The sequence below is a fragment of the Equus przewalskii genome, chromosome X (genome assembly GCF_037783145.1).
Source record: "Equus przewalskii isolate Varuska chromosome X, EquPr2, whole genome shotgun sequence".
NCBI classification, from domain to species: Eukaryota; Metazoa; Chordata; class Mammalia; order Perissodactyla; family Equidae; genus Equus; species Equus przewalskii.
Genome location: NC_091863.1, coordinates 68,582,587 through 68,726,765, shown reverse-complemented (window position 1 = coordinate 68,726,765; position 144,179 = coordinate 68,582,587). Strand labels below are relative to the sequence as shown.

The 144,179-nt window shown below is 39.1% G+C and overlaps 1 protein-coding gene and 1 pseudogene across 1 annotated transcript; one reads left to right on the top strand and one right to left on the bottom strand.

Moving 5' to 3' along the window:
* Nucleotides 1-13,974: 13,974 nt before the first annotated feature.
* On the top strand, nucleotides 13,975-14,863 carry LOC139080956 (ubiquitin-conjugating enzyme E2 D2 pseudogene; annotated as a pseudogene).
* A 59,096-nt stretch (nucleotides 14,864-73,959) lies between these two features.
* LOC103541562 (polyadenylate-binding protein 1-like) lies at nucleotides 73,960-135,409 on the bottom strand. The gene is given in 10 exon segments (XM_070603363.1): nucleotides 73,960-74,797; nucleotides 74,799-75,530; nucleotides 75,532-75,768; nucleotides 75,972-76,179; nucleotides 100,717-100,810; nucleotides 104,101-104,223; nucleotides 106,861-106,944; nucleotides 107,740-107,864; nucleotides 134,646-134,758; nucleotides 135,384-135,409. Coding segments are annotated over 10 exon segments (2,580 nt in total).
* Between the last annotated feature and the right edge of the window lie 8,770 nt (nucleotides 135,410-144,179).

Genomic DNA, 144,179 nt, shown 5'->3' with positions numbered 1-144,179 from the left:
TTTCATAGTGGCTATACCAGTTTGCATTCTCACCAGCAGTGTATAAGGATTCCCTTTTCTCCACATCCTCTCCAATAATTGTTGTTTCCTGTCTTCTTAATTACAGCCATTCTGGCCCGTGTGAGGTGATATCTATTGCATTTTTGATTTACATTTACCTAATAATTAGTGGTGTTGAACTTTTCATGTACCTGTTGGCCATCTGTACATCTTCTTTGGAAAAATGTCTGCTCATACTCTCTGCTCATTTTTAGATCGGGTTGTTTGGTTCTTTTGTTCTTGAGTTGTATGAATTCTTTATATATTTCAAAAATTAACCCCTTGTCCAATATATGATTTGCTAATATTTTCTCGCAGTTGATGGGTTGTCTTTTTGTTTCATTCATGGTTTTCTTTGCCTTGCAGAAGCTCTTGAGTCTGATGTAGTCCCTTTTGTTTATTTTTTATTGTGTTTCCCTTGCCTGAGTAGACATAGTATTTGAAAAGATACTGCTAAGATCAATGTCAAAGAGTGTACTGCCTAAATTTTCTTCTAGAAGTTTTATAGTTTCAGGTCTTACCTTCAAGTCTTTGATCCATTTTGAGTTAATTTTTGTGTGCAGTGTAAGTTAATAGTTTACTTTCACTCTTTTGCACGTGGCTGTTGAGTTTTCCCAACAGCATTTACTGAGGAGACTTTCTTTTCTCCTTGTATGTTCTTGACTCCTTTGTCAAAGTTTAGCTATCCACAGATATGTGGTTTTATATCTGGGCTTTCAATTCTCTTCCATTGATCTGTGTGTCTGTTGGTGTGCCAGTACCATGCAATTTTGATTACTATAGCTTTGTAGTATATTTTGAAGTCATGGATTGTGATACTTCCACCTTTGTTCATTTTTCCTAGGATTACTTTGGCTGTTCAGGGTCTTTTATTGTTCCATATAAATTTTAGGATCCTTTGTCTGTTTCTCTGAAGAATGTCATTGTGATTCTGATTGGGATTGCATTGAATCTGTAGATTGCTGTAGGTAACATGGACATTTTACTTATGCTTATTCTTCCAATCAGTGAGCATAAGATATCTTTTCATTTCTTTATGTCTCCTTCAATTTCTTTCAATAATGTCTTATAGTTATTGATGTATAGGTCTTTCACCTCCTTGGTTGAATTTATTCCTAAATATTTTGTTCTTATTGTTGTGATTGTATTCTTGACTTCTTTATCTGCTAGTTCATTATTAGTGTATAAAAATGCAACTGATTTTTGTATGTTGATTTTGTACCCTGTAACTTTGCTGTAATTGTTAATTATTTCAAGTAGGTTTCTGGTGGATTCTTTAGGGTTTTCTATATATAGAATCATGCCATCCTCAAACAGTGAGAGTTTTACTTCTTCCTTTCCAATTTGGATAACTTTTATTTCTCCTTCTTGACTAATTTTTCTGGCCAAAACCTCCAGTATTATGTTGAAGAAGAGTGGCAAGAATGGGCACCCTTTCTTGTTCTCCAAGGGATAGCTTTCAGTATTTCATCATTGAGTATGATGTTAGCTGTGGGTTTGTCACATATGGCCTTTAACATGTTGAAGCACTTTCCTTCTATACTCATTTTATTCAGAGTTTTTATTATAAATGGATGTTGGATTTTGTCATGGGCTTTCTCTTCATTTACTGAGATGATCATGTGATTCTTATTATTCATTTTGTTAGTGTGATGTATCACATTGATTAATTTGTGGATGTTGAATCATCCCTGCATCTCTGGAATAAATCCCACTTTATGGTGGTGTATGATCCTTTTAATATATTGTCCTACTTGATTTGCCAATACTTTGTTGAGGATTTTTATTTCTATGTTCATCAATTACATTGGCCTGTAATTTACCCTTTTTGTGTGGCCCAAGTCTGGTTTTGTTATCACAGTAATGTTGGCCTCATAGAATGAGTTAGAGAGAGTCCCATTCTTTTCAATATTTCAGAGTAATTTGAGAAGGACAGGTATTAAATCTTCTTTGAATGTTTGCTAGAATTCTCCAGAGAAGCAGTGAGAAAAGATGCTTCTTAAATTCATTGAGGCTTGTCTTGTTTCTTGTTTGCCTTGTTTGCCTCTCTTTGAGAATGTTCCCTGTGCATTTGAGAAGAATATGTATTCTTCTGTTTTTGAATGGAATGTTATATATACATCTATTGAGTCCATCTGGTCTAGTGTTTCATTTATGGTCACTGTTTCCTTGTTAACTTTCTGTCTAGGTGATCTATCTGTTGATGTAAGTGAGGTGTTGACATCTGCTATTATTATTGTGTCGCTGTCAATTTCTCCCTGTTGGTCTGTTAATAGTTGTTTTATATACTTTGGTGCTTTTGTGTTAGGTGTATATATATTAATAAGTATTATGTCTTCTTGGTGGAATGTCCCACTTCTCATTACATAGCGTCCATCTTTGTCCCTCCTTATCTTTTTTGTCTTGAAGTCCGCTTTGTCTGATATAAGTATGGCTGTATCCACTTTCCTTTGCTTGCCATTTGCTTGGAGTATCATCTTCCCTCTCTCTCTCTAAGCCTATGTTTGTCTTTAGAGCTTAGATGTGTTTCTTGGAGGCAACGTGGTGGTTTTCTTTGAAGGTTTTCTCAGTTTTCTCTTTATTTATGATTTGTGATGCTGCTCTGATTTTTTTGTTTTGTGGTTATCATGAGGTTTGTTATAATGATATCATAGATGAGATAGTCCATTTTCTTATTATCATCTCTTATTTCTATTAGCCCAAGCAAGTTCTTCTCCTTCTATTTTTTTGTTGTCACAAATTGTTATTTTTTGTGTTGTGAGTTTGCAACTAAATTTAAGTATTTATAGTTATTTTTGGTGCTTTCTTTCCCTTTATCTTTTATGTTATAATTAAGTGTTTTCTAACCTATTCTGATAGAGAGCTGCAATTTCTGATTTTGTCTACTTATGTCCTTGTTCAAAGCTTTGTAAACTTTTGCCTTTTTATTTCAGGTAGGATGGCTCCTGTCATCATTTCTTGTAAGACAGGTCTAGTGGAGATGAACTGTCTCAGCTTTTGTTTATCTGGGAAAGCTTTCATGTCTCTGTAATATTTGAAGAATAATTTTGCTGAATGGAGTATTCTTGGCTGATTGGGTTTGTCTCTCAGTATTTTGAATATATTATTCCACTCTCTCCTGGCCTGCAGGGTTTCTGCTAAGAAATCTGCTGAAAGCCTTATGGGAGCTCCTTTGTAGGTTATTTTCTTCTCTCTGGTGGCCCTTAATATTATTTCTTTGTCATTGAGTTTTGACCATTTTAATATTATATGCCTTGGAGAAGATCTTTTTTATTTTATTGAGGTCATCATAATTTATAACATTGTGAAATTTCAGATGTACATTATCATTTATTAGTTTCTGCATTGTGCTCACAGGCAATAGTCTAATTTTTATCTGTCACAATATATAAGTGCCCCTATATATATATACCACATCTTCTTTATCCATTCATCAGTTGTTAGGCACTTGCATTGCTTCCATGTCTTGGCTATTGTGAATAATTCTGCAAAGAATATAAGGGTGCATCAGTCTCTTTGAATTGTTGATTTTAAGTTTTTTGGATAAATAACCAGTAGTGGGATAGCTGGGTCTTATGGTATTTGGAGAAGGTCTTTTTGCACTAATGTTATTAGGAGTTCTATTGGCTTCATTTACTCATATGTCCAGTTCCTTCCCTAGGTTTTAGAAGTTCTCAACTATTATTTTATTTATTTATTTATTTATTTGGTGAGGAAGATTGGCCCTGAGCTAACATCTGTTGCCAATCTTCCTCTTCTTTCTTTCTGTCCAAAGTCCCAGTGCATAGTTGTATATCCTGGTTGTAAGTCCTTCCAGTTCTTCTGTGTGGGACACTGCCACAGCATGGCTTGATGAGCAGTGTGTCAGTCTGCACCCAGCATCTCCACCACCAAACTTCAGGCTTCCAAAGCAGTGCACATGAACTTAACCACTACACCACCAGGATGGTCCCTATTATTTCTTTGAATAAGCTCTCTGCTCCTTTCTCCTTCTATTCTCCCTCTGCGATACCTATAATCCTTATTTACTTTTCCTAATTGAGTTGGATATTTTTCAAATAATTTCTTCATTTTTTAAAAATTTTAGTTCTCACTCCTCCACCTGAAACATTTCTAGGTTTCTATCTTCAAAGTCACTAATTCTCTCCTCTTAAGTCTACCCTATATTTAATGCTCTCTACATTATTTTTAATCTCATTAATTGTGCTCTTCATATCCAGAATTTCTGTTTGGTTTTCTTTTAGAGCTTCAATCTCTTTGGTGAAGTATTCCTTGTGTTCATTAATTTTATTCCTGAGCTCATTGAACTGTTTTTCTGAGTTTTCTTGTAACTCATTGAGTTTCTTTATTTCATTGATTTCTAATTCTCTGTCAGTCGGATTGTAAACTTCTGTGACTTCTGATTTGGTTTCTGGAGAGCTGCCATTTTCTTTCTGTTCTGTCATGTTACTGCAGTTCTTCATGGTGTTTGATGAGTTGGTCCTCTGCTGGTGCATTTGTGGTAGTAATCACCTTTTCTTATTTTATTACAGCTTTGGTTTCTTTGGCTCTGGTCACCAGGATCTCATGTTACTCCACTGGCTCTCCATGGGCTCAGATGATGCTGTCCTATGCACCACCTGCACTGCTGTTTCCAGGTTGTCTTCAGGTGCTGGTTGCACCACTGCCAGGGGTGCTGGGTTCATAGGTGTCACAGTCACTGGTGGAGTCTCAGGGACCCTGGGACTTGTATACAGCCCCTGCTACTTGTGGAGCTGGTGTTGGGGTTGCTGCCCTGGAGGCTGAGTCTTTGGCTGTGTTGTGGTTCCTGTTGCTTCTGGTGGCAGTTTCTACGTGCAACTGCTGGGGGTGGGGCAGAGGCTGTTTTTTCTGTTCCAACCTTGTCTGTTTGTAGTTGTGCTGATTGGGCTGCCCTACATCCATGTGAGTGAGGCATTAACCACTTGTCTGGGCACCTTCCCATGGGCTCAGCCACTGCCTCTTGGTGGGCCATGTTTGCACAGTTGGAGCCACCACCCAGTAGGCTGCCTTCATACGGGCCTGGCTACCACACTCAGTGAGAAGGTTGTGCTTCTATGGGTGGAGCCACTGCTTGGGTGGGGTGCTTTGGCATGAGCTGACCATCAACCATTCAGTGGGGAACATTCACATGAGTGAGGCTGCTGTGGCATGGTGGGTATTCCCATGATCTAGGCTACCACCACTCTACAAGCATTAACGCAAAGGCTGGGCTGCCACCACCTCCACTCACAGTAGCTCTGGGTGCTATTTGAAGACCTGTGACCTGGATCACTCCCACCAGGGGTGGGAGTGGTTGCTCCCCTAGTTTTATTGCTTCTTAGGGGTCCAGTCCACCCATCTTCAGGTGTATAGATGCCTAGACCTCTCAGGCATCCTGTTGTGCTGTGTAGGGAATCCTCTGTTGCTGAATGGATGTCTATTTAGTTGTCACTTAAAGGAGAGAGACAAAGAGAACAACTCACTCCACCATGATGCTGATGTCACTCTCCTTCCAAATTCTTGAGCATCCAGCCAAACCAGGGGTCATAGCCCATTTATCAGCATATAATTGAGCAACTAGTCATTTCTCCTTCAAGGAAAGTGAAGCATCTGGCACATTGTTCAAAGTTCCACTAGGAGGATTTCTCTTCACCACTGTCCTTCAAGGATGTCCCAGAGAGGAGCCATAGTGCTGCAGCTGTCCACTTTTGGTTTATGCCTGTATGTCATGCAGAATCATCTGTAAACTGGGCTTTAGTCTTTTCTTCCTCTGTCAACTGATGGTAGGGAACTCTCAGTGAAGGCATAGGTGCAGACTGAGACAGAGAAGGCAGTGTAGCAGGAATGGGGACCATGAACATTTGGAACACTTTCTCATGTAACTTAATTGTGCCTTTAGGGCCTGATCACATCTGTACCACTTTCATTTGATGATGGTGTGCTGCTTTGCATGTGCAACTTTATGTCTTGATGGATCAGACACCAGCCAGTTCATGATGGGAAGCTCAGGTAACATGGTAACTTAGTGGCCCGTGGTGAAGGGTTTAGTCTCTACTGAGACCCATTAACAGGCCAAGAACTGTTTCTCAAAAGGAGAGTAGTTATTTGAAAAAGATGATTTATCTTGTTTGCAAAAGATAGTACGGCTTTACTTCAAAATCTTAAGAGCCTGTACTGTGATTCACCTTTAGGATCCTGCCAAAGTCTCCAAACAGCATCTTTATCTGCCACAGACACTTCAAGAACCATTTGATCTGCTGGATCATATGCATCAAGTGGCAGAGAAGCTTTCACAGCAGGCTGGATCTGTTGCAGAACCATCTCTTATTTTGCCCCACACTCAAAACTAGTAGCTCTTTGGGTGACTTGATAAATGGGCTGGGCTAATACACTCAAATGAGGAATATGTTGCTTCCAAACTCCAAAAAGTCCCACTAGACATTGTGCCTCTTTTTAGGTTGTAGGCGGGGTCAGATACAACAATTTATCCTTCATGTTAGAAGGGATATCTCAGCATGCCTCTCACCACTAGATCCTTAGAAATTTTCTTGAGATAGAAGGCCCCTGAATTTTAGTTGGATTTATTTCCCACCCTCTGAAATGCAAATGACTTAGCAATAAATCTAGAGTAGTTACTATTTCTGACTTGCTAAGTTCAATGAGCAAAATGTCATCAATGTGATGGATCAGCATGGTATCTTGAGGAAGGGAATAACAATCAAGATCCCTGAAAAATAAATTATAAAATAGAGCTAGAAAGTTGATACGCTCTTGCATTTTGGAACAGGGGAAATATCCACAGGATGAGTTCCTTGACCCACTGGGCCCAGTGTGAGGCATACCTGAGCTAAAATTACTCCATTGATCACCTGACCTCCATAAGCCCTTACTCTGACTGGTGGACCACAGTGATGTTTTCATTCTCCCGGAATTAGTGTCAGTGCAGAGCCAGTGTCCAGGAATTACTGAAAGTTCTGATTATTCCCTTTTCTCCAATGCACAGTTACCCAGGTAAAAGGCTGCCGGTCCCTTTGGGGAAGACTGGGGGGAAAATTACCAGTATAAATTTTAGGCAGTGGTCCTTTCTCACAGAGTGCTGTCCCTCCCTTCATTCAAGGGGTTCTGGTTCTATAATCTGTCTTGAGTCTGGGAAGAGATTGAGGCTCCATAATTTTCTGTTTTTATGAATCTGGCTAGACTTTTGTTACCTGAACTAGAACATTTCTGCTTATACAGATCAAGTAAGAATTGAGTAGGCTTCCTATCTATTTCACTTCTAGGGGCACCATGGTTAACTAGCCACTGCTACAGGTTTTTCTAAGTCAGACTATTTTTGTCATTGCTTTGACTCTGATGTCTATAATGGTAACTACGCCCACTTTGCCTTTGGTACTTGAGGCTTGAGTGCCCCTGCAACACTGAGATCCAACTACTCCCATTGCCTATAGGTTTTCCAATTCAGTGACCAAAGTTCCCACTATAAGATCTGGCCTACAAAGAGGAGTAATTACAGAGCTCAAGGATGCCAGAGTTCCCCTCATAAATTTATTTCTCATAGTCTTGGTGAGAGGTATGTCTTCTAGATCCTTCAAGGGTGGTTGTGTAAGTTTTAAATGACAAGTATACTCTAACATTCCAATCTCCCTAAACCTTTTAATCCTTTTCTCTACATTAAGCCAAAGCAAGTGCAACATTAGTAACTCACTCACTGTGAGCAACATTTTGGTCCATGTTTCAGCCAACAAGCCATACAAGCTATTAGAGCCCTTTCTGACTACCTGAGCTGCACGATTAGATGCAGAATCTCTGCTTTGTCTCATATCAATAAATTTGACCTGATCCAATTTTATGTTTCTTCCACTATTATTCCACACCCTTAGTATCCATTCCCACATGTGTTCCCTGTATTTCTATCTGTATAAATTAGAACACTTAAGTAGCTATTTTCAAGTGTAGCACACCACATCATGGATCACACTCTACCTCAGTTTTAGGAGCCTGCTGGGACTTGAGTCTAGTCATAGATCTAGAAGCAAAGAGGGATGGTGGAGGTAGGTCCTGAGAATAATGATGAGTGTCTTTCTGGGCAACTATCTCAAGAGAGGCCATTATAATTTCCTCAGGAAAAGCAGGGTTAATTTCCTCAGGTAGGGGGTTGACATTCTCACTGGGATGGGGAGGTGACTTCCACCGAGGATGGAGTGGACTCTTCCACTAGCAAAGAAGACTCATCAGAAGGTAGGGGCTCATGATCTCCATCTTCCTTAAGGTCTTCCCACAGGTCCTAATTCCAATTTCCAGGATCTCATTCCTTTCCAATCAATGTTCTTACCCTGAGAGTAGACATCCTACAAGGCTGAGAGTTCAATTTGCATTGTAATACAGCCAGTAGGAGAATGAGACTCTGGGTTTGATTTTCAGCAATCTCGTTTCTGTAGCTATAGGAGATAACTGTCTCCTTCAGCGTATACATAGAAGCTTTCATGTCATTCATGAGGTGCTTGAGCTGGGAATTCAAATCCCTGGGCTCATCATTTTCTTTCCCTGCCTTGTCCAGCAACATTAGGAGCAATTAGCCAATTTCATTTTATTACTTAGTTTGCTAAAAATATTCTGAGGTATCATATACATAGTCACTCGGATCCTTGCTTCTTGTAAGTGGTTGATTAGGAGTATCCAATGGTGGTATTTTGTGTATCTATATTATCTAGAAATAGAGTCATTAGTACCTTTTAAGTCTAACCAGATTAGAGAGGCAATTCCAGAAACACAAGAGCCAATCAAAAAAACTCATCCTTAAAATTCTATTCTTCTGGAACCACTCTGGGTACCAAAATCTGTATTACTCATGGTTCTCCAGAGAAACAGAACTACAATAACACACTGCATAATGACACTTTGGTCAGCGATGGACTGCATATACAATGGTAGCCCCATAAGATTATAATGGAGCTGAAAAATTCCTATCACTTAATGATGTCATAGACATCATAATGTCATAACACAGCACATTACTCACATGTTTGTGGTGATGCTGGTGACAGCTCCACACATGTTATTGGCCCTGAAGACCTTCCAATGGAACAAAACGTGGAGGTGGAAGACAGTGATATTGATGGTCCTGACCCTGTGTAGGCCTAGGCTAATGTGTATGTTTCTGTCTTAGATTTTAACAAAAATGTTTAAAAGGTTAAAAAAAAATAAAGTTTTTAAATAGAACAAAGCTTATAAAACAAAGATATAAAGAAATAAAATATTTTTGTACAGCTGTATAATGTTTGTGTTTTAAGCTAAGTGTTGTTACGAAAGAGTCAAAAAGTTTTAAAAAATTAAAAAGTTTATAAAGCAAAAAGTTACAGTAAGCCAAGTTTAATTTTTTATTGAAGAAAGAAAAATATTTTTAATAAATTTAGTGTAGCCTAAGTTTACAGTGTTTATAAAGTCTACAGTAGTGTACATTAATGTCCTAAGCCTTCACATTCACTCACCACTCACTCACTGACTCACCCAGAGCAACTTCCAGTCCTGCAAGTTCCATTCTAGTGAGTGCTAATAGGTGCACTATTTTTTATCTTTTATACAATATTTTTACTGTACCTTTTCTATGTTTGGGTATGATTAGATACACAAATACTTACCATTGTGTTACGACTGTCCAGAGCATTCAGTACAGTAACCTGTTGTACTGAATTCGAGCCTGGGAGCAACAGGCTACCATAGAGCCTAGGTATATAGCAGGCTATACCATCTAGGTTTGTGTAAGTACACTGTATGATGTTCACACAATGATGAAATCACATAATGATGCACTCCTCAGAACATATCTCTGTTGTTAAGTGATTCGTGCCTGTAATATGACTATGGAGAGAGAGACTTCTTATAAGGAATTGGCTCACACAATTAGGGAGGCTGACAAATCCCAACACCTGCAGTCAGCAATCTAGAGTCCCAGGAGAGCTGATGATACAGTTCAAGTCTAAGTATGAAGGTCTGAGAACCTAGACAGCTGATGATGTAGTTCCAGTCTGAATGTCAGCAGGCTCAAAAACCAGGAAAAGCCAATGCTTCTGCTTGAGTCCAAAGGGAGGGAAAAAACAAATGTCCCAGTTCAAAGACAAACAAGCAACTGTTGTCCCTTCCTACTCACAAGAGGCTCAGGCTTTTTGTTTTGTTCAGGCCTTCAACTGATTGGATGAGGCCCACCCATGATAGGGAGAGCAACTTACTTTACTCAGTTTACTGATTCAAATGTTAATCTCATCCAGAAACACCCTCACAGACACAATCAGAATAAATAATGTTTGTCCAAATGTCTGGACACTTCATGGCCTAGTCATGTTTACACATAAAATTAACTATCATATATATATGATATATAGATATAGATACAGATATAGATATATCTCCTATTTGTTTTTCTTTCTCTGGAGAACCCTGACTGATATAGCTTTTGGCACTAGGAAGTGGGGTGCCACTACTGTAACAATTACCTAAAATTGTGGAAGTGGCTTTGATATTGGGCAGAGTAGAGGCTGGAAGAATTTTGAAGTATATGATAGAAAAAGTCTAGATTGTGTTGAAGAGATCATTGGTAGAAATATGAATGTTAAAGGAGATTCTCATAAGAACTCAGAAAGAAATAAAGAGTATGGTAAAGAAGGCTATTATCATCTTAGAGAATACATATATCACCATGAGCAGAATGTTGGTTGAAATATGTTAAAGGAGTTTCTGACGAGGTTTCAGAAGGAAATGAGAAGCCTGTTATTGGACACTGGAGGAAAGGCAATCCTCACTGTAAAGTGGTAAAAAAACTTGGTTTAATTGTACTCTGCTGTTGGTTGGAAGGTAGAATTTGTAACTGATGAACTGGGACATTGACCTGAGATTTCCAAACAAAGTGTGGAATGTGAACCTGGTTTCTCCTTGCTACTTACAACAAAATGTAAGAATAATGAGATAAAGTGAGGACAGAACTGTTAAGCAAAAGGAACCATAACTTGATGATTTGGAAAATTCTTGGCATTTCCAGATAGCATGCTCTGAGCCAAGTTTGTGGCTGCACAAACTTTTGCTGAAGAGGTTAGGCCTGTGACTCATGGATCCAATCAACCATCTCAGTAGAAACCAGGAATAGACATGGTGTTATCCAGGAAGAATCTGTGCAGAAGTCTGCTGTATAATGGCATGGATCCCCTTGACGTACATGGAAGATTGACAAGGTTTTTGAGAATGTTACATCAGGAGAAACATTGCAAGCTTGGACTGAAGGCGACAGAGACAGGATGAAATATAGAATGACTGTCAGACTTCAGAGATTCCACAGGCAAGAAACGACTGATAGAACTACTCAGGTACAAACATGAGCTGTCCTTAAAAAAAAAAAAGAATGACTACAAGGGCAGAGCCATGAATGTAGAGGCAGAGAAGCTAAAGGGACAGGAACAGAGGCAGGGGCTAACATAGCCTCCTTGGGCCCAGAGGGTGGATTGAGCCAAAGAGGATTATTTTCAGGCCATGAAAACTAATGGACTTTTCCCTTCTGGATTTCAAATTTGCTTGAGACCAATGACTCCTTTATTCCTTCCAGTTTCTCTCTTTTGTAATGGGAATGTCTGTGCTGTGCCTGTCCCATCATTGTATTTTGAAAGCAGATAATTTGTTTTCTCCTTCACAGGTGATGAGGGATTTTTTCCCCACCCAAGGTGAATTATACCCAGAGTCTCACTCATACCTGACTTAGAGTATTTAAATCATGAGATTTGGAACTTTTTGAATTGACGATATTTACACAAGACTTTGGACTTACAGTTAATGCCAGAATGGACTGAGACTGTTGGGGGTGTTGGCATGGGGTGAATGTACTTTGCATACGGGACACATTTGAATTTTTGGAGGCAGAGGGCAAACTGTACTAAGTTGAACAGTATCCTCCCAAAATTCATGTCTACCTGGAACCTCAGAATGTGACCTTTCTTGGAAATAGAGTCTTTGCAGATGTAATCAAGTTAAAATGAGATCACATTGGATTTGAGTGGGCACTAAATCTAAAGACTGGTGTCCTTACAATGAGAGGGAGATCTGAACAAACACAGAAACACACACAGGGAAGGAAGCCCCTGTGAAGATGGAAGCAGAGATTGGAGTGATGCAGCCACAAACCAAGGGAAGCAAAGATTGCCAGGAACCACTGAAGCTAGAAGGAGCTTTCAAGACAGAACAGGGCCCTGCTGGCACCTTGACTTCAGACTTTTTGCCTCCAGAACTGTGAGAAAATAAACTCCTGTTGTTTTAAGACACTCAGTTTGTAGTACTTTGTTATAGCAGCCGTAGAAAACTGAAAGGAAGGTGTTAAGTCTGTAAAGTACTTCACATTAACAATTTTACTCAAATAACATTTCTTTCAGTGGTGAGAATACATACACACATACTTATACATAAATCTATTCTGATTTCAGGTTAAGATGTATATATATATATACATCTATAGATAGATAGACTATAGATATAGATATATCTTAATCTGAAATCAGAATCAATTTTTCCATACAACATGATCTTCCATTTCTCACTGAGCTTCTTGGGAAATGTAATTATCACCACAAAAGATTTGTGAGCTTCTCACCTTTTCAGGGGTGATTGGAGACTACGGACTTCCTGTGGGTGAAATAAGGTCATTCATTTTACACAAAGCAATATAGGACATGTTCTCTATTGCTAGAATATTTTAGAACATGTCCTAAAATAACACAGCATAAAATATTTTTAACTTTACTACAGCACTCAAAATACAAATCTAAGCAGTCTTTCTTTTCTCTTTTTTTTCTTCCTCTCTCCCATATTGTCTGGGTTTACTACTGAAGATACAGTTTTCAAGACCGGGAATGTCAAGAGCGATTGAGATTCCCGGGTGTTCTGCATTCTTCAAATGCATCAGTGTCAAAAGAGACGCAGGAAGTCTGTAGCAACATTCCAGACTCAAGGAAAATAAATAGACACAACTAAAGGCAATATATCTGATCCTAGATTGGATTCTGTACTGGAGGGGGTTAAAAATAAGTTTTAAACGACATTATATGTCAATTGACAAAACTAAAATACAGACATTAAAGTATTGTATCAATGTTAAATTTACTACTTATGTATACCAGATAGACTATTGGTTTCTTTTCCTTTCTCCTTCCTTTCCTGTCAATTCTTTAAAAATTAAAGCGGTTTTAGTTCCAAATTGAATTCTGAAGGCTTTAATTTTTCATAAAAAATAAATTACCCAAAATGTTATGAAAAGTCACTTTAAAAAGTTATAAAAGTATCGTATTGATGTTAAATTTACTGAAGTTGTTTATATAAGAGAATGTCTGTCTTAGAAAACAGACACAGAAGTATCCGGAAGTAGAGGCCCATGCTGTATGTGGTTTACTCTCAAGTATAGAGAAAGGAATGAGTATAAAGTCAATTGGTTAAAAAATTAATGGAAGGTGACCCTGAGTGAGTGAAGGGTGGACAGGAATTCATGGAACTGCTCTTATTTATTCCAGTAATTCACGGCTGTGGGTGGTGTGAGTGACTGTTCCGGCCAGCCCAGTGCCCAGCTGAGCGGGGGTGAACCCGGCAGTCCCCGCCGCCTCACTGCCTCCCGGGCCCCTCCCCCACCCCATGGCCTCCCACTCCCTGCCCCGCCCCCTTACTGTCTGCCGCTCCCTGCCCCGCCCCCTTACTGTCTGCCGCTCCCTGTCCGGCCCCAACGGTCTCCCACTCTCTGCCCCGCCCCCACAGGTCTCCCGCTGCCTGCCCCGCCCCCTGCCCTTCCCTCACTGTCCCCCATCCCCCCACCTCTATACCCTGCCCCCTCAACACCCACGTGCCCCCTTAGCTCTCGCGTGATGCACCGTTGATGACGCTGCGATGCGTCATGTGTTTTGTTGCCTCACAGAGAGGAAGTGGGCCTGTCTCCAGCGGGCCCCAACGGGCGCGGCAGGAGCAGGCGGTCCAGCGGCAGCAGCAACGTCTCTGCTCAGCGCGGCCTCGGGCGGGCGGCAGAGTCTCCTGCTAGGAAGAGCGGGCGGACGTCGCAGCAGCGGTGAGGCAGAGGTGTCCAGGAGCCCATCAGATCCTGTCAAGGGCCCAAATCCCTCCCTCCTCAGTCCCCCTCTCCACCGCCCTCCCCCTCCCCAGAGGCCCCCCTCGACCCCCCCTCAGCCAGTCCTCAGCCCACTCCTCTGCCTATGCTCCTCACACCCCAGGGTCACTGACCCCTGCCTTCTACCTGTCTCCAGGTCCTGCACCAAGGGTTGGCCACGTGTTGCAGACATGGCCCTACAGCGCATCCACAAGGAACTGCTCAACTTGACCCACGACCCCCCCGCCCAGTGCTCTGCAGGGCCGGTGGGTGACGATTTGTTCCAATGGAAGGCAACTATAATGGGGCCCGAAGACAGCCCCTACGAGGGAGGGGTCTTCTTCCTAAAAATCCAGTTTCCGTTCGATTACCCCTTCAGACCACCCCAGATCGCATTCACCACCCCAATTTACCATCCTAATATTAATCAAAATGGAAGTATCTGTCTAGACATCCTTGGATCCGAGTGGTCACCGGTACTGACCATTTCCAAAGTGTTGTTATCCATCTGTTCCTTGTTGTGCGATCCCAACCCAAATGATCCATTGGTTCCCGAAATTGCGAAGGTGTACTTAAAGGATAGGCAGAAGTACGACACAATAGCTCAGCAATGGACTCAAAGATATGCTATGTAATTTTAAAACGCATGATAATCCAATGGTCTAATAAAGATAGTTCAATAAATTATCTTTTGAGTACTTTCTATGAAGCCACGTCTCCCCATCCTTCTGGGCGTCTATTGTACCACCTTCCGTATCAAAGTGTGTGTGGAGGGGGTGGAGAGAGTGTGGAGATGGGGGTGGGGGAAAGGTTGGAGGTGGGGGTGGGGGTGGGGGTGGGAGTCGGACCAGTTTTAATCTAGTTTTGACTAAAAGCTTTCTTTATTGTTTTAGGATTGGGAAGCAAGAACAAGGGGGTGGTGGCTTTAGGATGAGAAGGAGAGCACTTCCATCAACCAGTGGGATAATTTTTAATGTAGAGTGTTTTAGAACTGATAATGGTGAGTAAAAACTAGGTGAAGATTACAAAGCTAGTTAGGTATCTATTTTATTCTGAAGAAACTGTGTCTTAGGTGTTTTGTTATGTCTTGTTTTTGACCAAGATCAATATTAACACATATCCTCTATTTTGAGGTCCAAGTTTACAAGGTCGAAAATTAAATGGATTGGGAGCTTTTATAAAACAAAATGTGTTTTGTTCCCAGCCTTCTCCATCTCCCACGCCTTCAATCCCCACCCTTTTGGCTACTCTGGCTCTCTCACATACTCTGGGTCATAGGCTGTTTTTCAGGACATACCTACTAGCTCTAATTTGTCTTATGTTTTCTCAAGAACTGTGTAAAGTCTGAGATTGACATCAAACCTCAATTGCAAGTTCATGTGCCCTGATGCACAATAGGCCAATCATTGACACACTGGTGCTTGGAGATGGAGAAAGGTTTATTTGAATTGGCCAAAATGAGAATGGGTTCTCTCAAATCTGCCTTAAAAGAAGAAGAAAGCAATGGGTTTTATAGAGCTAAGGGACTTGGGAGGAGGAGTTTTGGAGAAACAAAGGGGAAATCCGTGTTTCTTTCACTCCATACAAGCCCTTGGGCAATTAGGTTCCAGGCAGAAAGACAGCTGGGGCCTGGTTATCTGGTAATTGTAACTTCCTTGAAGTCATTCTTTTTGTTCTGCTAAACAAGCTCATAAATCCTTGTGAGCTTGAGTCACTCCTCAGGTTAAAGGAGCAAACAGGAAATTAACAAGATTAACTCTTTTTCATCTGTGTCTGTGTTGGCAACATGGCCGAAGGGTAATCATGTTCTTATTGAATATCTACAGTAACCCTCAGCACCCAGCTTCAAGATTTTACCCAGCTTGCACGCCTACATGTGAGCCTATCGTAGTTTCCTGGAGGCTGGCAGAATGACACAGAAGCTTGGGTTAGAGACAGGACTTTATTAGTCACAGCCCAGCAGGCATCATGAGCTTCACTGACATAATTTCCCCTGGTCCCCCAAGATGCAAGGGCAAGATACGGAGCAGACCAGGTGGGTGCTGCACACACAATGGGTTTGCATCACAGCTGTGTGACCCCAAGCTTAGGAAACTCCCTCCCCCAATCTTTGAAAGGAAATTCTAGCAAACCTGACTAACTTTTGCCCCAGAGGGATATATTATCTTTATTAACTTGCTCTGGAAACAAATCTACCTTTTGTCCTGGAGGGACCGCTGTTTGCTATACAAATGTCCTTGAAACTATAGGCCAGAACAAATGCTATCACAAGATGTGTAGAAACACCATGGAGAATTGCACCCCGACAGGCTTCACTGCTTGGATCTACCTGATTGTAAAGTCAAAAATTAATTTTATGAAAATACTTGTGTGTGTTGAAAAAGATCCAATTTTCCCTTTAGAATTTGTAAATTCAGGAATGTCTAATCAGTGCAATGAACAGATCACTATCATCAGTACCTTTAAAAACACTTTATAATTTACTCTTTTTAAGGATGGAGAGGGATTATAATTTTGAGTAAAACCATGAAAACATTAATGACCTAAGATTTTTTAAATATTTATCAGGCTAAGTCTGTAAATATAGAGAAAACTTTTGTTTCTGCAGCCAAAGGTAGTAACCCCTCAAATATAAAATTTTCTTTTACCTATACATTGAGACAGTGCTGCCAAATAGGAATGTTTTATATCTGTACTATCCAATACTGTAGCCACTAGCTATTGACCACTTGAAATTTGGTGAGTGCTGCCAGGCAACTGAATTTTTTGTTTCATTCAATTGTAATTAATTTTAAATTAAAATATTAGTTAAATTAAATTAATTATATTGAAATAGCCATGTATGGCAAGTGTATCATAAAATCAGAGCTTAAGATAAGAAATATGTATAAGTGTTTGATTTTAGTGTAACTCAGGGAGTCACTGACATACTTTATGATGTACCAAAGTTGGAAGAATTTATCATGGAACGTATCAGGATTGAGCTGAGACCCTGGAAAAGCAGAGACAGCCTGCAATGAAGATGTAGGGGCGTCCTAAAAGATTAAGTGACACTTAAGTCATCATGAAAGAAATTGAAGATTTTGGTGACATGGGGACATTTTTTCTATCTTTTTTTCCCTAATTATTGATTTAATTTTTTATGATCAGAGGCAGTGTGGAAAAAGCATGAGAATTTGAAGCACAAGCCTGTGTTCTAATCCACGCTCCAACAATAACAGGTTGTGTGACCCTAAAAATGCTACTAACCTCTATGAACCTTAGTTTCTTCAAGTACTAAAAGAGAATATTGTCTATAATACTTCCTAGAGTTTTAAAAATAAGATGATATATGAAAAACACCTAACCTGTGCCATTGAATACACATTCCATAACGTGAGTTGTATTTATTATTTCTCTTCATTATATTTATTCTTTTGGATAACTTTCTGCTGGGCTGCCAGCAAGATGATTTGACTAGCCAAATACGTATTTCTCGTATTCCTAGGATGGCTGGGGGAGAAGGCAGGGGCCTAGGAGAATCTGTGAATTAAATTGATTTGGGAATTCATGAAAGGGTGCATTGACAAGGATTCACACAAATTATCTCCCACAACTTATTTTTAGAAATACATACAAACTTTTGAGTACACGAAAATCCATTTGAAGACTTGTTAAAAATATGGAGTCCTGAGTCCCACCTCTAGAAGGGCTCAGTAACCCACATTTACAAAAATCAAAAATGATTTTTAAGCAGGTGGAAAATGAGCATCCTTTGATAGACAGTGGACTTCATTGCACTTCTTATTGAATTATTGTTAACAAAAGAGGGTGACAATCTGTATTAATGCAGATTGCCAAGGTTTAACACATGTTGACTCAGTCTTGTTACAGATTGTATGAAAGGCAGGAATTAAGTGTACCCTTGGATTCGTCAAATGATGAGTGCAATTAATGTTTAAATTATTTTGAAAATTTCTGAGTGAGCTCGTGAAAAGAATATTGTTTTCCACTTGAAATATTAATTTGAGTTCTCTTTATCTGTCATCACTTACTAGAGGAAGTAGCATTTTTTAAATGAATCTGTGAACTTGTGACTCAATTCTGCTTGGAAGTCCTTCAACAAGATTCTTCTAAGAATTGAGACTACTGATTACATTACTGTTTTATAAAATTTAAAGATTCTTTTGATGGTGGGATACAACAAACTAATCTTGGATAGATGAAAGGCAGAACTCTGTTACTTATAGTTACAAACTAGACAAGGCTGCCTTATAAGGAGTTGTATCCAGGGGCAGGATAACAAGGGGCAGATTATGTACTGCAAGTGTGGGCAGGGTTATCTAGGTTCCCTAGGCTCCCTGTGGATTGACTAAAATGAATAATTTCCCAGATTCCTAAGCATAAGGACTGTCCCTAATTGTCTGGTACCTTGCTCTGGAATGTGGGAGCCTAATGAAGGTGGTTGGGGTGAGGGCTTAGCGAACTGCCCACAAAGGGGAACTGAGAGTTTTTAGGTATGACTTCAAAACTGGACCAACACAGCATTTATGAAATATTATGTCACGCTAGCCTTTTGCCTCCTCTCCCCAAAATTTACCTTTAATAACTGCATGAATGAAGCTTCACAAGCATTTAATGTTTATAGTAAGGGCCAAAGAGAAGCAGGGATTTCCACACTATGGTAAGAAATTAAGCATTCATTGAGCATGTCTTACTTGATAAGCATTTTGGGAAGTGTTAATACACGTCTTCTCTATTCCTATTCAGCTAAAGATGCCAAAAGCCATCCAATTCTGGCATGGAGATGGAGGGGGTGGTGTTAGCTAAGTATACCTAAGTTGAACATTGAGGTATAAGTAGGATTTCATTAAATGTATAAGTGACAGAAAGACCATTATGGATAGAAGGAACATAATGCAAAGGTACAAAAGCATAAGAAAGTATATTGTGAACAAGAAACGGCTTTTTGTTCACGTTCAATATGACTATACCAAAAATTATTGGAGAGGTCGGCAGAGGGCTGAACATGGATAGTCTTACATGCCATGCTAAAGACAAGTTTAGACTTGATCCTAAAAGTGATAAATAACAATTAAATAATTTGAACTGGGGGATGATATGGTCAGATCTGCGTGTTAGAAATATCATTCTAAGGACAGAATGGAAATCGGATTGCAAGAGTCAGGTTAAATACAGAGACCAGATACAAAGATATTTTGAGAATCCAGATGAGAGATGATTAGGGTCTAAATCCATCCTAATAAGGATCCAGAAGACAAGACAGACAAGAAAGATTTGTTAAATATAGAATTGACAAGATTAGGATATTTATTTCGTGGCAGGTTGGAGGGTGGCATAAGAGAGAGTTATCTAAAACAACACTTCTCAAATTGAGGTCCCAGGACCCTGATCCTTTTACAGTCTGCATCATCCTCCCTTTTCTAACTACATGTATGTGTGAGGCAAGATCTTCTTCACATACTTCAACCTAAACAATATTTTGTAAGAGCTTGCATTCAGAAGCAGACATGAGAATCCCACTGTCTTCATTAAGCCAGAATATAATTTTGCAAAAATGTAAAAAATGCCACTTCTCTCAAATTTAAATTTAAGATTTCTTAAAATCTTAAATTTTGTTTAAAAAATATGTTACTAAGTTAACATGTAATGTGTTTATTATTATTTCTAGAACAATAGTTTGGAAATTTATGTTTTAGTTTTTAATATGTAAATATCAATACATGTGACCCACTTAAATAAAATCTGTTTGGGGTTAAAGGGTAGCAGAATATGCCATCCTAAAAAATGCCATGTGGAGCTGAAGGCAATCGAGACCCAGCAGACTCAAGCAAAGCTTTTTACCTCCCCCTTAACTGCCTAAAAGAAATTTAAAAAGGAGCCTGTCCCAGGAAGAAAGCTATTGTAAGAGATAACATTTTATATCTGAGAGACATATCCTTATGGCAGGGCAAACATTTGTTTACCAAATATTTTCCCCTCTCACCTTCCTGTGAATTGTTGTCCTCCCTTTGAAGCCCCAGACCCTTATCCCTTCCTTAGCTCAGGATGGTATACAAGCCTCAGTTGCCTGGCTGACTTTGGGTCTCATATTTTTGTGAGGCCCCCACAAGTACAAAATTAAATTTGTATTTAATTTTCTCCTGTTAATCTTTCTCTTTATTACAGGGGAGTCTCAACCAAGAACCTAGAAGGGTAGAAGGAAAATTATTCCTCCCCTGCCCACAAGGTCATCCACAATCTTTAAGAGCATAACAGGGCTGAGGCCAAAAAGCTTGAGAAGCACTGATCTTGAATGAATTCCACGTTTCTGAACCAGTCAACTAGGAGAATGTTGCCCTTTTCCTAAAAAAAGTAACACAAAAGGGTAACAGGTTTATGGAGACTAGATAAGGAGTTCACTTGAGTTAGCTATGTTGAGTAAGTTGATATTTTTGTGAGACATTTAAATGACTCCTCTATTGACAGATTTTTGGGTCTGGGGCCTAGCACATAAGCTTGGGCTGGGCATATCATTTTGAGAGTCATTGTCATACAGGTTAAAAGTGGAGCTACGGGCACTCGTACAGTGGTCCTGATGACACTAGAGAAGCTATGGCTCTTGCTTCTCTTAGAGATTTCCATAACAGGAAAAACAAAGGGGAAAATGTGCTGCCTTTTAAAAAAAGATTAGAATTGGTTTCCTTATAATCCTAGAATACTAATAAGAGACTGCCAGAAGTCATGTCTCTGTCTCTGATTTTCTTTGTTTTCTCAATTAACAATTGATGAAAGCAACGATCTGCTAAGGTATATTGTTTGGATAGAAAAATAATAGCTAACATCATTAAGAAATGAAAGACTCCTTTTAATAATGCAAAATGGAATTATTCACCATGAGAACAAAACAAACAAAAATACCACAGCTATATCTCTCTAACTGTGCTCTTTGAGCATTCTTAAGGATTTTTAAGTTCAATTATTTGAGCTATCAGTTTTGCCCTCAAGATGAACAATATAAGAGCCGTAAGCATCTGTGTTATTTTAAATTGGATTAAGTAATATTTGAAGCTTTCAATAGCTGAATTGCTTTTGTCTAGATGGTAAATGAAGTTTCCTTTCTAAAAGTGGATATTGAAGATGAACTGTTCCAACAGACCCACTATAAATTCTATGAGCAAGCAAATAAAGTAAGCTATTTTTTAACTCAAGAATTCCTGGCGCTACAGAACAGCCATAAAGATTTTCCAAATGTCTCACTAAAATGGCATGGTAAAAGATGCGCTTTAGATCCCCAATTCTTTCAAGAAGTCTTAGTTCATTAAAACATTCTGCAATTTAAACTGTTCTAGGGCAATGGCTTTCAGACTTCTGTGACCGTAACCCACAGCAAGAAATGCAACATGACCAGTTACATATATATGTATATATGTACTAATAAGAGGAACAAGCATCATTAGACAATACGTAAACATGCTACCTACCATGCACTCATGTATTCCATTCTATCGTTTTAATGTGCTAGTTGTGACCCACAAAAGAGACTTCATGACCCACCAATGGATCATTGAGAAACAATTCTCCATGTATCTCTCATGTTTCCATGAGCATAGGTATTATCTTAGCCCATTTAGGCTGATATAAAAAAATACCATAGACTAGGTGACTTATAAACAACAGAAATTTATTTCTCACAGTTTTGGAAGCTGGGAAGTTCAAGACCAAGCTGCCAGCAGATTCAGTGTCTGGTGAGAGCTCACTTCCTTACAGATGGTCTTCTTTCTGTAACCTCACATGGTGGAAGGAGCAAGGGAGCTTTCTTGGGCCTCTTTTATAAGGCCACTAATCCCATTCATGAGAACTCCACCTTCATGATATAATCACCTCCCAAAGGTCCTACCTCCTCACACCATCAGTCACCTTGGGGGTTAGTATTTCAACATATGAATTTTGGAGAGACACAAACATTCAGACCATAGCAGGCACTGAGAGCCTTTATTCTTAAACTATCTTTTCAAATATGATTGTATAGCAAGAAGTCTTATAAGATGTAGAATCTCCCTCTAGGGCAGGAGGCAGGTTTGTTTCTTGACCAGTATAATAAAGATAATATCTTCTTCTAGGGAAAATACTGAAAGGTTTTCTAGCAGCCCCCTTATAAGTTCAGGCAGTTTCCTAAGTGCCTTGTTTCTCAGCTGTGACACAAACTCACTGTGTGTGCAGTATTCACCTGCACTGCTTTTATATCTCCCCTGTGGGACTTGGTGACAAGAGGAACTGATAAAAACGTGAAGCTCATGCTGCCTACAGTGCCACGAGTAATAAAGTTCTTTGTTTCTAATCCAGAAACCTCATGTCATTCTCCCAACAACTATGGAAATGTGGCAGGCTAAATTGTTAGCTTGAAAATAGGATAGAATCTCTGATCCTTCACAGACATGGGTCAGAACTCACATTTTTAAAAGACATTGCTGGGGCCAGCCCTGTGGCCTAGTGGTTAACTTCAACATGCTCTGCTTCAGTGGCCCAGGTTCAGTTCCCAGGCATGGACCTACACCACTCACTGGTGGCCATGCTCTGGCAGAGACCCACATACAAAATAGAGGAAGACTGACACAGATGTTAGCTCAGGGCAAATCTTCCTTAGCAAATAAATAAATAAATAAATAATTGCTCTAGGATTTCCCTAACTGTTGATGATTTATAATTCTTTCATATACATATACATATATAGATATTGCTATTAGTTTCTACCAACTGGGCTAATAATGGTGGTTGTAATGGCAAAGGAAGTGTTTGAAAGAGAATAACAACAGCAACAAAAACCTTTGATCTTTGTAACCCATCTCTCTTGTCCATTTTAAATTATGTCTCTATATAGGCCCTTTTCAAAGTTTGTAAAAACTACTGGATTCATACTCAAAGAAATTCTCAAATATGTCTACAAGTTCAAGAATATAAGGAGATTGATTATAGTGGCTTTTTCATGGTGGAAGCAACAGGCAAGAAGAATACATAGGCACATAGATGGATTTTTTTTACACATAGTTCTGACATCTGGGTTCTTCTCCAGGATATAGAGAGGAAGAAGAAGCATTGCTCTCAACCCAACCTGTATTGACTTCAAATTCATGACATTTTTCAAACCCATCAGGAAGCTGAAGTTGCAGAGGAGCCAAGTGGACCAAAATTTAAAGAAAGACAATGCCTAGAGAGAGAGGAAAGAAGTTATCATGTGCTCACCTGAGGGAGATAAAAGCAGATACTGGTAAGAAGAGTTCAGCTAGCCACCAAGAAGACATAACACGTATAAATATATAAGCACCCAACACAGGAGCACCAAACTACACAAAGCAACTTTTAACAAACCTAAAAGGAGATATTAAGAACAAAACAATAAGAGTAGGGGAGCTTAACGGCCCACTTACATCGATGGATAGATCATCCAGACAGAAAGCCAACAAGGAAAGAGTGGATTAAATGAAAAACTAGATCAGATGGACTTAACAGACATATATAGAACACTCTATCCACAAACAGCAGGATACACATTCTTCTCAAGTGCACATGGAACATTTTCAACGATAGATCATATGTTGGGAAATAAGGCAAGCCTCAATAAATTTATGAAGATTGAAATCATATCAAGCATCTTTTCTGACCATAATGCTATGAAACTAGAAATCAACTACAAGAAAAAAGCTGAGAAAGGGACAAATATGTGAAGACTAAACAACATGCTACTGAACAACCAATGGATCACTGAAGAAATTAAAGGAGAAATCAAAAAATATATGGAGACAAATGAAGATGAGAATACACCATACCAACTCATATGGGATGCAGCAATAGTGATCCTAAGAGGGAAATTCATAGCAATAACAAACAAGAAAAATCTCAAATAAGCAATCTTAAACTTCACCTAACAGAATTAGAAAAAGAAGAACAAACAAAGCCCAAAGATAGAAGAAGGACAGAAATAATAAAAATTAGAAAAGGCATAAATGAAATTGAAACAAAAGAAAACAATAGAAAGGGTCAACGAAACAAAGAGCTAGTTCATTGAGAAGATGAAGAAAATTGACAAACCTTTAGCCAGACTCACTAAGAAAAAGAGATAGAAGGTGCAAACAAATCAAATTAGAAATGAAAGAGGAGAAATTACAACAGATATCACAGAAATACAAAGGATAAGAGAAAACTATGAAAAACTATATGCCAACAAATTGGACAATCTAGCAGAAATGGATAAATTCTTAGATATACAACCTCCCAAAACGGAATCAAGAAGAGCTAGAGAATCTGAATAGACCCATCACAAGTAAAGAGATTGAAACAGTAATCAAAAACCTCCCTCAAAATAAAGTCTGGGACCAGGTGACTTCTCTGGAGAATTCTACCAAACATTCAAAGAAGATTTAATCCCTATCCTTCTCAAACTCTTCCAAAAAGTTGAAGAAGACAGAACACTCCCTGACACATTTTATGAGGCCAACATCACCCTGATCCCAAAGCCAGACAAAGACAACACAAAGAAGGAAAATTACAGTCCAATATCACTGATGAACATAGATGCAAAAATCCTCAACAAAATATTAGCAAACTGAATATAGCAATGCATTAAAAAAATCATGCACCATGATCAAGTGGGATTTATACGACGGATGCAGGGATGGTTCAACATCTGCAAATCAATCAATGTGACACACCACATTCACAAAATGAGGAATAAAATTCACATGATCATCTCAATAGATGCAGAGAAAGCATTTGACAAGATCCAACATCAGTTTATGATAAAAATTCTCAATAAGATGGGTATAAAAGGAAAGTACCTCAACATAATAAAGGGCATATATGACAAACCCACAGCCAACATCATATTCAAGGGGGGGAAAACTGAGTGCCACCCCTCTGAGAACAGGAATAAGACAAGGGTGCCCACTCTTACCACTCTTATTCAACATAGTACTGGAGATTTTGGCAAGATCAATTAGGCAAGAAAAAGAAATAAAAGGAATCAAAATAGGCAATGAAGAAGTGAAACTCTTGCTGTTTGCAGACAACGTGACTTTGTATATAGAAAACTCTAGGGGCCAGCCTGGTAGCACAGTGGTTAAGTTCGCACCTTCCACTTCAGCGGCCTGGAGTTCCCTGTTTCAGACCCACACACTGCTTATCAAGCCATGCTGTGGTTGGCATCCCACATATAAAGTAGAGGAAGATGGGCATGGATGTTAGCTCAGGGCCAGTCTTCCTAAGCAAAAAGAGGAGGATTGGCAGCATATGTTAGCTCAGGACTAATCTTTCTTAAATAAATAAATAAATAAATAAATAAATAAATAATTTTAGGAAAGAGAAAACCCTGAAGAACCCATTGGAAAACTACTAGAAAAAAATCAACAGCTACAGCAAAGTTGCAGTGTATAAAATCAACTTACGGAAATCACTTGCATTTCTATACTCTAATAACGAACTAAAGGGAAGAGAACTCAAGAATACAATCCCATTTACAACTGCAACAAAAAAATAAGGTATCTAGGAATAAACTTAACCAAGGAGGTGAAAGACCTTTACAATGAAAACTATAAGACTTTATTGAAAGAAATTGATGAGGACATAAAGAAATGGAAAGATATTTCATGAACACAGATTGTAAGACTAAATATAGTTAAAACGTCCATACTACCTAAAGCACTCTAAAAATTTAATGCAGTCTTCATCAGAAATCCAATGATATTCTTCAGGGAAATAGAATAAAGAATCCTAAAATTCATATGGGGCAACATAAGACCCCAAATAGCTAAAGCAATCCTGAGAAAAAAGAACAAAGCTGGAGGTATTACAGTCCCTGACTTCAAAATATACTACAAAGCTATAGTAATCAAAACAGCATGGTACTGGCACAAAAACAGACACAGAGATCAATGGAACAGAACTGAAAGCCCAGAAGTAAACTCACACATCTATGGACAGCTAATCTTCAACAAAGAACATACAGTGGTGAAAGGAAAGTCTTTTCAATAAATGGCGCTGGGAAAACTGGACAGCCACATGCAAAAGAATGAAAGGAGACCATTATCTTTCGTCATACACAAAAATTAACTCAAAACGGATCAAAGACTTGAAGGTAAGACCTGAATCTATAAAACTCCTAGAAGAAAATATAGGCAGTACACTCTTTGACATTGATCTTAGAAGGATCTTTTCAAATACCATGTCTACTCGGACAAGGGAAACAAAAGACAAAATAAACAAGTGGGACTTAGTCAGACTAAAGAGCTTCTGCAAGACAAAGTAAACCACAAACAAAATGAAAAGACAACCCACCAACTGGTAGAAAATATTTGCAAATCATATATCCCACAAGGGGTTAATCTCCAAAATATATAAAGGACTCACACAACTCAACAACAAAAAAACAAACAACCCGATCAAAAAATGGGAAGACGATATGAACAGACAATTTTCCAAAGAAGATACACAAATGGCCAATAGGCACATGAAAAGATGTTCAACATCATCAGGGAAATGCAAATCAAAACTACACTAAAATATCATCTTACACCTGTTAGAATGGCTGTAGTTACCAAGACAAAAAACAACAAATGTTGGAGAGGACGTGGAGAAAAGGAACTCTCATACACTGCTGGTGGGAATGCAAACTGGAAAACAGTATGGAGATTTCTCAAAAATTTAAAAATAGGGGGCCGGCTCCGTGGCCGAGTAGTTAAGTTCGCGCGCTCCACTGCGGCGGCCCAGGGTTCGGATCCTGGGCACGGACATGGCACTGCTCATCAGACCACGTTGAGGCAGCATCCCACATCCCACAACTGGAAGGACCTGCAACTAGGATATACAACTATGTACGGGGGAGGGGGGGAGGTTGTGGAGATAAAGCAGAAAAAAAAAAGATTGGCAACAGTTGTTAGCTCAGGTGCCAATCTTTAAAAAACAAAAAATTGAAAATAGAAATACTATATGACCCAGCCATCCCACTACTGAGTGTTTATCCAAAGAACTTGAAATCAACAATTCAAAGAGATTTATGCACCCCTATGTTCATTGCAGCATTGTTCGCAATAGCCAAGAAGTGAAAGCAACACAAGTGCCCAATGCCTGATTATTGGATAAAGATGTGGTAGGTGCTGGCCCCGTGGTTAAGTTCACATGCTCTGCATTGGCAGTCCAGTGTTTCACTGGTTCGGATCCTGGGTACAAACATGGCACCACTTGTCAGGACATGCCAAGGTGGTGTCCCATGTGCCACAACTAGAAGGACCCACAACTAAAATATACAACTATATTGGGGGACGGAGCAAAATGGCGGGGTAAGCTGACCCAGGATTCTCTCCCCTCCAAAATACAACAAAAGATTGGGAAAACTGAATTTCAGAGAATAAAAATAATGCCAGCTCGTTAGAGACCTACAATACCAAGAAGGCGGAGATCATAAACCCTACTTACAGCTTCGGAAGCGCTGGAACGGTAGGAGAGAGCATCGCTCCCTCCCCTAGAGTCTGCAATCGCTGCAGCGTGCGTCGGGAAGGAGTAGGGGAGGGGCCGTGCGACCAGGGGATCATCCAGGACTCCTGCAGCTGATTCAGTGGAGAGCCGCTGACGTGGGGGAAAGCTTCCGTCCGAGGGGACCCCATAAATCAAGGGCCTTGGGAGACCAGAGAACAGAACTGATCTGAACCCAGACCGGCGCCTGTGAGTAACAGCCCCTCCCCCCTGGCAAAGCCAGTGGGCACAGCCATCTTGCCCCAAGGCGGAGAGCTCATAACATGCCACTCTCGACGCCCATCTAGTGGCGACAGGCTGTAACTGCAACTGAATTCTACCATCATGAGAAAAAACCGCTCCTCTACCATCCAGCAATTTATAAAAGCCCCAGACCAGAAGGAAAACAATAAAAACATAGAATTAAGTCCTGAGGACTTGGAATTAGGTAAGCTAAGTGATAATGAGTTCAGAGCAGCTATAATCAAAAAACTCAATGAGGTAGAGAGAAAGATAGAGAAACAAGCCGAGTTCTGGAGTTACTTCACAAAAGAGATTGAAATAATAAAGAAGAATCAAACAGAATTACTTGAGATGAAAAACACAATGGACCAGATAAAACAGAATACGGATTCCCTGAATGCCCGTGTAGACAACACAGAGGAGCAAATTAGCATAATCGAGGACAGACAGGCTGAATGGCACCAGACAGAGGAAGAAAGAGAACTAAGAATTTAAAAAAATGAGGAAAATCTCCGAGAGATAATGGATTCAATGAGGAGTAAGAACATAAGGATCATAGGAATTCCCGAGAATATGGAAAAGGAAAATGGAGCAGAAAGTGTGCTTAATGACATTATTGAAGAGAACTTCCCAAATCTAGGGATTGACAGAGAAATGTGTGTAGAGGAGGGTTTTAGATCTCCTAGATTTGTCAATGTAAAAAGACCCACCGCAAGGCACATAATAGTAAAGTTGGCAAATAGGAATGATAAGGAAAGAATACTCAGGGAAGTAAGAAAAAAAAAGAGAATAACCTATAAAGGAGCCGCTATCAGACTGTCAGTGGATTTCTCTACAGAAACCCTACAAGCTAGGAGAGAATGGAGTGACATATTCAAAGCTTTAAAGGATAAAAATCTTCAGCCAAGAATACTCTATCCAGCAAGAATTTCCTTCAGATATGAGGGAGAAATTAAATCTTTTCCAGACAAACAAAAGTTAAGGGAATTTGTAACTAAAAGCCCTCCATTACAAGAAATCCTCAAGAAGCCTCTCATACCTGAAAAAAGAATAAAAGGAGAAAGGGGACACAATCCACAGAGAAGGGAGACCGATGGATAGAACCAGAACAGGATAGCAAATATTCAATTATAGCATTAGGGTAAAGGTAAGGAAACTACCAAAACAAGGACGATCTTAGCACTCTAACTACAAATTAATAAGACGAGTTGGAATAAAAAATGAAAATAATTATTTAGCAGGGGAAGAGCAAAGGGTCTTAATCAGTATTGGTCAAGTAAGTAAGAGACCACCAGAGAATAGACTATATTATACACGAGATTCTAAGTACAAACTTGAAGGTAGACACTAAAATAAAGTACAGAACAGAGTCACAAATCATAAATAAGGAAAAATCTAAGAAACCCAGCATAAGAAATTGCAGTATTAAATGGGTAGTCTAAAGCAAACAGGAAAAGAAACACAGGAAAACAAGAAAATGAGCGACAGATTGACAGCATTAAGTCCACATGCATCAATAATCACTCTCAATGTTAACGGATTGAACTCTCCAATAAAAAGACACAGAGTGGCAAAATGGATTAAAGAACACGATCCAACAATTTGTTGCCTCCAGGAAACACACCTCAGCCCCAAGGACAAACACAGACTCAGGGTGAAGGGGTGGAGGACAATACTTCAAGCAAATAGCAAGGAAAAAAAGGCAGGCATTGCAATTCTCATATCAGACCAAGTGGATTTCAAAATAAGACAGGTAAAGAGAGACACAGAGGGACAATATATAATGATCAAAGGGACACTTCATCAAGAAGAAATAACGCTTATAAATATCTATGCACCCAACACAGGAGCACCAAGATTCATAAAGCAACTATTAACAGACCTAAAGGAAGATGTTAAAAACAACACAATAATAGTAGGGGACCTCAACACCCCACTCACATCAATGGACACATCATCCAGACAGAAAATCAACAAGGAAATAATGGAGCTAAATGAAAAACTAAAACAATTGGACTTAATAGACATATATAGATCACTCCACCCTGAAAGAGCTGAATACACATTCTTCTCAAGTGCACATGGAACATTCTCTAGGATAGACCATATGTTGGGAAACAAGGCAAGCCTCTACAAATTTAAAAAAATTGAAATAATAACAAGCATCTTCTCAGATCATAGTGCTATAAGGCTAGAAATTAATTACAAGAAAAAAGCTGAGAAAGGCACAAAGATGTGGAGACTAAACAACACACTAATGAACAAGCAATGGATCATTGAAGAAATTAAAGAAGAAATAAAATAATACCTGGAAACAAATGAAAATGATAGCATGCCATAAAAACTCATATGGGATACAGCAAAAGCTGTATTAAGAGGAAAATTCATCACAATACAGGCACATCTTAACAAACAAGAAAAATCCCAAATAAGCAACTTAAAAGCACACCTAACTGAACTAGAGAAAAAAGAACAAATGAAGCCCAAAGTCAGCAGAAGGAGAGAAATAATAAAAATCAGAGCAGAAATAAATACTATTGAAATGAAAAAGGCAGTAGAAAGGATCAATGAGACAAAGAGCTGGTTTTTTGAGAAGATAAATAAAATTGACAAACCACTAGCCAGACTTACAAAGAAAAAAAGGGAGAAAGCTCAAATAAACAAAATCAGAAATGAGCGAGGAGAAATAACAACAGACTCTGCAGAAATACAACAGATTATAAGAGAATACTACAAAAAACTATATGCCAACAGAATGGATAACCTAGAGGAAATGGATAAATTCTTGGACTCCTACAATCTCCCAAAGCTCACTCAAGAAGAGGCAGACAATTGGAACAGACCAATCACAAGGAAAGAGATTGAAACAGCAATCAAAAACATCCCAAAGAATAAAACCCCAGGACCAGATGGCTTTCCTGGGGAATTCTACCAAACTTTCAGAGAGGATTTAATACCTATCCTTTTCAAGCTATTCCAAAAAATTAGGGAAGATGGAACACTTCCTAACACATTCTATGAGGCCAACATCACGCTGATACCAAAACCTGACAAGGACACCACGAAAAAAGAGAACTACAGGCCAATATCACTGATGAACATAGATGCAAAAATTCTAAACAAAATTTTGGCAACCAGAATTCAGCAATTCATCAAAAGAATCATACATCAGGATCAGGTGGGATTCATACCAGGGACACAGGGATGGTTCAACATCTGCAAATCAATCAATGTGATACACTACATCAACAAACTGAGGAATAAAAACCACATGATCATCTCAATAGATGCAGAGAAGGCATTTGACAAGATGCAACAGCCATTTATGATAAAAGCTCTGAACAGAATGGGCATAGAAGGAAACTACCTCAACATAATAAAGGCCATATACAACAAACCCATAGCCAACATCATACTCAATGGGCAAAAACTGAACGCCATCACCCTGAAAACAGGAACGAGACAAGGATGCCCTCTATCACCACTCTTATTTAACATAGTACTGGAGGTCCTGGCCAGAGCAATCAGGCAAGAAAAAGGAATAAAAGGAATCCAAATAGGGAGGGAAGAAGTGAAACTCTCGCTGTTTGCAGACGGCATGATCTTATATATAGAAAACCCCAAAGAACCCATTGGAAAACTGTTAGAGCAGTCAACAACTACAGCAAAGTTGCAGGGTATAAAATCAATTTGCATAAATCAGTAGCATTTCTATACTCCAGTAATGAACCAACAGAAAAAGAACTCAAGAATACAATACCATTCACAATCGCAACAAAAAGAATAAAATACCTTGGGGTAAATTTAACTAAGGAAGTGAAGGACCTATATAATGAAAATTACAAGGCCTTTCTGAGAAAATTGGATGACGACATAAGGAGATGGAAAGACATTCCATGTACATGGACTGGAAGAATAAACATAGTTAAAATGTCCGTTCTACCTAAAGCAATCTACAGATTCAACGCCATCCCAATCAGAATCCCAATGACATTCTTTACAGAATTAGAACAAAGAATCCTAAAATTCATATGGGGCAACAAAAGACCCCGAATTTCTAAAGCAATCCTGAGAAAAAAGAACAAAACGGGAGGCATCACAATCCCTGACTTCAAAACATACTACAAAGCTACAGTAATCAAAACAGCATGGTACTGGTACAAAAACAGGTGCACAGATCAATGGAACAGAATTGAAAGCCCAGAAATAAAACCACACATCTCTGGACAGCTTATCTTTGACAAAGGAGCTGAGGGCATACAATGGAGAAAAGAAAGTCTTTTCAACAAACGGTGCTGGGAAAACTGGAAAGCCACATGTAAAAGAATCAAAATTGACCATTCTTTTTCACCATTCCCCAAAATAAACTCAAAATGGATCAAAGACCTAAAGGTGAGACCTGAAACCATAAGGCTTCTGGAAGAAAACGTAGGCAGTACACTCTTTGACATCAGTATTAAAAGGATCTTTTTGGACACCATGCCTTCTCAGAGAAGGGAAACAATAGAAAGAATAAACAAATGGGACTTCATCAGACTAAAGAGCTTCTTCAAGGCAAATGAAAGCAGGATTGAAACAAAAAAACAACCCACTAACTGGGGAAAAATATTTGCAAGTCATATATCTGACAAAGGCTTAATATCCATAATATATAAAGAACTCTCACAACTCAACAACAAAACATCAAACAACCCAATCAAAAAATGGGCTGGAGACATGAACAGACATTTCTCCAAAGAAGATATACTGATGGCCAATAGGCACATGAAAAGATGCTCATCATCGCTGATCATCAGGGAAATGCAAATCAAAACTACACTAAGATATCACCTTACACCCGTTAGAATGACAAAAATATCTAAAACTAATAGCAGCAAATGTTGGAGAGGTTGCAGAGAAAAAGGAACCCTCATACACTGCTGGTGGGAATGCAAACTGGTGCAGCCACTATGGAAAACAGTATGGAGATTCCTCAAAAAACTAAAAATAGAACTACCATACGATCCAGCCATCCCACTACTGGGTATTTATCCAACGAGCTTGAAGTCAGCAATCCCAAAAGTCCTATGCACCCCAATGTTTATTGCAGCACTGTTTACAATAACCAAGACGTGGAAGCAACCTATGTGCCCATCTACAGACGAATGGATAAAGAAGATGTGGTACATATATACAATGGAATACTACTCAGCTGCAAAACAGAACAAAATCATTCCATTTGCAATAACATGGATGGACCTTGAGAGAATTATGTTGAGTGAAATAAGCCAGCGAGAGAAGGATAAACTGTGTATGACTCCACTCATATGAGGAATTTAAAATTATGGACTAAGAACAGTTTAGTGGATACCAGGGGAAAGGTGGGGTGGGGGGTGGGCACAAAGGGTGAAGTGGTGCACCTACAACACGAATGACAAACATTAATGTACAACTGAAATTTCACAAGATTGTAACCTATCATTAACTCAATAAAAAAATAAATAAAATAAAATAAAATATACAACTATGTGCTGGAGGGATTTGGGGAGAAAAAGATGAAAGAAAAAAACAAGATCAGCAATGGTTGTTAGCTCAGGTGCCAGTCTTTAAAAAAATAAAAACGATGTGGTGTATATATATTATATATGTTATAATATATATATAATGGAATACTATATATATATATATTGGAATACTACTCAGCCATAAAAAAGACAAAATTGTCCCTTTCACAACAATATGGATGGACCTTGAGGGTGTTATGTTAAGAAAAATAAGCCAAATCGAGAAAGACAAACACCATATGCTTTCACTCATACCTAGAAGATAAACACACGAACAAAGAGAACAGTTTAGTGGTTACCAGAGGGGAAGAGGTTTGGGGGTGCATGCAAGGGGTGAAGGGGCACATTTATATGGTGACTGACAAATAATGTATAACTGAAATTTCACAGTGTTACAAACTATTATGACCTCAACAACAACAACAAAAAAGAATCCAGCTAGAGTATTGGACAAATTTCCTAAGGCAAAATATGGGCTGGCGAGATACTATGTGTGATGGTTAATTTTATGTGTCAACTGCCATAGGCCACTGTACTCAGATATTTGGTCCATCATCAATCTAGATGTCTCTGTGAATGTGTTTTTTAAATGAGATTGACATTTGTCAGTATACTTTGAGTAAAGCAGTTTACCCCACACAATGTGGGTGGGCCTCATCCAATCAGCTAAAAGACTAAAGAGAAAAAGACTGAAGTTCCACAAATTACAACACAAACTGAATTTCCAATCTCACAAGGTGTCTACTGTCAAAGTCAGAGCATTGAATGGGAAGGAATGGGATACAGAAAATTGGAATGAGGACATAAGGGAAAATCCTGATGAAGCTGGGCATAATGGACCCCTAAATTCTGATGAGTCTTCTTTGCCAGCAGAAGCACCTACTCCACTGCTGTCTGACAAGCTTAAACCTACTTTGCCTGAGGAAACTGTAATGGTACCACAGAGTTAGTTATCTTGCATGGGACAGCTGATTCTCCTCAGAACCCACTCCCATCACTTCCCTTTGCCTCTAGACCTATAACAGACTAAAGTCACAGCAGGCCCATAAATATGAGGTACAAAGTGTGACTCATGAAAAGGCACATAACGCTCCAAAAGAGCTACAAAATTTTTCCAATTTTGATGGAAAAAAAACAGAAAATCTGTGTAGAATGGATATTAAGGATGTGGGATAACAGTGGAAGGAACATAAAGTTGAATAAGGTCAAATTTATTAATATGGGCCCACTAAGCAGAGATGCTGGATTTACTATTGCATCTCTGGAGTTAGTAAGGGTGCTAACAGTTTGGTTGGTTGATTGAAACATGGACAAAAAGTTAGCCTACACTAAACTCAGTTGAAATGCAGACCTGCTTTGGTATATTACAGGGGAAAGGATTCAAAAGCTTTGGGAGAAAGGAATGTTAGAGTGGATTATCACGTAAGATCTGCTCACCCACTCTGAGGGGGTCCAGAGGACATAACTCATCACAACTGTGAAAGATGTTCTCACTACAAAGACTTTATCTGGCAAGCCTCATGAGGGAAGCTGCCCTCCTCATGCCAGACTCGATGCACAGCCAGTGCGCCACTGTCTCTTAAGGGAGCTGCAGCCTGACTTAGGCCCCCCTGGCTGGTTATATTCTTTGCATGTTTGCATTTCCAGCCCCAGCACCTTCACTCTTAGGTCTCTGCATCCGTGGCCTTGGGCAAACATCCTCTTTGAGTACCTCTGTGGAGACCTCCTTATGAGGGGAGGAAAGGGAAACCTTGACGACATTTTTCTCTCCTCTGACCCAATACCCAGGACTTTTGCACTCTGAGCCTTCCTTCCCCCAAGCCCTTTCCCCCAGCCCTAGAGTCCATAAAACTGCCGGAGCCTTTGTTCAGGGCTCCCTCAACAGTGAGAAGATTCCCACATTTGCCCTGACCACCTGCCCCTCCACCAGTGCTCTGTTCCATGATAGAAAATAGAACTTGGGCAGTCGCCATTTCCCCTGGCATTAGAATCTTGCTTATACTATCATAGTAACTGATTCAAGTCTTAAATCTTTCATTTTGGGCATGTTGCTTTAATTGGCTACTCAGACACTTGACAGTTCAGCTCTCTCTACCTGCTCAGCTGTGCTCCTGGCAAATTGGCATCTTGAACAGGATAGTCAATGAAGCACAATGTCATTCTAAAGAGCAAAAGATGTAAAGATTCCATGGGGTACCTTTGGGAGGTGCTAGTGTAGTCTGCGGGACATTGTAAAGGGGTGCTAGCAGATTCTTTGCAAGATCTGAGGGTCCTATAGGGCATTTTACCAAGGGGTCTGGGAAAGTGCTAGCAGATCCCTCGGGGCACTTTATCAGTCAAGCTAAAGGGTCTGGGGGAATGCTAGAGGAAGCCACAGGTCATTCTTAAAGGATCCCAGTGGGTTGTTTACGTAAACTTTTCAGTTCTGAGGTAAACTTTGGTCCTTCTCTTTTACCCTTGATTCCCTAGCTGAGCTTGCCTTGTTGGTCAGATTAGAGATCCAACAGAAGAGTTCAGAGAAAGTTAGAGAAGCAGTTCCCTAGCCAATGCCTGTGGTCCACCAGGAAGGGGACCAGAGACAGTTTGCTGTGCTGCCACGAGGTGAGTAACTTTGAACAGGTCCTTGACACCCATAAATACCTTTGGTCCAGCAAGTTGTTGGAACTTAAAAATAAAAAAATGTAGAGCCCTTTGAGTTTGACTTGCCCAGAAGAGACTTTAGTTTGATCCACTGTGAAGGCAATCTCTCTAAAGCTAATATGAGAGAGTGCATAGTATCAGACACGTGACTACAAATTCCTCCTGCAGAGTGCCCTGACAGCAGCTACTGCCAGGACCACAGAATAAGCAGCAGCAACAGCAACCAGAGCCTTCTAAGCATGCCCCTTCCAAGGGTGCCCAGTCTCTGTTGAAACTTGTCTGCCGTGTGCAGACTCTGGGAGTCCCAACCAAAAAATTGATGTCTATCTCTGCTGGCTGCTCCACCAAGCTCTTCACTCCCTCTCCAGCCCCAGAAAACTTGTGGCCAAATCCTGATGAGCAGCCTCTGTGACTGACAAGGATTCTGTTCCCTCTGCCCCTCCTTGTGGGCAAAGGGGTGGATTGGAGTGCCCCACTGGCTTTTATCCAGACCTTTTAGGTTTTACAAATAAACAAGGCTAGACATTGGGCTGATGTCTCCCTCCCTAGGAAAAATTGGAGGCCCTATGCCAATATCTGAGTTCAATACAAAGAGTATACTTCTTGAGACTTCTAGGTACTGATGCACAGTACCTAGACTGTGATCCCTGCAATCTCTGGCATGAAGAAGAGGAAAAAAACAAAATAATATTCTTTAGTTTAGGGCCTGAGGCCACCACCAGCCAAGCCTGATTATAAGTAGGTCCCAACAAACCTCCGTGGTTATGATCTCCATTACTGAATATATTATTGATGTTGATGTATTGTCTATGTGCACATCTGCTAGCCTTCACCTCTAAACTCTGACAGGAATTGCTGCAGTTAAGGCCATTATAAAGGGGCACATGGAAGACTGTAAACTTCCCCGACTCATTGGCTATAGCTAATAGCTTGGCCATTTGACTGGGCCATTGGAAAGCCTTAGACAGACATAAAATAAGCCCCGCTGTGGGAATGAGACATTTGGATAAAAATCAGTCCTGATCCAAATAGGCTTTTTGTTATCCGTGTGGATGCTTACCAGAGGGACCCCTACACTGACAAGGGAGAACATAACCAACAAGCAGACTGCATTTGACAGTTAAACATAAAGACTGAACTGTCCTCTGTCCCAGAGCAAACAGACGCACAACCAACCACTTCTTGGATCCACAAAAGGATGACCCAAAGAAATTGAGACACCATCCAAAGCTAGATCTACACATATGGGCTGCCACTATCCTCAGACGTTGCCAAAACAGCATGAAAAGCTACCCTGCCTGCCAGAGACTGACCAAGGCTAAAAATACTGCCCATGGATAGATTTCCAATCCAATGGGCCAGGACTTTCTTGGCAGGTAGATCACATTAGGCCTCTCATCCCATCCAGAGGGTTTGGCTGGATACTGACTGCAGTTGATAATTTCCCCAGGTTTGGCCTTGCTATCTCCATGTGTTCCATTGACTCAGGCCACACTATCCAGGCCCCACAAGACCACATTTGTTTCCTCTTCAGATTTTCTGAGCATATTTCATCTGATAGCAGCCCTGGGTTCGTAGCCCAAGCTACACATCAGTGGGCCTATTCATGGGGCAGACAAATGGACTTTCCATGCTCCATATAACCCCCAAGTTTCAGGAGTGGTTGAGTATTTTAATGGACAATTAAAAGACAGGCTTAAGTGGTTGATGGGAGGGGATAAGACAACCCCAGTATGGATTACACATCTCGGGTGAGCACTCTGGGTTTTCAACACAGAAAGGGCACTTCCTATTTGCTCCTAATATTTGACCAGACTGCTTCCTTCCTTCAATTCTACACATTTTCTTTTACAGTTATTGACACCTTGGTCTCACTTTGAAATCTTTTGAAAATTCAGGATTTTGTTCAAACCAATTCTTAAACATGATGTGTGTTTATGGTTATTAAAAATAAAATTTTTTTAAAATACTTTTGTTCCTCTTGCGTGCAATCTTTCTGAACAAAATGTTTAGATAAAACTAAGGTGTGGTTAAAATTGCAAAATTTTAATTACAATATGGGACACACTGATAACAAAAACAACCACCTAAAATGCTAACATCTGGGAAAACACAGGGATGGAGGGAGGAAGTTGATAATCTTTATGTTTCAGAACCACTTCTGAAAGATTGCCTCTCTTTCTGAAAAATAACATTCTGTGCTCTCTCTCCAAGCTGCAGTGAGTACTTTGGATTCAGACAGACTGCTGAGCCTACGATCACACTTGACACTTCTAACTGAGACAGCAGAGGACCGCCTCAGCTCCTGCACTTTCCATGCAAAACACCTCCACACGTCTTCTACACTCATGAGCCAGATAGACCGATGTCACAGACAAATAAAACTGTTTAAAACTGACTGCCTCAGGCGGTCCCTCTTAAACCAAGGACTAAACTAAATTATACAAACTGGACAGGGAATCCCACAGCAGGAGACCTCACAAGGCGAAGCCACATTGGGAGCCTTGTTAACCTGATGAAAGTAAGTCATTTGGAATTAGCCAACATTGCAAACTCTTTATTTCCAGGGATACCACATACGTCCTCTGGGATTGTTCTCCTTATGTACGTATCCTGACTATCATGACATTGCCTCCGCCCTGGAAGTCATTCAGGTCAGCTTCAACTTACTGCCCAAAGCTGTGCTGTGCCTAAATTGATGCCCTGGGCCAGATAAAAACAAACAGTTTCATACAAAAACTTAAATGAAAATCCTCCTGTCTCTCTAAAGTAGAGTCCAATCATGAGCTATGACACATCTTTTTCTGGCTTAGTAATTATTGGGATTCATGGTTATGTTCAATCCTCCAAGCAGGCCTGATGACACTGCTTGGAGTGGTCTTGATCATAGCCTTGGTCTGCTGCCGTCTCAGACTAGCTACCCGGTTATTGTCACAGTACTTCAATGACTAACCTACTCGGATTCATGATGGGGTAGCCTATATTTCTTGTTCAGGTCATGAAAAATCAAGGGATGAATAAGGAGATTAGCTCCTGGTTAAAAACCTGTGTGATTTTTTTAGGCCTGACCATAGGCAATTACAAAGGCTTTACTTTGCAGGCACAATGGGAGAAGCTGCTCTCCCTACACCAGACATGAGACCCAGCTAGTACATTGCACCCTCTGAAGGGAGTTGCAGTCAAGAAATCAGGCTTCTCTGGTTGGTCGTGCCCTTCACATATTTACATACCTAGTCCTAGCACCTTCATTCGTAGGTCTCCTTATCCAAGGCCTTGGCAGAGCTCATCTTCAGGTGCCTCTGTGGAGACCTTCTTGTGAAAGAAGGAAAGAGAAACCTTGAAGACACTTTTCCCACTCTGACGCAATACCCAGTACTTTTGTGCTCTAAAGTCTCCTCCATACCCTACCCCCAGCCCCAGAATCCATAAAACTGCCAGAGCCTTTTGTTCAGGACTCCTTCAAGAGTGAGATGACTCCCATGTCTATGCTGATCTGTTTGGCCCTTGATCATTCCATGGTGTACCACTCTGTGATGGAAATTGGAAGAGGGAGAGTTGCCACTTCCTCCAGTTTTAGACTTTTGCTTATACCATCATAGTAAATGATTAAAAACCTAAATCTTTCATTTTTGGCTTGTTGCTTTAATCGGCTACTTAGAAACCTGACAGCTCAGCTCTCTTTCTCTATAAGTTCAGCTGAGCTCTTAAAAGGTCCATATCAATAAATTTATCCTGATCTAACTTTATGTGCCTTCCACCATTATCCCACACCATTACCATCCATTCCCACACATAGTCCCTAGATTTCGGCCTGCATAAATTGGAAAAATCATGTTGTTCTTTTGGAGTGTAGAGTATCTTCTCACATTTAGGGAGCTAGGATTATTACAAACAACAGCTCACCCTCTACCATTTGCCTCTGCTGGGACTTGAGTCTAGTCATAGCCTATAAGCAAAGAGGAATGGTTGGCATGGTGCCGGAGGAGAATCCACAGCTTTTTGGGTCATCTAGTCTACATGTTGCTGTGAATGCATTTTTGAGTTCAGATTAACTTTTAAATCAGTAGACTTTGAGTAAAGCAGATTACCCTCCATAATCAGGTGAAGGCCTTAGGAGAAAAATCGCTGACATCCTCCAAGGAAGTGGGAATTCAGCCTCCTGACTTTCTTTGGACATGAACTACAACACCAACTCTTCCTTGAGTCTCCAGCATGCCAGCCTCCCCTGAATATTTCAGACTTGCCAGCCCTCACAATCATATGAGTCAATTCTTTAAAAAGTAACTCTCTCTCATATGTACCTTTTTGAAGAATCTTTTTCCATGAAACCCACTGGACTCTTACATAAGTTTGGATACAACCCTAAGAAGTGGTTATTGTGGTGCAGATCTAGAGGAGGAAATTAGTAGCCCTAAAGGAAGGGCAAGAAACTACCACCAGAATATTCTCCTCTATCTGTGTTATAGATAAAAGCCTTAATGTGTGGAAAAGACAAAAAAACTCTACTGCCCTCAGGTCATTGGTGAAATGCATTACATCTAGGGGAAGGAAAAAGAGAGAAAGACTTCTTCTCATGTGGAGAAGAGTTATGCCCTGAGCCCATAACAACAGATGGGGGAGAAATAGGAAAAGCAAGAAGATCATACCCCAAGATTCATGGTGCTCACCTGAGATTGAGGATTATTACAAACAACAGCTCACTCTCTACCATTCGCCACTTCCAATCTAACAAGTTTCTAACAGCAAGTAACAACAGAATAATGCTGTGAGAAGGACAGGAGAGGAACATAAGCATCCAAAGAGACCCTTTCTGAGGCACAGTGCAAAGGGAAAACCTAAAACTCGAAATCAAGCAGATATTCCTTTGGAACACATACTTTATACTACACACAAATATCTTTATAAGAATTTGAAGTCTATGGTATACTGAGGGCAACTATGGCAACAATCAGTCTCAAACTTAACCTCACTCCTAATTAGGTTAACTAAAATTCCACACTGAAGGCATAACAGAGAAAGGTGGGCCCATTTCTGAGCATAAAAACTATTTACCTCTCTGTCTCTTTCTAGTGTACTACACAAGATGTACACCTTTCAACAAAATAATTATGACATAAAAATAGGCAACAGAAAACAGATTCAGAAGATACAAAGAAATCATCATACTCAGAAAAAACATGTTAGAACACTCTGATAGGGAATTTTAAATAACTATGATTAATAGGTTAAAGGTTCTAATAGAACAGGTGGACAGCATGCAAGATCAGATGAGTAATTTCAGCAGAGATAAGCTATAGAAAGAATAATGGAAGTAATAGAAATGAAATACATAACAATAGAGAGAAAGTATGCTTTTGGCAGGCTCGTCCATAAATATGACACAGTCAAGAACATAATCAGTAAATTTAAGAATAGACCAATAAAAACTACCACAACTGATTCACAGAAAGAAAATAGTGAACAAACTGAACAGAACTGGGAAGAGCTGTGAGAAAGCATCAAACATTCTAAAATACGTGTAATCCCAGAAGAAGGGAAAGAGAATCAAGTGGAGGAAATAATTGAAAAAATGATAGCCAAGAATCGTCCAAAATTAACGCAGACACCAAACAACAGATTGAAAAAGCTCAGAGAATACCAAGAAAAATACATTCAAACTCTCTTTCTCTCTGTGTCGCACACACACACATACACACACATACATATTATATTGAAACCTCTGAAAATAAAAAACAAAGAAAAATTCTTGAAGGCAGCTAGAGAAAAAAGAAACAGTACTCACAGAGGAATAATTCTAATAATTACAGCAGATCTCTGTCAGAAACTATATAAGTTTGATGACAGTGGAGCATATACTGGATAATATTTAAAATGCTAAAAGGGAGAAAAACTTGCAAACCAAAGATACTATAATCAGTGAAGTTATCTTTCAAAAATGAAGAAGAAATAAAAGCTTTTGTCAGCAAAAACATTAAAAAAAAACACAAAAAACTGAGGACTCTCAATGTAGCAAAGTTACTCTACAAGAAATGTTTTAAAAAAGTTCTTCAGGCAGAAAAAACAAGATTGAGAATTGAATCCACATAAAGAAATAACACAGTATTCCACTTCAGGAACAACTGAAAGTAAAATTAAATTCATTTGACACCAAAATCTCTGGCAACAGAAGCAAAAATAAACAAGTGGGACTACATCAAAATAAAAAGCTTCTGCATAACAAAGAAAACCATCAACAAAATGAGGAAACAACTTATGGAATGGGAGAAAACATTTTCAAACCATATATCTTACAAGGGGTTAATATTCAAAATATGTGAGAAACTCATACAATTCAGTGGCAAAAAACAAAACAATCTGATTAAAAATTGGGCAAAGCAACTGAATAGACATTTCACCAAAGAAGACTTACCAATGGCTAACAGGTATATGAAAAAGTGCTCAACATCACTCATCATCAGGGAAATGCAAATCAAAACCAGAATGAGATATCACCTCAGACCTGTTAGGATGGCTACTATCAAAAAACAAAAGATAGCAAATATTGATGAAGATGTGGAAAAAACAGAGACCCTGTACACTGTTGGTGTGAACATAAATTGGTACACCCATTATTGAAAATGGTATGGACATTGATCAAAAAATTAAAAATATAACTACCATAAGATTCAGCAATCCCTCTTCTGGGTGTATATTCAAAGAAATTGAAATCAGTACCTCAAAGAGATAGCTGCACTCACGTGTTCATTATAGCATTATTCATAGTAGCTAATACATAGAAACAACCTAATTGTCCATCGACAGACGAATGGCTAAAGAAAATGTAGTATATATACAATGGAATATTATTCAACTTTAAAAAAGGAGATCTTGCCACTTGTGACAACATGAATGAAACTTGAGGATATGGTGATAAGTGAAATAAGCCAGACTGCGAAAGAAAAATACTATGATCTCACTTATATGTGAAATCTAAAAAGTCAAATTCATAGAAGTAGAAAGCAGGGAAGTAGGAGAAAGAGAGAGATGCTGGTCAAAGGTACTAAATTGCAGTTATTTAAAATGAAAAGATTCTAGAGATCTAATGCACCATATGATGACTATAATTGATAATACTGTATTTTATACTAGAAATTTGCTAAGAGAGTAGATTTCAGGGACTCTTACCACACACCCAGAAAGGGTAACTATGTGAGGAGGTGGAAATGTTAATTAGCCTGACTGAAGTAATCATTTCACTATCTATATGTCTATCAAAACATCATATTTCACACCTTAAATATATATAATTTTTATCAAAAATAAAATTTATTTTTGTCTTACATTTTAATGCTCTAAAAGTCTAAAAGTACCATCTAAAGCAAAAATAATAGCAATATATTATGTTATTTATGGTATATATGAAAGTAAAAGGAGGGCCTGCCCTGGTGGCGCAGCAGTTAAGTTCGCACGTTGCGCTTCTCAGCGGCCTGGGGTTCGCCGGTTCGGATCCCGGGTGTGGACATGGCACCGCTTAGCACGCCATGCTGTGGTAGGCGTCCCACGTATAAAGTAGAGGAAGATAGGCACGGATGTTAGCTCAGGGCCAGGCTTCCTCAGCAAAAAAGAGGAGGACTGGCAGCAGTTAGCTCAGGGCTAATCTTCCTCAAAAATAAGTAAATAAGTAAATAAAATTTTAAAAAAAGTAAAAGGTATGACAATAATAGCACAAATGATGGGAAGAAGGAATTGGGAATTTTCAATTTTAAGTTTCTAATAATGCACATGAAGCAGTATAATATTATTTGAAATTAGGCTTTGAATAATTAAAGGAGTATTTTATAGACCCAACTCCAAACACTAAAACCTTTTGTTAAAAGTAGTATAAGTCAATAACAGAGATACAGTGAAATCACAAAAATACTCATTAACACAAGAGAAGGCAAGAAAATGAAGAAAAGGAAACAAGGAACAGATAGAACAAGAGCACAATGTTAGATTTTAATACAAATATATCAATAGTCACATTAAATTTGAATTGTCTAACCACACCAGTTATAAGAGATTATCAGAGTAGGTTAAAAAAAAAAAAAAGCAAGACCCAACCACATACCAGCTACAAAGCTATAGGTAAGTAGGTTAAAGGTAAAAGGATAGAGAACAGTACACCATTCAAGCATTATCTCAATGATAGCTGGAGCAGCTATATTAATATGAGGAATAGTATCAAGGCTAAAGACAACATTAAACAATGATAAAAAAGGTCAATTCACTGAAAGGAAATTGAGTCCTAAATGTTTAGGCATCTAACAAACATCAGAACTTCAAAATATATCAGACAAAATGGATGAAACTCAAAGGAGAAATAGACAAATTAACAATTATATTTGGAGACTCCAACACCCTTTCTCAGTAATTGATAGACCATGGAGACAGAAATCAGTAACTATGTGGGAAACCTGAACAACATTATCAAACAATAAGACCTAATCAGATTTTATAAAATACACAATAAGAACAGAATATAATTTATTTTCAAGTGAACCTGGAGCATTTATCAAAATAGATAATATTTTGGGTAATAAAAGAAATCTATACAAATTTAAAGAATAAAAATCATAAAAGTGGATTCTCAGATCATAGTGAAATTTTAGAACTCAAAAATAGGAAGATATAAGATATTTGTAAAATTCCAAAGTTTTCGGAAGTTTAGAAAGCACACTTTTAAATAAACCGTAGATCAAAGAGAAAGCCAAATGAGAAAATAAAAAAAAATTGTACTGAATGGGACAAAGTACAACATATCAAAATTTGTGGGATGCTTAGAGGAAAATTTATAGTGTCAAATGGCTATTTTAGTAAAGGAGGAAGTCTCAAATCAGCAATAATCTAAACTTCAACAAGAAGAGCAGATTAAACCCAAAGCACAGAGAAAGAAGGAACTAAGAGTAGCAATCAATGAAACTGAAAACATAAAAACATTGAAGAAAATCAATGAAATCCAAAGCTGCTTTTTCCGAAACTTATACATACCCAATTTCAAGGTTTACTATAAAACTGCAGTAATTAACACAGGGTGGTTTCAGTGGAACTATAGACACATAGATTAATAGAACAGAATACAGAGCCCAGAAATAGACCCAAAGGCATGTCAGTTAATTTTTGACAAAGTAACAAAGCAATTCAATGGACAAAGGATAGTCTTTTCAACAAATGGTGCTGAAACAATTGAAGGACTATATGCAAATAAAGAACCTTGACTATATCTCACAAGTTATACAAAATTACCTTAAAATGGATCATAGACCAAAGTGCAAAATATAAAGCTGTAAACTTTCTAGATGCAATCATAGGAGAAAATCTGTGAGACTTTGTTTTAGGAAAAGAGTTTTTAGATACCTCAAAAGCATAATCCATAAAGTAAAAAGTTGATAAATTGGGCTTCATTGAAAGTTTGAAAATACTATTGTTCTTTAGAATACACTATTAAGAAAATGAAATGCGGGGCTGGCCCTGTGGCCGAGTGGTTAAGTTTACGCGCTCCGCTGCAGGCGGCCCAGTGTTTAGTTGGTTCGAATCCTGGGTGCGGACATGGCACCTTTCATCAAACCGCGCTGAGGCAGCATCCCACATGCCACAACTAGAAGGACCCACAACAAAGAATATACAACTATGTAACGGGGGGCTTTGGGGAGAAAAAGGAGAAAAATAAAATCTTAAAAAAAAGAAAAGAAAATGCAAATAGAAAACCAGGAGAAAATATCTGTAAACCACATTTCTGACAAAGGGCTTGCAGTCAGAATATCTAAAGAATACTCTTGGAGTTATACAAATAGTTTTTTCTCCAGCAAAGTCAGTTTATTCAGGATCAACAAACAATTGCAATTTGGGGTCTGCAACCATGGCCATGTACAAGTCCTGAGCAGCAAGGGAAGGAGAAACTCTTTCGTAGAGAGGAAGAGGAAGCTGGGAGTGCTGTTGTAAACAAAGAGTTTATCGGAGGAATTGAGAGTTTGCGGTGTGGTAGCTTTTCATTGGCTAAGTTGTGACAGTCTTTCATTGGCTGAGCTGTTGCTAGGCAAGAAGAAGTCTTTTGCTTCTTCGCGTTGGGCTCTGTCATCCATGTAAGGCATGAGAGCTCTCCCTCTGGCCTCCTGACTCCATTTTAATGAGGTTTCTGTTTATTAATTTCTACATTTTTCCCCCTTTTGATTGAGATCTTTCTCTGAAATCATCACTGATCAAGAGTCAGATTTTTCTGATTTCAGCAGCCTTTTGTCCCTTGATGCCAGGAAGGGCCTTTCTTGGGTGTCATGTCCCACATCAAAGGAAAAATGCACAGATTGGAAATCTATTGTGGCCACATTTGAGTAACAAGCAAGTGTAGAAGAGGGAATTCTTGAGTATTTTTCTCTTCTAAAGTACATATGTTACCAAGATCATGGGCATTGGAGATCATCTGAAGCATTATGTCATTATCAAAGGTTTGTCAGACAAAATTCCAATTGGCCTGGCTCAGACATCCTGGGAAAGCTGTATCATCACATGTCATCTGCTTCAATTCTGGGAAATCTTTACTTTTAGGTCACCAGATGATGAGCAGGTCCAGTCTAGGTTTGATGTTTTCTTTAGGTGTGTCAAGTGAATCCAAGAGTCTATTCCCTGGAGTTTGTCGACATGATAGCTAGTTAGAAGTATCTGATAGGGGCATTTCCAGTAAGGTTGAAGAGAGTCCTTCTGGAGGTGTCTTTTCTAATAAATAAAAGCTCCAGGTTGCAAGGTGTGATGTTTAACGTCTCTGTCTCCTGAGAGTGCTATGTGAAAAGTTTGCTCTACCAAAACAGTCATTTTTGATAGAAGCAATTAAGTCTTTGCAATATTGAAGTATAGTTCCTTTTATCGGCTGTGGGCCAAAAGAGTCAGGAGCCAAATGCATTGGGTGTCCAGTGACTATCTCAAAGGATGAAAATTTATGAGTTCTGAAAGGGGTGGATCTGAGATTTAACAGGACCAATGACAATGCTTTTGGTCAAGGTACCTGGAGGGTCTCTACAAATTTTACTGAATCTTAACAATGCCATTAGTGTGTTCGACAAACCAGAAGATTGAGGGTGGCAAGTGTAGTGAAAGTTTTGTAAAACCAGCCAAACAGCGCAGATTTGTTGAAGTACCTAACCAGTAAAATGGGTTCCTTTATCATTGTGAAGCTCAAGAGGAGTTTCCCAGGTAGGGAATTCTTTACAAAAGGACTTTAGCCACAGAAATGGCCATATCCTGTCTGCAAGGGAAGGCTTCAGTCCATTGATAAAACATACAAACCATGACCAAAACATATTTATATCTGTGAGACAACAGAAGTTGTATGAAATTCATTTGCCAAACTTTGAGTGGTCCATTAGGCAGTTTAAAATGTCTGAGAGCAACACAAACAGGCCTCCCTGGGTTGTATTTTGGACAAGTGGGACAAGTGAAGAAGGCACTTTTTGCAGCCTTGTTACTATTTCCCCACCAATACTGATTCATAAATGCTATCATTTTGTCAGTAGACCAATGGTTTTTATTGCATACACAGTGGTTAGCAGTGAGAATTTGAGAGTCTCCGGTAGGACTTCGGGAGGGCTTTCAGTCTCTGGTAAAGTTTTCTCTTTTGTCAAACCAACACTTGTTGAATTCCCAATACTGTTTTTCCTTTTTTGAGGCCAGTTATTGGGCTTCCTTAGTCAGATTTTCTAAGCTATCATTTGGGAAAACATTCCTTTAGACCATGGCAGAGGTTTGGCTGTTGTTGGTTCCTTTAAGTGCTGCATTACTTGTGGAAATATCAGCAATGTGATTTCCTTTAGCTTCCAGGGAGTCAAGATTACAATTCCCCGGGATTTTAATAATAGCTAAAGCGGCAGGTAAAAGTATAGCATCGAATAATTCCTGAACATAGGGCCATTTTTAATTTGATTTCCACTGGAAGTAAGGAAGCCCCGTTACTTTCACAGCATTTCAAAATCATGAGCTACTCCAAAAGCATATATACTATCAGGATAAATGTTGGTAGTTTTGCCCTTGGCTAAAGTACAAGCCCATGTAAAGCATATAATTCAGCCTGTTGGGCCAAAGTAGCCATAAGTAAAGGCGTTGCCTCAATCATATCAAAAGGATTTGCAATAGCATACCCAGCACAATATTTGCCATTGTCACCTTTTAAATAAGAACCATAAGCAAACCATGAGGTAAGTTGGAATTACTTAAAGGAGCTTTCTGCAGGTCATCACAAGGAATTAGGAGGTGATCCATCAGCATTAAGCAGTCATGAAGGACTTTCTCAGTAATGGAGGGGAAAAGAGGAACAAGGTTAAGGTTATTACAGCATAAAAGAGTTATGTGAAGAGCAGTTAGCAAAAAGATTTCATAAGAGTTGAGGCAGCTGGCTGAAATATATTGAGAGTGACGAGAATTCAGGAGGGCTTCCACAGAATGAGGTACAAACACGATTAAAGGAGATCCCATGATAATTGTCTCAGTAGCCTTAACTAAAAGGGCAGTGGCAGTAATGGCTCTAAAGCAAGGTGGGTATCTCTGTGCCACAAGGCCCAGGTGCTGGCGGTAATACCCTATGGGTAGAGAGTGGTCCCTATGTTTTTGGGTGAGTAACCCGAGGACATTCCTTTCCTTTTAATATATAGAAGTAAAAAGAGAGAATTTGATAACTGGGATGTTCAAAGGCAGGTGAGTTCATCAAACTCTCCTTTAAGGCCTTAAAGCCCATGTTGACTGGTTCTTCCCATAAAACTGGGCTGGAATTATTATTCTTTAGTAAAACATACAGAGATTTGGCTATAAGAGAGAAATTTGGAATCCAATTTCAGCAATAACACCCTGCCAGAGAAAGTTGGGTTTGGGGAAACTTAGAACACTATGAAATCTGTCTGGAACTAGGTGTATTCTCTGTTCTGATATCAGATGCTGTAAATAATGAACCTGGGTTTGGGCAAACTGCAATGTTTCCTTGGTGACTTTGTGTCAATTTAAAGCTAGAAGCTTTAGCAAATGGATGCTGTCTTCCTGCGATGAGACTTGGGAGGGAGAGCAAAGAAGGAAATCATTCACATATTGCAACAAAGTAGAACCCCTGGGGAACTTAATATCATCCAGATCAGCCTTCAGGATTTGTGACAAATAAGAAGGGCTCTGAGTAAAAGCCTGAGGAATTACTGTTCAGGTGAATTATTTTCCTTTCCAAGTGAAGGCAAAAATGTATTGGCTAGTTTCATCAACTGCAGTGCTAAAGAATGCAGTACATAAATCAATTATCATAGAGAATGTGTGGGCTGGCCTGCTGGCGCAGTGATTAAGGTCACATGTTCCGCTGCAGTGGCCCAGGGTTCGCCAGTTCGAATCCCAGGTGCAAACATGGCACCTCTTGGCAAGCCTTGCTGTGGTAGGCATACCACATATAAAATAGAGGAAGATGGACACGGATGTTAGCTCAGGACCAGTCTTCCTCAGCAAAAAGAGGAGGATTGGCAACAGATGTTAGCTCAGGGCTAATCTTCCTCAAAAGAAAAAAAAGAGAATTTACATCCAGTGGGAATGGATGTCAGTAGTGTATGAGGTTTAAGAACAACAGATATCCAGGGGTAACAATGCTGTTTATTTCTTGGAGATCCTGGACCCACTTCCATCCATGGCCCTTGGATTTTTTCACAAGTAAAATAGGAGTATTATAGGAACTAGTACAAGGGATAATGAAGCCTTGAGCCTTGTAACCTTCTATTATGAGCTTTAAACATTGAAGGGTTTCTTTACTTATAGGATATTGATTAATTCTGGGGAGAAGTCTTGAGGGATCTATTTGCATCTTGATAGGAGGTGCACTGGGAATTTTACCACTATCAGTTGGAGATTTTGCTCATAAGGAGGGTGGTAGTTGATTCAATAGGAACAAATGATCAGTGTTTCCAGAATTATCTCCAGTACTGTCAGAGATGGAGCAAATGAAAAATGTCAAAGCGTCACTTAATTCACTTGGTTGGCTGTTTTGATGACTAATATCAGTTCTAGAATTATTTCCCTCTCTCAGGAGAAATTCCAGGAAGATACTTTCTAAGAAGTCTTAGCCTAATAAATAAATAGGGGTGGAGGACCTAAGGAGAAAAGGGTATGTGACTCTCAAAGGTCCTAAACAGAAGGGAATGGGTTCAGACACAGGAATCTTTTAAAGTTCATTAGAAATCCCCACGATTTGAACTACTTTAGTACTCTGGGCCATGGGCTGCTTTATAGGAGTGAGGTTGAGCACCAAAAGTGCGGCTCTGGTGTTAATTAGGACAGAAATAGATTCATCTCTAATTTAGAGGAATGTTTCTCCAAGTTAATTATGATGAGAATAATAAGTTTTCACATATGGAGGTATATTGGGAAGCCATTCTGGTTTAACCCTGATTCAGCCTAAAACTTATTTTTCCAAGAGCAGCCTGACCTATGGCCCACCAAACATACATTGTACATCTGCTTCAAACATTTTCCCAAAGCAAAGAACGCACTCTAAACATAGGGATGAATGTCTCCCTCTCTCTGACAGTGAAACCAGTACTTCTTTGAAGATAAGCTTTTGTTCCCAGAGAACCGAGGTCAAGTTGACCTGCTGTGTATGTGCTAAACTGCAGCAAAACATATCCTTGTGACTTTGGCAGAAAAAAATCATATTCCTGTCATGCTTGATGTATGCTCTTTGTTCTGAAACAGTATATAACCATGCTAGAAGCCACGCTTCTCTGGAGTGCTTTCTTCCCTGGTAGAGATACCACTTCTGGGCTAGTCTTCAGCTGCTTAATAAACATCCCTCTATCTTTCTTACTTATAGATTATTGATTATTTGCATCAACCATTAAGAGGGAGGATTGGAAAGAGCCCCTGCAGTTCCTCAGAGCCGTATCATTGAAAACTTGGAGGACATTGGAAAGGCTGGTTAGAGGGCTGAAGGTGCTTAAATTTGTAACAATCTTTTTTCCAATGCCCTGGCTCTTTGCAATAATAGTAGAAATTAGGAGGTTTTGGTTTTGTTTAGGAGCCTTCATTTGCTGGAGTTGAAGATTAAAAATTTTAGCGGTCTTTCTTTTAAGTGACTCTTCTACAGTGCGAGAGAGTTGGTTTGCCAGATTAACTAAATCTGGAGTGGACGTAGATTCCCATTCCATCCTGGTCCTTTTTACTAGAAAGGTCTCGGTTCAGCCCATTAATAAACATAGAGTTAAACATTTGAAGAAAGACTAGAATTTTCTTCAAAAGTAATCTAAAGTCGATTGTAATCGTCATGAACAGGTTCATCAGATTTTTGTGCACAAGGTTGAATCTTGTTCCAATCAACAGGCTTTGTGAAAACCCTGGGAATTGCCTAATAAAGTCATCTAGCAATTGTACCAGCCCGATTATACAACAGATCAGCAAGTTACAACAGCTGCAGGTTGTAATTCTAGAGATCTTTCAGGATTTTCCCAACTAGCAGTTTTCATCCAATGGTGGTGTGACTCACTGACAAGCATATTGACTAGCTAATAAAAGTCAGAGAAATCAGGTTGATAAGTTTGAATGACTACAGTACGTTCCTCAGCAAATCTGGGAGAATCTTTGGTTACTTTGGGAAAATCTTTACTATGGCTAGCACTTCAGCTTTAGGCCAGGTAATATAAGAAATTAAGAATTTAGCCTTTGGATCCTCAGAAGGCTTAATTTTAAAGGGACAGGTTCTGATAGGTTAAGAAGAAGAGGAAGTGTGAAGAGGTTCCAGCGAAAAGGGGAAGTTTGACGAGAGTGTTAGTATGGGGAAACTGAGACTATAGAAGAGGCGTAAACGGTATAGAAGGGAAGGAGGAAGATGGTGCTGGAGGTGAGGTCAGATCATGAGGAGCTTGGGGAGAGAACCATTATGGAACTGGAGGCAGAGCCTGAGGCAAAGAAGCCAGGGAAGGGGAACATGAGGCTTCAGAAGCTATTTTATCTTTAGTTAATCGTTTGCCTCAGTTAATCTTGAAATTTTACTTTGTAAAGAGGCAATTTTAGATTTCTGGTAACATTTGGAAGCCTCTAAATACCAATCAAAATAGGCGTTCTAATCATTTTCGGAAATTACAGAGATATGGTTGTCCAACTCGCTTTTAAGAAAAGTAAGCTTGGCGAGTTCAAAAGTTCCCCGTAATATCAGTGGTATTCTAAATTACTTTTGTTTAAGTCGGTCCATTTAGTTAGATATGTGCATGAGGAATGACGTAGTTTTTAAGCATAAAATCAGCCAAGGTCCCGGTACGGGGTGTGTCCTCAAAATATTTAGATAACTGACGTCTCATTTCTTAGAGGTTTTTCTCCAGGGCAAAGGAATAATTCTCAAACAGTCTGCAGGCCAAATACCAGCCAGTCCCAATAGGAACAGTCTGATTTCAGTAAGATGAACCGAAGTTTGAATCAATGCTGTTCCAATGGAATAGTCTGGTTCTAAAGGGAATCACACCAAAGGTTGATCAACGCAGTTGCAGTGGAACAGCCTGCTCCCAAGGGAGTCAGGCTGGAGTGCCAGCTCCGTTCCAAGTAGCAACAGTGTAGTTCCAAAGGAATTGGACCAATGGCTTAGCACAGTTCCAGTGGAAACAGCCTGATTTCAAAAGAATCAAGCTGAAGCGCCAACAGAGTATTCACAAACAAGGCCTTAAGGAGAACGAAGCCTTAAAATAGATCTTGAATAAAGCCTGGAGAGCCTCAAACGCAAAGAGGGTGGAAGCTTGGATCCAGGAGTAGAGACTTACCCTCAAACTCAGCGTCGGTGAGAAAAGCAGCAAGCTCAATGGGCTCTGTTGTGGGTACCACATCTGTTTGCTCACCAGCCTTGGAGAAATCGAAGTCTTCACTGTATCCCCTTACAGGTCACCAAAATGATGACCTTAAACAAATAAACAGCCAGCTATTTCTTAAACAAAAATGGGTTTATTCAAGATCAGCATAGGATTACAATTTGGAATCTGAAACCATGTCTGGCCACGTGCAACTCCCGACCAGCAAGGGAGGAGAAACTCTTTCATAGAGGAGAAGAGGGAGTTTGCAGGGCTGTTGCAAACAAACAGTCCACTGGAGGAATAGAGAGTTCAAAGTATAGTGGCTTTTCATTGGCTGAATGGTGACAGGGTCTCATTGGCTGAGCTGTTGTTGGGCAAGAAGAGGAGGTCTTTCTTCTTGTTGGGCTCTGCTATTGACATAGGGCATGAGAGCTTCCCCTGCTGCCATCCTTCCTCCATCTTAATGAGGCCTCTGTTTATTAATTTCCACAATACATAAAAATCAAAATAAGAAAACTAACAGGCTCCATTTATTTAACTGGCAACAGATCTGAAGAGACAATTCACCAAAGAAGATATGTAGATAGTAAACAAGCACATGAAAAAATGTTAATCATTCCTAATTAATCATTAGGAAAATTCAATTAAAACCACAATGAATGTCACCACATATTTTTAAAAATATCTTAAGACAAAATGAAAAAGAAAATCAAACCAAAATAAAGCAAACAAAAAACCTGTGCCTGTCAATGCTAAGTGCTTTCAAAGGGCAATATAACTGCAATTCTCATACATTGCTGGTAAGAATGCAAAATGGTAGAGCTAGTTTGGAAAATAGTTTGTGAGTTCTTGATAAAGTTAAACATACACTTTACTATATGACCCAGAAGTCCCACTCAAGTGAATTGAAAACATGTTTACACAAAAACCTGCATGCAAATATTTATAGCAGCTTTATTCATCATTGCCAAAAACAATAGTACATCCATACAAGGGAATACTACATCACAACAAAAAGTAATGAGCTATTGATTAATGGACCAATGTGGATGAACCCTAAATACATTTTGCTGAGTTGAAGAAGCCAAACTCAAAATCTTCATATTGCATAATTCCATTTGTATGATGCTCTGCCCGGACTATGGAGAGGACAGCAGATCAGTGGTGGCCAATGTCTGGGCATATGGGGAGGGGTATCTATAAAGGGACAGCACAAGGGAACTTTGGGGATGATGGAACTGTTCTCTATGGAACCTTGTTGGTGGACATATGACTCAATGCATTTCAAAACCCACAGAACTATGCACAACAAAAAGTGAATTTTATTGTACACAAACTTAAAATATCGACCAGAATGTATTGGAGAAAGATGAAGAGTACATTGTAAAAAATGAATCCAATTATATGACAAATGAATCACATAATCACACTGAAAGGCGTGTAGAAGAATCCAGCTGATCTAATTAACTTTGGGAAACAGTGTTTTGACTAGACACTCTAAGTTTAAATACAAAAAAACTGCACACAGAGCCAGCTGCGGTGGCCTAGTGGTTAAGTTTGGTGTGGTTTGGCTCAACAGCCCAGGTTCAGTTCCTGGACATGGACCTACACCACTTGTCTGTCAGTGGCCATGCTGTGGCAGTGGCTTGCATACAAAAAGAGGAAGGCAATGATGTTAGCTCAGGGCAAATCTTCCTCAGCAAAACAAACAAACAAACAAAAAACTACACCCAAACACTATACTCCTGTGGCCAAAGTTGCTTCTAACCTGGTTATGGGTTAGAGATTCTGAAACGTTATTTGTATATTAAAGTTGAACAAATAAGTAAATACACTGTAGATAAGAAAAGTCTGGTTTCTCATTGTCAGAGAAAGAAGTAACAAATAAAGAAATGAGGAAAGCTAGAATGACCCTTGTGGAATGCAATTGAAATGGTATTGGAAGAATCAGTATGAATTTTAATTAGATAGGTAGGTAGGTAGATAGATAGATAGATAGATAGATAGATAGATAGATAGATAGATTGTCAATATTGAGGGTTCCTGAACTCAATTCTAACATGTGTCTATGTGTGTGTGTTTGTGTGTAGGAGAGGCTTCCAACACAAGACAAAGCAATTCTCTGACAACAGCTGGATGTCCTATAGTTAAATTTAGTTCTGACCTTATCTACCTGAGGATAGCATCAGAACCCACAGGTTAAGGGCTCAGTCTTACAAGACTACCCCTCCCACTTCAGATGCCAGTCACAAGTTCAAGTTTGTTACCTGTGCTTCTGACCAGTGGCTACAGATTGCAGGTTCCCATGGCTCCCTTCTTGAGTTTGATTAATTTGCTAAAATGACTCACAGAATTCAGAAAATCATTTTACTTACTAGATTACCAGTTTATTATAAAAGAATGTAACTCAGGAATGGCCAGATGATAGCCAGATGCATAGGGCAAGGTAAGTGGGGAAGGGTGCAGAGAGCTTCCATGTCCTCTCCAGGTACACCACTCTCCCCTCATCTCCACATGTTCACTAACCCAGAAGCTCTCAGAACCCTGTCCTTTTGGGTTTTTATGAAGGCTTCATTACATAAGCATGATTAATTAAATCATTGGCCATTGTGATTGAACTCAATCTCCAGCCCCTCTTCACCTCCCCGGAGGTCAGCAGCGTGGGACTCAAAGTTCTAACCCTCTAATCACAAAGTTGGTTCTCCCGGCAATTAGCCCCCATCCTTAGGTGGGATCCAAAAGTCACCTCATTAACATAGCAAATGATATTGTCACTTTTTCACTTAGGAAATCCCAAGCATTTTGGAAGCTCTGGGCCAGAAATGGGGGGAAATATATATTTTTTTCATTATATATTCATTCAAATATATTTTTCTCATTATAAATCACAAAATCACAGATAGATAGATAGGTAATGGAAGATATAGGTTGATACATAGATAGACAGATAGACAGATAGATAAAGATGTGTGTGTTTGGGTTAGTATAGATGTGTGTATTTCTTAGTTGTTTTCACTGAGAGGGCATAGGATCAGTAACACCCCACCAGCAATGAGGACACCTCTACCCATATTTATTTTAATTTGTCACTTCCCAGTGAAAGGAGTGAGGGTTTTAAAGAGACGTGGCTGATTCTAGGGCTGGAACAGGAAAAGTACAATATGAGTCTGGAATATCTTGAGGTTTCACAAAGTAAGATGTGTTCAACAAAGGGAGCATATCAAAAAGGCGCAGAAGCAATTCCCAGACCCTGGCAATCTTACTCTACTTCTTTTGAGATTGACTGTTTTAGATATCTCATAGAAGTGGACTCATGCAGTATTTGTCCTTCTATGTCTTGCTTATTTCATGAGTATAATGTCTTCAATTTGCATCCATGTTGTCACGTATGGCAGGATATTACTTTCTAAAGGCTGAATAATATTTCTTTTATTAAAATTATTTTACTGAGGGGCTGGCCCCATGGCGGAGTGGTTAAGTTCGCGCTCTCCACTGCAGGCGGCCCAGTGTTTCGTTGGTTCGAATCCTGGGCGCGGACATGGCACTGCTCATCAAACCATACTGAGGTAGCGTCCCACATGCCACAACTAGAAGGACCCACAATGAAGAACATACAACTATGTACCGGGGGGCTTTGGGGAGAAAAAGGAAAAAGATAAAATCTTTAAAAGAAATTATTTTACTGAGGTCATAATGGTTTACAACATTGTGTAATTTCATGTGGACATTATTATTTATCAGTTTCTGCATGGACTGCATTATGCTTATGATGAATAGTCTAATTTTTATCCGTCACCATATATATGTGCCCTTTTACCCCTTTCACTGACCTCCAACCCCTTTCCCTCTGGTAACCACTAATCTGTTCTCCTTATCCATGTGTTTATCTTCCACATATCAGCGAAATGGTGCAGTGTTTGTTTTTCTCTGTCTGGCTTATTTCACTTAACACAATACCCCCAAGGTCCATCTATGTTGTTGCAAATGGGAGAATTTTGTCATTTTTATGGCTCAGTAGTATTCCATTATATATATACCATGTCTTCGTTATCCGATCATCAGTTGATGGACACTTGGCATGCTTCCACATCTTGGATATTGTGAATAATGTTTCGGTGAGCATAGAAGTTAGTAAATCTCTTTGAATTGTTGATTTCAAGTTCTTTGGATAAATATCTAGTAGTGGGATAGATGGATAAGTATTTCTATTTTTAATTTTTTGAGAAATATCCATACTATTTTCCATAGTGGCTGCATCAGTTTGCATTCCCGCCAGCGGTGTGTGAGGGTTCCATTCTCTCCGCATCCTCTCCAACATTTGTTATTTTTTGTCACGGTAATTACAGCCATTCTGACAGGTGTAAGGTGATATCTCATTGTAGTTTTGATTTGCAGTTCCCTAACAATTAGTGATGTCAAACATCTTTTCATGTGCCTATTGGCCATTTGTATTTTTCTTTTTGGAAAAATGTCTGTTCACATCCTCTGCCCATTTTTTGATTGGGTTGTTTTGTTGTTGTTGTTGAGTTGTGTGAGTTCTTTATGTATTTTGGAAATTGACTCCTTGTCAGATATACGATTTGCAAATATTTTCTCCCAGTTGGTGGGTTGTCATTTCAGTTTGTTCATGATTTCCTTTGCTTTCCAGAAGCTCTTTAGTCTCTGATATTGTACCATTTGTTTATTTTTTCTTTCCCAAGTCTGAGTAGACACGGTATTCAAAAAGATGCTGCTATGACTGATGTCAAAGAGTGTACTGCCTATATTGTCTTCTAGGATTTTTATGGTTTCAGGCCTTACATTCGAGACTTTTAATTCATTTTGAGTTAGTTTTTGTGTATGGTGTAAGATAATGGCCTACTTTCATTCTTTTGCATGTGGCTGTCCAGTTTTCCCAGTACCATTTATTGAAGAGACGTTCCTTTCCCCATTGTATGTTCTTGGTTCCTTTGTCAAAGATTAGCTGTCCACGGATGTGTGGTTTTATTTCTGGGCTTTCAGTTCTGTTCCATTGATCTCTGTGTCTGTTTTTGTACCAGTACCATGCTGTTTTAATTACTGTTGCTTTGTAGTATATTTTGAAGTCAGGGATTGTGATGCCTCCAGCTTTGTTCTTTTTTTCTCAGAATTGCTGTAGCTATATGAGCTCTTTTGTTGTTCCATATAAGTTTTAGGATTCTTTGTTCTATTTCTGTGAATAATGTCATTGGGATTCTGATAGGGATTGCGTTGAATCTGTAGATTGCTTTAGGATACATGGACATTTTAACTATGTTTGTTCTTCCAATCCATGAGTATGGAATATCTTTCCCTTTCTTTATATCATCTTCAATTTCTTTCAATAATGTCTTATAGTTTTCAGTGTATAGGTCTTTCAGCTCCTTGGTTAAATCTATTCATAGATATTTTATTCTTTTTGTTGCAATTGTAAATGAGATCGTATTCTCGAGTTCTCTTTCTGCTGGTTAATTTTTACTGTATAGAAATGCAACTGATTTTTGTATGTTGATTTTGTAGCCTGCAACTATACTGCAGTTGTTGATTAATTCTAATAGTTTTCTGGTGGATTCTTTAGGGCTGTTTACATATAGGATCACATTATATGCAACCAGCAAGAGTTTCACTTCTTCCTTTCCAATTTGGATACCTTTTATTTCTTTTTTTTGTCTCATTGCTCTGGCCAAAACTTCCAGTACTATGTTGAATAAGAGTGGTGAGAGTGGGCACACTTGTCTGCTTCCTGATCTCAGAGGGATGGCTTTCAGTTTTTCACTGTTGAGTATGATGTTGGTTGTGGGTTTGTCATATATGGCCTTTATTATGTTAGGTACTTTCCTTGTATACCCATTTTATTAAAATTTTTTTCATAAATAGATGTTGGATCTGTCAAATGCTTTGTTTGCATCTACTGAGATGATCACATGGTTTTTATTCCTCATTTTGTTAATGTGGTGTATCACATTGACTGATTTGTGGATGTTGAACCATCCCTCCATCCTTGGTATAAATCCCACTTGATCATGGTGTATGATCCTTTTAAGGTATTGCTGTATTTGGTTTGCCAATATTTTGTTGAGGATTTTTTCATCTATGTTCATAAGCGATGTTGGCCTGTAATTTTCCTTCTTTGTGTTGTCCTTGTCTGGCTTTGGGATCAGGGTGATATTGGCCTCATAGAACGAGTTAGGAAGCATTCCATCTTCTACATTTTTTGGAATAATTTCAGAAGGATAAGTATTAAATCTTCTTTGAATATCTGGTAGAATTATCCAGAGAAGCCATTCTGTCCTGGAATTTTGTTTTGGGGGATGTTTTTGATTAATGTTTCAATCTCTTTACTTGTGATTGGCCTATTCAGATTTTCTATTTCTTCTTGATTCAGTTTTGGGAGGTTGTATGAGTCGAAGAATGTATCCATTTCTTCTAGGTTATCCAATTTTTTGGCATATAATTTTACATAGTATTTTTATAATCCTTTGTATTTCTGTGGTAACCAGTGTAATTTCTCCTCTTTCATTTCTTTTTCAATTTTATTTATTTGAGCCTTCTCCCTCTTTTTCTTAGTGATTCTGGCTAAGGGTTTGTCAATTTTGATTATCTTCTCAAAGAACCAGCTCTTAGTTTCCTTGATCCTTTCTACTGTTCTTTTAGTCTCTATTTCATTTATTTCTGCTCTGTCTTTTATTTCCCTACTCCTTCTAATTTTGTGCTTTGCTCTTCTTTTTCTATTTCTTTTAGGTGTCGTTTAAGATTACTTATTTGAAACTTTTCTTACTTGTTGAAGTGGGCCTATATTGCTATGAATTTCTCTCTTAAAACTGCTTTTGCTGCATTCCATAAGAGTTGGTATATTTTCATTTTCATTTGTCTCCAGGTATTTTTTTATTTCTCAATTGATCCAAAGGTTGTTGTGTAGCATGTTGTTTAGTGTCCATATATTTGTGACTTTCCCAGCTTTTTTCTTGTAGTTGATTTCTAGTTTCATAGCATTATGGCCAGAAAAGATGCTTGATATGATTTCAATCTTCTTAAATTTATTGAGGCTTGTCTTGTTTCCCAACATATGGTCTATCTTTGAGAATGTTCCATGTGCACTTGAGAAGAATGTGTATTCTGCTGCTTTTGGATGGAGTATTCTATATACATCTATTAAGTCCATCTCTTCAAGTGTTTCATTTAAATCCACTATTTCCTTGTCGACTTTATGTCTGGATGATTTATCCATTGATGTAAGTGGGGTGTTGAGGTCCCCTACTATTATTGTGTTGCTGTTAATTTCTCCCTTTAGGTCTGTTAGTAGTTGCTTTATAAGGGCCAGCCGTGTGGCAGAGCGGTTAAGTTTGCGTGCTCCACTTCGGCAGCCCAGGGTTTCGCCAGTTCGGATCCTGGGTGCGGACATGGCACTGCTCATCAAGCCATGCTGAGGAGGCATCCCACATGCCACAACTAGAAGGACTCACAACTAAAAAGAAATACACAACTAGGTACTGGGGGACTTTGGGGAGAAAAAGGAAAAATAAAATCTTTTAAAAAAATAGTTGCTTTATATACTTTGGTGCTCCTGTGTCAGGTGCATGTGTATTCGTAAATGTCATGTTCTCTTGGTGCAATATCCCTTTTATCATTATATTCTGCCCCTCTTTGTCTCTCACTGACTTTTTTATCTTGAAGTCTGCTTTGTCTTATATAAGAATAACAACACCTGCTGTCTTTTACTTGCCATTTGCTTGCAGTATCATCTTCCATCCCTTCATCCTGAGCCTGTTTGTCTTTAGAGCTGAGATGTGTTTCCCAGTGGCAGCATACTGTTAGGTCTTTCTTTTTCATCCAGCCAGCCACTCTGTGTCTTTTGATTGGAGAATTCAATCCACTTACATTTAGAGTGTTTTTTTGATATATGCGGGCTTAATATTGCCATTTTATCTCTTGTTTTCTGGTTGTTCCATATTTCCATTGTTTCTCTTCCCTTGTGTTTCTGACTGCCATTTCAGTTTGATGTTTTTTTCAGTTTTCTCTTTATTTATGATTTGTGACTCTGTTCTGATTTTTTATTAGTGTTTACAATGAAGTTTGTATAAAACGTCTCATAGATGACATAGTCCATTTTCTGATAACCTCTTATCTCCCTTAGCCTATGCAGGTTCCATCCCTGTCTTCTTCCCCTTGTAAGTTATCATTGTCTCAAGTTATTTGTTTTTGTGTTGTGAGGTTGTGATTAAAATGAAGTGTTTTAATTATTTCTGATATTCTCTTTCCCTTTTTTTTTAAAGATTTTATTTTTCCCTTTACTCCCCAAAGCCCCCCAGTACTTAGTTGTGTACTTCCAGCTATGGCTCCTTCTAGTTGTGGGACGCCACCTCAGCATGGCCTGATGAGTGGCACCATGTCTGCGCCCAGGACTCGAACTGGCGAAACCCTGGGCCTCTGAAGCAGGGTGCTCGAACCCAACCACTCGGCCACAGGGCCAGCTCCTCTTTCCCTTTTTCTTTTGAGTTATAATTAAGTGTTTACTAACCTGTTCTGATAGAGAGATACAATTTTCTGATTTTTTCTGTCCATTCATCTCATTGCTCAAGGCTTTGTAAACCTTTGCCTTTTTGTTTCAGGTATGAGGGCATCCTCGATCATTTCTTGTAAGGGAGGTCTAGTGGTGACGAACTCCACCAGCTTTTGTTTATCTGGGTAAGCTTTTATTTCTGTCCTACTAAATTACTAATTCTGTTCTCCATAACTTTAGCTCTGTGTTTTAACATTTCTAGATTGTTTTTTACCTCATTCATTGTGTTCTTCATCTCCAGAATTTCTGTTTGCTTGTTTTTTCAGTTTTAATCTTTTTGCTGAATAATTCCTTATGCTCATTAATTTTATTCCTGAGTTCATTGAACTGTCTTTCTCAGTTTACTTGTGACTCATTGAGTTTCTTTATGACAAATATTTTGAATTTTCTGTCATGTAGATTGTAAATTCCCGTGAGTTCAGGATCAGTTTCTGGAGACATCTTTTCCCCTCTGCTCTGGACAGTTAATGCACTTCTTCATGGTGTTTGATGAAGTGATCCTTTGCTGGTGCATAGAGGTAGTATCAGGTTTCAGATTCCATCTGCAACCTCTGGGGGTGCGGTGGGCAAGAGCTGTGTTTTCTGAAGCTGCTGCGTCTGCTGGAAATTGTCCCAATAGGGCTCGTCTGCATTTTCCCACTGGCCACAGTAAGTTAAAAGGCACACACACACACACATGCAGGCTCTCTGGCACAGAACTACTGTCTTGGCCAAGGACCAGCCAAGCTTCTGTGCTAGGGTGGAGAGGTATGCTTTCTTTCACATGATTGGGCCCACTATGAGTCTATGGGAAATCCATCTGGGCTACTGCACTTTGTGGGGGTGTCCACATGGTGGCTGAGCTGCTCCCCTCAGTGTGGAGCATGCCTGCTGGCTGGTCTGCACTCCAAAAAAGAAAGCACTCAAGCACAGGCCTGCCTGCTCCCTCACCTCTTCTTACAGTCACATGACAGATGCTGTATGAGGATCCGTGACCTATATCCCTGCTGCTGGACAGGGGGAGGGGGTCTGTTCATCTCCTTCTACCTCTTCCCAGGGATCCAGTACCAGGGATCCAGTACCCCCACCTTCAGATGCGTGATTATGTTTATCTCTCAGACATCCTGTTGTGCTTTTTAAGGGAATCCTCTGTTAGTTAATGAATGTCCATTTGGTTGTAACTTACAGGGAAAAGACTAAGGGAACAGCTCACTCTGCCATTATGCTGATTTCACTCTCTGAATAATATTTCATTTTATGTGTATACTGCATTTTCTTTATCCACTCATTTGTCGATGCGCATTTTGGTTGTTTCCACATCTTGGCTATTATAAAAAACACTACAATAAAGATTGGAGTGTAAATATTTATTCAGGATCCTGATCTCAATTCTCAGTTATGCAAGATGAACAAGATGTAGAGATCTGCTGCACAATATTGTGTCCATAACTAACAACATTCTATTGTACACTTAAAAATTTATTAAGAGGGTTTTATCACATGTTGAGTGTTCTTATTACAATATAAATATATATCAACAACAATTCAAATGTTCAACAATAAGAGATTTATCAAAGAAATTATGGCTCACCCATTCTAGGATACTGTTTTGTCATTAGAGATTATCTTGCAGAAATGTATCAATTGACATGGAAGAATACTCATAAATTATTGACAGATGAACTAAACAAATTAGAAAAGGGAAAAAAAGGGCACAGAAGCCAGTCTGAGAGACCTCCAAATGGCCAATATTGGAACAAATTGAACAACAGAATAAATAATAATAGCATTGGATTATAACCAAAAGAATAGTTATCCATGAGTTCTTACCTATATTGATACAAATAAATAGTTGAATAAATAAATAAATGGAGGAAATGTGACAAGTCTTCCTTATAGAAGAATTCCAATTAATAAATGTAGAAAGAATGAGAAAAATAGAAAATCAAAATCAGGACACCACAGTAATAACTGCTTCAGATAACATCCACTGTGAAAATTCGTGAACAGAAGCATCACTTAAAACGGAATCCAGAGGCCAGAAGAGAGATACCACTCAATGCATATTACCAACCCCAACAGGTGGAAACATACCTTGCATCTCCGACAGGAAGTGATGCTACTTTACTACCCTTGCAGAAAGAAGAAATTCTTTCTTGCCCAGCAGCAGCTCAGTCAATGAGACTGCCATAACCCAGCCAATGAAAAGCCACTATTCTTCGAACTAAATGCAATGTGGACTCCTGAAAAATTAGTGAAAGAAACTGATGACATCTTAATAAAGTCTGTAGTTTAGTTAATATTGTTGTACTAATGCTAATATCTTAGTTTTGATAAATAATTCTATGGTTATATAAGATGTCAAATAAAAGGAAGTTGAAGGAAGGGCATATGGAACTCTCTGTAGTGTGTTTTCAACACTTAGTAAATCTAAAATCATTCCAAATAAGGTTTAGCAAAATTCACATCCAAAATATTAGTATATTTTAAGACAGTATATAAATATACTCAAATTATCTTTAAAAAATTTAAAAATACAAAAGAAGCATAGTGCTGAGTGAAAGAGTAAGACATCTAATGAGATAGAAACAACAGAACACTATTTATGTAACTTAAAATATATCTGCGTAAAGCAATAAATAGCCAGGCCTGGTGGTCTAATGGTTAAAATTCAGGGCTCTCACTGCCAGGGCCCGAGGTTTGTTTCCCGATCAGAGAATGACACCACCTGTCTGTCAGGTGTCATACTGTGGTGGCTGCATGTTGCTCTGATGCTGAAAGCTATGCCTCCAACATTTCAAATACCAGGGTCACCCATGGCGCACAGGTTTCAGCAGAGCTTCCAGACTAAGGCAGACTAGGAAGAAGAAGCTGGTCACCTGCTTCTGAAAAACTTGGCCATGAAAACCCAACGAATAGCAGTAAAGCATTATCTGATATAACCTTGGAAAGTTGTGAGGATGGTGTAAAAAGAACCAGCAAGATTTCGCTCTGTTCACAAGGAGTCGCAATCAACGCCATCACACTAACAACAAAAAGCAATAAATATTTTTGCGGAAATACAAACAAACCAAAAATACACATTAAACAGGTTAGAATAGTTGACGGGAGAGAGCAGGAAAAGGAGTGCAAATAGAGATATAAATTAATGAGCAAAGAAGAGAAAGGAAAGTCTTTGCACCTGCAAAAATGATGATGCGCCCCAAGCTGAGGAAAATGATTAACTCAACTCTGTGCCCCTGACATCCTAAAAATAAAAAAAAAAAGTCCTATAGGAAACATCAAGACACGTATTAGCCTACTATTCCAATTTATTATTGTAAGTTCCTGAGGTAGGAACCACAGAATTCTTAGATTCCCACAGTTGCTTGATAAATAATGAGTAAAATATTTCCTTTGATCTACAGTGCCACGCTTTGTAATGCCAGGATTTCCTTGGTCATTTTGTCTGCAAGAACATATTTCATATTATTATTCCCATTTTACAGATGAGGGAACTAAAATTTGCATTTATGTAAAGCGTCAGACCTTGGCTAGGTAACAGCACATTTCAGGAATCTTAATCATGTTTCCTCTTGGTTTCTTTTCAGTTCTTCTCATCCTTTAAATCTCAAATCTACTGCCACATCCTTGGAAAACTTTCCCACAACCACCTTAGAGTAAACTCCCTGTGTCATTCTATGTTTCAACATCTTGTTTGATTTCAGCACTTATCATAATTGGTGTTTATTTTGTTTGTTTCCTTGTTTACTTTTTGTCCATCTCCCCCACCAGACAGGGAGCTATATGCAAGCAGGCATCATGTATGTATTGTTCACTCTACTGTCTCAAGCACAAAGCAGTGCCTGGCACAGAACAATCTCTCAATACTTATTGAAGAATAAATGGATTTTTATATTTTGACTATCCTACCCTTTAAATATCAGTCCTGTGGTTTAAACAATGTCAGTTTTGGAGAATATGGACCAAATAACTTTTGTGATTCCTGCTGTCACTCATACTCAACAAAATATCATAAACTTCTCTGAATCATTCATATACTCTCTCCTAAAAGAGACTTCTATGAACATGAAAAGACCAGGAAATACTGTATAATTATATTAATCAGGTGCTTACATAATTTCTACCTACCCCACTAAATCACCTTGCTTTTTTATTTATTTTTTTACAACAAAACAAATCAGGGAGAAACTGTGGAATAATCCTGGTAAGTATGTTATTTATTATATTTACTTAGATTATTTATTTGTAATACATTGTTTTAAACATATATTTAGATTAATGTATAGAAGATAAAAATGATGTTATATAAAAATACTTTGGGTTTGAAAAAAGATGGTTTGGTAGGAAGAATTCTAAGAATGACCGTCAGACATCCTTATCTTTGTATAATTCCCTCCTCCTCAAGTGTGGGTGGAATCTGTGAAAATGATGATCTATTACTCCCATGATTGCATCATTTATATGACAAATGAGAGATTATCTAGGCAGGCTTAGGCTAATCATATGAGCCCTTTAAGATCAGAGAGTTTTCCCCAGTTGATGAGCACCAGCAGAAGTCAGAGAGATTCAAAATGTGAGAAAGACTTGATGCACGGTTACTGGTTTCGAAGATAGAGGGGGCCACAGGAGAAAAAATACAGGCAGCCTTCAGAGCGGAGAGCAGTCCCCACCTGCCAGCCAGTAGGGAAACAGGGACCTCGATCTTCCAACCACCAGGAACTGAATTCAGCCAACAACCCGAATTACCTTGGAAGCGAATTCTTCCCTAGGACTTCAGATAGGCGACTTCAAATAAGAACCCAACACCTCTGAAGCCCTGATTTTGACCTTGCGAAATCCTAAGCAGAGAACCTAACTCCAGTCTGCCTGAATTTCTAACCTGAAGATATGTGATAATAAATGGGTGTTGTTTTAATCCAATAAGTATGTAGCAATTTGTTACACATCTATAGAAAACTAATATAGATGGTGCTCTGATTGTTGTAGTAGGTTTAACCATGAGAAATGACTTTTCACTTATAGAATATATACTGTGGTCCAGATCAGAAGTTGACGAATGATTATATGACCCAAGCTAACCAGCTAACTGGTATGAAAAAGGAAAACTTTTTTCTGAGTATTTTATTAGTAATTTTAGTATAAGCACAAATTGTCGGCATCCATGTCATAAACATGAGATTGCTAACCTATCAAATATGTTTTGGACATTAATCAATAACCTCACCTCACTCATTGATATAGTTTGATCATTAGCCATGAAGTGCATATGACAGAATGTATACATTAATTTTGACTAAAGACAAAAGAAAGTACTTGTATTACTGAGAAGAGATTATAACTATTACCCAATATCTACTCTAAGGAATTAGACTGTTTGGTTTTTTTTTTTTTTTTTTTTAGGAAGATTAGCCCTGAGCTAACTACTGCCAATACTCCTCTTTTTGCTGAGGAAGACTGGCCCTGAGCTAAAATCCATGCCCATCTTCCTCTACCTTATATGTGGGAGGCTTACCACAGCATGGCTTTTTGCCAAGCGGTGCCCTGTCCTCACCCGGGATCCGAACCAGTGAACCCCGGGCGGCTGAGAAGTAGAACGTGCGAATTTAACCGCTGTGCCACCGGGCCGGCCCCTAGACTCTTTGGATAATGAATATGGTATTTATTTAAGGCACAGCAGAGAAATCTACAGATGTCTTTGTGTTTGGCTTTGAACATTGGGAAATAGATGCAAAATCTGTGCTGGTAATGGCATAAATAAGAAGAATGAGGAGAGGGAGAAAATACTGTAGATTTGCTAATATTGTGCTTTGCTTCCTAATATTTGCGAGGTGGTTACATATCATCATTACTAGTAAGGGAGGCAATGCGCCTTGCTTGTTTCAAGCCTCAAATGCTTCATATTTCCTCCCAGATTTAAACATTGGTCACTTTGCAAGTAACAGATGTTCTCATTCTTCTTTTTCCTATTTCATCTATACTGGACAGATGTCCTTAAGTTGCTTAGTGTTCTCAGAGTCTCTTAATGCTAGGTAATGTTGCCTACTGGAAATATTAAAAGATGCCAGTAAATTCCTTTCTTTAAGCATTTTGTTCTTGATGGGAAATCTTTTCCTAAATGCTTAGCACAAAATTTACAAAGTCGCAATTTTGAAAAGATCAAAATGCAAATTGAAAAGATCATGCAAAAGAGAAGACTAGGGAGTGACTGCTAATGGGTACTGGGTTTCTTTTCAGGGTGATGAAAGTGTCCTGGAATTAGATGGTGGTAATACTTGCACAATTCTGTGAATATGCTAAAAAACACTGAATTATATACTTTAAAATGATGAATTATATCTCTGTAAAAAAGGGATATTAGATATGTAGATTTCTATTTGTAATATGTGAATAAGATTTTTGAAAATACCTCTGGCTCTGAATCACCATGTATAATTTAACAATGAGGATGCCAAAGATGCATGTGTGCATCTTTTTTCCTCCATACAATACCTCACTTTTCTCAGTAGTACGCTGTTATATTTTGCCAAAAAACAAGAAATATTCAGAGATAACAGAGGCAAAGAAAAATGAATTTAAGCTTGCTCAACCTCACAATTAGTTCCACTCATTCTTTGATCATCTACTTTTATTTTTAACAAGTTAGTGATAAAACTAACATTGACCGTCTATATATTTTTCTTTGCTAGTAGAATATAAGTCAATACATTGAATGCAAGCATGCCTTGCTCTTTAGTGGATTATCATCAGACCCCTCACATTGAGAATACAAAGGACTAACATATAGCTATCTTGGTAGAGTGGAATTTATTGCATGGTATATGCTGAATTCATAGCTGGATTTCATCCTTTAGTCAAAAATGCACTGTTCCACCAAATGACAAATAGAAATGGCAAGCAATAGGATATATGGGAGTGTATGAGGAAATCATTTGGTATAAACCTAATTCGGCCTGACTGTGTTTTTCCCAAAAGGGCCTGACATGGCCATTGAGCATGCATTGTATATCTGCTTTAAACATTTGCTATGTCCCAAACACAAGAACTAAGGCCCTTAAGATAAAGGTGCGACTTCCCCCACATTGGCATTTCCTTAAGGATAAGCATCTTTCCTTAAGCTAGGAACTGATTGCTGTGCTCACCTCTGACCATCCAGCTCAGGACAACAGAACTGCCATACCGGGGTCCCGCCCCAGCTGGATCCAGGTCTCCTGAGGGATGGACAGAGTTGGCGAAGGAGGAGGCAGGGAGACAAGGAGTATGGTGTCCAAGTCTGACTTTATTTTGTGTATGTATGATTTATATAGGGCTCAGGATATGCAAGGGTGATTTCATGGGACAGTCCCAGTACATATTTTTGGCTCGCGTAAGCGGGTTTTTGTAAAGTAGACAATAGTCCTAAAAGCAACCGTTACCTAGATTGTGTGTAGGCCTGGGGGAGTCAAGCTTCTGCAATCCTTCACTTCGAGGAGGCCACCCCCAGCGGCCTCCTGACTCAACGGGCCGTGGCAACCACCGCCCTCCCAGAGAGATCCGTGGGGCCCACGCATCCCCAACAGGGCAACCGCTAACAACTCGCTTCTTAGGTGACTTGTCAGGTTCCCTTTTTTCTCTTTCCAGGGGCGGGTCAGAACGTTCTTTCCCTAGAAAATGTTGTTTCCCAGAACTTTCCCTAAAATACTTCATTGCATCATTCCCATTTCCAGGGCCGAGCTGACTTCCCCTGAAATATCCCCAGGTGCAGAACAGAGTGAGCAGAAGCAGGAAAGTCAGAAGTACCAGGGAGACTTGTTGCAGGGGCAGCCTGGTAGATTCCCTTGAAGGTCGCGGTGCATCCCCTCATCTCTCTCCCGGACCGTGTCACAAGGCAGAGGCTTAACTTGTAGGCTGACGGCTCCCGGCACTGCCACCTGTTGTGTCCACCAAGACAGCAGACCTACTACCTGCTGTGTCCATTAACCAGTGTGCCAAAAGAGCAGTCTCGTGACTATTGTAAAAGGGACATTTCAATCATATGTGAAACATCTTCTTTGCGTGTAAATAACCACTCTGTACACCCTACTTCTTTGATGCCCTTTCTTCTCTTGGGAAGAAAGGCCCCTGGCCATGGTCCTCACATTTTGGCTCAGAATAAACTCACCCAAATTTTCATTTATAAATTGGTTATGGATCATTTTTGTTGACAAAGCTGAGAAAAACAAAACAGTTCAAGAGAGTTCACTCTATTGAGGCCTCTCTTAAAATAACTTCAGCCTTCTCCCTCCCCAAAGACCTGCTCCTTTCTAACTCTGTTTCTGCCCCTTATAGAGCCACTCCTTTCTAGGCTCCCTTCTAGTTTGCTCCCTAGCTTCCATTCTGACTTTTTCTCCTCCTCCTTTCCTTTCTCAGCTCCTTTTCACCTTTAGAATAGGACTTTCACCCCCCCCCCTTCCAAATATGAGAAAGCATTGGGAATAGGAAAAAGTCTTTTAAAGGCAATTCCTGAAGGATTCCCTCTAAAATTGACTGGAGAATAATCTACCCCTGTAAACAAATTAATCTGATCTGTCTCTTAACTTTACACATCAATGAGAAACCACTTAAGGAAATACTCAGGGTTTGGCATTCGCATTAACACCACTACAGGCAATCTTCATCTTTTTGTTAATGGCCTTTAACCTGAAATAGACGCTATTCTGAAGCATAATATAGGCTGGCAGACCATATAGCTCAATATTTTGAGCACAGCATAATAAACAATAGAAAACCACATACCACAAAATTATGGTACTGCAATTTAAAACAGCTTGATAGACACAATACAGGTAAGCGAGAATACTTGAAAATGTTGCAAAGAAAAACGTTACTGGGTCCACAATTGTCTTTCTTCCTCCAGGAAACAAGCAACTCAACAGGCTGCTCAATCAGAAACAAAATAACTCCTCTCTGAGGAAGACCTCCTCCAGTGTCCCAATTGTCTGGATCAACAAGGAGAAATAACTATATTAGTAAATGGTCATTCAACCTTGCTTTTAGTAAACATTGAGCCACACTCTCCACCAGTAACCTCTCCCAATTTCCTACCATCCTTCCTCAGAGCAATAAAAAGGTCTTGGTGGGGGGACTTACTAAACACATTTCCTCTTTCTCCTCTCTCTCTTCCCCTTCTACTTTACCTATCTCCTTGAGAATCTTCTCAACATGACTTTCTCCTCAATCTTTCTATCTCCACTCATTTATTAAGATGGAATCATTTGGCTCAGCAGGGTGCTACTACTAGGTGCACATCCAGAAGAATTTTTCTTGAAATCCCAGACTCTGACTGTCAAATATACCATATTATGAGGCTCTACTTGACTACTCTGGACTTTTGTGTCTCTAACTCTCTTCCACCTTAGAATTACTTAAATCTTCTGATTTACTTTCCTTAATAGCTAACGTCCTCTGGGCTACCTCATCTACAGGTGTGGGAAAAATATAGAACTTTAATGGGTCAATGTAGACCCTATGCTGCTTCTCCTTATATTACCCTAGTAACTTACCTAGTAACCGAAACATTAGGGGGACTATACGTAGTAACCGAAACATTAGGGGGACTATACCTTTGATTCCACCCCCCACAGAGGTGGCGATCTGAAATTAGTCCACCCTTAACATTATTCAACAAAATCCCACCCAAGGATGCTCGTTCTACAAATGTCTCTAGGACCAGGCTCTTTCCTTTTCTCCTTCAGGACATTAGGGGGGCCCTCTTGCCAGTGGGCCCTCTCACTGATTGGCCCTCTCCCAGGGACTCCCCTTGCTTTGCCAATTCCTGAGAGAGTAATAAACTTTTGAATTACTTGCAATCAGTGGCTCCTGAGTGGAGTGTTTTGACATCTGATACTATTTAGCGGAAGGGAAGAGCAGATCCAGCAACGGGCCAAGGCAAACTGAAACACATCTGTAGATGTCATACCCTTAATCCTGCTACCTACCTTATTCTCTTTTCCAGAGGATGGAATTGTTTAACATTAACCCAACCACGTTGCCTGCATCACTCTGATCTCCTCTATAAGACTCAGATTCTGATTTCTTTGTATATGGGTCACATCTTAAGAATGAGCAACTCTATTTTCAAACTGGATATGCTATTACCTCCTTACAGGATTTTATTGAATCTAATCCCTTTCCTGAAGTCAAATCAGTGTAACTAGCTAAACTAGCTTGCCTAGAGCATGTCAGCTAGCAAAAGACAAGAGAGTTAACATACACAGACAGCAGATATGCTTTTGGTGTATTTCATAATGTTACGGATGCAACATGGTTCCTCAACTGCTGCTAGTACTCTCATTAAGCACAGTGAGCAAAGTTTTTTCTAACTGCTTTGCTTCTCCCTAAAAACTTGGCTGTAATTAACATTGAAGCTCAAACTTAGAAAACAAACACATGAGGGGAAAGGAAATGTCTCAGCTGACCAGTATGTTAACCAAATTACTCTTATCCAAGTTCAACCAGGTCAACAAATTAAAGATGATCTGGTTAATTCAGGTCATTTTATGAAGTTTCAAGCAAACTGAAATCACAACTTCCAGATTCTGAAAAGGATACTTGAAGAAATCTGGGTGTGCCCTCCAATCCAGTGAGTTATAGAGATGGCAAGATGACCACTTGGTCTCTCCAGACCCGCTGAAATGGAGCTTGGTGAAAAATGTGCACATTATGATCCATCACAGTAAGTAAAGAAAACTTAAAAGTATTCTGGATCAACATTAATGGGGAAATTTTACTTGGATATCAGAGAAGGACCTCCAGTGTACGTCCCACCTACCAAACTCATAACCCTGGAAAAACTGTAAAGGTGTTTCATAGATAGAAACCATAAGGGAGCCTTCGAACATTTACAAATGGACTTTATACAACACCCTACATCACAAGGCTTTGAAAACATACTTATGATTGTCTTCTCTAACCTCTAGGTAGCTTTCCAAACTTGCTGAAAGGAAACGGCTCTTATTGTCACGAAAAAACAATTAGATTTTGTTTTTTCTACTTAACTTTCTAGTGAAGAGCTATGCATTTTACTGGGACCATAATTAAGGAATTTCCTAAGGTGTTGCCTGTTGGCCAAAAATTATACTGTACTTATCATCTTCAATCCTCAGGAAAAATAGAAAGAGCTAATGATACTTTAAAATTAAAACTTGCTAAACTCTCTGAAGACATAAAACTACCTTGGCCTACGCTACTCCCATTGACCCTAATGGCAAACATAGATTGTGACCTAATGAATTTGTCACAGTCAAACCAGAGATTGGGCACTCCACTCCTATTCTAAACTCCACTTTGTTGCATTAAATATGAGCAATAATGTAAATGACTAATGCAATATACTCAAACTTATCATCAACAGGGTCAAGTTGTCTTTCTAAAGAATCCACCTCCTGGACTTACAACGGAAGACAGTCTACTGGAACAGACACCAACAAAAACTGCTCTGGACCCCCACTGGAAGGGCCCCTATCAGGTCCTCCTTATCACTAACAGGGCAGCCAAGCTACAAGGAACAGCCCTTTGGTTCCTTGTGTCCCAGCTAAAAAGACATCCACCTCTGACCAACTCAACTTCTTCTTTAACCAGAGTCCCTAAACTGAGGTTTCTGGAAACTTTTCTGAAGCACATGATGTCACAGAGGAGGCAGCTTTTCCAAAAAAGTTGGAACAATCAGATGACATCAGATAGCAAGCAGCTTCTGCCCAAAACAATGGACTAAAAACTCTGCCTCAAATTTAATATCTCCCTTTTCATCCTAACCTTGAATTTGTGCATCTCTAGAATTATCTCCAAGTACTCAAATGCTTCCTATTTTTACTCTGCAATTTCTACTCTGTCCTACCCACTTCTCCTCTCTCTCCTTCAATTCCAAAATCTTTGGCATTTTTGGAGCTCACATCCTTATGAAACTATCACCTGTAATTGTTGCTTCTGCTTACTCTTTCCCATCAGCTCCATCACTCTGCCTTATGTTAGGTCAATGCAAAATATTTATATTTTCTGTATTTCCCTTTGGTATTTTGCATTTTATACTGTAATATTTTATTAAGCTATTTATGAAATAATCTGGTATTTGTAGTTATTAGGTCTTTCATATTTTTAACTTCTGTTAATTTTTTACCAAATAAGAATTTTAAAATCCAAATTACATTTCTTTATGGAATTACTGAGCAACTGCTGAGTAAAATCCAACTACCACAATTCTGGAATGTAAAATACTGGTGTCATTTTGCACTGTTTACAGTAAAAATACTAAAAGTAAAAACTGATTTAAATTATTGTTTTCTGTGTAATTTTGCCTTACTCTTACTAAATCCTTTGAAAATACTACATTTTAATTATTTTTCTTTCCCCTTTTTTCTGTTTATTTTACTGTTTTATTTGTATTTTTTTAAACAGTAAATAATCAAATACCAGTAACAAAACTTGACATTTTTTTGGCAAAGTTTAAATTTATTTTTCTTAAAAAAATTTTGTTATTCTCATCATTTTCTCCAATGTTCATGTTTTTAATTGTTTGGAACTTTCATTTCTACAAGCAGGAGTTTCATCTTATACACATTGAATACTGGGAGTGCTGTTAGTAGCTTTCAGGGCAGTATCTTGAGCTTGGTTGGACTGCAGAATGAGGATGGCTTCATAAACCTTGGCACGGAGAGACTCGCTATACTTGAGCATATAAAGAATTTCAGCGTCATCCATCTCCAATAGTATGCGAGAGATTTCTCCAGCTGGAGTTGGCTGAATGGATAGAACCAGAGGAACCAGCTTTTTATACAAGATTTTCTCCTGAGTAGTAGCTGATGCCAACACAGATATATTTGACATATCATGACCTTGCATACAAATGTGGACAGGCTTCTGGATGGATACTGGCCTTCCTACTTTAAATTTTAAATGGCTGCAAACACGTGCAACTTTTTTGAATCTTTGATTTGCATGGGATCCTGAGGAAGAAGTTTGAGGGTGAACAGTCTTGGTCTGGGTTGCTGTATTGGTGATATGATAGGGTGACTTGACTGCGGGCACTTGTGGTGGTCTGAAGGTGCTGAATGATGGCTTAGGTGCTGCTGCTGCTGCTGAGTGGATAACATAACGCATATTCTGAGATGGATGAGGTTTGGTCCTAACCACAGGTTTGCTGAGATCTGCACTTCCACATTGAGGCTGAGGAAGAATTGGCATGAAGTTACTTGAGGAGGCTTCTGAGTTGAGTCTAGGATTACCTCCATGTCCCACATCTGCCCTTCTCTCCATATAGTTCTGGGTGAGGAGAGCCTGGCACTCCACCTCGCCTTGTGCAATAGCCACATGCACTGGTTGGGGGATCACGGTTTTTCCATTCATTGCCATGATGGCTTCCTTAGCTTCCTCAGATGTGTAGCAAAACGCCAAAGCCTGTGCTGCAGCCTCGCTCTGTCATGACCCTGGCACTTGTGATTGTGCCAAAGAGGGGAAATTCTCTTCTCAGTCCTTTATCATCAATATCATCTTCAAGATTCTTCACATAAACATTAGCACCGTTGCACCTGGTGAGTTTACCCGGTTTCATTTGCTCAAACTTGTGTTTTAATTCAGATAGTCTCTCTACTTTGTTCTGTGCTTTACCAACATAAACTCGATTTCCATTAAGGACTTTTCCGTTCATTCCTTCGATGGCTTTCTGGGCATCTTCAAAACTCACAAATCCAAAGCCTTTGGATTTTCCACTTTCATCAGTCATAACTCTCACACTTAATACAGAACTAAACTCACCAAAAACCTCTTTAAGACATTTATCATCTATATCATCTCCAAAATTCTTGATGTAAACATTCGTAAACATGTTTGCTTTCACTCTAAGTTCTGTTTCCCTTTCTTTGCGAGGTTTAAACTGCCCAACAAAAACTCGGCTCCCTTTCAGCAGAATTCCACTCATCTTCGCCACGGCTCTTGTAGCGGCTTCCGATTTCTCAAAATGCACAAACCCGAAACCCCTGGATCCATTTTCATTGGTTACTACTTTACGAGAAAGAATGTTTCCAAAGACAGAAAATGTATCAATAGACTTGGCAAGATTTTTGACGAATATATTGCTCACTCCACTCTCACGAAGTGACGGATCACGCTGAGACCTCCTAATAGAGTGGCTTGCCATTGATAATATCCAAGTTCATCGTGCTCAGAGCGCACTCGGTATCGGCCTGCAGCGAGAAGTTCACGTATTCGTAGCCCAGAGAGCAGCGCGAGGGCGGGTCAAGGCAGAATCTGATGGACAGGATCGGCCCGATGGTGCTGAATTTCTCATACAGCATTGCCTCGTCCACTTCGGGGTGCAGGTATCCGGCAGAGTGAGGACATTTCGGAGCGGGGAACGGAAGCCTTCATCTTGAAGCTGGGTCTTGAGCGAGATCCGGGCCTGGCGCCAGGGCTGAACCTCTCTCAGTGGGAGAGAGTCAATCAGAGTCAATCAAAGGACGAACGGAGGCCAGGGGTGCTCCGCCTAGGCCGTCACCGCTGTCGCAGACGGAGCGCAGCCAGCGGAAACTGAGCCTGTGGGCCGCAGGTGACGGCGAGTCACGCACGTTGCCCGCGGACATTGCCCGCGGAGGCCCAGCGTGCCGAACTGTGATGCAGTTCGCGCTCGTCCGCCGTCAGGCGCGCTGGCGCCCCAGGCCGGGGGAGGGCGCCGTGCGAGGACCCCTGACGCGTGGCCGGCCCGGCGCGACTGGGAGAAGTGCGTCGGCTCGGCCGTCTTAGGCGCCCGGGGTGGCGGGCCGTCTGTTCCGCGGGCTGCGTGGAGGCAAGAAAGTCAGTCTCCAGGCGGGGACGAGCAGGTGCTTCGTGGTCTTGTCTTTTCCTGACTTGCTTCGCTTTTTCGTATCCCTAACTCCCCCGCTCCCCTTCTCTGCTTCTCCCCTCCTCGCCATCGCCTCCTCTCCTCTCCTCCCGCCATTGTCTGTGTGTGTGTGTGTGTGTGTGTGTGAGAGAGAGAGAGAGAGAGAGAGAGAGAGAGAGAGAGAGAGAGAGAGAGAGAGTAAGAGAGAGAGTGAAAATTTTCTCTTTAAGGCTTCTTTTTGGGGCCATGCTGGGGAGGAAAGGGCGATGTTAAGAAAATTCTTAGTGTGGTGTCGCTGCTCTGACAGCATGAAGGTACTTAGGTTTTAAGGGGTTTTAAAAATTGTTTCAAATCTACGTGTTTAACAGTAATCCAATGAAATGCAGAGTTCACTATTTCCTGTGACAGCGTCAAATTTCTTTAGGCATGTTACTGCTATCTTTGGTATTAAAATTTTACTTTAGTATAAATGCCAGCAGCTTAAACCTTAGGTTTTCTTGCATGTCTGAGGTAGGATAATTTTCAGGACTAATAAAATCTTCAAGAATTGAAATATCAGTAGGAAAATTCATGTTTAGAGCAAAATGAAAGAACACTCTATTCTTGGCCTAGAACGATGGAAATTTGTGGATGTACTATTACTTTTTCACATAGAAAAATTGATAAAGAATTGGGGGGGACAAGGAGAATTGCGATGAATTCCAGACTACTCACATGCATTCCAAAATCCAAACTACTCACGGACCATCCTGTTTGAGGAATTCCTGTACCATATGTGTCAAAGGGGAATGGACCTTAGACCCAAGTTTAGGAAATCAGCAGTAATTCCCGAATAATTTCCTGAACTGTAAAGAGGAATTATGTTCTCTTCTGGTTACTTCTGAATATAACCTCCATGTGACAGAATAGAGAATTTTTTTTCTCACTCTACAGCTCTTCCTATATTTTATTTTGTCTTATCTAAAAGGTTTATGTAAAAGAATATTTGCAAATTGTCTGTAGGGCAGAGTAGTAAAATAAAGCTAACATTTATTCAGTGACTTGATTGTATTAATTCATTTAATGTATACAACAACCTTATGAAGTTGGTATTTTCATTGCTGTTTTGCATGTAAAGAAGCCGAGATACAGGAATGTTAAGTAACTTGACCAGATTGTACTAGCTAGTAAGTGTCAATCCTAGAATTTGAACCCAGGCAGTCTGACACACATACTTTGTTTCTACCTCACATTGCCTTCCTGTAATAGGGAAAAAGGTTTGCTTTTCTCTTTATATGACCTGTTACTATAAATTTCAAATTATTTAAACCTCTGTGGGACTTGAAACAACAGTACCACAGATACTGGAAGAAATCTAAGATTCTAAGGTAATCTAGTGTTCATTAACACTACTAATATACTCGGCACTGTGCAAAACTTCAAAACTGTTTTCAAATGTATCTATTGCATACAATTGAGCAGATTATTCACATGTAAATTCTAGGACATTTGTTAAGATCGGATGCTTTCTGATCAATTGTAGAGCTGCTGAGCTTTGAAAGAGTATTTTGAAACCCCAAGCACAGTAAATACATGTGGCAAGATGCTATACCTTCTGGGTTTGAGCCAAATATGTACTTTGTATAAAAGATACTTTGTGTATTTTAGTATCAGATTTAGCTTTAGTGTCTTTTTAAAATTAATATTGTCTCTAAATTAACTTTTAAAAATTCTACTTCATAATATTTCTCAATAAACTAGCATTCTTTTTCTATGCCAAGATAATACCCTTGTTTATAATTTATACTGTAATTATCCATGAAGCTATATTATCAGTAAGGTTTAGCAATGTAATGAAAGTGAACTCTTACGTAACAGCATTGTTTTAATTAAGAGATATATAAACACCTTGCATGAATAATAGTAGTGGCATTACTGTCACTTAGCAAAGAAATTTAGCCTAGTGTCCTCCATATGATGTCATCCACACCACTAAACGTTGACTAAAGTTTAGGAATGTAGTAAGCAAAAAACACGTTGCAAGTTTTAGTATTTTGAGGATCATTAACTTCATTGTGTCAATTTGTTACAGTGCCAAGTAATGATTTTACAAATAATTAGACTTTAACAGGCAGAAACGAATTTATGTCTTTGTTGCTTTTGTGATGCATGTAATGATAGATGTGCTATCACACACGCTGTTGCTGTTAGGTACACAACATGTCTTAAAGTCCTAAAGAAAATGAAATATTACCTGTCAGTAACTGATCAGTGACTGTATAAAATACATTAGTGGATTCTCCTCTTTTAGCTACTTTTAATAGAAGCTCATTCATCATGACTTGGAAAGATGGAATGTTTTCAGGCCATTTCTATTGTAAAATGGCAGAAATTTTAAAGTCCAAAGTATAAGACATTAGTTTCAGGTTAGTAAAAATTGTTTTTATAATAATTGAGATTTATATACACTTGAGTTGGTTCCTCCTCCTCTTTTCTAAATATTTTTAATAAAGATAGATTTGGAAAATATTTTTCTAATGATATCAAGTTTTTTTTACCTATGTATGTGTGTGTGTTTTTTTTTTTTTTTGAGGAAGATTAGCCCTGAGCTAACATCTGCCGCCAATCCTCCTCTCTTTTCTGAGGAAGACTGGCCCTGAGCTAACATTCGTGCCCATCTTCCTCTACTTTTTTTACATGTGAGACGCCTGCCATAGCATGGCTTGCCAAGCGGTGCGTAGGTCCACACCCAGGATCCAAACCGGCGAACCCCAGGCCACCGAAGTGGAACGTGCAAACTTAACTGCTGCGCCACTGGGCCAGCCCCTTACCTATGTGTTTTTGTAACACCACACTTGCAATATCACGGCCTAGTGAGAAATAACGTCTTCTTCGAATTTTTGTTGTGATTTTTTTTTGCCATTTCCTCCTGGACTGCTCTGTGCTATGGCTATCAGTATTTACATATTACAAGCAAATCTCTTCAAAATGATTGGAATTAATAACATTCCAAGCCTGATGCATAATAAGTTCCAAAGTGAGGAAAATAATTGAATAACAAGCTCTCAGATCTGTATACTGAGAAGGGCCAGTTAATAGTTTTAATTAGAAAAACTAATTGCTAAAATACATGTTTACATTTTTAGCTAAAACTATACAATCTAGAGTACTTTTTTTAGGGATATAAAGATTCTTTTAAGTTCAGAATGTGAATGAGCACCACTGAATTAGCTAAAATTTTTCCAGAGAAGTCAAGTCTACTGGGCTGGAAACCAGAAATGTAATTTTCTGGTTCTCCTCTAACTTATAGAGACAATCCTTTATCCTCTTTGTACCTACTGTAATGAAGTTATTAGAATGAAAGTGAATACTGAGGTATTGTCAAGTTTCCTATGGCTAAATGGGGACAAATAGTGACACAACTTTATGTTACCTTATAGGTGGTACTGCAGCTCTCTTTTTTCCCAAACAAAAGCTATTTGACAAAGCAAAATAGGTTATTAAAATTAATATCCTCATATGACATGAATTTTTACATTGAGATTTTTATGTTCATATTACTATGAATTGCAAGTTTCTCAAATTCTTTTTTCAAAATTGTCAGCAAGTTGATATTTTTTATTCAACAAACACTTACTAAAACATTAACTTTTGATTCTAAATTTTAGGACAAACCTGGGAGACTCCGCTGTTCCGGGAGTAAGTGATCGAAATGTTCACAATCAGTCAGAAAAATTTTTCAGTAGATTCTCTCAATGTTCTACCAAAGGTAAGGTAAAGAAATGATCAGATATTACCTGGATGAGTTTCTTGGCCCTTCAATAGTAGTTTCTCTATTTAACTGTTAAACTTTGTATTAGGCAGGGTTTTCCAGAGAAACAGAAACAATGGGATGTGTATGTTATATACACAGAGAGAAAGAGGGGCAGGAGAGACAGAGAGATATGTAAGGAATTGGCTCATGTGATTTTGGGGGCTGGCAAGTCCAAATTCTGCAGGGCAGGCTTATAGGCTGCTGACACAGGGAAATGTTGATATTGCAAGAGTTGAAGGCAGTCTGGAGGCAGAGCAGAATCCCTTCTTTCTCGAGGGACTTCAGTCTTTTTTTCTTAAGACCTTGAACTGATTGGGTGAGGCCTACTTTCATTATGCAGGATAATCTGCTTTGAGTAGACTCAAAGTCTACTGATTTAAATATTAATCTCATCTGAAAAATGCTTTCACCCCAATATCTACACTGGTGTTGAGCAAATATCTGGGTACCCTGGCCTATCCAAGTTAACACATAAAATTAGCCATCACAAACTATTTCAGTTTCAAGCAGAGGTTCAAGACCACACTGCCATGTTTAGGAGGAGTAAAGAATAAGAGGGTTGCCCACAGTCAAGCACAATGGACAAGACCTCTCTGTTGAGGTGAGCGATGTTATACCAAAATGGTTGACAGTGACAACATCTAGCTAAAGTTTTCTCTTTCTTAATTGTGTCACTCAAAAGGAGCTTCTGTTCTCTCCAGAGGTAGTATGAAGTAACAAACAGAAATTCTTAATGTAAAGATAAAATAAGATGATATTAGATGATATAAGATAATATAAGATGAGGAAACATAGCATAATCTCATCTATTAACTTGTTAAAACCTACAGAACATACCTCATAGGAATGGAATGGCTTAAGCCTCGCTGTACCATGCTCACTTAGTGATAGTTTGGTAATTCCCTATGTTCACAGCTGGAGTATAATTTGACACGATCATACACAAGTGATGTAGTAATAACAGGAAAGCTTGCAGGCTACCTCCAGTGGATTGGCTAAAGATCTCTGGCACACCAGACCAAGCCATGGAAAATCTTGGGGGTAATACTAAGAGCTTTGAATTTTCTCATGATGGTAGTGGAGGATCATTAAAAAGTTTTAAACAGGTTAGTGATAAAGATCACTGGGGCAGCTTCAGTCTGTTTACTGGGTAAGACAGCGGGGAAGAGTGTTGCATGTTAGACTAAATACTGAGAAACTGGTCATTGGGAAACTGGTCAGGAGGCAGTTCATGTGAGAGATAATGAGAGCTTAAGGTTCTAGACAAAAGCCTTAAAAATACCGCTGGAATACAACTTAAAACTTGATAATCTGTGTAATTTATAAAATAGGGAAAGGATATAGGATTTTGTGATTTATTTGAATGTTAAGATATGTTAGAAAAAATGTACTTTTACTTTAAATGTTGTACATGAACCTGAAGTAGACTGACCAAGATTGTCCAGTAGAGGCTTTAATTTAAAGAATATGTAAGAGTATCATATGATGATCATTTTCAAATAAAGGATTCTGTTTCTACCGTGTGTCCAACATAACAACTAATCAGTACTTACTGATTCAAGTAATTAAATCAAGAGATTTATTGAGCAACCACTCCATGCCAAAACACTATTTTAGGTGTTGGGAATACAACACTGAACAAAATAGAGATCCCTCTTCTCATGGAGCTTACTTTTCTAATGGAGGGTGACAAACAACAAACACTAAACACGATTGATAAGCATTGCATATGCTGTTAGTGGGTGATAAGCGCTGAAGACTAAATAAAACAAGCAAGAGAGATAGTAGATATGAGGGTTTGCCTGTTAAATAGAGTGTCTAGGAGAGGCTTCACTGAGAAAAGGTCTTTGGATTGACATCTGAAAAAGGTGAGGTGAGCTAAGTCATGTGGTTATCAGAGGCAGGAGCATTCCAGCAGAGGGAAGAGCAGATGCAATGACCCTGACGCAGGAACCAATCAGATTTAGTCAAGGAATAGCAAGGAGGCCAGTGTAGCTGCAGCAGAGGAGGCATATTTCAGGAGATGATAGCAAAGAGATAAAAGCGGTGGTGGGCTGGGGGCCGGCTCTGTGGCCAAGTGGTTAAGTTCGCATGCTCCTCTTTAGTGGCGCAGGGTTTCGCCGGTTTGGATCCTGGGCTGGGACATGGTGCCTCTCATCAAGCCATGCTGAGGCAGCATCCCACATGCCACAACCAGAAGGACCCACAACTAAAAATATACAACTATGTACTGGGGGGCTTTGGGGAGCAAAAGGGAAAAAAAAATCTTTAAAAAAAAAGCAGTAGCGGGAGAGGTTGAAGGGACCTAAGGGAGAGGTTGAGGGGCCTTGAAGATCTTTTAAGGACTTTGGCTTTTACTTTGGGATAAGAAGCCTCTGGAAAGTTTAAAGCAAAGAATTAACATGACATTTATTTATTTTAAAATTGTATTTATTTTTAAAATTTTTATTTATTGTGGTAACATTGGTTGATAACATTACATAAATTTCAGGTGAACATCATAACATTTCAATTTCTATCTAGATTTCATCATGTTCACCACCCAAAGACTAATTCCAATACATCACCATACACATATGCCTAATCACCCCTTTTGCCCTCCTCCCTCCCTACTTCCCCTCTGGTAACCACCAATCCAATCTCTGTCTCTATGTGTTTGTGGTTGTTGTTTTTATGTTCTTTTTATGAATGAGATCATGCAAGATTTGACTTTTTCCTCTGACTTATTTCACTTAGCATAATGCCCTCAAGGTCCATCCATGTTGTCACAAATGGCAAGATTTCCTCCTTTTTTATGGCTCAGTAGTATTCCATTGTGTATATATACCACATCTTCTTTATCCATTCGTCTCTTGATGGGCACCTAGGTTGCTCCAAGTCTTGACTAATGTGAATAGCTACAGTGAACATACAGGTACATATATCTTTATGCATTCGTGTTTTCATTTCTTTGGATAAATACCCAGCAGAGGAATAGCTGGATTGTATGGTAGTTCTATTCTTCATTTTTTGAGGAATCTCCACACTGTTTTCCATAGTGGCTGAACCAGTTGGCACTCCCACCAGCACCAAATGGGAGTTCCCTTTTCTCCACATCCTCTCCAACAGTTGTTGTTATTTCTTGTCTTGTTAATTATAGCCATTCTGATGGGAGTGAGGCGATATCTGGTTGTACTTTTGATTTGCATTTCCCTGATAGTCAATGATGTTGAACATCTTTTCACCTACCTGTTGGCCATCTGTATATCTTCTTTGGAAAAATGTCTGTTCAGATCTTTTGCTCATTTTTTAATTGTGTTGTTAGTTTTTTTGTTGTTGAGATGCATAAGTTCTTTATATATTTTGAATATTAACCCCTTATCAGATATATGGTTTGCAGATATATTCTTCCAGATGTTAGGTTGTCTTTTAGTTTTGTTGATGGTATCCTTTGCTGTGCAGACGCTTTTTAGTTTGATGTAGTCCCATTTGTTTATTTTTTCTTTTGTTTCCCTTGCCCAGTCAGACATGGGACTTGAAAATATGCCCCTAAGACCAATGTCAAAGAGCATACTGCCTATGTTTTCTTCCAGAAGTTTTATGGTTTCAGGTCTTACATTCAAGTCTTTAATTCATTTTGATTTAATTTTTGTGTATGGTGTAAGAGAATGGTCTACTTTCATTCTTTTGCATGTAGCTGTCCAGTTTTCCCAACACCATTTATCGAAGAGACTTTCCTTTCTCCCTTGTATACTCTTGGCTCCCTTGTCGAATATTAGCTGTCCATAAATGTGTGGGTTTATTTCTGGGCTCTCAATTCTGTTCCATTCATCTCTGCATCTGTTTTTGTGCCAGTACCATGCTGTTTTGATTGCTATAGGATTATGGTATATTTTGAAATCAGGGAGTGTGATACTTCCAGCTTTGTTCTTTTTTCTTAGAATTCCTTTGGCTATTTGGAGTCTTTTGTCATTCCATATAAATTTTTGGATTCCTTGTTCTATTTCTGTGAAAAATGTTGTTGGAACTTTGACAGGGATTTCATTGAATCTGTAGATTGCTTTAGGAAGTGTGGACATTTTGACTATGTAAGTTCTTCCAATCCAAGAACACAGAATGTCTTTCCATTTCTTTGTGTGTCTTTCAATTTTGTTCAGTAATGTTTCACAGTTTTCATTGTACAGGTCTTTCTCTTTGATTAAATTTATCCCTAGGTATTTTATTCTTTTTGTTGCAATTGTAAATTGGATTGTATTCTTAATTTCTCTTTCTGCTACTTTGTTGTTAGTGTATAAAAACACAATTGATTTTTGTATGTTGATTTTTGTATCCTGCAACTTCATGGTATTCATTTATCATTTCTGAAAGTTTTTTAGCGGATTCTTTAGGGTTTTCTATATATATAATCATGTCACCTGCAAATACTGACAGTTTTCTTCTTCTTTTCCGATTTGAATCACTTTTGTTTCTTTTTCTTGCCTGATTGCTCTGGCTAGGACTTCCAATACTATGGTAAATAAGAGTAGTGAAAGTGGGCATCCTTGTCTGGCTCCTGTTCTTAGAGGGATAGTTTTCAGTTTTCTCCATTGAGAATAATATTAGCTGTGGGTTTGTCATATATGGCCTTTATTATGTTGAGGTACTTTCCTTCTGTATACGTTTTATTTGGAGTTTTTATCATAAATGGATGCTGTATCTTGTCAAATGCTTTCTCTGTGTCTCTTGAGATGACCATGTGATTTTTATTCTTCACTTTGGTAATGTGGTGTGTCATATTGATTGATTTTTGGATGTTGAACCATCCCTGCATCCCTGGAATAAATTCCACTTGATCATGGTGTATGATCTTTCAAATGTATTGTTGTATTCAATTTGCTAGTATTTTGTTGAGGATTTTTTTCATTGATGTTTTTCAGTGATATTGGCCTGTAATTTCCTTTTTTTGTATTGTCCTTGTCTGATTTTGGTATCAGGGTAATGATGGCTTCTTAGAATGAGTTAGGAAGCTTGCCTTCCTCTTCCATTATTTGGAAGAGTTTGAGAAGGATAGCTAGTACTCTTCTTTGATGTTTGGTAGAATTCACCAGGGAAGCCATCTGGTCCTGGACTTTTCTTTTCAAGGACGTTTTTGCTCTCCTTTACTGGTGATTGGTCTATACAAATTCTCTATTTCTTCTTGATTCAGTTTTGGAAGGTTGTATGATTCTAAGAATTTATCCATTTCTTCCAGATTATCCAATTTGTTGGTGCATAGTTTATCATAGTATTCTCTTATAGTCTTTTGTATTTCTGAGGAGTCTGTTGTAATTTCTTCTCTTTCATTTCTGATTTTTTTATTTGAGCCTTCTCTCTTTTTTTCTTGGTGAGTCTAGCTAAAGGTTTGTCAATTTTGTTTATCTTTTCAAAGAACCAGCTCTTCATTTCATTGATTTTTCTTTTTTTATTTTTCAGTCTCTATTTCATTTATTTCTGCTTCGATTTTTACTATTTCCTTCCTTCTGCTAATTGGAGCTTTGTTTTTTCTTCTTTTGCCAGTTCCTTTAGGTGTACAGTTAGATTGTTTATTTGAGATTTTTCTTGTTTGTTGAGGTAGGCCTGTATTGCTATAAACTTCCCTCTTGGAACTGGTTTGCTGTATTCCATAAATTTTGGCATGTCATATTTTGATTTTCAATTGTCTCAACATATTTTTTGATTTCTCCTTTGGTTTTTGCATTGACCCAATTGTTGTTCAGTAACATTCTGTTTAATCTCCACATATTTGTATCTTTTCTGATTTTTTCCCTGTAGTTGATTTCTTTTTTTTTTTTTTAAGATTTTATTTTTTCCTTTTTCTCCCCAAAGCCCCCCAGTACATAGTTGTACATTCTTTGTTGTGGGTCCTTCTAGTTGTGGCATGTGGGACGCTGCCTCAGTGTGGTCTGATGAGCAGTGCCATGTCCACGCCCAGGATTCGAACCAATGAAACACTGGGCTGCTTGAAGTGGAGTGCGTGAACTTAACCATCCGGCAACGGGGCCAGCCCCCTGTAGTTGATTTCTAGTTTCTTACCTTTGTGGTCAGAAAAGATGCTTGGTATTATTTCAGTCTTCTTAAGTTTATTGAAACTGGTTTTGTTGCCTAATACGTGCTCAGTCCTGCAGAATGGTCCATGGGCATTTGAAAGGAATGTGTATTCTGCAGTTTTTGGATAGAATGTTCTGCATGTATCTACTAAATCCATCTCGTGTAATGTGTTACTTAAGGTCGTGTTTTCTTATTGACCTTCTGTTTGGATGATCTATCCGTTGGTGTAAGTGGTGTGTTCAAGTCCCCTACTATTATTGTGTTGCTGTCTAGTTCTCCTTTTATGTCTGTTAAGAAATGCTTTAGATACTTAGGTGTTCCTTTGTTGGGTGCCCAGATATTTACAAGTGTTACATCCTCTTGTTGGATTTTCCACTTATCATTATATAGTGCCCTTCTTTGTCTCTTGTTACAGTTTTTGTTTTTTTTAGTCTGTTTGTCTGATATAAGTATTGCTACCCAGCATTCTTTTCATTGCCAGTTACATGGAGTATCTTTTTCTACCATTTCGCTTTCAGCTTGTGAGTGTCTTTATGTCTGAAGTGTGTCTCTTCTTTGCAGCATGTATATGGGTTTTCTTTTTTGTATCCAATTTACCGCCCTAAGCCTTTTTATTGGAACATTTAGTCCATTGACATTTAAAGTAGCTATTGATAAGTACGTACTTATTGGCAATTTGTTACTTTTTTTCTGGGTGTTTTAGTAGTTTTTCTCTTTTCCTTTCTTCTTCTCTTGCTCTCTTCCCTTGTGGTTTGATCACTTTCTTTAGTATTATGTTTGGGTTCCTTTCTCTTAATAATTTTTTTGTATTTATTATAGCTTTCTGGTTTGTGATTATCATGAGGTTCATGTATAATTACCTATGTATATAGCAATCTACATTAAGTTGATAGTCTCTTAAGCTTGACCTCTTGCTAAAAGCTCTACTCTTTTATTCCCCTCCTCCCACATTTTATGGGTTTTTTTTTTTTTTTTGAGGATGATAAGCCCTGAGCTAACATCTGCCACCAATCCTCTTCTTTTTGGTGAGGATGACTGGCCCTAAGCTAACATCTGTGCCCATCTTCCTCTACTTTTATATATGAGATGCCTGCTGCAGTATGGCTTGACAAGCAGTGCATAGGTCCACACGCAGGATCTGAACTGGCAAACCCCAGGCCGCTGAAGCAAAATGTGTGAACTTAACCATGTGCCACTGGCTGGCCCCCAACATTTTCTGTTTTTGATGTCATATCTAACCTCTTTTTTGTACTTGTTTATGTTACCATTTTGTCATGCAAATAGATAATTTTAGTAATTTTGTTTTTTGACCTTCATTTTCGCTTCATAGGTAGTTAATCTGCTACCTTTACTATATATTTGCCTTTCTCAGTGATTTTAGTTATTTTTTTCCGATAATTTTCTTATTCCTATTTGCAGTCTTTTCTTTTCCACTCAGATGAGTCCCTTTAGCATTCCTTATAAGGCTGGTTTATTGGTGATAAACTCCTTTATTTTTTGCTTGTCTCAAAAACTCTTCTTCCCTTATGAATGATAATCTTGCTGGGTAGAGTATACTTGGCTGTAGATTTTTTCCTTTCAGCACTTCAAATATATCATGCTACTCCCTTCTAGCCTATAAGATTTCTGCTGAGAAGTCACCTGATAGCCTTATGGCATTTCCTTTTTATGTAACTTGTTGCCTTTTTCTTGCAGCTTTGGGGATTCTCTCTTTATCTTTAATTCTTGACATTTTAATTAAAATGTGTCTTTGTGTGGGCCGCTTTGGGTTTATCTTGTTTAGTGCTCTCTTGCTTCTGTACGTGGATGTCTGTTTCCTTACTTAGGTTAGGAAAGATTTCAGCTATTATTTGTTAAACTAGATTCTCTGCCCCTTTGTCTCTGTCTTCTCCCTGGAACACCTAGAATATGGATGTTAGTGCACTTGATGTTGTCCCAGAGGTCCCTTAGACTGTTCTCATTCTGTCTAATTCTTTTTCCTTTTATCTGTTCAGCTTGGGTGGTTTCCTCTAGTCTTTCATCCAGCTCATCGATCTATTCTTCTGTATCATCTACTCTGCTATTGAGTCCCTCTGGTAGATTTTTCATTTCCGGTATTGTATTCTTCATTTCTGATTGGTTCTTTTTTATATTTTTCCAGTTCCTTGTTGAAGTTCTCACTGAGTTCATCCATTCTTCTCCCAAGATCAGTGAGCATCCTTATGACTATTAGTTTGTACTCTTTGTCAGGTAGATTGTTTATCTTTGTTTCGTTTAGTTCTTTTTCTGAGGATTGTCCTGTTCCCTTATTTGGAAAGTATTCCTTTGTCTCTTTATTTTGCCTCTTTCTCTCTGCTTTTATCTGTGTATTAGGTAGATCAGCTACATCTCCTGATCTTGGAGCAGTGGCCTTACATAAGAGAAGTCTTATGAGGCCCAGTAGTGTACTTCCTTCTCGTCAGCAGTTCCAAGTATTCCAGGAGTATCCCCTGTGTGGGCTGTGTGTGTCCTTCTGTTGTGGCAGCGTTGCTCTTGCTGCAGGTGTCCGGGGAGGCTAGGCCGTCCACCTGGCTGGCTAGCTATAATACTCAGTTGCGGGTGGCTGTTATGGTCCCTTTGGTCACTTTATCAGGTGTGGAGAGCCCCAGCACAGTTGGCTGTAAGTTCTAATAGCACATTCCTGTTGCAATTTTTCTTTTCTTTTCTTTCTTTCATTTATTTTTTTTATTGCAGTAACATTGGATTATAACATTAAATAGCTTTCAGGTGTACATCCTGTTGCAATCTTTCTGTTACGTGAGTAGACCCTCAGTGTGGCTGGTTGCTAGGCTCAGGGACTTACAGTTTGTTTAGGCTTCCAGCCTACAAGGCTGTTGTGAGCCCTTTTAGGAATGCGGCTGTGTTGGGCTGGCCCCAGGCGTGGGAGTACCCAATTGTTTCAGACTTTGGAAAGTGGGGCTTATCCCCTATGTGGCTGTTTGAGAAGCACAAATCTGCTGCAGCTGAGAAGCCCCACCACCTGCAGGCCCACATGCCCCGTCAACACAGTCCTGCCCTATGCGCACACCCCAACCCACTGAAGCATGTCTACTCACTCTGCTGCAGAAGCCCCACACGCTCCGCCAACACAGGCCTGCCCCTTGCACATACCCTGGCCCACAGAGGCAGACCGACTCACCCCACTGCAGAAGTTCCACATGCCCTACCTATGCAGGCCCATAAGCTGCTCAAGGGCTTGCTGTTGGGTGGGGCCAGTTCCTAGGTCAGGCTACCTGTCCTGGCTGAGCTTGATTAAATCAGTTCTCTAGTGTGTGGGGCAGACACCTGCACTAACAGGCCAGGGGAAGAACTCCAATGGTGCCTACCAGCGTCTGTGTCAGCATGCTTGTACTAGGTCACAATAATGGTTGCCATCAATGTCTCAGTCCTTGGCGAGGTGGTCCAAGCCTGGGGAGGTCTCATCTCTCGCCAGGATGCCCCCAGAGCCTATGAAGTCAGTTTCTTTTCACCAAAGGACTGTGCACCTTTCTGGTGATTTTAGCTTGCTTTCTGAAATGGGTGAATTTGTGTGTGGGCCCTTTAAGATCAGGCTTTTTTTCCCCTTATGTATCATAGCTTTTCTGACGTTATCCCCCTTGCTGTTAATAAACCGCAAAGCTAGATATCATGACAGTTGTCTTGGTTGTGCTGAGTCCAAAAGCTGCTTATTGTGGTAAAGCTCTCCCACGCAGATCCCCCAATACTCCAGGAAAGGCTTTGTACCTTAATATTGTTCCCAGCTGGCCATGAAGTGCCATGAATAGAAGGTTGCCTTTTCCTCTCCAGCAAGGAATTTCTGCTTCTTCCAGCTTACTCAGCACTGTCCCTTGTTGTGAGGGTTCTTTTTATTCAGTTTTCAGTTCTGTCTCAGGGGTAATTGTTCCAAGAGTAGTTGTAAGTTTGTTGTGTCCACAGGAGGAAGTGAGTCAGAGTCCACCAATGCCACCATCTTGACACCAGATCTTACATGATTTAATTCACAATTTTTCAATTAATTGCCTGTGTTGTGATTAACTTATGCACATGGCTACTTCTGAAGTGATGGAAAACGCTTTTCTCAAGTAGATAAATATTACTATTGAAATAAAGCTAACACTGGACATTTTTTCCGTTTTACATAGGTATGTACAAAGGTAAATTTCAGCTTGTGTCATAAAAATTTTCCAAAATGAGGTTTTCCATGTTGAGATTTTACTGGAACACAAAAATGTGTATTACTTAAACTGTTGGTTCAATGTTACACGATTTTGAGCCCCTTTTCATATTTCCAGTCAGTGCCGGACTATCCTAGAATATAATTAGTCAAATTTAAATGAACTTCAAAATAACAACTGACAACAGAATATATAGGTGTAAGCAAGAATATTTAGAGAGAGCTGAACCTATATGGGCAATATTTTGTTCTCCAGTATACACATGGCACCTGGCTGGTGATAGACAAAGTTAAAAGGAACAGTTTTTAATTTAAAATTGTGGATAAATCACAAATATGCAGGAATATATAATGTTATCAATGGCATAGGTCCTAGGAATTCTTTAGAAAATCAAGTGTTTTGTGCAAGCAAAATAATGCATGGCCAACACAGTGAGTGGGCCTCCTCATCAAAGAATTTTATCTTCAGTGTATTGTACTCCCACTTAGAGTTACTTTTTTGCCCATTTCCTCTCCCCATTCTTTGCCAACTCTACTGTGGAGTTTAATCCATTCAGATTTTCCATGGAGTGCAGGCCATTCTGGAAGCACTATGACTACCCTACCAGTGCCTCTCAGAACTGGGAATGTCTGGGGCTCTGATCCCTAGGTATTGGCACATCCCCTTTGAATCAGGGATCTTTAAGGTTGGGCCACAAATATCTCATGGCTCAGATGACGTTGGATTGACCTTGTAGCAGGATATAAAGTACATAAAATTATGTAGCAGAATAGAACAACAGAGTCAACAATGGGTCACTGCTGTATGCTTGTTGCTCACAGAATATCTATGATGTGGATAATATCGTCATTTTACAAATGAGAAAAATGAGGCGTAGAGTTTGATAACTTATCCATTTTCACACAGCTCTTAAATAGAAGAGCTTCAACTTGAATCCAGGTTTTTCTGACTCAGGAATATAGTGATGAACAAGACAGGCATGGACCTACTCTTCTGGAGAAATACTTGTTTTATTTTATTACTCTTCTAACACATACTATAAGTAGTACTGCAAAGATAAAAATATTAGATTTATGAAAGAACTCTGTACATTAATTTCTCTTTCTCAGCAAATCAAAACTGAAAGCTAACTGAGGGATCTAATAAGTCTTTTTCCACTCTGTTCTTTTAATCTCCTGGAGAGCAGATACAAGGGATGGAAGAGAGAGAGTGCATGTCTCATTTCCTAAAGAAAAGTGTCTTGTTGCATTTGGCCTCCTTAACTAAGAAGCTTACTGTCATTCAGCTTTGTTGCTGGCAGAACTGATTGCCAGTAAAGTATCTAAGCAGTAATCTTAGATACATGCTACTTGTTGCTTGACACTTCATAAATGAAGTGTTTACTTTAATATAGCCTTACCTGTAATTATAGTGTCAGAATTCATGGTTCCCTAGTTAAATATCTGTCAGAATTTCCATCACAGAACTTATTTTCTCTGGTTTATGAATACACAAAAAGTGGATGTGGTGGAACTGGGTGTACATAAGCTAATTTAGGGAGCAGTGAAAATTCAGGAGATTAGTTACCCTTCCTCAGCATCAAAGAAGTCTTCTGATGTAAAGCAGAGGGAGATTCATGAAAAGATATAGGTGAAATAAAAAGAGTGGATAACTCAGTCTCTCCTACCAAATAGGTGAAACCAATGGGATGTAATGAGAAAATGGGTGATGTAGCCCCAAAGATCGCAATTTCAGGCAGAGAAAAACTCTGGTTGAGGATGGCAGCTCCAGAAGAATTGCCATTTGAGTCTCAATCTGTATTAGTTTGTGTTGCTTTAAAATACTGTTGACTGAGTGCCTTACGCAACAGAAATTTCTTTTCTCACAGTTCTGGAAGCTGGCAGTCTGAGATCAAGGTGCCAGCATCGTTGGGTTCTGCTGAGAGCTCTTTTCCTGGCTTGCAAAAGGCCATCCTCTCACTGTGTTTTCACGTCGTGGAGAGGGAAGGAGAGAAGGAGGAGGAAGAGGAGGATAAAGACATCTCTCTCTTCTTATAAGGCCACCAATCCTATCAGATTAGGACCCTACCCTTATGACCTCATTTAACCTTAATTATCTCTTAAAAGCCCTATCTCCAAAAACAGTCACATTGGGGGTTAGAACTTCAATATATGAATTTTGCGGGGAGACAGAGTTCAGTCTACAGCGTGATCTTAGACAACAAATTCTTTTATACCTCTATGCCCAGCACCACCATCATGTCCTACCTAAGGCACCTGAGTTCCTGCTCCCCGTTCCCTAAGTGGTCATCTATTTCCATGAGCAAATCCATTAGGATGGATAATATGATAGTTGGATAGTTGGATGGACCAACAGATAAACAGAGGACAAACGAATGTATGAATATATAAATAGTGAATGCCTACATGTATACACACATACGTAAATATTTGTGATTGTGTTATTTAAAAGGAGAGAGGGGTGTGCTACACTGAAGAGCTGCTGAAGAACACTGAACATTGCTACACTGAAGAACACTCTTTGTATCATATTCATAAATACAATTAGGGTTTAAGCATTTGATCATTTGGGGAAGTGTGAGACATTCAGACCTGGTTTTTGAGCTGACTTCAGAAAATCTTAGGATGGGTGAAGTTCATCTGCAGTTTTCAGCACAGCCCATTGCATGTACCCTGAACGCCTTTCAGACCTTCCTGTTTTAGGTGCTTATTGGCCCTCTCCCCATCTCTCGTGGTTCTCTCACTCTAATCAGAATTTATCAGATCTGTATTTTATTTATTCTCTCAGGGTCCTGTCTCCCTTAACTGTCAATGGAATGTTATAAGTTAGTCAAATTTTGGCGGTTGTTCAGATTAACTAGAGGTTCAGCTGATAGCAAAGATATCACCAAAAATTGAACGGAATACTGAAAGGTCAATAATATTCAACTATTTAGATGATAAAAATAACAAAGTGGTATTGGTCAATTGGATTCTAACTCTCATTTTAACAGCTAGATGGAAGAGACTGGCTGGAAATTTATAAATAGATAACTTAATGGCAATGTGTTACTAGCAAATATTATTTTCATTGTTTCAAATTAAACTTAGTACTTCTTTCCTAAATATGTTAAGACCAGTGTTTCTGAACAATCTCAAAATTATGTTTCTTTAGTTTATATGAAAGAATAGTACTTTCTTTCAAATATGGTGTTCCTTTATACATCAACTGGGATTATACTAAATTAGGAATGTTATGCTTACTGCTTAGATTGCTTATGAAAAGGTGTTATACTTTTCAGTTCATTGGATGTTTTAAGGAAAATTTTTCTTTAGCTTGAGTACCATAGAAAACTTGACTCTATAAATGATGGTCTTCTTAAATATGTATAACTGTGAAATTTAAGGGGTACAAGCTAATATAATGACCTGTTTGTTATTTATCCGCACAAGGTTGGTCTGAGAATAGTAAAATGTACTCTTTTATGCAAAATTATAAACACAGTTTGACATTTTTAGGAGATTATGTTATGAGAGGAAATAACTAAACTTTAATTTCAATTTTTACATGTAGAATAAATTATTAACTTTGTGGAGGGTAAAACATTTAAAATGATTCTGAATTGATATGTGGAATCTTGTTTATGGTAGGAGTGATTCCTATTTAAGTCCGTCCACAGGGAATGAGAATGCTGCGGAAATTCTCTTGCTACTGTTAGTGCATATAGTCCCCAAATTCTTGTATCTCGTTTCATGTTTTATGGTTTTATGTCTTGTTTTGAACAAAGATAGAATAGTCTTGCCAGGTAGTCAGTCCAGTTTATAACCTCCCTCACCATTTCATCTTCCAGAAAGCAAATTTTATTCTATACAGCAACTAAATAGAGAAAAGAAAGAAGAGTGAAATAAAAAAAAGGAACGAGGGCCTGAATGAATATACAGATCCTAACTGTACAGATAGAGTACATTTGAATATAGAATGTGTAATTGTTTAATAGAATTTGAGAAAATTAGGTTAGCAGTGGTTCTCAGTGGGAATGGTTTTCTGTTCAGGGGACATTTGGCAATGTTTGGGGATACCTTTGGTTGTCAGAACTGGGATGGAAGGGTGCTGCTGGCATCTAGTGAGTAGAGACTGGGATACTGCTAAACGTCCTATAATGCACGGGACAGCCCCCTCTCCTTCAGAAATGAACTATCCTGCCCTAAATGTCAGTAGTGTCACTGTTGAGAAACCGTGGTTTAGGGTGTTGATTTTTAATTTTATGGAAATGATTTCAGATTCTCTGATGTTTTAAAAGTTAATTCTTGAATTGTGATCTGTTTGCTGATGAGAAAACATTTTCACTAAAGAATTACATTGAACTCTCGAAAAAAATCAAAACAAATTGAGCAACGGAACTTTGGAAGTATGTATTTATAGTAATGCTACATTGATTGTTCTTCCTGTGTACTCTAAGGTGGAGAAGAGCTCTTTGAGCACTACATTTTATTTCATTGTTATTTTCTGAGCACTACAGTTTAAATCCCTAATCTAATCCTTGAATGATAGGGATGAGTTACAGCTTCCCAGTAATTCCTCATTGTACAGGAAAATTTTCTCCTTTACAAACCCGCAGAGGGTATTTCTGCTGTGGGTTATGTGAGTCTGATTTTTGATTCTAGATTGTAGAAGTTTGCCTATTGTTTATCAAATTCAGATATCATGCAAAACGTCGTGGTTCTGAGTTTTAGAAAAAGGGCTTATATGTGGCAAAAAAAATGGAAGTGATATTTTCATGAGTTATTTTCATGTTAGGCTATTTCTTTATAATGATAGGCAGCGTTCCTAGATCCGTTTCTTAGCTATCTTTGGCGGGGAGGGGGGAATAACACTCCTAACTCCAGAGAATATCTTTGATTTCTAATAATTGCCTCTTATAATTGCTTTGTAACATTTTTATTGCAAGACTTTTATTCAATAACCACCAAACCAATAAATATTCACTGATGTTGAGCTATGGTATGCCCGCTACTGTGATGAGCACAAAGAGGGATACAGAATTATATAAACTATAGGCCTTGACTTTGCTCCTCTCTAATATTTAATCTGGTACCTCCCTATGTTTTTCTCCTTATCAAAGGAAATATTTTCTATTGTCATATTCTTCTGATTTGAAGAAACAAAGTTTAAAAGTTTTATTTTACCTTCACAGGGAAGTTATTAATATGCAAATAGCTAAATATGTACAAAGGACTATAAAAAATCCTGAGGTTCTGGAGATTATTTTCTCTCTTTCAGAAAATTTTTTGGGTCAGTGTGAGAACATGGAAGGCCAGTCAGCATTTCTCCTGCTTATCTACAATTAACGCTTAATTATATTCTCTTTATTGATCCAAATCTTGGCTATATTTCGAGATACTGAATCATGCTTGTTTTAAATTTAAACTTTTTAAACTTAAAGAAGCACCTGTGTGATGCTGTTTTCAATAGGTTTATATATTCCTAAACTGTTCTGTGTGGCTTCCAAATGGATATATAAATGTCTTTTCCATTGGTACCCTCTGCATAATCAGTATAGTAACCTGACTTTTCATAAATCTTATTTTAAATACTTATCAGATGTTTTGGTATTTTTTAAAAGTAGGATTGGAACAATTATTATTTTTCTTTAATTATTTTATTAATTCATAGAAAGAGACCTAGTAAGAACTCTGATGCTCTCAGTCTTAAAATGAATAATCATGTACATTTTCTGATGAGCAGTGTACTAAGGACACTGAGGCAACAAGACAATAGAACTATTTTTAATACCATTGCTATCAGTATCTGACATTCTGTAGAAAAGTCTAAGTAGCTACTGATTTGAAATAGTACTTTCTCACTATATTAAAACAAAACTTTCATCAGAAAATAATTGGGTTTTAGATTATTATTGATGATAATACCTTATTACCCAAATAAATTACTTTCTGTACATTCTTGGTCAGATGTCAGCAAACTTTCTCAAAAGGACCAGATAGTAAATATTTTAGGCTTTGTGGCCCATACAATTTTTGTTGTAAGTCTCAGACTCTGCCTTTGTAGCACAGAAACAGCCCTTGACAATATATAAATGAATGAGCGTGGCCACGTTCCAATAAAACTTTTAAAAAAGTGGGAGGTGGGTCAGATTTGGTCCATGGCTATAGTTTGATGATTCCTGTTCTAGGTAATAGAATGTAAAATTGGTCTTTCTGTCTTAGTCTTTGGTTTGTATGATGCTGTGGCTGTGACATAAATTGGCCTAGAGAAAGTTAAGGGAGCATGGACATTATAAACACAATTTGGCATTTTTAGAACAGCATACTCAAAAACTTTGAGAACAATAAATGAAGTAAGTTGGTGTTTGTCATTGTAATTTAGAAGAGGTGTTATGAAAGGTTTATCTGAGTTGAAGAGATATAACAAATGTAGAAAGAAGTAGCTATTAAAGAGAATGATTGATGAGAGCAAGAGATCTTAACATATATTGAGTGTCAACTATATGCCAAATGTGGTATAGAGGGATTTCAAAAAACTACATTTAATCTTCACAACAGCCATGTGGATTAGGGTTTATTAGTTTCATTTTTAAAAGTTCTGATACTGTGGCCTAGAAATGTTGTTATTCCAAAAGGATAACTAAAGCTAATAGTCTAGCTGGGAACAAAATCCATGTCTGTTTGACTCAAAAACCCTATTATTCCCACTATTGAGATACAAGGTATGAGCATCTATGAAATTTGTAAGGATTCATCCAGTCATGGTGCAGAAAGAAAAAAGGTGGAGACGAAATGTCCAATAGGTAGAATGATATTTGAAGCGGAGATGTTTCACCCATGTTGAGATCGTATTTTATCAATGTTTGCATTTTTGTAAAATTGGGCCTTTATTTTTTGATAGCCTCTATCATCTATTACTAGCCTCGCGAAACTCACTTCTATTTCCTAGCATGAACTTTTATTTTAGTCAGGTCAAGCTCGCAATAATCTTTCAAACATACCATGCTTATTCACACCCTTCCTTGTGTCAGTTTTCCTATCTAGAATACCCTCCGCTCTGCTCACCAGTTTGAAATCTTAATCATCCCTAAAAGCCCAGCTCAAACCCCACCTCCTCCTTGAAGCCTTCATTATTTCAAGTCACATAGATCTTTACTCATTCTGATCTGCTGTATTTGTCTCTATAATTTTACGCTTAACCCTATCACAGCATGTATTTTTCCAGTCTTGTGTATGTCTTGTCTTTCCACATAAAGTGTAGTGATTACACTGTAGTCTTTGCAGGAGACCTTTGTTTTCTATTAATTGTATCAGTTTAGGTATATTATAGTTACTTAATAGTTTTTTGTTGAAAGTGCATACAACAAAATAATGTAATGAATTATGGGGAACTAATCATCTCCCTCCATCAAATAATATGGCAAGAAAAATGAAAACAATGTGTTGGAATGTCTTACAGTAAAAGAAATGCCCCTTTTCTCAAAGGCATTTTGTGTTACCTATAACACAGAAATAGTTAAATTATATGATATATTACTTCACTTGTCAATGAGCAGATTTTGTATTCCCATAATTCTTCAGTATTATTAATAATTAAAGTTTATAAAGGAGTTTGAAGTATTTGAGAGAAAATTATAAGAGCTATTAATATCATTAATATCATAAGGAATATGTTTAAATTGTCAATGATACAGGTATAATTTTTAAAAAGTGTCGTATTGTAAGTAAATCTATTAGGATTTTCTGCTTTTTCCTGTGTAATATAAGCTTGGATAATCGATTCAGTTGTGACCAAGAACTAACACTCCTCTAGAATGTAAACTCCCTTTATCCTCATGAGCACTTGTTTGTGAGTTCCTTGAAGAAAGGAATAGTATACAACCTTTGTATACTTAGAATATAGAACAGTGCCTTAAAAATAGACACTTGAAAAGTGTTCTCAATGATTTGATTTGATAATTGAGAGGTATCACTGAAAATCTCCCTGCATGGCTACAAGGCTAGAGATCTCTGTCCAAAGGTAAAACTTTTCACTATATAAGTACCTACCCTGAGTACTTTCTTCTCTTTAGCCTGCAATCGATTTTTTAGAATTTTTTTAGAATTGAGTTTATGATAGTTTACAATCTTGTGAAATTTCAGTTGTACGTTATTGTTTGTCAGTCGTGTTGTAGGTGCAGCACTTCACCCTTTGTGCCCACCCTCCACCTCCCCTTTCCCCTGGTAGCCACTAATCTGTTCTCTTTGTCCACATGTTTAAATTCCACATGTGAGTGGAGTCATACAGAGATTGTCTTTCTCTGTCTGGCTTATTTCACTTAACATAATACCCTCAAGGTCCATCCATGTTGTTGTGAATGGGACGATTTTATCCTTTTTTATGGCTGAGTAGTATTCCATTGTATATATATAACCATGTCTTCTTTATCCAGTCATCAGTTGATGGGCACTTAGGTTGCTTCCACATCTTGGTTATTGTGAATAATGCTGCAATGAACATAGGGGTGCATGGGACTTTTGGAATTGCTGATTTCAAGTTCTTTGGATAGATAGCCAGTAGTGGGATGACTGGGTCATATGGTATTTCTATTTTTAATATTTTGAGGATTCTCCATACTGTTTTTCATAGTGGCTACACCAGTTTGCACCAGCTGTGTATGAGGGCTCCTTTTTCTCCACAACCTCTCCAACATTTGTTATTTTTTGTTTTGGTTATTTTTGCCATTCTAATAGGTATAAGGTGATATCTTAGTGTAGTTTTGATTTGCATTTCCCTGATGATCAGTGATGATGAACATCTTTTCCTGTGCCTATTGGCCATGCATATATCTTCTTTGGAGAAATGTCTGTTCATGTCTCCTGCCCATTTTTCGGTCGAGTTGTTTGATTTTTTTGTTGTTGAGCTGTGTGAGTTCTTTTATATATTATGGAGATTAACCCTTTGTCAGATATATGACTTGCAAATATTTTTCCCCAATTGGTGGGTTGTTTTTTTGTTTCAATCCTGTTTTCCCTTGCCTTAAAGAAGCTCTTTAGTCTGATGAAGTCCCGTTCATTTATTCTTTCTGTTGTTTCCTTTGTCTGAGAAGACATGGTATCCAAAAAGATCCTTTAATACTGATGTCAAAGAGTGTACTGCCTATATTTTCTTCTAGAAGCCTTATGGTTTCGGGTCTTACCTTTAGGTCTTTGATCCATTTTGAGTTTATTTTTGTGAATGGTGAAAAGGAATGGTCAATTTTCATTCTTTTCATGTGACTTTCCAGTTTTCCCAGCACCATTTGTTGAAAAGACTTTCTTTTTTCCAGTGCTCATATTTTTTATAGATTGTATTATTTAGAGAATGTCACAATTAGAAAATAGAATATTTTGGAGATTTGAAACACAGTTTCACGATATATATATTTATATTTATATAGATACACTAATACATATATAAACCAATGTTCTGTATTTCTATTCTTATTTGCTATACCATGAATGAATTCTTTCAGAGATAGTTTTATCTGGGCCAGCCTCATGGCCAAGTGGTTAAGTTTGCGCACTCCACTTCAGCAGCCTGGGGCTTTGCCGGTTTGGGTCTTGGGCATGGACATGGGACTGCTCATCAAGCCATGCTCAGGCAGTGTTCCACATAGCACACATAGAGGGACTTACAACTAGAATATGTGACTATGTACTGGGAGACTTTGGGGAGAAAGAAAAAAAAAAGAAGGTTAGCAACACATGTTAGCTCAAGTGCCAATCGTAAAAAACTAAATAAACAAATGAAAAATAAAAGCATTCACTGGCTTCCTGGAATTCTTAGGGGGAAAAAAAAAAGATAGCTTTATCTAATACAACTGTGAGAATTGGTGTCAGATTATTGGGAGTACAACACTTTAAGCATTGTTATTCTGGGGGCATGTAACTGATTAAAATCACTATGACTAGAAAGAAAATGGAGCAAAATAAGTGATTGCACATGAAGCTTCAGAATTCTCCAGAGCAGGCTATACCAACAAAATGCATATATTTAAATATTAAAAAAGAAATTTAAAAATTATAAAGATTTCATTACTGATATTATATCAACATTTATTCATTAAAAATTCTCAATTTATCAGCCAGGAGATAGTGAAATGGCTTCTTGAGATGTTCAAATGATGAATTTTAAAGGTGTTTCATTAGTAAGGAAAATAGACCTGCACTGTAATTTGACTTAAATTGAAAACAAAACAAACAAAAGTAGCTCAGACTATTTTAAAAGACAAATTAGGCAGGTACCACTAATTTCGGATTAGTTCTGCTCTGTGGTTTTAGAACAATTTTAACTAAATGGTTCAAAATACTAGTGTAGGGGAAGACTGTTGTCAATAAACACTTTCAAGGTTTAAAGAATGCTGAGATACTTTGTTTTCTGTGGTTTTTTACACTTTCTAAAATCTATAACCCATACACATGTTGATGCTAAATAGCCAATGATCATTCTATAGATAAGAGAGATAAGGTGAGCTTTACCTGAGCCAGGATGAGGTTTATAACCTGGGGAAGTATGTTCCACAAAGGAAGAAAGCATCTGGAGACGCACCATTTTCGGTACAGTCTTATACCTCTTTAGAACAAAAAACATAGGTTGAACACGCCCACGATACGTACTCATCAAAGTTTCAAAGAGGTATTCAGTTACAAATTAAAAGGTCAATATGACCACAGATGTTACCAATAGGGCATTACTGATAGGGCATAGGAAGGGAAGTATGCATTCTTATCTTAAGAGACTACATTCCTTAATGGTTAAAGCAGATGGACAGTGTATGTTTGGTAGGCCATAAGTCTGGCTTCCTTAGCTCAAGCTGAATCAGTTTTGAACCCAAAGTTACCCCATATACCTCATTATGTGAAAGTCTTTTGTCACACAGTATCCCTGAAATAGAATGTCTTGTACCCAGAAAAATATACAAGGAATTAAAGCTTAGTAAGGTTTCCAAATTACAGTTTTATTTTCACAAAATGTATTTTAATATATTACCTGCATATATTTTTTTTCAACAGAATATGAGAATAAATGCAGAGTTAAGGATTTTTCTGAGGTATAACGTAGTATTGTCTCTTTCTCTGAATTCTTCACTCAGAAGTGTTACAAGATAATATATGGATATTTTTCTGAATATTAACTGATGAGGATTTTTAGGCTGCTTGATTTTAAAACGGTTTATGATGAGGATTTTTAGGCTGGTTACTTTTAAAACTGCAGATGAGAAGCAGGCTCCGAGGACTGGAATTTTGCTTGCCCTTTTGAGAGACATTTGCGTTTGTGAAGGAAGGGGGGATGACCTTGTAGGGATCTGAAATTGGCCACCCCAGGATGTGTCTCTTTGGCATCGGGACTGTTTGGGGATGATTGCTTTTGATAACAGGGACAGGGAAGGAGGCTCTGGGGAATGGAACTTGCCCTTGTTGGGACACATTTACATTTTGTAAGGTAAATCTCTATCTGTAAAAGGTGCCTCCCTCTCTGTACCAGGAAGAAGAGAGATGACCTTGTCCCTAGAAAGTCTTAATGGGGAAGGCAAGAACTTAAGTTGGTTGCTGTCTGGCAATCTCTTGTAACTGATTTAGGGTGGTGGCTTCTAACCTTTCTAACCTTTACTTAATCCGATTTGATTCTTGTCTAAAAGTCATGGGATCATCCAATGACCAGACCCCACCTTCACTGATACCATTTTAACTTTTTTCATGTTCTTTCCTTTGTCTTGTAAAGAGATGAATCACATACCTATGCCTTAAATTTAGCTCTAACGCTCAACTTGGGGCAGCAGAAGCTCTGACTGCCCATGGGTCCTGTCCCCATGCTACGCTATTCTCTAAATAAAAGAGCACTACTGCCAGATCTTGAGAGTCCGAGAAATCTTTCTTTCGACTCCTCAGCTCACCAACCCCGCATCATTAACTATGTGTTGAAATTCAGATTCAGACCATTTATCCTCCATTTTATCTTAACTAAAAACCACCACAACAAAATATTTTTCCTAAGGGACTGATCTAATGAAAATGTATAAAGCTGTTTGTTCATAGATTTAATTGAAGAAATTTGGACAGAGCACAAGAAATAAAAGTGGTTCATGTATCCAGAGAGGTAGGATATGATCATTTGGAGAAAATAATGTATCTATCACTTCACTTACTCATTCATAACCAAACAAAGTATAATATTTAACCTACGTATGCAAAAATGCCCTACAAAATGAGATCTCTCTGTAAAATCAGATGCACGAGCCCAACAGAGGTTAATCAGAAAATGCCAAAGTTAGTAGCCAGTGTAGGTGAGGAAAAATAATTTTCCCTCTCCCCTTCTAGGTTCTTGGCTGAGAACCCCCTGTAATAAAAGACAGATTAACAGGAGAAAAACAAGCACAAGTTTAATAACATGTATATCACCTGTATATAGGAGATACCCGGGAAAACTGAGTAACTCCCTGAAATGACCCAAGCCATCACCTTACACACATTTGTCAGGGCTGGCCTGGTGCTGTAGCCGTTAAGTTTGTGCACTTGGCTTTGGGTGGCCCAGGGTTCACAGGTTCAGCTCCTGTGCGCGACCCTACACACCGCTCATCAAGCCATGCAGGGGCAGCATCCCGCATAGAAGAACTAGAATGACTTACAACTAGGATATACAACTATTCAGTGGGGCTTTGGGGAGAAAACAAAAAGAACAATAAAGAATTTTTTCAGAAATGCCATCTTTAGCTGAAGACAAAGGAAAGATGTTGGGGGGAGCAATAATGGGAGGTTACCAGGCAAAGCACGGTAAACAAGGATAACGTTGTTAGGCAGATAACATTGATAAGAGTTTCTAGAAGCTTAATCCTCTTCCTCATTCTGGTATGGAGAGGGAGACCCCTTTACAAATGGAGATTTCCCTTATAAATGTGAATGTCTCTTACAAAAGGGTGATTTCTACAGGTTTTCAGAGCTTCTCAGGCGCCTGTTGTTTCTTAAAAATAACCAACTCAAGGGGCCCCCATGGCCGAGTGGTTAAGTTCGTGTCCTCTGCTGCAGTGGCCCATGGTTTCACTGGTTCGGATCCTGGGTGCAGACATGGCACCACTCATCAGGCCGTGTTGAGGCGGTGTCCCACATGCCACAACTAGAAGGACCTACAACTATGTACTGGGGGGATTTGGGTAGAAAAAAGCAAAAAAAAAAAAAAAAAAACCTACTCAAGATAATCCTTAATGCTAAAGAGGCATATTTTGAGGTGGCATATACTGCTCCCCTTCACCAAATATACTGAGTCCTCATGTGTCTGCCTTAGCTGAGAACATGCCTCTTAAGGTCTTGCCTTCACTGAGGCAGTGAGAATGAAAAGTTGTGTTTTCCTAACTTTTTGATCAATGGTCCTAACTTTTTTTGGTCCCAATCTTGGCTTACTACTGACAGCTGAGTTCTTGATCTTACTTTCACTTTGTTTTGAACATGAATCACTAAGATTACGATCTCTATGCCACTAGTAACTTGATCCTGTTGTAGCAAGAATAGCTTTGGACCATAGTTCAGGCTTGGTTATTCCTGCCCTAACTTCTTAGGAGAAGAGCTCCACAGCTATGCATTTGATGCTAATGACAAAAATATCGAAAGCAATTAAACAGTGTAGGGGAGGAAGACATTTCCTCTTCCCAAATGGGGGTTCGTCTGGCCGGAGAACGAATTAAATACACATGAGACAGAATAGCAAGAGAAAATTAAACAAAGTTTTATGAGGAACCATGGCCCGGGGCCTCTCTTCCTGAAGGAAGAAAGGGCACCGAAGAAGTGGGGTGCACAGAGTGGTTATATACCCCCAAACAGGGTGTTTCACATGTGATTGAAATGTCCCTCCCACAATAGTCACAAGATTGCCCTGTCGGCACAGTGCTTGACGGACACAGCAGGTAGAGGTCTGCTATCTCCGTGGTGAGTGTAGCAGGAGGCAAGTCGATTGTCTAGACCTGGGCGGTCACAGGTGAGCGCAGCAATCAGTTCCTAGCATAGAAAGATGCTTAATCCTTAAAGAAATGCCAACGTTGGGAGGGGGAGGTAAGTCAGTTACAGGAGATTACCAGACAAGCACAATAAAATGCAGATTTAAGTCCTTGCCTTTGGTATTGATTAAGAGTTTCTAGAGAGGTCACCTCCTTTCTTCTTCCTGGTACAGAGAGGGAGGCACCTTTTACAGATAGAGATTTAACTTACAAATGTAAATGTGTCCTAAGGAAGGGCAAGTTCCATTCCTCAGAGCCTCCTTCCCTGTCCCAGTTTATCAAAAGCAATCAGCCTCAAATAATCCTGAGGCCAAAGAGACATATCTTGGGGTGGCCAATTTCAGGTCCCTCCAACAGCAATACTTGAAACTATTCTCTCTTTAAATTTTGGTAGCTTATGAATATATGAGAGAAGAAATCAGTCATTTCCTTCTGTTTTGCTAATATCCATGTAATTCTGGTGGTTGGAGATCTGTATCCAGATTCTCAAGAGTATTATTACTTAATACACGCATTGTAATGGTGACTACAAAATGAAGATGCATTCTTTGAATGTGTCCTTACGTTTGTGTTGATAGTTTTTCTTCTTGTGCCTCATGTTAGGAGGAAAGAAATGTTTATAGCCCCTGTAGTCTTTCACTCTTAAATAAAAGTCTAAATAATGAAAGTTGCTGCAAACAGGTGGAGTTTTACTTTGAAACCACTTCTAAAGGAAGCCACCTACTTTAACCGTTACCCTCATACCCTTGCGAGACGTGAGAAATGTGTGATTAGGGTGCCGCTTTCTCCCAGCATATGACACAGACACACACCAGAATGAAAAGAAAACTGGTTTGTTGAAGCCACAGTAAAAAAATCGTTTACCTCTTTCTTGAGGCATGACTCCTGCTGTAAAGATAAATAAAATAATGGACTCTGTTATAGAAAATAGTACCTTTTTCCAGTCTTGTCACATTTTCTGCTGAGACAGTGTTTTTCCTGCAGTTTTCTTTAATTCAATCCAGTAGAGACTGCTTGCTTGGAGCCATCGTCTATAATTACTATTGAAGAGGACCAAAATTTGCCACCCCAAAATGTGTCTCTTTAACATGACGATTGTTTTAGGCTGATTATTTTTAACAAACGAAAGACTCAGAAAGTTTTTCTTGTTACCTCCCCCTTAACTACCTAAAAGAATTCAGGTAAAATAAACCTGTCTCAGGAAGCGAGCCATCACTTTAGCGTAGCATGAACTATGTGGTGGACAGGGAGGAATCTAGAAAAGCCTGTTTGTTGGGCTCTCCTTTGTCCTTCTGTTTCTATGTGCCAAACAAGCAGTTGTTTTCTAAACATTTTCTCCTTTTCCCTCTCTGTGAATGGCCTTCCTTCACTTTGAAGTCCCTGACTCCCCCCACCTCCAATATCTTGTTTTGTTTTTAACTGAAGATGATGTTTAAGCTGGTGACTTTGGCCATTTTGGCAAGTTACTCAGCTTTCCTGGATTTCTCCCATGTAGGCAGGAGATATACATGTTATTAAACTTTGTTTGATTTTCTCCTGTTAATCTGTCTTATGTCAATTTAATTCTTAGAGCAGCCAGAAGAAGTTAGAAGGATAGAGGAAAATTTCTTCCTCCCTTACACTATATAGGCCATAAGGATTAGAATGAACTTTCCATTATCAGGTAGTAATCTCTTTTCAATGTCTTGAACAAATATTTTATATAACTTTTTCCAAATATATTTAAAATTTTTGGAAGTAATTCAGTTTTCTCCTGAATACGTTATAATGATGCACTTCACATAGCAGAGTGACTGCTATTACATATTAATGTTCTCATTGTGCTTTAGTTATGACCAGATCACTTAAATTATGCTGTACCTCTATATAGAAACTGAAGTGGCAATTACTTTCTTTTTAGGACTGAAAAATATGAAAACTTTGATGTCTCCGAATGTTAATTGCAAAATTCCAATACTGAAGAAACTTTTTATAAATTTCAATCTGGAAATAAAGCCTATGGTTTTTTTTTAATTTTTATTGAGTTTATGATAGTTTACAATCTTGTGAAATTTCAGTTGTACATTATTGTTTGTCAGTCGTGTTGTAGGTGCACCCCTTCACCCTTTGTGCCCACCCCCCCCCCCCTTTCCCCTGGTGGCCACTAATCTGTTCTCTTTGACATTGTGGCTTATTCCTATTCACTGATTTCATTCACAAAAGATTCATTGAGCACCTGGACACTGTGCTGGGTTCTGGGTATACAATGGTGCCTTCTTTTTAACTCTATCTATTATTCTCATTAGCTAAATCTTCACTGATGTGGATCAAGGCTGCCCCGGGTAGAGAAGCCCAAGGTATCCTGGCCTACATGTCGATCTATATGACCAGATTCATATCTAAAGTTATACACCACACAATAACCAGACTCCATCTGCACTGAAATCATTTAACGACTTTTTACATCATCTGTTCTGTCTAGCAAATATAAGTCACGTACCCATGCCTTATAAATTTAGCTCTAACCCTCAACACATTGCAGTTCTTAACTGCCCATGGGTCCTGTCCCCATGCTCTTCCATACTATTCTCTGAATAAAAGAGCACTACTGCCAGACCTTGAGAGTCCAGGAAATCTTTCTTTCGACTCCTTGACTCACCGAGCCCGCATCATTCACCACTTTTCTGAAGACACTTTCACGTAATCTTTCCTTCACTTTCTTTGGAGATGACTTAGTTACTGTCTTTAATTTATATTAGAGGTTATTAACTGTTAAATCTCCAGTTTTCTGCCTTCATATCTCCAAACTTACATGCGTGCTAGCTATGCCTTCTCTTTACTTTGTAACTGTTTAAGCTATTACTTACTGACTCTTCATATTCCAGGTACTGTCTGTCGTAAGTGCTTTTTTCTCAGAACAACTCTGTGAGCTATAGGGAAGGAAAAATATTTTTCCCTCCACTCTTCTGAGTTCTTGGCTGTGACCTCCTGTAATAAGAGACTCATAAGAAAAAAGTAACAGAAGCTTATTAACTTGTATACCTCACGCATAAGTGGGAGATGATGTGGATCAAGGCTGCCCCAGGTAGAGAAGCCCAAGGTGACCTGGCCTATATGCTGATCTATGTGACCTGATGGATTTTATGGTGTGGATTGAGGCTGCCCCAGGGAGAGAAGCCCAGGGCATCCTTGCCTAGATGCCGATCTATATGACCAGATTCATATCTAAAGTTATACGACCACAGAATAACCCGACCCCATGTGCACTGAAACCATTTAATGACTTTTTACATCATCTTTTCTTTTTCCAGTAAAAATAAGTCACGTACCCATGCCTTATGAATTTAGCCCTTCTCTCAACCCATGTTTGCAGCAGCAGCTCTAACTGCCCGTGGGTCCTGTCCCAATCCAGCAGCAGCTCTGACTGCCCATGGGTCCTGTCCCCATGCAGCAGAGGCAGCAGCTCTTTACTGCCCATGGGTCCTGTCCCCGTGCTATTCCATACTATTCTCTAAATAAAATAGCACTACTGCCAGACCTTGAGAGTCCAAGAAATCTTTCTTTCCACTCTTCGGCTCGCTGTCCCCACATCAGGAGATACCCAGGAAAACTGAGTAAAAGTCCCTAAGATGGCCCAAGCCATCACCTTAAATATCACCTTCGCTAAAGAAAAAAGAAAAAAAAAAGAAAAAGACAAAAGAAAGATGTTGGGGGTGGGGGTGAGGAGGAAGGCCGGTTATGGGAGGTGACCAGGAAAAGCACTGTAAACAAGGGTAGAGGTTTGTTGTGCAGATTTAAGTCAATGCTTTCTCATTGATAAAGATTCTCTTGTGATTGGAGTCATCCTACTCTTCCTGGTACAGAGAGGGAGACACTTATAAATGGAGATTTCCTTTATAAATGTAAATTTCTCTTGAACAAAGTTTTCAGAGCTTCTCCAGTGTCTGCTATTTCGTAAAATAATCAGCTCAAAATAACTCTTATGCCAAAGAGGCATATTTTAACGTGGCGTATTCTGCTACCTTTCAGAGGCATTACCATCATTCCCATTTAACAGACAGAAACTTAAGCACAAAGAAGTTAAGTATTTTACAACTAATTAAAGTCAGAGTAAGGATTTAAACTCAAGCAGTCTGCTGTTTTCCCTTTCTGATCTGTAGATAAAAGGACTTACTCCTTAGTATGAACTCCACATTGAGAGTCCTTCCTCATTTTCACTTCCCACCATTCCTGCACATGTACCCTAAGATCCACCATTACCCAACTACTTACAGTTCCTCAATTCTACTGTTTTATGCCACAGTACCTAGAATGACGGCTGATATTATGATTTATAATAAGAAATATATATTTGGTTTATGTCCCTATTTCTGTCACAGAGCTCCTAAAACACTTTGAATTAACTGTGGAGAGAGCAATAAATGTGTCTTTTGTTGTGCGAATGAAGTAACTTTTGGAAAGCAGCGAAGGATGGGGGCTGGGGGCCAGGGGATTCAACCTTTATGATTAGAGGGTTGGAACTTGCAGCCCCACCTAGGACTTCTGGGGAGGGGACAGAGACTGGTGATTGAGTTTAATCACCAATGGGCAGTGATTTAATCAAGTATACCTATGTAAATGAAGCCTTTATAAAACCCGAAAAGGACTGGGTTTGGAGAGCCTCCACTTTGAAAAGCTTCGGATTGGAGATTTGGGGAGAGTGGTGCGCCTTCATAGGGCATGGAAGCTCTGTCCCCTTTCCCCATACCTTGCTGTAGGCATCTTTTTCATCTGGCTGTTCCTGAGTTATATACCTTTTATATAAACTGGTAATCTAGTAAGTAAAATGTTTTTCTGGGTTCTTTGAGTTGCTCTAGCAAGTTAATAGAACTCGAGGAGAGGGTCGTTGGAACCTCTAATCTATAGCTGGTAGGTCAGAAGCCCAGGTGACAAGCTGGCCTTGAGCACTTGGCGTCTGAAGTTGGGGTGGGGGTGGGGATGCTGTGAGGGGGGCAGTTTTGTAGGACTGAGCCCTTAACTTGTGGGATCTGACGATCTCTAGGTAGATAGTGTCAGAATTGAGTTGAATTGTAGGACACCCAGCTGGTGTCCGAGAATTGCTTGGTGTGTTGAAAAACCTCTACACGTAATTGTGTGCAGAATTGTGTAATTGGCGTCAGAGAAGTGGGATTTGCTAGAATGGCCTTGGCTTGCAGAAGCTTGTGATTTGGGAGGAAATAAGATGAAAGGGTGAGGAGGGAGGGACCTTTGGTTCCTGGGTGGCCGGGTTGCCACGTGGTCACCCTTGGTAAGGAGCAGCAGCTGTGCTTCTATCAGTTACTAAAGATAACAATTACCAGTGGAATTGAGGGATTGATCCAGCTCCAAGGGAGGTAGTTCTCTCATGTATAAGGAAATGCAAACTAATAAGAAAAAGAGGAAATATACAATCCCTTAGTTGTTGTTCTGTAATAGCTAAAAGGAAATTAAGTGAGTGCTGGGTAGGACCTTGATTCTAGATCAAACTCAGATTTCAGTGAGTCTGAGCTTGGGCCACTAGCATCAGAGCTGCTGCCCTAGGTAAAAATTGTGCAGGGACAACAGAGCCTCTAAGTCCTCTGGTCACCAAGAAGGTAAGTCAGTGTGGGCAAAGAGCAAAACCAAGAAACCATTGAAATCAGGGTAAAGCGTGAAGGAATTATTTCATTTCGTGGATCAGTATCGTGAGCTTTCTGAGGAGCCTTACTAAAATGGATTATGAGAGTAAGCAAGTTAGGAGCTGTGTCTATGGTTTTGAATGCCGGAGAGTGGAAGAACATGTTTGGGTTAATAGAGGATTCACAGCTCACTATGGCACAATCACAGATAGCTATAGGTGATCCACACACAAAGCAGGTTATTCCCAAAGGAACAGCCAGCCTGGTGGACTGGATAAAAGCCACTGTAAGGTCTGTTTACCTTGAGAAAGGGGACTGCCCAACTCCCCCTATAAATTAGAAGTGGAACACCCCAGATGAAGTAGCTGACATGTTTCGTATGCAAGACATGTGGGACTGGCTTTATGGTGACTGGGATATTCGTCCACTGAATATGCCCGTTACCCAGGTCATGGTAAATGCTGTGGTTAAGGGGGCCCCTTTCACATGGGCACCCCATATAACCCAGCTGCTGCAAAACCAAAAAATGGTTTGGGAAGCCTTTTTGAATTTGCTATCTGGGCTTCCCCTCATGGGCCTTACAGATACTAATAAAAACATTAGGTTAATTAGCAAGAGACTGAGGGACGAGTCAAGGGACTCTTCCCAACAAGGTGGGAATTTTTATAAAGTTATTAAGAAATAAGGTGACTAAAGCAAATTTTTTTAAATTTTTTTTTAAGATTTTATTTTTTTCCTTTTTCTCCCCAAAGCCCCCTGGTACATAGTTGTATATTCTTCATTGTGGGTCCTTCTAGTTGTGGCATGTGGGACACTGCCTCAGCGTGGTTTGATGAAAGGTGCCATGTCCGCGCCCAGGATTCGAACCAACGAAACACTGGGCCGCCTGCAGCGGAGAGCGTGAACTTAACCACTTGGCCACGGGGCCAGCCCCTAAAGCAAATTTTGGTAGGAGTGAAACAAAGGAAACAGGAAGGGGAGAGTCACTAGACTCCTCCCAGCAAGGAGGAAATCTTTAACTGGTTATTAAGAAATGGAGTGAATAAAATGGACATTGATGGGGTTAAAACAAAGGTTTTAATATAACACTACCAAAGGTTGGGGGGCCAAAGAGACCCCCTATTAGTCCCCCAACATTAACGGGCCCCAAAGAAATTTGCTCTATTTACCCAGTTTGGAGAAATTCGAAAAACTGGAAGGTAGATATTACTATGAAAAACCTGATCAGCAATGCTTAGGGCAGTGGTCACACAGATTAGTTAAGATACAGGTTGACTAAAGGGCCAGGGTCTCTTGGCTCAACCCCTCACTGGGGATCCAAAGCCTTTTGCAAGAGAGTGGGTAAAATGGTTAGGGGCTGGAGAAGAAAACTTTCTAGACCTTGATACAGGAGTCCCACGAACTGTGGTACCAAAACCCATCGTTGAAACCCTGACTCGGGCTACAGTTAAGTTGAGAGGGTGTAAAAATGTAATGATTGATAGGATTATGAAAGTTGGAATGTTCAAGCTGGTATTATGTCAAGAAGTTTTGTCAGCTTTACCTGAATGTTTTATGGGAATGGAGATGATGTCTGGCTGGGGAACACTTTTCTTACCTAGTATTGTAAAACCAAAATCTGTGGATAAAGTCCTAACAGAGGCTACAGGTACAGTATGTACGGGTTGATGGAATTAAGGTAAAAGTTGGTAGGAGAATTGGTATGTTTGAACAGGCTTTAGATGAAGTGATTATGTCTCTTTTACTTGATTGTATTATGAGGCTCGGTATTGTATCTGACTGGGGAGCGTTACCCCTTCCTAGTATTGTAAAACAGAAGGCATGTAAATCTGGCAATATTAATTGGACATGCTAAATGGGAACCAGTAAGATTTCCTGAGCCCACACAGTGTAGAATAGAAGCTGAAGTGCTGCTAGGGACAAATTCTCTGATAGCCCTATTTATGTAGAGCAGAGACGGGGCTTAGGGCAAAAACCTGTGAGCACCACCCAGCGGTGACTACTGGGACTTTGGATTAGAGAATTTCCATTTGAGGGATATTTACTACCTTGCTATTAGACATTATTAACTGGAGCTAACCTGATGGGTGAAGGACATAAAATTATCTTAAAACTTGAAATATCCAGTATGTCTAGGATGATGTCAGAGAAATGCTGTAATGGGATGGCAGTGCCCAGAAGAGTTCTACAATATGAAAAGGGTTTTATACAGGATCTTGTTATTGGGAGACTGCAAGGAGGAGATAACTCACAAGCAGGGAGGCTCTTTTCCCTAGGACTGTCTCTGGAACCGTGTGAGGAACTGCTGGATTCTGTTGTCTCTTGGACAGTACCCTATAATGAGCCCTCACCTGATTGACAATGAGCTGCTTGGTTTGTGGACATCAGTTCCAGGGTGAATGGACAATATCCTGTTGGGAAGGCCACCATTCTGAAAGAAGAAGGTAAAAACATCAGCATGGTGGGCTGAATTGCCTGTTGTTTTCCTAGTGGTGCTGGAAGAATTGAACAGTGGTAAAATTTCCCATGTTTGGGTTTTTATTGACTTCTCCAGTCCCCACAGGATAGATTTCTCTGTTTTTCTGGTGGATCAGGGGAAGAGCGGGTGGGGAAGGATGCTGGTATGACTGTGTAATTCTTGTCAAGGGAGGGTACTCGTATAATGACTATACTTTTTTATTCTTTCTATCCCACATCACCTCAACTTTTTCTTTTTTCCTACTTGGTGCAGTGATCACAGGACCAGGGCTGCAACTACAAAGGCTGGAGACAGGGATGATTCCTAAGCAAGGAACTGTAACCTTGTTTTTAACCTTTATGTCACAATTCCTGAGACCCCGATGGGGCAGGATATGCCTTTACTCCATCTGGCAAAATTGGGGCTAACAGTGAATGCAGCTATATTGCCTGGTGGTAAAGAGAGTCCACTAGTTCTGCAGCTTGTAACCTTACCCTATATGAATGAGAGTGGGTCGAGGGAGAGGCATTTGCTTGACTATTATTGCTGCCTGCAATTTAGACCAACGCTGCGGCCCAACCTAATGTCCCTTCCAAAGGTGGAAAAGTTTGGCTATAAATGGAGAGAAGAAAAAATAGTAGCTGTGGGTAAAGGAATGAATAAATTGTTTATGTAATGAGGAAAATTACAATATTACATTAACACTTTGAAAGAGGTTCAGAGGAAGAGATGATATTGTCTCTTAGGTCAGTTTTACCAGATGCTTGAAAGGGTGAAGCCATATATTGCTGACACCACTCCTGCTTTTGGTACAAGATTGAATGGAAGCCTACAAACCTGAGTGGCTTCCCCTGGGAGATAACTTCATGTGATATGGTAATGGACTGGATAGTTACTAATGACTGAATGAGATTCTAGTAATGTGCCAGTATCTTTTAAGATTATTTTGCTATGAGGGATCCCTGTTTGAGGAACAGGGGATGGAGTGTGATGGTGTTTCATAATCGGAAATACATATTTGATCTTAGTCCCCTTTTCTGATACAGCTCCTAAACTCTGGGAATTAACTGTGATGAGAACAATAAAGGTGTCTCTCGTTATGTTAATGTAGTGAATTTAGGAAAGCATCTGAAGATGAAGGTTAGATGCCAGGGGAACCAACCTTGTGATTAGAGGGTTGGGACTTTTAGCCTCACCCAAGACCTCTGGGAAGGGGAGCGGAGCTGGAGATTGAATTCAGTCACCAAAGGTCAATAATTTAATTGACATGCCAATGTAATGAAACCTCCATAAAAGACCAAAAGGACAGAGTTCGGAGAGCTTCCAGGTTCATGAGCACATGGCGGTTTAGGGAGAGTGGTGTGTTTGGAGAGGGTGTGGGAGCTCCTGGCCATTTCTTCATAGCTTGCCCTATGCATCTCTTCCATCTGGCTGTTCTGAGTTATATCCTCTTATAATAAACCAGTAAACTGGTAAGTAAAATGTTTTTCTGAGCTGCTCCAGCAAATTAAACTCAAGGAAGGGGTTGTTGGAACCTCTGATCTGTAATTGGTCAGTCAGAAGCCCTGGTGACAACCTGGACTTGTGATTGGCTTCTGAAGTGGCAGGGGTCGGGAGGCAGTCTTGTAGGACTGAACCCTTAACCTGTGGGTTCTGATGCTTTCTCGAGGCGGATGGTGTCAGAATTGAGTTGAATGTCGGATGCCCAGCTGGTCTCCAAGAATTGCTTGATGTGGGGAAAATTTTCCACATGTTGGAATTGGGTACAGAATTATAAGCCCTAACTCCAATTCACTTTTTAAAATACTTTTTAAAGTTTTTTGAGCACTTTTAAATTTACAAAAAAAAAAATTGCAACTATGGTACGGAGAGTTCTCTTAAAACCCGTACCCAGTTTCCCTGTAATTAACAACCAACATTAGCAATTGTATATTTCTAACAATTGATTAGCCAATATTGTATACATTATTAACTAAAGTGCATACTTTCTTCAGATTTTTATACTTTTTACCTAATGCTGTTTTTTTTTGTTCTTTGATCCCACTCAGGATACCACATTACATTTAGTTGTCATGTCCCCTTAGACTCCTCTTGACTTTTGACAGTTCCTTAGACTTTCCCTGTGTTTGATCTTGACAATTTGGAGGAGTGCTGATCAGGTAATTTTTAGAATATCCTTCAATTAGGATTTCTATGATAATTTTCCTCATGATGACTGGCCTTATAAGTTCTAGGGAGGAAGACCACAGAAGTGAAAAAAGTATAAGTGGTAAAAATTACTTTAAAAAACAACAATTTAAAGCCTCTGGAAATTGATCTAAGAGCTTACAGCAAATGAAATAACATTTCTTGAAGAGAATATGCTCAAACTCAGTAAAAACAGTAACGGCATTTCATCACGTCATCTCAAGGGTGCATGATATCAACATGACGTATCACTGTTGATGTTAACCTTGATCACCAATCCAATATTACTTTTTGAGAATGTATCTCAGTGTGAGTCTTTTTGTATTTATCCTGCTTGGACTTTGTTGAGCTTCTTGGATGTATAGATTAAAGTTTGTCATCAAATTTTGGAAGCCTTCAGTCATTATTTCTTTGAACATATTTTTTTACTCCTTTTGTTCCCTCCTGGAACTCACATTTTGTGTATGTTGATTTACTTAATGGTTTTCCACATTTCTCTGAGGCTCTGTTCATTATTCTTATTCTTTTTTCTCTGTTCTTTCATAAAGTAGCTGGCCTATCGTTTAGCTTGTTACCATGATATTACTGTTCTCCTCTTGACTGCTTACCACCAAAATTTCCATTCTGAGAGTGACCTTAGGCTTGAGTCTCCTCTCCCCTAAAAGTCAGTTGCTTTTAGGAGAGCTTCTGTGCTCTCCATTCTTAAGACTTTTCCCTGTCTCTGAAAAATCTCTGATCCATGGCTATGGATTTGGGATGTGAACATGCTTTCAGAGCATGGATTTGAGTATGGGAGGTAACTCTGGACTTCTCAGCTGGCCTCTCTTGGTATGAATCTCCACCTTATGAATGACGTGAGGTGAGGGCAGTCAGGGCCCCAGTATTATCAGTGTGCCGTACTTGAAGTAGACCCTGCATGCTATGAGTGGGGATTGGGTGGAGCAATGAAGCCCCAACCTTTTGACTTCATTTGCCTGGACTTTAGCATCATCAACACAAGGGAAGTGAGAAACCTTGGCACCTTGCTCCTCCCTTGAAGATATTGTAACCTTCAAATTGGTAGCTTGGGGTAGAGGAGTTCTGCGCTCTTAGCTGCACCCTCCTGGAGTGGAATTTACATCACAGTGAGCTGGGAGAGAGTAGGATGAGAGTGGATTATAGTTCAAATTCCCACAGCCGTTACTGTTTTTACTGAGTTTGAGCATATTCTCTTCAAGAAATGTTATTTCATTTGCTGTAAGCTCTTAGATCAATTTCCAGAGGCTTTAAATTGTTGTTTTTTAAAGTAATTTTTACCACTTATACTTTTTTCACTAGGAAGTAGGTCCACAGAGCTCTTCACACTGCCATTCTGGAGGTGGAACTCTGGCTGAAATTTATTTATTTATTTATTTTGAGGAAGATTAGCCCTGAGCTAACTGCTGCCAATCCTCCTCTTTTTGCTGAGGAAGTCTGGCCCCTGAGCTAACATCCGTGCCCGTCTTCCTCTACTTTATATGTGGGATGCCTACCACAGCATGACTTGCCAAGCAGTGCCATGTCCACACCCGGGATCCTAACCAGCGAACCCTGGGCCGCCGAAGCGGAACGTGCGCACTTAACCGCTGCACCATTAGGCCAGCCCCTGGCTGAAATTTAATTGACTTCCTCCCCCACTGGAAAATTCAGTTTGGGTACCTACATATAAATTGAACTAGATCCTGCATAAATTGACAGCCATTACCCAAACTTCCAATTATTTTATTTTCCTTCTGTATTAGTCAGCCCATGCTGCCATAACAATACTACAGACTGGGCTGCTTAAACAACAAAATAATTTTCTCACAGTTCTAGAGGCTGGAACTCTTAAGATCAAATTGCTGGCAGGGTTGGTCTCTGGTTAGGCCTCTCCTTGACTTACAGATGGCTGTCTTCTCTATGTGTCCTCACATGGCCTTTCCCTCTGTGTGCATACGTTCTTGGTGTCTCTTCCTCTTATAAGGACCCCAGTCTTGTTGGATTAGAGTCCCATCCTTATGGACCCATTTAACCTTAATTACCTCCCTAAAGGCCTTTTCTCCAAATACAGTCACATTGAGGGGTTGGAGCTTCAACCTATGAATTTTGAGGGGACAGTTCAGTCCATATTATTTTCAGTATCTGGATACAGCCTTCTGAACTAACATTTCCAATCTTTCTCCATCATGCCTGACTTACCCAAGAACTAAATCTTGACTACTCAGATCCCTGTCAGGACTCAGGTTAGGTTTCTCCGTAACTGGCCTTTTCTCCCAGTATCTGAACAAACTCTGAGATACAGTCTGACAATCTGATATATACCTCAAAAGATTCATCATGACAAAACATCATTCACAGGCCAGATTTCTCTCTGGATGAGCTGTTCCCTGGGCCACTTATGAAATCTGGTGAAATGCTCAGGTCATGCTTGTCCTTATATGAGACGTAACCGTGACAGTGGATAACATCACCAAGAGCATAGACGTCTTAGGTTCAGGAAGTTCAACAAGCAGTGATGTATGGTTGAAAGATTTCCATCCACCCACCTCTTGGAATTTGCTGGAGTAGATACCCTCAGGATTCAACTAATGGGTTTTTATTTTACTACAATCTTTTATATTAATATTTCTGTTGGGGATCCCCAAGTCTGCCCCTAGTTTTGATGATTTGTTAGATGGACTTGCAGGACTTGTCATGTAGTACTCACAGCTAAGATTTATTATAGTGAAAATGTACAAAGAAGAGTCAGCACAGGAAAAACGTGCATGGGAAAAGTTCCAGAGAAAACCAGGTGAAGTTTCCAAAAGTGCTCTCCCAGTGGAGTCGCAAAGGGTGTGCATAATTCTCCTGGTATCAAAATGTTACAAAATACATGAATTACTGTCTACCAAGGAAGTTTATTAGAGTCTCTGTGCTCAAAGTTCTTATTGGTGGCTGGCCATATGGGGGACCTTCTGTCTACTAAGTACCAAAATTCCAGACTCCGAGAAAGAAAGCAGGTATAGTATAGACCCCCTTAACTATACAAAAAGTTTAGCCATTGTGAGCCACCCTTTTCATTTAGGGAAAGTTTTATTTTAGTGTTGGAAAGTGTTTATCATTCAGGTTCCCAGATGCCAGCCAAGGGCCAACCTTGCAAGCAGGCCTTTCTGAGGATCAGTCTCGGGCCTGCTATGTTAACTCTTTCCTGAACAACATCCTTTTATATTTCAGGCATCACTCTTTTAAGATGCCTGATCTCCCAGGACTCTGAAACAATTGATCTTTGCTACCAACTCTCAACAAATTTATTAACTGATTTTGAAAAGAGTCCTCAAGACGCTGCTTCCCTCCACTCAGGAGGTTTATGATTGCCACGGAGTTGCTCAGCAGCAAATGATACTCATTCACCTTAATGCAAAGGAGGGACTGACAGTATTGAACTTTACCTGAGCTCTGTGTTTCTGAAAAACAATGAAGGTCAAGCAATCCCTCCACCCTTTGTGTTTTGGGAAACTGTTTACTGCAGACAACCACCCTTCCTCATAAGACTTAGAGAAGACTTGCTGTCCATTCTTTCTCATGACTCAAAAGACTCATGGATGACCCCTTGTTTACCTGTGACAAGGCCAAATACATCTGTCTGTTCTTGCCTGAACCTGCTAACAAGGCCAGACACAAACCCTTGAACTCCTCATTCTTTGTCTTCTGCATGATTAGCTGAAATTAGAACTGTTCCCTAAAACTAGCTAGTCAGAGATAATCATTTCCTGTTTAGTGACTGAATAAAACTGCTTGATTGCCAAACAGTTCCAACCGTAAATCACCCCACTTATAACTTGTCGACTTGTCTCTATAAAAGTCTAAGGCCAAAAAAAACTCTGATCTTTGGATCTGGAATGCTCTCTCTATTGCTAGAGTCTTCATGAAATCAATTTTCTTACTCGTTTGTTTTTTGGCTTTAACAACCCGATAGAACAGAGAAACCAAATTAGAGTCAGGATGTGTGGTCAGGAACATTTTGTTGAAGAAGGAGATATAGGCTATATTAGCCCAAAAGAGAAATCCTTGCATCCTTCATTTTGATTGTGTTACAGGTCTATATTATTTGAAGTTCAGAGTTCAGAATTATGTTATCTGAAGAAAACAGGGCTACAAATATATATATTTTTTACCCATAATCTTCTCAAACATGTTTTTAAACTTTTGAAAGCTATTGTCTAAAAAACTGGAGGTAGTATGTGTCGAAATGAGACCTAATGTTTTTGTTGATTTTTCACAATTTCAGATGTGTACTTTCCAGCTGCTTATTTTGGGACTTTTAAGCCCCCTAGCTCTCAACTTTTTGTACTGGAAATTGCTTATTTCTTGGCTATTACTTTTAATCATCTTTTTCTCTTTCTTTAGAAAACTTGAATTCACTTAGATTATACGTATTTCAATGTTTCTTTTTTTCAGTGACCTGTATTTATTAGTTACTTACGGTGAAACTCATGTACAAAACTATCTAAATGTCAAAAGGCACACACCAGAGTGAGCCCTAGGGAGGAAAATAATCTGAAGAATTACTGTAAATCTTAGCCTTAGCTGCACTCCTAGGGTGAAGGCATTGAAGCAAGAAAATCAAGCCCAGATCATACTAGCCTGGGAGTAAATATAGTTCACAGCAACAGTCTCAATACAGACGTTGTTGCTTTGCCCCCCTGGCTCTGTAGAACTCCAGGCTCCTTCAAATGCCTGTTCAAATAGATCTGGGAGTTTTCAGAGGGTATCTTACATGCATTCCTTGAACCAGACCTGACCATTGGCCATTTTTCTTCTTTCTTGTTCTGGAGTGCTGTGAGGCTATCTCCTGTTGCTGCCAACACCAAAAATTGCAACAACACTGCTGATGACCACTGAAGGCACACATCACTGCTCTTGATATGTGTTGACTTTCTTGCTGGGTCTGACAATGCCCAATATTGACGGCACTGGTGCTTTGATTTTACTGTTAAAACTGCTGGCAAAAATACTGTGCACAATTTGCAGCTTCTTCCTATATGAATTCATTTTTTTTTCTGTTTACTTATTTAGGTAGCACACTTACCCTTCCCTAGGAATTAGACATGAGTTCAAGATGGAAAGGAGAGCAATTTGAGTGAAAAGTATAGTCTGCCATGCTCGCTCTTCTCCTTTCTTCCAGTAAAAATTATGGTTTTGTTCAGGTATTGGCAAAGATCCCTGATTTCAAAGAAGGAGGACCCAGTTCCTGGCCTAGAGGTGGTAATGTGATATGAAAAGCTTATTTCCAATTTTATGGAAAATACTTTGCTTGATTCCTAGTTAAAAAAGACAAATATGTGAAGAAATCTCCCTTTGTGCACCTTCCTCCTCCTTTCCCTGCTATGAAGGCTGGCGTAAGGATTTCATGCTTGTAGTGGCAGTGGCAATCTTGCAATCATGAGAAGGTCAAGAGAATCTCTTATCTGCTGATTTAGGACCTCCACATCATTAACACATGAATAAATCCTGAAAAAAGTGAATAATTGTAAAGTGTCAACCTTTTACAGTAAATGTAAATATAGTAAATGCTACTTACTACTATTATTATTATATGGAAAGTAGAATCCTATAAAAATACCCATGTTGTGATGCATACCTTAATGTAAGATGGTCATTTAAAAACTAGATACCAGTGTACTTTGTCAAAAGATAGACAAAGCCAGCCATGAGTTAAAGTGGTGAAAACAGATTTTATTCTCTCACTACTGTTAGTAGAGGAAAGAGCTGAGCTCCATTCTTATTCGTGCAAAGGTGATTGGGTGCTTTAAAGGGAGAATAAGGACCAGAGGAGCCAGGGCATCAGGGAAGTGAAAAATTGTAAAGGATTGCTCAACGTAAATGGATTAGGCTAGCTGTGCCTACTGCCTGGCAATTACCTGTTAGGGTTCTATCCTCCCACAGCTACTAGGAGAGGAAGGCCCTATCCTTCCTGATGATTATATTTGAAAGGAATGGCTTTCAGATCCTTAAGAAAGACACTCCAGAGTTGTATTTGTAGAAGATAACATATACGTCTCCAGGGGCAAAGGAAGGATTCATAATTGTAAGCCCTTCTCCTAAATGCCCTAAGAAACGGGAGGTCTGAGATCAATTGTTAGGTGTAGACTAGAACAAATTCTTTTGACTACCTTTAGCTTTTGCAGACGGGAACTCACAAGGTGGTTGGGTCATTCCAGGAACAGAGCCTGAGGCTGCTAGAAGCCACTGTAAAGTTTGGCCATGTCTCTTAGTGCAGGGGTTTGTGCAGAAGTCCTTCTGCGCCCAGAGTACTTCAATTAGCAGTTGAGGTATTGCTCATATAGAGGAGTTCCTGACTGCCCGGAATAAGAACAACAGCAATCTCAGCACCTCAGTGCTTCTATGATTGCTCTGTAGCACTTTCTTGAGAATGACTTCTCTGCTCTTTTCTACATGCCTTTGGTTTAAAAAAAATCTTGTATTCATTTGGAAGCAACAAGACGTATTTTGGTATATGTGTTAATTTTGTTGTGGTAATAATCTCCAGATCTCCGTGATGTAAACCAAATGTTTACATCAGGCTGACTTTATGTGTCATGTGTGGGTTTGCTGTGGCTCTACTTCTCATGACTTTTCATTCAGGTCTGAGGCTGAAGAAACAGTCTGTATTTATGACATGTTGTTCTCAAGGCAGAGGGAAAGGATAGTCAGAATTCTCAGTAGCTCTTCAAGCTTCTCAGATGTAGTACACCTCACATTTGCTCACATTCTTTTGGCCAGAACAAGTCCTGTGGTTAAGCGCAATAGGATGAGGAAGTATACTCCTCCCACAGAGGGTGCTGCACGTCACAAGACAGTGCGTGAGGATGTGCAGTCCTCTGATAGGAAAGGGGGAAGAAATGATTGGAGGCCCTAGTGCAATTTTTTACGGTATACATGGTTAAAACATCTAGCTATGCAACTGGAATTTTTTGTTTGCACTGAGATAAATTATATATAACATATATATTAATCTGTGTATATATATATAATTGGAGTATATGTAACACATATATATACATACACAATTGAGTATATATAATATATATACACACACATATGTATAACAGATTATATAGAAATATGCTATTGAGATAATTTTAAGGCCTAATAAAAGCTTTCCTTACCTCTTCCAATTTACCCATCCTTAAATTCAGACTTCTCCATGAAGTTTTACTTAATCACTCCAAATATAGTGACCTCTCTTTGTTTAAATTCCTAATGCATTTGTTACCAGTTCCACAGTATTTAGCACTTGATTACATTTGTTTTACGTTTTCCTCTGTTTTTTTCATTTGTTTGTTTGTTTTTTTTTTTAGTGAGGAAGATTGACCCTGTGCTAGCATCTGTTGCCTGTCTTCCTCTTTTTGCTTGAGGAAGATTGTTGCTCAGCTAATAGCTGTGCTAATCTTCCTCTGTTTTATGGGGGATGTCACCACAGTGTGGCTTGATGAGCAGTGTGTATGTCTGTGCCCGGGATCCGAACCTGTGAACCCTGGACCACCAAAGTGGAACACGCGAACTCAACCACTATGCCACTGGGCTGGCCTCTGTTCTCCTGTTTTCTGTGTAAGAATTTTTCCCCAAGAAAATTTTAAACTTTTGTCCCTGCACAGTATCACATATATAATAGATTTTTCAGTAAATTCTAGTTGACTTAGGTTTGTGAAAAGTTACAAGTAGCATAATAATGAGTAGGTTTATACAGTTTATCTGTTTGGTCAAGTAGAGGTACTTTTCTGTTAAAATCTTTAGCGAAGTTAACAATGTATGAAGACTTATTACTCACTGACACGTTAGCATAAATCTGGATCCTGTCCAATCTGTAGAAAAAAATAAAAAGACAAGAGAGAACATGAGGACTTCAACCTCTAAAGTATTTTTTTTCAGTAAGATTTCTGCATGTAGTTTGACAATTAGATATTTTCTACACACAAAAATGTTAGTGAGTTTAAAGCTAAACATGGTATTTTGTGTGAATTTTACTCCATTACATAGCAATATCACCTGGAAAAAAAGGTCAACATGTTGACTGATAATTCCCCCATAAACTCAGAGTAGTAATATTAACAACATAAGCCGACTTTTTACCCTGACCGTTTAGAAATACCTTCACCCACTTTGCTCACCTGAACCTCCAAGAAATACCATAAGGATTTTGATGCTGTATTAAAGAAGTTAATCACATGAATATACTTTGTATTGATGTTGCATGGGTGGTAGAAATTTGATTGTGTCTATTGTTTAAATTTTCCAATAATTTCTTACATATGCAAGGTTTAAAGAGAATGAGGTATTTCTTCAAAAATCATCAGCTGTTTTATAAAAAGAAGTCAAGGAATAGGAGGGCATGGATTGAGATGATGAAAACGTTGGAAGTGGTGGTCTATGTCACTTGAATGCTGGAGTAGTCAAGTTCAACAAGCTCAGGACAAACTGAGAGGTCAGCCCTATCACCCTAGGAGGCTCCTTGGTGCTTGATCCCAACTCCAGCAAGCAAAGTCATTTGCTCCCTCTACTGTGCTCTCATAAGACTTTATGCTTACCTCTGTATAGAATATTGTGCTAAAATTACTTGTTTGCATGTCAATCTCATCCGAGTATGCATTTATTATTTAGCGTAAATAAGACAAGTTTATCTTCTTGTCCTGTACCAGTCTAAGCATAGCAGTCCAGAAATGATATAGTGGCTCTATTCCTTCTAACTTGTTGCTTTGCCATTAAAAAAAAATTAGTCATGAAACCTGTTAAAGACAGGAAGAATTTATTCAAGTGGTGGCTGTGACAATAGATAGAGGGACTACAACAATGGGGACTTGGAGTGAGGGAGAAAGATTGGGCTCAATTCTGAATACAGCATGGGCAAGTGGAAATCTGTAGCCAAGGAGCAGGATGCAGTCAGTGGGTGGAAAATGAGTAGGAGGAAACATCAGGGGAAGGGGGAATCTGGCTAAACTGACCTAATAGGATTCTTGCTGAAGGCAGGCCAGGGCCATCAACATCACCAGGAGGATGGGGAACCCAATTAGATATTTAGAGTGATCAAGATATTGAAGATAGGGTATTCTGGCTAAATTTGACCTATGATTCTTGGCTAAAATTGGACAATGCAGAGCTGAACATGGAAGTCTAAAAGTTGAGGCCTTGTTGAAAAAGAGCTCAGAGGAACCTGAGTAGAGTTTGGTCAAGGAGAGAATCTTTGTCACCATCCTCCACCCAAGGCTTCCACCTTATATTCTAAAATGGCTAATCCAAATCCTTCTACCATTTATGCATTCTAGCCAGCAAGAAGAGGGTAAGGAAGTGAAGGGCACATATTCCCTCTGGAGCGACATAGTACCAAAGTGTCAAAGTTACTTCCTCTCATGTCTCATTAGAAGGAGCTTAGTCACCTGGCACACGGTAACCTAGAGGGAGGCTGGGGAATATAGTTACTATTGAGGCGTCATATTCCCAGACCAAAGATGCAGTTCTATTACTAAAGGAGGAAAGGGAAATGGGAACAGAGAGTTCTAACAATCTGTGAACTATAAGGCAGAGATTGACCCTTAGTTTTATATCCTTGGTGATTAGCATAGTGATTGAAATATAATGTTATCATTAGTGTTTGCTGCAGAATGACGATATAAACAAAATAAATGGTCTCATGACCCATATTAACTTGAATTCAAGGCATGAGGGGGAAAAAGAAATACGCCTAGGTATAAATGGGCTAGGATTAGATGGAATAATAAATCTCCGCCACCTGTGAGTAGCCAGTGTTCCAAATCAGTGCCAAAGGTCTGGAATTTTTGAACTTGATGAAGTCAGAATTGATATCTAAAGAAATCCCATCTGATGAATAGGGTGGAATAACAGGAAGTAGCAATCCTTGTAGTCAGATAAGTGTCAGTGTTTTGGTTCTGCGTTATCCATCTTGTTTGGAACAGAATCCAGTTGTATTAGTTATCTATTGCTGTATAACAAATAACCCAGTACCTAGCAGCTTAATACAACAAAGATTTCTTATGTCACACCCTTCTGTCAGTTAGAAGTCCAGGAGTGGCTGAACTGGGTGGTTCTGGCTAGGAGTCTGTTATGAGGTTTTATTCAAGATTCAACCTGGCCTGCAGTCATTTGAAGATTGACTAGGGCAAGAGAATCAACTTCTAAAATGGCTCACTCATATGGTTGTTAGAGGACTCAGTTCTTTCCCACATGGACCTCTTCTCATGACATAGCAGCTGGCTTAGCCCAGATTGAGTGATCCAAGGGAGAGGAGGAAGTCACAGTGCCTTTTATGGCTTAGTCTCTGAAGTCACACACGTCTTTTCTGCTATTCATCAGCAGCAAGTCACTAAGTCTGCTGCTCAGGGAAAGGGAATTAGGCTCCACCTCTTAAAGGGAGGGATACCAAAGAATCTGTGGATGGATTTAAAACCACCTCTCTAGCCAGTTACTCAGGGTACATGAAACAATCAAGCTTCTGAGTGAGAGGGCTGATAAGAACTAAAAGCAAGGCCTTCAGGCACATAAAAGCCAAGCTGACTTGAATTCAGGACAAGAAATTAGCTCCCAAAAAGGAAATGGAGTTTAATTTGCTACCTAAACTAAGGAATTGATAATTGGTTAACACTATTCAAGTTGGTTTTAGAGAGGAGGTCGGTGATGCCTCAGGAACTGGGCAAGGAAGAAGCAGCAAGTTGAATGCCTTCAGAACTGGCAACAGTGGGACTGGAGAAGCAGGAAATGACAGATGTTTTTATTTATAATATATGGATAAGATAAGCATGATGTTGAGACACATATTGGTACCATAATATGCTTCTGTGTATACAGAAGTATGATATGAAAATGCCAACATTAATAAAACACATTAATAGTGTGCATCTTAACGTTGTGTTCATATTAATATTGTTACTTAAAGGTGATCCAGAGTCATTGGTGGCCTTTACAATTATCTCCGACTGAACATAGAGAATATAGACAGGATCCACTGAATGAGAAGATATAGGGAAAGGATTTTAGGGTACCTGCTTCAAAGCTTGAAAATGATAGTGTCTTGCTGCCTGTCCCCTTCGAGCACATACCCTGGTCTACACATAGTAGTAAAGAGTAGTAAATGATAAGGGGAAGAAAGTTACTCCACATTCCCAGGTTCCCTCATGACCACTGCTTCCTGCCCTGGTTACATAATAGTAAGTTGTCCGAATTTGTTATCCCAGGGATGTCATCCTCAAAACTCTGCCACCAGGGTAGCATAAGATGGGCAGATTCTGTCACTACTACTCCACTTGTGTTGCAAATCAGATTTTATTTTAGCAAATAAATGACAGTGCCTGGTGTACTTGGTCAGTCTTCTTTGATCCTCACCCTGCAACTTCAGTTTCAACACCTTCAGGCAAATGATCACAACTTGAATGAGTGTAAACTTAGAGGCCACCAGAGGAAGTTTGTAAAGAACTCTCAGGGGAAGGGGAGATACAGAGACAGAGAGAGTTCTCTAGCCTGTTACACACATTCAGGAAGTGTGATTCAAAAAGGTTGATTCCTCCCTAAAAGGAATCAGAGCTAATTGTTGAGAGGTGAAGAAGCTACAGTGCTCTTATCTCTGGAATTTACCTCTTCATTGAAATAGTCCCAGAGGGATGGTTTCTAGTTTGGAATAGACTTTAATATCTGTCCTCTTCTCCACAAAGCATCCTTCACGCTGCCTTATTGAAACAATATTATCTAAATATTTTTCCGTCGAGCAGAGGTCTTATCTGATTCAAATTCGATTGATCTGCATTAATCCACAGAAGGAAACAATTTTGTTCTATATCCAAAGCAGAAGGCAGAGAAAAAATGGCAGATAATTATGAGTCTGAAAATACTTCATTTAAGAAATAATTTGTGGAAGAAAAACCTTAAACAAATGTGTTCATAGATTTTTTTGTTAATGATCACTGTTACTGGCACATATTTTTTCATTTAATTTTACAAAAATGCTTAAATGTTGGTGATGTAATGGATGAGGAGCAAAATAAATCACGAAAAATCATCTGAAGCAAATTCAGACTTATAAAATCTCACTTTCAAATCACTGCTCGATTTTTGTTGTCACAATAATGTTCAGGGTGGTGGTTTCCTTCTTCGTTTCTTTTATTTCTCTCCATCCTCTTATGTCAAGTTCCTAGATTCTGTCCGCTTAACTTTTTATTTTGAATCCCTTCCAGTCTCTTCACAGTTGTCTATATATCAAAGGATGCTGCTGTTCCCTAGAAGGTTTGGAAATAGCCTGTCTGTGAGCAGCTCTGTATTTAACTCTGTGTGTCTAAGAGCACAGGCTTTGTTTCCTTTTTCTTCTTAATATGTCCTTTTTTATCTGGTTGCTTGAATCAGGTTCTGATTCCCTTCCTAATTGTTGAAGAACTAGGCTTTTGGATTCCTTTTACAGTATTTATACAGGTAATCTAATAATAACTTTATTCTCTCTGATTAAGTTGAATTCTAGAGAGAGATGTTTCTCTATCTCCTTCATTTCCTTCTCACTTACTCCTCACTCCTATAGCACGCACACATATTTGCTCACTTCAGATAGAAAGACAAATGTAATACCGTCCATGCAAGTTACAAACATAGCCCTTTGGCTTCTATACTCCTTTGATTCAGCCTCGTGGAATTCTCATCTTTTGGAGTTCTTTATAATTCTTGATTCATTACCACAGGAAAATATCCTCACTCCTTCCAGTTCAGCGTTTTTTTTCACTTTAGAGGCAATCCCCTTCTTTCTTATGTAATTAAGTCTTCGAAATATGTTTGAGAGTTGAAGATGTAGACTCAGTTTTTATTGGCAGGCACAGGGTGGGGAAGAGTGTTTCTAAAGAGCTGAAAACATCCTATTGTCACAGATGCCTCCCTTGGGCTTCAGGATTTGGAAGGTGAGTGAGAACATTTCCAAGCGCAAGGCCAGTTTCACTTGTTCCTGAGGTCTGGGGAAGTCAGTCCACGCTTGATCTTAGCCAAAAGGCTGAGGAGTGATGGGAGGGGCAGTCAATCCAGGCATCTCCTTTCCTGTAGATTCTTTGGCCTTACTCAAATTTAGTCTCAGAGGCAAGAGGAGATATTGGGGCAAGCCAGTACTTGCTAGATATACCTGGAGGAGAAATGAGGTAAAAATATTTATCTTCCCTTTCCACCACAGTAAAAAGCAGAGTGGATCCTCTTCTAGTCCTCCCTCCCCTGTTTTAGGCACAGTGATACTCCCCAAGACTCGCTATGTGGCTTCTTGCCCATTCTGCTTGCTGACTGCTCACAGCTTGGCCCTCTAGCAGCAATGGATGTGAGTTTGAGAAAGAGCTAAGTATGTGAGCCATAATGTAGCATACCAGTCAGGGCCAATTTCTTCTTAAATAAGCCAGATGCAGGTTCCATCCTTGTTTAGTAAGAGCAGGGGCTTAGATTGGGCATAAACGGGACATCAGATCCAAAGGGTTAAAGGTTGGCTAGGAAGACAATTCACTTTTGTGTTGAAAGTCTTTCAGTGGTTCCTCATCATCTTTGAAATAAAAGCCAAACTTCTTAGTTTAGTATACAAGAATTTTCTTAATCTGGCCTCATCTTACCTCCCCAGCTTCACTGCTCACCACGCAACCACTGCACCCTAACCCAATCCAGTCTTTCCATATCACTTGAAATTCTAGAACATTCCATGCTGCTTCACGTGATCTTTCCACATGATTCTCATAATGCCCTTAATATCCTTGTGCTCCACCTCATTATTTTCATTTGTTTGCCTTCTACTCATCTCCTAAAATTTAGTTTATATGTCACATTTTCCAGAAAGCTTTTGCCTGACCTCTTAGGGTACTGAATAATCACTCTTTCCTCCTAAATGCTCCTGTAGTAACCTATTCTAACCTCTCTTCACACATTTGCCACATTAGATTGTATTGTCTTTTTTTTTTTTAAAGATTGGCACCTGAGCTAACAACGGTTGCCAATCTTCTTTTTTTTTTTCTTTCTGCTTTTTTCTCCCCCAATCCCCTGAGTACATAGTTGTGAATTTTAGTTGTGGGTCCTTCTAGTTGTGGCACGTGGGACGCCACTTCAGCATGGCCTGAGGAATGGTGCCATGTCCGCCGCCAGGATCTGAACCATTGAAGCCCTGGGCTGCCAAAGCGGAGTGCGAGAACTTAACCACTCCGCCACGGGGCCGGCTCCTTGTCTGTTTCTTAAATGTCTGTATTCCATTGGGCTGAGGTCATTTTTGAGAAGGACTGACTTACATCTTTGTGTCAACCCCAGGACTTTACATTTAATGAATGTTAATAAATATTGGATGAATACGTGGGGATGTGATATTTAATTATAAAGACAGAATATTGTAAGATCTTGGATTCTGGCCAAGTCTAGAGAACTATTAATAATTGATGAGATAGTGGCAGTCTTAAAACAAATAAAAATAACATAACTACATTTGTTCACTTCTGTTAACTGAAAAATTAATGACTTGGTCATTATACCGAACTGTACATTCAGCTTCAGTCCATTTCATTTTTCTAAAGCATTTAGAATACAGCGTCACGTAATAAGCTTTCAATAAAATTATTGTTAGATGACCCACCTCCTCTGATATAGTGTAAACTCGTTGCAGAGTTTCTGGCACATAGTAGGTGCTTTATAAATATTGAATAAGCAAGAAGCCTAAAAATCAATAATAATTATAATAACTACCATTTATTGAGTGCTTCCTATGGGCTCAGCATTTTCTGGGTGCTTTCTGTTACATAACTACTGTTATTTGCCCTGTTTTACAGATGAGGAGCTAAGAGGCACAGAGAAATCACAGAATTTTCCCAAGGTCAAACAGCTGTTGTTTATACCATGCACTTTGGCTCTAGAGTCTGTTTCTCACTACCACACCTGTGGACTTCCCTGCTACTGTTTCAGTGTACTCTACCTTCCCTCTTGTTACTATGGTGAACTATCCACAATCTTGTCCCATAATCATTTCCATGTTTCTTTTTAGTGCCTTATCACTTACCTATGCATCACTAAACAATATGCCATTGTTTAGTTTGAGCAGTATTTTTAGAAATTTAAATGAATGGAATTATACTCTGTTATTCAAAGATGACAAAAAATTGAGCACCTTTTCATTTGTAAATAATTTCTATTATGGATTTTTTCTTCAGTGAAGTGCTTAATCAAGTCATTTGTCCAGTTTTTTCTATTGGATTGTCTGCCTTTTTCCTACTGATCTTTCAGAGTTCTTTATATATTCAGGGTATTCGTTCTTTGCAGATTAAACCTGTTGGAGTTTTTCTTTTTCTACTCTGGCTTGCCTTTTCATTCTCTTTAGTGTGTCTTTTGATGTTCCTGTTCCTTTGTGTTTGGCCAGTAGGAGACATAAGCAAGAGCTTGGAATACAGATGGAGAAAGATTTATTGTTCTTTCTATCCTATACCCTCCCTGCTTCAACGCTTAGGTTTTGGCAGAAGCACTGTCTCCTAGTGGTGACAACTCTCAGTGAGTAGCTTCTCCTAAGTTTGATGCTCCTTGGGCTCTGGCAACACTATGTCCTTCTCTTGCGCTTGCAGCCCTGTTGATAGTAAGAAAAGCCAACTGTTGCTGATCTCTGGATTCGTCACCATCCTCTGTCCATTCTCTTTCTTTTGTCATGAATTTTAATTCTATCTTGTTTAATTTTTTTTACTTCAAAAGGCATCCTTGTTATTGATGTCATTGTTTTATAGAGTCAGTATCTGTTAACATTTACCTACATATATACCATTTTATTTCATGGACTTTCCAGCTGGGATCACTGTCCTGCTTTGGAATGCTTGCTTTGGAATATCCTTTCCTGAGGATCTACTAGTGGCAAATGTTCTGTTTTTCATCAGAAATGTCTTTCTCTTACTCTTGCTATTTTTCGAATAGCTTTATGAGATATAATTTACCTACCATAAAGTTCACCTATTTAAATTGTACAAGTCAATGGTTTTTAGTATATTTATAGAGTCGTACAACCATTTGTTTATAATAAAAAACTGGAAGCAGCCCAGATGTCCTTCAGCAAGCTCTTGATGGCTTTGAGCTTTGACTCCTGTTCACCTTGCCCTGAAGGCCTTGTACATTTTCCTGTTTTGACAGATTCCCTCAGAGCAATAGCACCTTTGTTTTGCTTGTGCTCTGCTCTTATCTCCACATTCCAGCTCGCCCCCAGATCTGGCAGATCTGGCAGTCTCCTTCTCTGTTGATAGCACTTCACTTTAAATATTTTTTTGAAAAAAAATTTCTTCTAGCTTTTTTTTTCTTTTTGGTGAGGAAGATTGGCCCTAAGCTAACATCTGTTGCCAATCCTCACCAGTCTTCCTCTTTTTGTTTGAGGAAGATTGTCCCTGAGCCAACATCTGTGCCAGTCTTCCTCCATTTTGCCTGTGGGATCCTGCCACAGCATGGCTTGATGAGCAGTGTGTAGGTCTGCGCCCAGGATCCGAACCCCATGAGCCCTAGGCTGCCCAAGCAGAGTGCATGAACTCAACCACTATGCCACCAGGCCGACCCCTCATCTAACAGTTTTAATTGTTCACAGTAGAAGGATTAATCCTAGTAAACCAATTCTTCATTTCCAGAAGCACCCCATTCTCCCTTGAACACAGTTAGGTCAGTCATATGCGTGTTTGCACTCTTGTTTTTCCACCCTTCACCCATTCTGATATAAACTACAAGGGGGCTGACACCTGTAAGCTGCATTTCGCAGGCTCCCTGGCAGCTTGCTTCTTGCTGGAGTTGGCCAATGAGAGACATTAGCAGGAGAATAAAGGGTGAGAAGAAAGGAGAAGCCATAAATTTCCCTCCACTTTTCCCTTTCTCAGGCAGCCTCTCCAGTGTCTGCTGTGTCTCCCCCATGGCTCCAGGTCCCACCATACAGCACCTACTTTGGCCCCCTAGGTGGCTTCTGTAGGGGTTTTAGTCCCTGCTGGACTACACTGGTTTCTGGGCTCTGGCAACACCACCGTCTTCTACTACTCTTTCAACTCTAGGGGTGGGAATAGCTACCTCCAGTTGCTAATCTCTGGGTTGCTTTACTGTCTCCTGTTAGTTTTCTCAGCTCACCTATCATCAATCCTCTAGATTAATTCCCTCAGTTTCAAATACTTAGAATAATTTCTGTTTCCTGACTGTACCCTCACTGGTAGGTACACCAGTCAAATCACTCTTTTGCTCCCACTAGTCCACTGAAACTCCTGAGAGATAGACTCTACAAATAGACAGTGGACACATCATAGATGACAACAGAACTCTGACCCATAATCTCTGTGGCAATCCGTCTAGGAAGCCAAACTACAGCCTTTGTAGCAATAGGCCCAAAAGGGTCAGGACTTGGTCTGTGACTGGCAGCTTCCCTAATTTCTGACTCCCTTCCAACTCAGACCAACCACAGAAAGCCAAATATGAGCCTCAAGCCAATCACATAGGATGTCCCCCTTGTAGCCCATCTCCAGCTTTCCCATGCGCACAACCTCCAATCAAGGCAATACTGAAGCCCCTCCTTTTTTTCACTATAAAGCTTTCCAACTCTTCTTCAAGCTTTTAACTATCCGCCAGACTACCTGCCAAATGCAGGTGGTGGTGGCTGATTCCCTTGCTATTGAAAGCTCTGACTAAATATCCTCTGTTTCTTCTCATTTGGAAGGTCTTAATTTATTTCCACACACTTTTCAAAGTTCCTAGTGTCATCTACATTACCAAATCCAGCGGTCAATTTTCATTCCCTGGATTTTTGACCCATCCACATGTGATACAGTTAAAAATTTTACTTCTCTTCTGTTCAAAACACCTTTATTTGGCTGTAGGATGTCACACTCTCTTGGTTTTCTTGCTACCCATTAGCTATTCCTTCTCAGTCTCCTTTGCTTGTCCATCCTAGTTTTCTTGACTTCTAAGCGTTGGAGTGTCCCAGGGCTTAGTTCTCAGACCAGTGCATTTGCCCTTCTGGCTTCACTCTGTACTTTTCTCTCCCTTGTTCTATGGCGCATGAGGCTCGTCTGTTTGGACAACATCAACCAGGTGCCTTGCAGTCTTGTTTCTAGTTGGGTTCAGTCAGTGGGAGGCACAGTAGGCTATCCAGAGAACAGGAAGAATATTTATTCCTCTAGTTGTTCCTGCCAGGTCCTTGTCGCCCTAGACTAAAGGTCACAGCTCCTGTCGGGAAGCCCTTTCCACATGGCTGTTTGGATTCTGTTAACTACTTCCTTTAGGCCTCACTTGATGTAGAACCCCTGCCTAAATAACTGTCACCAGTCTCCTCAAACAAAACTACCTAATTAGCATAATAAATAAGTAAAGCCCAGCGGTTATCTATGGAGCAGATCACTTCGCTGTTTTCCTAATTTTTCTGAGTATGTAAATATTTAAAAGACTTGAACAGGGAGGAATAAAAGAAAGCAAGAATATCATTATAAGTCTTTGCATTTTATTTTAATAAGCCTGTATAATCCAAGGCTTATTCATGAAGAAAAAAGTACAGTTAAGGAGGAAAACACCTAAATCACAGGGGCATTATCTCAGCTTCACATTCACACAGACCTTTAGACAACAGTGATGCAGCCAGAATCAAATGATGATCCCCAAAGCCACCCTCCTTCTGCTACACTGTTGTCTGAATTTCTGTGAACAAGGTGGCTTATTATCATTGTTTTCCTGTTTCTGTTCTCATTTGCTTTGGGTCTGTCCTCTCATGAATAATTTACAGTTTTCAAGTACTAGAAAGGAACAAGTTGAGGACACTACCTGAGAAACTCTTCAAAATAGAAATGCCACCGTGCATATTAGGATTTTCAGTAAATAATGAAGATCTGATTTTATGGCTTGTACTGAATAGTATTTTGAAAATCTCTAGTATAAGTTTGATTTTATGCATTCTTTTGGGTTCTAGGGTTTTCTTTAACTACCTTTTAGAGATTCTATAAAAAGGAAATTGGAGCCGTTTGCATCATTGACATTGGAGGGCTGAACATGTATGATTTAGAGGGCTTTTGTTGTATGGTTATATTTGAGAAATATGATTTTAGCCATAGTTTATCTAGTATGAAGAATGAACCTTACCCAAAAAATGATCTCGCTTTGCCCTCGGCTGCTGGGAGGTGATCTCCAGGCTCCTGAAGTGTCCTGCATAATAGGAATATCTTTGTTCACCTGTGGCCTGTGGCCCCCAGAGAGTTTATCATTGTGACTTATGAGAGAGGCTTTGGGTCGCACAGTTTCAGGTTGAACCTCCAGAAGAACTGATGACTAAAGATATTAGCCCAACCTCTGGAGGGGCTTGAGAATAAAGATCAGCTATTGGGCAGTATGCAATCAAGCCCCAATAAAAATTGGACATCAAAGGCTTAGGTGAGCTTCCCTGGTGGGGAATACTCTGTGCATATTGCCACATATTGACCAGGAGTAGGTAATGCTTTCCATAACTCAATTGAGAGAGGACACCTGGAAGCTCCTCGTTTGAACTCCTTCTGGACCCTGCCCTGTGTGTCTCTTCATTTGGCTAATTTTAACCCATAGCCTTTCCCTGGAACAACTTATGAGAATAACAACTTTCAGTGATTATTGAACGTAAAGGTGGTTTTGAGAACCCCCTGAACTTGAAGAAGCGAGTGTGGTCTTGTGGAAGTCTCTGTCCCCTATAACATGCTTGGCTAAACTCATTGCAGGTTGTAACCAAGCAATGTAGTTTCATCTCCGTTAGATCCTTCCTGTATCATTATGGTACCTAAAAAGAAAAAATATGGCAAAAGGAATTCTTTTGGTTAGCCCCATCCCCCCTCAACCTTGGAGCTTAGTTGGACAATTTAGAAACCTAAAAAAGAAAATGATTTTTATCCCTTTTTGTATTCTCATATTTCTCCTGTCTTCCCAGGTCATCAAATTCACTTGATTGTGAGTAGTTGAAAACATTAGTTTATATTAAAAGAAGCAAAGATTTATAATGGAATAAAGTGTAAAATTTTTATACATTGATAAAACCCTAAGACTTCAAAGAATATTTACATTCTTTTTTTATGTCCTTCGGGGTGTTCTGATGGAAAAGTTGGAGAAGCATTAGGGGGAAGCTTAGATTAGAGCCAGCTCTTTGGCAGCTCCTGTGATCCCTTCCCTATGGCCCCGTTCTTGTCCAACTTGGCCCTGCTCCATAGTACGGAGCAACAGCAAACATGCCTTCATTGGGCATCTGCGTCAAAACCACCCCTTTATTTTTATCGTCAGTGACTCCAGGTATCTTCAGAGGGAGCCTGACCAGGAAAGAAGAAAAATGATGAAGGCCACAAGCAAAGCAGGAGGATGCATCACATGTGAGACACTCTCCATGGTGCCCCAGCTTTCTTTGGCTAATGAGCTAGAGCACTCATGGAGGGAGGAGAAGGACAGGGTAAGAAGGGGCAGCAGAGAAGTATTTATTTTTTTGTCGATGTCATTGTTGTGTTGGTAAATTCTATTATTTGTACCTCTGGCTCGGTATGGTCTTGGAAACATAGGTTATATTAAAATGACCCCTGTTCAAATGAAGGATGGCTAGGAATATTCCCGGTGAGAAATTTCTTCATTCCATTTCATATTTTCATGAAAATATCTATTTACCAAATAAGTGACAAGTGGAAGCTAGAAAAACAAAAATCTAGGATGAAAACTTTAGCTTTGCATGAAGACTATGAAAATCTGTTTTTCCCCCTGAAATGGTTTTCACTGCTCTTGTCATTGACTTAAATCTCTTTCCCTGTGAGTTAGAAAGATTAAAACTGTTGAGATAGAACTAAACAATATCTATATTTGTTCCTTAACCAATTTCTTACGTTTGCTTGCTTGACAGTTACCATTTACTGTGACTGAATGTCATTTCCTTAATAAAAATGCACTTACCTTTTTTCGACAGATGTCAACTCCATGTACTCTAATGATTTTAACCAAACTCTCAAACAAGTTTCTCACTTATTTAAAATAGACTACAATGTGAAGCCAACTTAGTTGCGAACTTTCATATTGTGTTGTGTGGTATATATTTGGAGATAATTTAATGGCTTGAACAAAAACTTTACCTCTTAAAGTGAAGTGACTGACATTACTATTGAACAGGTAAACTGAGCTCTATTTTAGTGTCCATTCAAAGCTTCTTTTTATTGCATTTTTTGACTAAATTATTTTTTCCCCAGAGGAATTTCATATGATAGAATTTTAAAGTTTTCAATTTAAGATTGATATGCAGTGATAGACAACTGGTTGTAGAGCTTCTGTGTAACTACAGTAGTATAGAGTCCTGCTCTTCCCTGTTTAGCCATTTATTCTGATTTTCTCTCTGTCAGTGGAGTCTTTGCTAATACTTGAGAAAGACTCTAAGAGCCTTGGTTAATTTGGCAGAGTGGAGATAGTTTATAGCTATTGGGATAAAAAAGAGGGAGCCTGGGAAACTTCTACTGAACACTGTCATGTGATGAGCATTCCTGTGCCATAAACAGATTTGGACTAATGACTAGCCATTAGAGCAACAGTGACTATTGGTTTTCCATTGCTGTCATAACACATTATCACAAATTTGGTGGCTTATGTTACACCCATTTATTATTTCACAGTTCTGTAGGTCAGAAGTCTGACTTAGATCTACCGGGTTAAAATCAAGGTATTGGCAGGGCTGTTTTCCTTTCTGGAGGTTCTAGGGGACAGTCCATTTTATTGCTCATTCAAGTTGTTGATATAATTTAGTTCCTTGCATTTGTAGCACTGAGGTCTTCCTTTCCTTGCTGGCTGTCAACCAAGGGCCATTCCCAGCTTCTCGAGGCCATCAGCATCCCTTGGCTCATGGTTCCTTTAACCTCTGTCTTTAAAGCCAGCAATAGCACTTAGCTATGTAGGAAGAAACCTAACTTTTCTCTCTGGGCTAAAAGCCAAAAATTGAAATCAGCTTCATGTCCAAACTGGAATTCACTTCCTTCCACTATCATAGTAAGGAAGAGCCAGAATGGTGGGTGCTCAGAGGTGAAGGACTTTTACATGTTTGAATTGATTTTTTGAGTAGGGTATAATTGTGTTAGAGAGTGGGTTAGTGCAGTTGAACACCTTGTTCGTTTGATATCTATTTCAGCATTTATGTCACATCTTAAGTTGGATTCAGCTAAATCTATTATCAAAATATATGCAAGTAACATCAAATGATAGTTTCCTTATAGAATTTCTAAAAATGTATTGTCTGCGGTAGGTCACATTAAAGGTAGAGGAAAAGAACCTGTAGACTCTTTTGGATGATTAAACCAGAATAATACTGAAATTTTGGAGAAGAGAAGAAATGTTCTCTTCTTCCCCTGCCCTGTACTTTCTCCCCTCACATATACAGCAGTATTTGCATATCCAGTGGTTGAGCAGCAAGGTTGGGAATGTATCCTCAGAGAAGAGGTGTTGGCAAAATATTTGGTTTGTTTGAACGATGTTCCGACTGAGTATAGATAATAGTGAGAATTCTGCCAATATAATATTTTTTGGGGAAGAAGTTGTTGGAAATTGTAACTTTGGAGTTAATTGAAATTGTTCTCTGGTAAAGGAATTTAAGTAAATAAGGAAGGGAATTTCCTAACTGCGCAAAAATTCTTATTCTTGTATGACAAAAAAAATGAAATCACTTATTCAAGAAAATTTGCTCTAATAGATAAATTATTTCAAAAGCTTTAAGTACATTTCTCAGCACTACTTTTTCTGTTACAAATAATCAGTCTTTTATATCAGAGTAATACATTAAAATGGAGCACATTAGACCTATTAAAACAACCATTTACTAAAATACCCTTAAAATTAGTTTAAAAATTGAGTAATTAGCCCCATGCTGGGGTAACATTACATTTGCCTGTATTGCCTTCAGCTTAAGGCCCAGTATTATTGCTGGTATTTTCATTAGCTGTTATATGTAAATTGGCTGCTAAAGAATGCTTTATGTTTTCAATTATGTTTTAATAAAATAAAAGAGGACATTATCTCCCCAGACTGTAAAGAATAGTAGTTCCAGACTAACAATATGAATTTCTTGTGCTTCAATCACTGTTTTACAGGGGAAATCATATATACAAAAACAACCTTCTCTGAGACGAAGTATATCACGTGATGCAAATGTAAATAAGTAGAAGACTTTTTGAAAGAAGGGGTAGACAAATTCTTAATATGGCACATAAATATTGAACCTAATTGGTTATCTGTGGCAACTGTATGGCAGTAGTTAAATATGTTTTAGTCACTTAGAAACAGAAAACATTTCGGGGACCCTTTGCAGCTGATTACATCTTGTAGCAAAACCTTGAGCCACATAAAGATGAGAAGGCAGAGCAAAGATTCTTCTGTGACACAGGATCAAGATAGGGGAGGAACAAAACTAATTGGGCTACCTTTCAGCCTACACACATTCTGTTAACAGCATTTCCAGAATTACCAGGCTATTTGTACCCTACCCTTGCCATATTTTCTATAGGGGAGGAAAGTTAGCACAATGTTCAACATTACCTAGCTTCGAACCTTTACTTTTTTTTAAGATTGGCACCTGAGCTAACAACTGTTGCCAATCTTCTTTTTTATTTTCTGCTTTTTTCTCCCCAAATCCCCCCAGTACATAGTTGTATATTTTAGTTGTGGCTCCCTGTAGTTGTGACGTTTGGGACACCGCCTCAGCATGGCCTGATGAGCGGTGCCATGTCTGTGTCCAGGATCCGAACCAGTGAAACCCTGGGCTGCTGAAGCAGAGCGCGTGAACTTAACCACTTGGCCACGGGGCCGACCCCTCAAACCTTTACTTATCACTCAGTATCTGTGTGACCTGAGGAAGGTACTTAAGTCCTCTATACCTCAGTTCTACCATCTGTAAAATTGGGCAAATGATAGTTCCTACTTCATAGGATAGTATAAGAATTAAATGAGCTAACATGCATAAAACAACTAGCATGGTGCCCAGAACTTCATGAACACCCAGTATTGTCAGTTATTATGCTCATGCCATAGGCTAGATGTCAGCCTAATTTATTACTGATAATGTTAACCCTGACAACTTGGTTAAGATGTTTTCCTTTCTATACTGTGTCGTTAGAGGCAAGTCACAAAGTTCAGCTCACACTCATGGGGAGGGGAATCAAGATTCACCTCTTGGAAGGAGGGATTTATCAAAGAATTTGTTAACATGCTAAAATCACAGTAATTAATAAATATTTTCAGGGAGATGCTTTGAGGTTCTACAAATATCCTCTTTCTCCTGTTGTTTCACCCAGTGATTTAACATTAACCCATGGTCTTGCTTGCAGCAGTTATTGTGTTCTGATGGTGATTTTCTGCTCCCCTCATTCCTTTTGCATGTATTAATATAGATGCTTCCCTGATTCACCATGCCTGTGTGTCTTTGGTCATTCATTCACTCTGCCTGACCTTGTCCTTCTGACCCATCGCTCCCTCAGTGGCAAATAACTTCTTGTCTTTTATGACTCAGAGCAAGAGTTACCTCTTGAGAAGTCTAGCTATCCCGTTTCCCATCCAATGTAGAATTTGCCACCTTTTTCATTCCCGAGGCCCTGCTGTATTTAAGACTGTCCTATGGCTGACATATATTTGTTATTGAACTTTTAAAAATGTTTCTCTTATGATGCTCTGTGAAAGGCAGGTAGTATTTCTTATGATCTTTCCATCCTTGAGTCCCTAGTACAAAATCTGAGACGTTATAGGCAAATCAGTAAATGCTTGTTATATGAGTAAATGCATAAAAAAGCAGTTGGGAAAATTTGGTTTTCAGTTTCTGAGGCATTTATTCACAAACTAGACCCAGACTTATAAGGAACTCAGAACATCCAATAACCCAACTTATTTTTAGCCGCTTTTTAAGATATACAAGGGAGACCTTACATATTTTTCTTTCATCCTCCTCTTTCCCTTTATCCTGTCTCACTCCTATCTTCCATTCTACCGTATTTCACCTGAAACCATCATTTCAACCAGCAGACTGTAATTGGTTAGGGAAAGTGGGGGGAGGAAGGAGGAGAAGAGTTGCTAATGAATGAGATCAAGGAGAAGTGACCAGGGAGGCAAGAGGAATAACTGGAGAGAATAGTGTCATGGAAGCCCAGGCGTTAAACTAAGAAGGGACTTGCCTATCAGAGACCTTACAAAGGCTAAGAACTGAACTACAATTAATTTAGCAACAAGGAAGGTATTGATAACTTGTGCTAAGGTTGTTTTAGTACAACTATGGTGGCAGAAGCCATGAATTTAAGATAGCTAATGTATGCTATTGAAAAGAGCTTGGCTGTCAAGGCAAGAAGAGAGAATGACAGAGCAAGAGTAAGAATAAGCTAGAGGCTGATGCAGGATTAAATAAGTAGTTAATTTTTGTTTTATTAAAACAAAGACTTGAGCACAAATATATTCTGAGGGAAATAAGCCATGAGGTTGAGGGTATCTGAAAGAGCAGTGGGGAAGAATGGGATCTAGAGCCTAGATAGAGGTTATAGGAATCAGCTGTGCTGCGAGAACCTCTAGGCCAGTATTCCTTCCCTAAAGGCTATGTCCCTGTCCTGACTACTTTTCAGGATGAGGGACGAGAAGGAGGAGGCAGCTTCTCTTGTATTCACACACTTGACTTCTACTCATTTCCCTCCACCATTTTAGAGGAAGAATGTACAATACTAGGGGTGGGGGTTGTAAGGCCCACCAAAGGCATGTCTCACTCTTTTTGAGCACACACATACCCTTTGAAGAAATGTTTTTGGCCTTATGGTGTCTGGCCTGTATCCGTGGTATGTTCTAGAGAATGACTTCGTTTGGAAGACACACAAGAATAACACATCTCCCAAAGTTGCTATCTAACATTCTTCTCTCACATAAATTATGCAAGTTCATTTTAAGAAGTGATAAAATATGTCTTCCATTTATTCAAACTATTCATACTAGATTTGGAGAAGTATTGCAGATCAAGAGAAAGAAGCAGCCTTTCCGGCTGCTCTTTCACTTAGAAATTTAGCCAGCTTGTCAGAGGCAGGGTATTCCACATCCTTCACGCACTAGACTAAATTTTTTTTCCGGATGTATAGTATTAAGTTAGGGCTGAAGTTCTGTGGTGCTTTTTTGTGGAGGAATATGTTTTGTGTTTTGGTCTTTTGAAATCTAGTTTTCTTGCCATTTATGAGGTATAAGCACACCTGGAGATAAGATATTACTGAAAATGGGTGTACCCATATGTAGGCTGTGGCGCTGCTTATACCCTCTTATACTTAAAGGGTTTTCTACAATAGGGAAAATCACTCAGAGGATATTTGAAAACGTGATTGCATCTGGGAAATAACTTTGAATGTCTCTGTACTTAATCATCTTTAAATTGCTGATAGTAATACTTGTTCAGAGTAGTACGATGAAATATAGGCATATCTAGGGAACATATTTTTCAGACAAAATTAAAAACACCTCTCTTGCCAAATACATTCCAGCACTTTATTACAGTCATTTCTTTAATTTTCCTAACTATATTGTTTTGCATAAGAACACCATGTCACAGTATTACATTATTACAATGATAATTTGCATAATTGGGTCAATCTTCATTTAAAAAATTTCCTAAATATGTATTTATTGAATCTCGGCAACAGTATTATTTTTATATGACCTGTGTCTTTCTAGTTTTAGATGATTAAAAATGCTGCATTTTAAATTAGTATACATTTTACTAAGCGTTCTATGTTTTAAGTCTGGAGAGACTCAGAAGAATAGAAAGATACCAAGTACAGCACCTATTGTTCATCCTGTCTTGTTCACTTTCTTTAGAAAGCTCCCTGCAACACTTGGCATTCAAGTCGTCTGACAAGTCGATTAAGAGTGTTTGAGTGAGAAATGGATTGAGCAGGGAGGGTAAGTAACAGAGTAGATGGAAAAATGTCCCAGGAGGAAGAGATCAAATGTTTCTTGAAAGGATTTATGATCTTCTCTTTTCCTCTTTGTTTTCTTTATTTTGAGACCAATTTTTAAATGCTTAAAAATACAGGAAACAGCTGAATGGTGTAACAAGCAGCCGTGAACGCCAGTCCCAGAATTAGCAAATGGGAACATTTTCTTCTTTGTGTCTCAAATGTTTTTATATGAACCAATAGTACATTACAAATAAGATTGAAGGCCTCTTTGTTCTCATTTATTTTCCCTTTCCAACTGCTTTGTAGTAATTCATTGAACAAATACTTAAGTTTACCTAGTCATTCTGCTGAAGAACGCATAGGTTAATTCTACTTTTTGCTATTAAGAACAAAGGTGCTATGTAAATATTTCTTGGTACAAAAATGCACAAGTTTCTCTAGAGTATATGATCAAAGGAATTTATGGGTTTAGGGAATGACAGTTTTCATTTCGAATAGACATTTTCACATTGCTCGTTAAAGCAGATATACCAGTTCACATTTCTTTCCACAGAGTGTGGGAGTTGATGTTTTCTCACATCCTTCTCAAACACTTATTTTTTTCATAATCAATGTTCTTTTTGCCTATTGGTAGCTAAGAAATGGTATATTAGTATTTTTTTTCATGCCTATACTTTTTTTTTTAATTGAGTTTATGATAAGTTACAACCTTGTGAAATTTCAGTTGTACATTGTTGTTTGTCAGTCATGTTGTAGGTGCACTCCTTCACCCTTTATGCCCACCCCCCACCACCCCCTTCCCCTGGTAGCCACTAATCTGTTCTCTTTGTCCACATGTTTAACTTCCTCAAGTGAGTGGAGTCATACAGAGATTGTCCTTCTCTATCTGGCTTATTTCACTTAACATAATTCCTTCAGATCCATCCATGTTGCTGTGAATGGGACAATTTTGTTCTTTTATATGGCTGTGTAGTATTCCATTGTATATATATATACCACATCTTCTTTATCCAATCATCGGTTGATGGGCACTTAGGTTGTTTCCATGTCTTGGCAATTGTAAATAGTGCTGCAATGAAGACAGGGGTGCATGGCACTTTTGGAATTGCTGACTTCAAACTCTTTAGATAGATACCCAGTAGTGGGATGGCTGGGTCATATGGTATTTCTATTTTAAATTTTTTTTTCTTTGAGGAAGATTAGCCCTGAGCTAACTACTGCCAGTGCTACTCTTTTTCCTGAGGAAACCTGGCCCTGAGCTAACATCCGTGCCTATTTTCCTCTACTTTATATGTGGGACGCCTACCACAGCATGGTGTGCCAAGCGGTGCCATGTGCACACCCTGGATCCAAACTAGCAAACCCCAGGCTGCTGAGATGTGGAATGTGCGAACTTAACCACTGCGTCACCGGGCTACCCCTCTATTTTTAATTTTTTGAGAAATCTCCATACTGTTTTCCATAGCAGCTGCACCCGTTTGCATTCCCACCAGCAGTGTATGAGGGTCCCATTTTCTCCACAGCCTCTCCAACATTTGTTACTTTTTGTTTTGGTTATTTTTGCCACTCTAATGGGTGTAAGGTGATATCCTAGTGTAGTTTTGATTTGCATTTCCGTGATGGTCAGTGATGATGAACATCTTTTCCAGTGCCTATTGGCCACGCGTATATCTTCTTTGGAGAAATGTCTGTTCATGTCTCCTGCCCATTTTTTGATCGAGTTGTTTGACTTTTTTGTTGTTGAGCTGTGTGAGTTCTTTTATATATTATGGAGATTAACCCTTTGTCAGATATACGACTTGCAAATATTTTTTCCCCATTAGTGGATTGTTTTTTTGTTTCAATCTTGTTTTCCCTTGCCTTGAAGAAGCTCTATAGTCTTATGAAGTCCTGTTTGTTTATTCTTTCTATCGTTTCCCTTCTCTGGGAAGACGTGGTGTCTGAAAAGATCCTTTTAATACTAAAGTCAAAGAGTGTACTGCCTACATTTTCTTCTAGATGCCTTGTGGTTTCAGGGCTTACCTTTAGGTCTTTGATCCATTTCAAGTTTATTTTGGTGAATGGTGAGAAAGGATGGTCAATTTTCATTCTTTTACATGTGGTTTTCCAGTTTTCCCAGCACCATTTGTTGAAAAGACTTTCTTTTCTCCATTGTAGGCCCTCAGCTCCTTTGTCAAACATTAGCTGTCCATAGATGTGTGGTTTTATTTCTGGGCTTTCAATTCTGTTCCATTGATGTGTGCACCTGTTTTTGTACCAGTACCATGCTGTTTTGATTACTGTAGCTTTGTAGTATGTTTTGAAGTCAGGGATTGTGATGCCTCCGGCTTTGTTCTTTTTTCCCAGGATTGCTTTAGCAATTTGGGGTCTTTTGTTTCCCCATATGAATTTTAGGATTCTTTGTTCTATTTCTGTAAAGAATGTCATTGGGATTCTGATTGGGATTGCATTGAATCTGTAGATTGCTTTAGGTAATATGGACATTTTAACCATGTTTATTCTTCCAATCCACGTACATGGAATCTCTTTCTGTCTCTTTGTGTCGTTATCAATTTCTTTCAGGAAAGTCTTGTATAGGTCTTTCACTTCCTTAGTTAAATTCACCCAGAGGTATTCTATTCTTTTTGTTGCGATTGTGAACGGTATTGTGTTCTTGAGGTTTTTTTTCTGTTAGTTCGTTATTAGAGTATAGAAATGCTACTGATTTATGTAAGTTGATGTTATACCCCGCAACTTTGCTGTAGTTGTTGATTACTTCTAAAAGTTTTCCAATGGATTCTTTGGGGTCTTCTATATATAAGATCAT